This window comes from Callithrix jacchus, chromosome 10 (genome assembly GCF_049354715.1).
Source record: "Callithrix jacchus isolate 240 chromosome 10, calJac240_pri, whole genome shotgun sequence".
Classification (NCBI taxonomy): Eukaryota; Metazoa; Chordata; class Mammalia; order Primates; family Cebidae; genus Callithrix; species Callithrix jacchus.
This window is the reverse complement of record NC_133511.1, coordinates 37205866-37327761: the sequence shown is the minus strand read 5'-3', so window position 1 is coordinate 37327761 and position 121896 is coordinate 37205866. Positions and strand designations below refer to the sequence as shown.

At 41.9% G+C, this 121896-nt stretch overlaps 1 protein-coding gene, 1 long non-coding RNA gene and 1 other non-coding gene across 7 annotated transcripts; all 3 read left to right on the top strand.

Moving 5' to 3' along the window:
* The first annotated feature begins 4864 nt into the window (after positions 1–4864).
* On the top strand, positions 4865–4972 carry LOC118145922 (U6 spliceosomal RNA). The gene has a single exon (XR_004731406.1). It is a non-coding gene; the product is annotated as a U6 spliceosomal RNA (small nuclear RNA).
* Positions 4973–9480: 4508 nt separating this feature from the next.
* BIRC3 (baculoviral IAP repeat containing 3) lies at positions 9481–63149 on the top strand. Of its 5 annotated transcripts, none has more exons than XM_054241767.2 (9): positions 9481–9537; positions 13572–17122; positions 17225–17324; positions 19735–19813; positions 28611–28659; positions 30590–30832; positions 54958–55212; positions 62188–62229; positions 62337–63149. In XM_054241767.2, exons 2-9 carry the CDS (start codon positions 16273–16275, stop codon positions 62528–62530), a joined length of 1812 nt encoding a protein of 603 aa, XP_054097742.2. In that variant the 5' UTR covers positions 9481–9537; positions 13572–16272; the 3' UTR covers positions 62531–63149. The 5 variants fall into 5 exon arrangements, with proteins under 5 accessions (XP_054097742.2, XP_035121075.2, XP_035121071.2 ...); XM_035265184.3 differs by having other exon boundaries at positions 9481–9571; positions 16649–17122; XM_035265180.3 differs by having other exon boundaries at positions 9481–9571.
* A 12376-nt stretch (positions 63150–75525) lies between these two features.
* Positions 75526–77714, top strand: LOC144577976 (uncharacterized). The gene is made up of 2 exons (XR_013522850.1): positions 75526–75592; positions 77379–77714. It is a non-coding gene; the product is annotated as an uncharacterized LOC144577976 (long non-coding RNA).
* The last annotated feature ends 44182 nt before the right edge of the window (positions 77715–121896 follow it).

Below are 121896 nucleotides of genomic sequence, written 5' to 3'. Positions count from 1 at the left end.
ATATCTCATTCATGTAAACTGTATTTTCATACCCTCTATTTATGAGTAGAATAAAAAACTCATAGCAAACTAGGAATAGAAAAAACTTCCTTAATTGATAAATTAATTTGATAAAGAGTATCTAAGAGAAACTACAATCAAGATCACTTTTCCCCTAAGGCAAGTATATTGATTCTAATCACATCTATTTAACATTGTATTTGAGGTCCTAATCCTAATTAGTACAATAAAGCAAGGAAAAGAAATAAGCAGAATACAGATTTGAAAGGAGGAATATAATTGTTTTTATCTCTAGATAACATCATCATTCACCTAGAACACCCAGAAGAATCCAAGAAACAACTACAATAAATGAATTTACCAAGGTAACAGAAACAAGGCCTGTTTACAAAAAATCAATTTTATTTCTACACACTAGCTGAAATTACCCGAGAATATACTGTAAAATACTATCAACTGCTGAAAAGATAATTTTTTAAAAAGTATTTATAAATAGCATAAAAAGAATAAAATACTTAGGAATAAACCTAACAAAAATTGTGAAAGATCTTTACACTGAAAAGAAAGAAATTAAAGAGATAAAGTGTTTGGGGATAAAAGAAATTAAAGTGAACAGAGTAGGCATACACTATGTATATGGATTAGAAGATTCAATAACATTAAAATGTCAAAACTTCTCAAATTCCCAGGAGAAAAATAAATCTTTTTAAAACAGATATTTACAGTTCTGAGATACATGAAAAATCAGAGGACCCCAAATAGCCAAGACAATTTTAAAGAACAAAGTTAGAGAATTTACACTCTCTGATATCAATATTTACTATAAATATACAGTAATCAATACATTATGATATTAGCATAAGGATAGACAAATAGATTAACAAGACAGAGTCCACAAACAGACCTTCATGTATATATTCAGTTGATTTTTGAGAAAGTCACTAAAACAATTCAAGGGGAAATGGATCTTTTTAATAAATTGTGTTAGGACAATGTTTAGAGGAAAAAATGAACTTTGACCCTCATCTGATACCACATGCAAAAAAATTAATTTGAGATACATGATAGTGAAATGGAAGAAAAGTGCTGGGGAGGGCATGATCCCTGGCCAGGGCTCCATCCCCTGGCCTGTGCCCACAGACCTAGGTAAGGACAGGCATTTTTGTTTTTCTGCCCAAACGTTGCATTTCGCAAGACCACCCTGGCCTGCCATGTCCCCATCCTATGCCTATAAAACTGGCTGGCTGCCCTCTCGCACCAAGACTCTAGCAGGCAGACATACAGGCAGCTGGACATGGAGAGGAGCGCAGAGGAGCGCACTGGCGTGGGATCACACCAGCAGGCCGTCGGGCCATTGACCACAGAACAACGCAAAGTTTGGCTGGGGCAGTCAGAGGAAAGCCCAGGCCGGCGTGGAGCCTTCTAACTGCAGGCGCGGAGCTGTCTGACTCCAGGGGAAAACCATCTTCCTTCTGGCTCCCTCATCTGCTAACAGCTGCTTCCACTCAATAAAACCTTGCACTCATTCTCCAAGCCCACGAGTGATCCGATGGTTCTGGTAAACCAAGGCAAAAACTGTTGGGGTACAGAAAGCCCTCTTCCCTTGAGATAAGGCAGGGGTATAATTGAGCTAACACAAGCTGCCTACAAACAGCTAAATTAAAAGAGCACCCTGTAACACACACTCACTGGGGCTTCAGCTGTAAACATTCACCTCTAGACACTGCTGTGGGGTCAAAGCCCCACAACCTGCCCATCTGTAGGCTCCCCAAGAGGTTGGAGCATGGGGCACTGAAGAAGGAGCCATTCCCCCATCACATGCCCTGCAAGAGGAACAAGGGAACTTTTCCATTTCAATAGTCCTAAATATAAAAGTCAGTATCACAAAGCTTCTACAAGAAAATATAGAAGAAAATCTTTGTGATCTTGGGGTAGGCAAAGCGTTCTTAAACAGGATATAAAGCACACTGTGCATAAAAAATTGTAAGTTGGACTTCATAGAATTAAAATATTCTACTCATCAAAAGAAACTCAAAGGTTAGGCAAGCCACAAATGGGGAGAAAATATTCACAATGCACATGACAAGACTCATATCCAGAGTATATAAAGAATTCCCTTAAGTCAATCAATTCAATTTAAAAATTGGAGGAAGATTTGGACAGGCACCTCACAAAAGATGATATCTAAATTGTTGAGAAGCATGTGAAATATAGTCATAGTCAACATCATTAATTACTACGGACAGAAAAATTAAAAACATAATGGGATGCCACCACATATCCAAAAGAAGAGCTAAACTTAAAAAGGCTCATATTTCCTTGGGAAAGATGTGTAGCAGCTAGAACTCTTATACACGACTGGTGGGAGTGTAAAATGGTGCAAAGACTTTGTAAAACTTTTGGCAGTTTCTAATAAAAATAAAACATATACTTACCCAACGGCAATTCCATATCCAGGTATTTATCCAACAGAAATGAAATCATAGGTTCACCAAAAAAAAAAAAAAAAAAGAAGGGAACTAAAATGGGCTAGGCACAGTGACTCATACCTGTAATCCCAGCACTTTGGGAGGCTGAGGTGTGAGGACCACTTGAACTCGAGCTCAGATGTATGAGACCAGCCTGGACAACATAGTGAGACCTCATCTACATCATTAAAGAAAAAAAAAACCTAAAATGTTTATAGGTTCTGGGTTGGGCGCGGCGGCTCATGTCTGTAATCCTAGTACTTTGGGAGACCAAGATGGGCAGATCACTTGAGCTCAGAATTTCAAGACCAGCCTGGGCAACGTGGTGAAACCCCATCGCTACTAAAAATACAAAAAATTAGCTGGACGTGGTGGCACATCCACCCAGATACTCAGGAGGCTCAGGCACGAGAATCTCTTGAACCTGGGAGGTGGAGGTTACAGTGAGCTGAGATGGCGCCACTGCACTCCACCCTGGGCAACAAAGTGAGACTGTCTCAAAAAAAGAAAAAAGTTTATAGGTTCTTTTCACAAGAGATTGAACCAGGTAACAACCCAAATGTACAATAGTAGGAAAACAGATGAATAAACTATGGTAGTAGGCCCGGCACAGTGGCTCACGTCTGTAATCCCTGCACTTTGGGAGGCCAAGGTGGGCAGATCACCTGAGGTCAGGAGTTCAAGACCAGCCTGGCCAACATAATGAAACCCCGTCTCTATTAAAAAATGAAAAAAATTAGCTGGGCATGGCGTTGTACAGTTGTAATCCCAGCTACTAAGGAGGCTGAGGCAGGAGGTAGAGGTTGAACCCAGGAGGTAGAGGTAGCAGTGAGCAAAGGCAGGAGAGTTGCTTGAACCTGGGAGGCAGAGGTTGCAGTGAGCTGAGATCATGCCACTGCACTCCAGCCTGGGCAACAAGACAAGACTCCGTCTCAAAAAAAACCAAACAAACAAAATATGATATATTTGCACAGTGGAATACTACTATGCAATAAAAAGAACAAATTACTGATATACACTACAATATCGATGAAATTAAGAAATATGTTGAGTAAAGGAAGCTAGTATGAGTACACATCATATGATTCCATTTGTATGAAGTTCAAGGACAGACAAATCAGATCTAGGGTGATAAATCATAATAGTGATTGTGGGAGAGGGAGTGGTGGCTGGGGCATTATAACTTGGTATGGACTGAAAAAGGTCATGAAAGAATTTTCTGAAGTAATGGAAGGTGTTCTTGATCTTGATCTGGTTGATGGTTAACTGAGTGCATTTGTCAAAAATCATAAAGCTATAAACTTTTAAGATCTGTGTACTTTACATGTTATAAATTATATTTTATTAGAGTACTATCATATAAAATAAAGTAAGCCACCATTTGTGAGGGGTAAACCTCATCATATTGACTAAAAGTTAACATTAAAGAAGGTTTCTTGGTAAATTTGATCTTCTTTAGCACTTATTCAAGACTGGTCTAATTTTATTTTATTTGCAAGATATTATAAAGTTATCAACAGACCAGGAAATTCTCAGCATTTACAAGGACTCTCAGATTTACTTTGGAATCAGAACATTGAGTTCTCTGTTAGATTTCACTTTCACTTTCAGTTCTAGATTCCTGGGTTTCTTTATACATAAAAATCTAAAAACTTACAGTGAAAAAGCAATAGGCTAGAACTAAACTTGTTGCAACATTATGTGAAATTCCCTCCAGAGAAAAAAATATTTTAAATAATAATTCCCCCGAAGGAAAAATACCTCTAAGTTGATTATTAATAATAGGATATGAGAGCATACTGCTATCAGGAATTGTCAGAGTTCTGAGCCAGGAATGTGGTGAAAAACCCTCTCACTCATCCCTTGCTCATATGCTGACAGTAGAAGAAAACTGGAAAGCCAAGAGGACAAGGGTGGTGGCTCACAGCTGTAATCCCAGCACTTTGGGAGGTCAAGGCAGACAGATCACTTGAGCCCAGAAGTTTAAGGCCAGCTGGGGCAACATAGCGAGGCTCTGTCTCTATAAAAGATAAAAAAATTAGCTAAGTGTGATAGCCTGTGACTGTAGTCCCAGCAACTCAGGAGACTGAGGTGGGAGGATCAATTGAGCCCAGTTGGTTGAGGTTACTGTGAGCTGAGATCGTGTCACTGCATTTCAGCCTGTGTGACAGAAAAAGGATCTGCCTCAAAAAAATAAAAATAAAGTGAAAAAACAAAACCACAAACAAACAAACCTAGAAAACTGAAGATAGTAACGGCTATACAGTATATCTCTACCTTGTCACTTTCTTCAAAGGTTTCCTGGTGTATTTCTGTCATGAAAAGAGAATGTGAAGCTTGGAATACACTGGCTTGGAAGAAAATAAGAGTATTTGGAAAGAAATTATATTTAGGCTGTGCTTGCTTTGCCAGCACATATACTGAAATTGGAACCATACTGACAAGATTAGCATGGCCCCTGCGCAAGGATAACAGCTGGATGCTGAAAGGAAAAGAGGAGCTTTTGCTATGAAGTAGGTGAGATATACAAAGGGCTAGAAAGAAAATGCAAGGTATGTTACACCATTAAAAATGTGGATGCACGTGTAGAATAGAGAAAGCCCAAGTAGATAGTTTGGATCGATTGGCTCCATTTTTGTTAGTCAGTAAACACAGGTTTACTGAGCATCTACTATGAGCTCTACTCTACTAGTACCACTATGAGATCTACTCTGCTAGTACTAGAATAATGCAGTGAACAAATACATACACATTTATCTAGGGAAATAATTTTTTTTAATTGTGCAAAATATTGCAAAGGAGACATGTTAATTTGCTTTCGACCTAGTGGGTCTGACCCTAGTTCTCATAACCAGTTTGAAGAACATGGCACTCAGTCAGTTCAGGGATTTCTTAAGCCATGGTCTTTATTTATTTTTATTTTTTTGAGATGAAGTCTTGCTTTGTCTCCCAAGCTGGAGTGCAGTAGCAATATCTCAGCTCACTGCAACCTCCCAGGTTCAAGTGATTCTCCTGCCTCAACCTCCAGAGTACCTAAGATTACAGGCATCCGACACCACACCCAGCGAATTTTTGTATTTTTAATAGAGACAGGGTTTCGCCATGTTGGCCAGGCTGGTTGCAAACTCCTGACCTCAAGTGATCCTCCTGCCTCAGCCTCCCAAAGTGCTGGGATTATAGGTGGGAGCCACTGCGCCTGGCCAACCATGGTCTTTAAATTGGGGTAAGTGTGCCCCTGGGTGTTTACAAAGACTTATCAACAGGTAGGTGGAGCTCAAATAGTTTGAAGAAATTAATAGCCTGACTCTCAACTTCCATGAGTAGTTTCTCCTGAAACCGATCTGCTTGAAAACAAGAGCTTTCAAAGTTTCCAGGCTTGTTTTGTCTTCTTTCCTCCCTTTTTACGATGGTTCTCGGTCTTCCCTTAAAATACAGGCTCACCTCTCACCTATCATGAGTTTTAAAATGTTGTGTTTCTCTGGGTTTTGAAATCTCCTGGATGACTTGGAATAATTGATCAGCATTAGTGTTGAGAAAATGAATGACTCTAATATCTGAGTATAGGGTTGCTAGGTAAAATACAGGACACCAAATTGAATCTAAATTTCAGATAACTAATGAATAATTTATTAGTATAGGTAGGTACCAAGTATTGTACAATACATTCTTATACTAGAAATGCATTCATTGTTTATATTAAATAGAAATTTAACTAGGTGTCCTCTGTTTTAATTTGCTAACTCTGTCGATCTTATCTGGTTATCAAAAGCTTGATGGTTTCTAAATCACCAATTTCAGCAAAATGGAGTTGTCTACTGATAATTACAAATTTTGATTCAAGATCACTAAATAACTTTTGGAATATAAAACATATTTTTAAAATTGTGAAAAAATTGCCACAATAATGTTTCTTCTGGGCCTATCTACTTATCTACTTATTTCTGTGAAATAGGGTTTACACCATTTATAATCTGCAGAAATGAAAAAAAGGAACAGAATCTGTGCTGAACCCTGACATACTATAGCCATAAGTAATATTCATAAATGTTACACTTGAAATACTTGCTTAAAATATAAGCTGCAACCCCCTCAAAACTGTATTTGTAATAAAATTATTAACATTTACAATAGTTTTATATTGTTTTGACCAATTATGTTTTAAAAGTAATAAAAGCAATATCAATGATAATGTAATCAAAGAGGAATTTTTTTTTTTTTAAGATGGAGTCTCACTCTGTCACCCAGGCTGGATGCAGTGGCACAATCTTGACTCACTGCAACCTCTGCCTCCCAGGTTCAAGTGATTCTTATGCCTCAGCCTCCCAAGTAGCTGGGACTACAGGCATGTACCACCACACCTGGCTCATTTTTGTATTTTTAGGAGAGATGGGATTTCACCATGTTGGCCAGGCTGGTCTCAAACTCCTGACCTCAGATGATTCACCTGCCTTGGCCTCCCAAAGTGCTGGTATTACAGGTGTGAGCTGCTGTGCCTGGCCAAAGAGGAATTTTTTGTTTTGTTTTTTTGACACTTAGAGCTTTATGATCCTAGAGAAAAAAATAGATTTCAATTTATAATGTGTTTATTTCAGATATGTGACAGAGAGATCATAAAAGATGCCCAATATAAACATGTATTAACATTCTGTAGGGGAATTGGAATGTTCAATGACAAAAGGCAATGATAAAATATTTTCAGTTATTAAAGATGGCCTGATATTAATTACTTCATGAATGGTCATGTATTTCAAATGACTATGGTATTAGGATCTATCAAATACATTCAAAAGAGTGCTCTATCAATTTTTTCCCCAAAATATCTATGTTTACATTTTATAGATTCGTGACATGTACAAAAGCTTTTTTTTTAAAATTGTGCTTTAAGTTCTAGGGTACATATGCAGATCTTGCAGGATTGTTGCATAGGTACACTCATGCCATGGTGGTTTGCTGTTTCCATCCCCCTGTCACCTACATCAGGCATTTCTCCCAGTGTTATCCCTCCCCAATCTCCCTGCCTCCATCCCTCCCCTAGCCCCCAACCCCCCAACATACTCCGGTGTGTGATGTTCCCCTCCCTGTGTTCATGTGTTCTCATTGTTCAACACCCACCTATGAGTGAGAACATGCGGTGTTTGGTTTTCTGTTCTTGTGTCAGTTTGCTGAGAATGATGGTTTCCAGATTCATCCATGTCCCTACAAAGGACAGGAACTCATTGTTTTTTATGGCTGCATAGTATTCCATGGTGTATATGTGCCACATTTTCTTTGTCCAGTCTATCATTGATGGGCATTTGGGTTGGTTCCAGGTCTTTGCTATTGTAAACGGTGCCACAATGAACATACATGTGCAGGTGTCTTTATAATAGAATGATTTATAATCCTTTGGATATATACCCAGTAATGGAATTGCTGGGTCAAATGGAATTTCTATTTCTAGATGCTTGAGGAATCGCCACGCTGTCTTCCACAATGGTAAACTAATTTACACTCCCACCAATAGTGTAAAAGTGTTCCTATTTCTCCACATCCTCTCCAGCATCTGTTGTCTCCAGGTTTTTTTAATGATCACCATTCTAACTGGCTTGAGATGGTATCTCAATGTGGTTTTGATTTGCATTTCTTTAATGACCAGTAATGATGAGCATTTTTTCATATATTTGTTGGCCTCATATATGTCTTCTTTTGAGAAGTGTCTGTTCATGTCCTTCAACCACTTTTTTTTTGGAATGGGTTTTTTTGTTGTAAATCTGCAAAAGCTTTATGTTTTAATGTTAAGTTAAAAATGGGCAAGGGAATACAGAGCTTTTCAAAACTCTTCTGGTGAGTACATAATCGAAAAAGTGTAAGGCCCACAAATTATTTGCAATAATCTCAGGAGTGAGTTGAAAATGGCTTAGAAAGTCTTGAATGAAGCAGACTCAAATGTGGATTAAAATCTCCATGTGATAAATATACTTAGTATTCTGAAATAATTACAACTGGAACTTTAGCTGCTGTGGACAGCCAAGTCCACCTAAACCAGAAGATGCCTTGCTCAGTCCAAGTGTGTGCAGAATGCACTGGATGCCATTTCCACAGCATGTTGAAGTCCCAAAAATCCCAAATAATCTCTGCCTCTGGTTAGTAATCGTCTTTGATCTACTGGAAACCAGAAAATCAGATGAACTCACCCAATGCATCTGTTACCCTGGTAGGGACCACTCTCAGATGAAGTTGCTTAAATTTACTTCTTAGAAAACATTGAGGAAAATATGGCAGTGCAGTGTGACTCAAAGATGTCAGGTTTTCCTAAGAATGGCACTGCAACTCAGAAATCTGCCCTGCAAGAGGCTAAAAGGAGGGATTTTTTAAAATAGCATACTCCACCCTTATTAAAAAAAAAAACTCACCAAAACAAAACAAAGTATTTCACTACAGAAAATTAACAATTTCAATCTTTAAACTAGTAAAAAATAAACTGCAATAACTGCTTGATTTTTTTCCACATACCCCTGCATTTGCTTTCAACTGTTACTTTCTTGATCAGAACAAAAAGTAAAAATAAATAGAAAGATTTCACAAAGTTTCGATTTTTTTTAATGCTGGACTTTTGCATCTATGGTAGATTGAAAAACCTAACCTTTTTACGTGTAGTGTCTGGCGGATGGAGGGTGGGAACCAGGGCGCATTGACCTTTTCCAGGCAGTCTGAGCAATGATCGTCCTCTCTATATGGGTTATCAAGATTTTCTCTGACCCAAGAGCAATGAAGCAAATGTCTTTCAGTAAATGCAGCGCAGATATGCCACGGTAAAGAGTCATGTTTTTGGGTCATGGAAATCCCCGAGTGGATTTTCCAGGCCACTGAGTAAGAGGAAGTGTGTGTGTAGTTATTACCGCTGGAGTTCCCCTAATTTCTAAAAGAAAAGCCCATGCAAACCACTCGGGGGGGCGGTGCGGAAAGCCTAGTGCGGCTAGGGGTGGGGATTCGATGACGCATTTAAAAGGCAACGTGAGACTCGTGCCCTCCCGCACAGAGCAGGCCGGGCGACAGATGTCAGTTGAAAAGACTGGGCTCCTCCTTGCTGGTGCGTGCGTCGTCGGCCTCTGGACAGCAGGCGGGTGAGGAAGGAAGGCGAGTGTGAGTGTGAGTGTGTGTATGTGTGTGCGCGCGGGCGCGCAGCACCCTTGCGCCTCCCCAGGTGTAAGAGGTGCGCCGGCGGCTGGCCCAGGGGCGCTCAGGGCTAGAGACCAGGGCGCCGCACAGGTTGAGAATCAGAGGGTGGGGCGCAGTCATCAAACACGGCTCTAAGCCCAAAGTAGGCTCTAGATAGGTTCCAGGTGCTCAATTTCTGTTTTACGTTTGGAGTGAGCCAGTGGAATTGTGAAGCTTTGGCATTTTGATTTGGTTGCCGAGAGTTATCACTGGTTCTTTGCAGGTGCCAAATACATTTCAGGACAGAGCCTAACGCAGAGCTCTGGCACAGGAAGGACTCAGTAAAATGTTGAATGAACAATGGAGGCATGTTTCCAAGCGGTGGTAGGAAGACAGCAGTTTTTGTTTGTCTTCCTGGGGATCAGCATGGAAACCCAGCAGTGCTCTTACTCTGGTCAATACATTGTCGAAGGCATTTACCTGGTGCTAACATAAAATAATATTAAATACTGACTTTATTTGCTGTTATTTATTACTAACATTGAGTACTGCTACCTGCTATATGCTAGTTTTCTCTCTGAAGAGTTTACATGCATTTTTCACATTTATCATGATCGTAAGAAGCAGGTACCATATTTATCTTCATTTGACAATGAGGCAACTGAGACTCTTGGACATTTACTTGCCAAGGTCACACTTCTGGATACTGGACTGCTTGGTATGGGGCACCCCAGATGTCTGATTCCAAAGCCTGATATTAATCGATCATTGAACAGACTCTGTGGTCATTAATGTAAAATTGATAGAAGTGCTGTGGTCACTCAGGGTTCAGTCACATTTGCTAACATTTACTTCTTCAATGGGAAGTCTTAGTGTCTACCTATATGCCAAGCTCTGCAGATGCTGTAAGTGGGAGGGCAGGTACAGAGATGAAACATATTAATAGTTGCCATTCTAAAAGAGCTTACTGTCCAGGGGGAGGCAGAAAGAAAAGGCACACTTGCCCTCCAGTGTCAAAGAAATGAATGTGCCACGTGCCCAGCAGGGTATGGATGCCCAACAACCCTGGGATGGGGGAGGTTGCCCGCTTGGTAGGTTACATGGAAGAGTCAGGAGAGGAGAGGCTGGGGACTGAGCCAATCTGAGAAGGAACCCCTAGCAATGAAAGAGGAATTGCAAGAGCTTGGTGCCAGAGAAACCCAGGGAATGGGACATTTCTAAGAGGAAGTGTGCCCCAGTGTCAGATGTAAAAATTTCCACTGGTTTTGGCTAAGAAGCCATTGGTGTTATCAATACTGAGAGCAGTTTTGAGTGATGCTGATTTGATGAGTAAATGGCAGAGGGAAAATGAAAACATTAACCATACACACATGTTCAATTTGCTTGGTTGTGACGGGAAGGTGCAATACAGGGTAGTTGGTAGAATAGAAAGGGATTGAAAGAGGATTTTAAAAAGTGCTTTTATTTGAAAGTTGAGATAGGTTTAAGCATGAGTGTTACGTGGAAGGAAAAGGGCCAGTCAAGAGTGAGATGAAAGAGAGTTGAAGAAATGAGGGGGATGGGATTAAGAACAAGATTTCTGAGGCAGTAGGAGAGGGTAGGATCCCATAAGAGGCAAATCTTTGAGGCAGCAAGTAGGTTGTGAGCAAAAAAGGCTTAGATATGAGAATGTGAAAGAGTTCCTACTCAGTGATGTCTCTTTTCTTTGAGAAATAGAAGGCAAAGCAATTGACTGAAAATGAAGTGGAGTGTAGTGGAGAAATTTGAGGAAGGTGTTAAAGGTTTAAAAGAGGTGCACGGGGCAGTGTGCTAGGGAGCTGAGTGGGGCTAAAAGGAATTGCTAAAGGTTGGTGAAGGAGTCTGAAGTGATGCTGGTCCCAGTCTGCAGGGTTGCATCTAGGTGTTGGAAATGTTTAGGACAAGTGATCTAGGGTTGACATCTTGGCATATTTTTGTATTGTTATTGTATAGTTGTTTCTTAAATTTCCACAAATATATGCCTTGCTGGAGTGCAGTGGCCTGATCTCAGCTCGCTGCAACCTTTACCTCCCGGGTTCAAGTGATTCTTCTGCCTCAGCTTCCTGAGTAACTGGGACTACGAGTACGTGCCACCACGCCCGGCTATTTTTTTTTTTGTATATTTAGTAGAGATAGGGTTTCACCATGTTGGCAAAGCTGGTCTTGAGCTCCTGATCTCAAGTGATCTGCATGCCTTGACCTCCCAAAGTGCTGAGATTACAGGTGTCAGCCACTGCACCTGACCTAAATCTTCTTTAGGATAAGATTTGTGTAAGGGATTTGCAAACTCAAATGCAGGTGATATAAATGAGAAAACCTCTGAGTGTCTCTTTTTCTTTTTCTTTTCTTTTCTTTTTTTTTTTTTGAGACAGGGTCGTGCTCTGTCACCCAGGCTGTAATGCAATGATGCAGTCTCATACTCACTGTAACCTCCATCTCATGGGCTCAAGCGAACCTCCTGCCTCAGCCTCCCAAGTAGCTGGGACCACAGGCATGCACCACCATGTCTAGCTAATTTTTGAGTTTTTCTGTAGAGATGGAGTTTTGCCAAGTCACCCATTTTGAACAATCAAGCAATTCATCTACCTCAGCCTCCCTAAGTGCTGGGATTACAGGTGTGTGCCATGGCGTGAGGCCTTGTGGGTGTCTCTTTTAATAAACTTTCATATATTTTAAATGAAAGCATACTCTATTTACATATTTGACATGAAGGAATATTCTTCCTTTCTACAAAGACACATGGTTCTCCTATTTTTCTCAAAAGTTTGTCCTTCTTCCTCTACTTTTCATTTTTGTTACTTTTGATAGACACATGTGTTACACTGATTTCACTTTCCTCATAATTCTGTTGTAAGAAAAACAATAGTGCCAGTCCAATGACAAATAGCAACAGTCTGTTATTGCTAGACTGTTACTGTTAGCAGAGACTACCAGAACAGTCTCAGTATCAGGGAGTCAAAGATAACACGTTCCCTCTCTAAAGGGCACAGCTGCTGCTCAGCTCTAGATGATTGCTGCCCTGCAGAACTATAGGCACAGCATTGCTAGATATTTTGATTTTTCAAGAGAAGCTTGGAATCTAGAATGTGATGGGAAGTCTCTTACATTTAAAAATGTTGGCAAATAATGGTAAGATTTAAAAATACTGTGGTCCAAGAAAAAAATGTATTTGGAAACTGTATTAAATTCAAATAAGGCATGCAGATTAATCCACAGCATGGTACAGTGTGCATTTTCTGGTTTCTTTAATTGCACTATGATTATGTAAGGTGTTGGCTTTGGGGAAGCTAAGTGCAGAGTATGCAGAAACTATTATTTTTGTAAGTTTTCTCTATGTATAAATTTCAAAATAAAAACTTAAAAAATTAGTGAAGTACTATAATGCAATTTTATGTAAGCCAAACATGATATGTCTACCAGTTTGAGACCTCTGGTTTTTTGTTTTTGTTTTTTTGAGATGGAGTCTTGCTGTGTCACCCAGGCTGGATGGAGTGCAGTGGTGTGATCTCAGGTCATTGCAACCTCTACCTCCTGGTCTCAAGCGATTCCCCTGCCTTAGCTTTCTGAGTAGCTGGGAATACAGGTGCACGCCACCGCACCCAGCTAATATTTGTATTTTTAGTAGTGATGGGGTTTCACCATGTTGGCCAGGCTGGTCTTGAACTCCTGACTCCTGAACTCCTCAAGTGATCTGCCTGCCTTGGCCTCCCAAAGTGCTGGGATTACAGGCCTGAGCCACTGCACTAAACAGAGACCTCTGTTTTTTTGTTTTGCTTTTAATCTCTTTTTGGCCTTTACAGTGCCCAGTAGAGAACCTGATATATGGTAGACAATCGTAATTACTATTGCTCTACTTTGGAGAAGTTTTTTTTTTAAAAGATCATTGTGCTCCATCTATGAATTGTTTGACTTTTAAAACTGTCTTTTTGTTTGTTTGTTTTTGAACAGGTTTACAAAGGAGGAAAACTGCTTCTTCTAGATTTTTCTTTTCCATTTTCTTCTATAGATCAAAACATCTTAAGATGGAGACCTAAAATCCTAAAAGGGACTTAGTCTAATCTCGGGAGGTAGTTTTGTGCATGGGTAAACAAATTAAGTAGTTAACTGGTGTTTTACTATCCAAAAAATGCTAATTTATAAAGATGATCTAGTTATATAAGGTATAACTATAATGAGCTTGAGTTTGAATTTGATTTGTGGAAGTAAAGCAGAAGTGATTCTAGCTAGGTCATATGGTTAAAGCATTTTTTTTTTTAAAGAGTTGGCCAGGCAGTCTCCTACTAGCGTATTCTCACATTTTGTAGGATAGAAACGGTACCTGTGATTGGGAAAGATTTTAAAATGAGTTATTTAGAAGAAAGAGCTAATATTCAACCCACTGCAAAATTAAAGAAACATGCAAGTGAAAGCTTTGACATGTTACAATACATCTACAGTGACAAAGAAAAATCAAGAACAAAGCTTTTTGATAGATGCAACAAATTTAGAGGAAGTAAAAAGATAAATGTGATGATGGGTGAAGAAATTATCTAGTCATCTACAAGGCCATTGATATTTTAAAAATCCAAAACTTTGTTTAAATGGGCTGTTGTTACTGGGAGTGATGAGGATGAGAATGATGATTGAAGGTTACATTTTCAGAAATGAAGGAGCTTACTCAGAAAATTTATGTAAAGACAGTGATGAATGCAAAGAAGATTTTTATGACAATGTGTAAAGTTTTCAGTCATGGAAAGGAATATTGAAGTTAGGTACAATTACTTACCTTTGAGGGAAATAATCATTGGTAATGAGATGTGATGTCTCTCCTGCCACCTGGAAACAAAGCACTAAAGTCTTTTTTTTTTTGTTTCTGCAGTAGAAAACCCAGTATCTGTGAGATCCAGGAAACCATGCTTGCAAATTGCTGGTAAAAAAGTAAATAAAGAAAAAGCCACAATGACTTGCTTATTGGTCATTGCTAATATTATTGACTCAGAACCTCTTTACTAATGGCTAGTAACTCATAATTGAGAAATTCTGAATTTTGACAAGGTCTCTGCTGTTGAAATGGTAAATTTATTATTATTTTTTGTCATGATAAGTTCTGGTTCAAGGTATACTATCCATGAAATAATTTCTAACCAAAACCACATTTATGCAATTTAATTATCCATCTTAGCCTATACATGGCACTTTGTAATTTTTGACTGTTTCAAAAAATAAAACCATGATCAGAGTAGATTTAATGTTGGCTTCGGAAACAATTAGAAAAACAAAAGTTCAAAAATGTTTTCAGTAGGTGATAAGTTGAATAACTACAATGTTAGTTTTTTGAGGGGGACAAACTTTTAAAAAATCTTTGAAAGGTCTATTATTTTATAGTCATATCTAAATTGTCTTAAGAAATTTTTTAATCAAGGGAATGCAATATATATCATTCTGTTTTTCCAAAAGTAACCTGAATATAGCAGTGAAGTTCAGTTTTGTTATTGGTAGTTTGTGACAGTCTCTTTTTGTAGTACCCAGTGTCTACCATAATTACAGAGGACATTTCTGTGTTGTAGCCAAGTATACTATCAGAATTAAAAAAAAAATTAACATTGAGTTGCTTCAACAGCATGAGGCTGAGTCCAAAAGACCAAATGAACAAATACGTTAATCTCTGATGATTTATTTTAAATAGAATATTTAATTGTATAAGATCTAATAGTATCACTATGCTTAAGCTATCATATATTCCTGATGATCTATGGGAATTAACTGTTATTTAGTAAATATTGAAACCAGGTTTTAAGATATTTTAGTAATTCCTGTTATTAGTTAAGCTCTTGATTTGAAGAGAAATTTTAGATTGTTTTGTTCTCTTTATTAGAATGATTGTACAAAGAAAAAATGACTAATTGGAGAAAAACTTTGGAATATACCATATTTCATTGAATTTAAAATGTCTTCAACTGTAAATCATACCATTATTTTATGTACCTCTAAGAAATAAAAGTGCTGCTAATTAAAATATGATATGCCATTAATTATAAAATACTTCTTGATAACAGAAGTTTTAAAATAGCCATCTTAGAATCAGTGAAATATGGTAATGTATTCTTTTCCTCCTTTGAGGTAGGTCTTATGCTTTTTTCCCTTGGCTACCAAATATCATAATTTCCAAAACTAAAAATAAACATAATCTGAATATTTTTGCTGTGAAACACTTGAGAGCATGGCTTTCTGTCATGAAAAGAAGCCAGCTTAATGAGTCACACATTTCATCTTCAGGTGGACTGAATGCCACTGAAACATACTAGTAGCCTAGAGAAGTTGACCCCCTTGTGGAGATGCTTGACATTAAACGGGATCCTGATGTCCTAATGCACTTTACTCTATTTTGAAGGGTTTTAATTTTCAACACAGTTTACTCTGTAGCATCATGTTTACATTGTATGTATAAAGATTATACAAAGGTGCAATTGTGCATTTCTTCCTTAAAATGTATCAGTATAGGATTTAGAATCTTTCCATGTTGAAATTCTAAATGCATAGAAATAAAAAGAATGAAAAATTTCTCCTTTTAGCTTTTCAGCCTGGTATTAAAACTTCTAAAGGCAAAGCCATGCACAAAACTACTTCCCCAGAGAAAGGCTAGTCCCTTTTCTTCCCCATTCATTTCATTATGAACATAGAAAATAGCATATTCTTATCAAATTTGATGAAAAGCGCCAACAAGTTTGAATTGAAATATGACTTCTCATGTGAACTGTACCGAATGTCTACATTTTCCACTTTTCCTGCTGGGGTTCCTGTCTCGGAAAGGAGTCTTGCTCGTGCTGGTTTCTATTACACTGGTGTGAATGACAAGGTCAAATGCTTCTGTTGTGGACTGATGCTGGATAACTGGAAAAGAGGAGACAGTCCTATTGAAAAGCATAAAAAGTTGTATCCTAGCTGCAGATTTGTTCAGAGTCTAAATTCAGTTAACAACTTGGAAGCTACCTCTCAGCCTACTTTTCCTTCTTCAGTAACAAATTCCACACACTCATTACTTCCAGGTACAGAAAACAGTGAATATTTTATCGGCTCTTATTCAAGCTTTCCATCAAATCTTCTAAATTCCAGAACAAATCAAGATTTTTCTGCTTTGATGAGAAGTTCTTACCACTGTGCAATGAATAATGAAAATGCCAGATTACTTACTTTTCAGATGTGGCCATTGACTTTTCTGTTGCCAGCAGATCTGGCAAAAGCAGGCTTTTACTACATAGGACCTGGAGACAGAGTGGCTTGCTTTGCCTGTGGTGGAAAATTGAGCAATTGGGAACCAAAGGATGATGCTATGTCAGAACACCTGAGACATTTTCCCAAATGCCCGTTTATAGGAAAACAGCTTCAAGACACTTCAAGAATCACAGTTTCTAATCTGAGCATGCAGACATATGCAGCCCGCTTTAAAACATTCTTTAACTGGCCCTCCAGTGTTCTAGTTAATCCTGAGCAGCTTGCAAGTGCGGGTTTTTATTATGTGGGTAAGAAACTTAATCTGCTAATTTAAAAGATACTTTTTATTTTATACATTTTAGTGGGCAAATTATGTATATTCATAAGTTCTGGTCCAAAATTAATTTTAGGTAACAGTGATGATGTCAAATGTTTTTGCTGTGATGGTGGACTCAGGTGTTGGGAATCTGGAGATGATCCATGGGTGGAACATGCCAAGTGGTTTCCAAGGTAATTGTTTTGAAATTCTCTTTGCAAATTTTTGTGATTATCATGAGATTGCTTATATGTGTTTTCCTTAAATCAACTGTTACTTTACTCTGTTTTAAGTATGTATTTGTGAATAAGTTTAGGATGGATTACTTAGAAAAATACTTACTTAAAAAGTTTTGATGGACTTAAGACAATGAAGGAATAGTTTTGGGGATTTTTGTTTAATTTTTAAAGAAATACATGTATTTAAATAATACATGCTCATTATAAAAACAAAGTCACATGTTGTAGAAAAGCATAGAAAAAGAAAATTAATATGTCCAGAAATCTTACCACCTAAGGATGAGCATGGTTACCATTTTAGTGAATATCCCTGCAGACATCTCTTTATGCACATATACATATAGAAATAAATGTACATGATTTTACATAAATTCAATATTATATTTAGTTTTGAAGCTTTTTCAGTCAACATATGTCTTGGACATATTTTCATTCATTCAGTATTCAATAATATTAATTGATCACCTATTGCCAGGCATTGGTTCTGGTTGCATAAAATCAGTTGAGCAAAACAAAGACCCCTGGTCTCCTAAATTTGTATTATAGCTGGAGAGGACAGACAATTAATAAGAGCTTGAATAAGTTACAGAGCATGTTGGAAAATAAGTACAGTCAATAAAAAGAACAAAGAGGAGTTTAGAAAAGCTGGGCAAGTTACAATATTAAATTGAGTGGTCAGGGTAGATATAGACTCATCTCATCTGTTTTAATCACCACATAGCATCTTAATGCGATATGTTACCCTTTTGATTGTTTAGCCTTCTAGTGTTCTAGTTAATCCTGATCAGATTGCAAGTGTGGATTTTTATTATGTTGGTAAGAAATTTCATGTACTAACTAAAATGTCAGCTTCAAAAAGACATTTTTTTATATTCTCCTTTTTCATCTAAATCATGTGGCCTACAGTTACATTTTTTTTATACTTTTGCTGTTATTCAACCCATTTCCCATTTGCCCTGAGAATACTGCACTGGCAACGAGCTGCACTGTGCTTTTCCAAATGGGAAATGGGTTAATATTGATAAATAAACTTGGCATCTTAACTTATTTTGATTATTTTTGTTGTCTTGAGTTGGAGTCTGGCTTTGTCTCCCAGGTTGAAATGCAGTGATGGAATCTCAGCTCACTTCAACCTCCGCCTCCCGGGTTCAAGCAATTCTCGTACCTCAGCCTTGTCAGTAGATGGGACTACAGGCATATGCTACCATGCCTGGCTAATTTTGGTATTTTTAGTAGAGACGGGGTTTCACCATGTTGTTGTCCAGGCTGCTTGCAAACTCCTGACCTCAGGTTATCCAACGGCCTTGGCCTCCCAAAGTCCTTCAATTACAGGTGTGAGCCAACATCAGTGTGTTAAGAATCTCAGAAAAGTTGAAGAGAGCAGCTAAGAGCTGAGATGGCCTCACTTGACTTCAGTAGACTGAGAGGCTCTGACCCTTGTCTGCTTGAGCTTTGGCAGATTACTTGGCAGAATAGCCTTCCTCTTGCTTATATCAACCTGCCTTTCACTGTAATATCTCTGACCATTCCCTAGATGCTAAATGACTAGTAAAGTGATTATATGCATGTTTATACTCATTTGAACTATTTACCAGTCTACAAATGTCTGAATTAGTCTTGTGCAAATTAAGATAACCATTTAGTGCTTTTCAAAATTAGCTGAAGTGGCCAGGTACAGTGGCTCCCTCCTGTTATCACAGCACTTTGGGAGGCTGAGGCAGGAGGATCACTTGAAGTCAGCAATTCAAGACCAGCCTGGCCATCATGGTGAAACCCCATCTGCACTAAAAATACAAAAATGAACTGGGTGTGGTGGCAGGCACCTGCAATCCCAGCTACTCGGGAAGCCGAGGCACGAGAATCGCTTGAACCTGAGAGGTGGAGGTTGCAGTGAACCAAGATCATGCCACTGTACTCCAACCTGGGTGACAGAGCGAGTCTCTGTCTAAAAGAAAAAAAGAAAATTATTAGTGGAAGCATAACATGTCTTGGTACATACAAAAAAAGATTAATTTTGTAAAACATTCAAACTATATGAAAAATGTTAACCGTCATGAGAAGCATCTTAAAAAACAATTTAAAATTCACACAAAAAAATCTAAATTCTATTATAGGATACTTATGAGTTAGTTTTACAAAAAATAATGTTTTTTGAAAGCAATAAAATAGAATCAGTTCCCACTGGGCTAGGCTTTATTCTTCTAACATTAACTTTGGAATAAATGATCTTAAAGGATTCTGTGATTTGGGGGAAACAATCATATTTGAAATGGAATAAACACCTAGAGATGAGAAATTTGTCTTATTACATTTTCATTTCACTTTTATAAAAAACTCCCCAAACTTTATTTTCTTTACATTTTAGGTGTGAGTACTTAATAAGAATTAAAGGACAGGAGTTCATCCATCAAGTTCAAGCCAGTTGCCCCAATCTACTTGAAGAGGTAGCTATGGAAAGTTCTTTTTTTTCTTTATTGCATTTTAGGTTTTGGGGTACATGTGCAGAACGTGCAAGATATTTGCTTAGGTACACACATGGTGGTGTGTTTTGCTGCCTTCCTCCCCTTCACCCACATTTGGCATTTCTCCCCAGGCTATCCCTCCCCAGCTCCCCACCCTGCTGTCCCTCCCCTATTCTCCCCAATAGACCCCAGTGTGTAGTACCCCCTTCCCTGTGTCCATGTGTTCTCATTTTTCCTCACCTGCCTATGAGTGAGAATATGTGGTATTTCATTTTCTGTTCTTGTGTCAGTTTGCTGAGAATGATGTTCTCCAGATTTGTCCATGTCCCTACAAAGGACACAAACTCATCGTTTTTGATTGCTGCATTTGATTCCACGGTGTATATGTGCCACATTTTCCCTGTCCAGTCTATCATCGATGGGCATTTGGGTTGGTTCCAGGTCTTTGCTATTGTAAACAGTGCCTCAATGAACATTCGTGTGCATGTGTCCTTATAGTAGAACGATTTATAGTCCTTTGGATATATACCCAGTAATGGGATTGCTGGGTCAAATGGAATTTCTATTTCTAAGGCCTTGAGGAATCGCCACACTGTCTTCCACAATGGTTGAACTAATTTACACTCCCACCAACAGTGTAAAAGTGTTCCTATTTCTCCACATCCGCTCCGGCATCTGTTGTCTCCAGATTTTTTAATGATCGCCATTCTAACTGGCGTGAGATGGTATCTCAATGTGGTTTTGATTTGCATCTCTCTGATGACCAGTGACGATGAGCATTTTTTCATATGATTGTTGGCCTCATATATGTCTTCTTTTGAAAAGTATCTGTTCATATCCTTTGCCCAATTATGAATGGGCTTGTTTGTTTTTTTCCTGTAAATCTGTTTGAGTTCTTTGTAAATTCTGGATATCAGCCCTTTGTCAGATGGGTAAACTGCAAAAATTTTTTCCCATTCTGTTGGTTGCCGATTCACTCTAGTGACTGTTTCTTTTGCCGTGCAGAAGCTGTGGAGTTTGATTAGGTCCCATTTGTCTATTTTGGCCTTTGTTGCCAATGCTTTTAGTGTTTTGTTCATGAAGTCCTTGCCTACTCCTATGTCCTGAATGGTTTTGCCTAGATTTTCTTCTAGGGTTTTTATGGTGCCAGGTCTTATGTTTAAGTCTTTGATCCAACTGGAGTCAATTTTAGTGTAAGGTGTCAGAAAGGGGTCCAGTTTCTGCTTTCTGCACATGGCTAGCCAGTTTTCCCAACACCATTTATTAAACAGGGAATCCTTTCCCCATTGCTTGTTTTTGTCAGGTTTATCAAAGATTGTATGGTTGTAGATATGGTGTGTTGCCTCCGATGCCTCTGTTTTGTTCCATTGGTCTATATCTCTGTTTTGGTACCAGTACCATGCTGTTTTGATTACTGTAGCCTTGTTGTATAGTTTGAAGTCCGGTAGTGTGATGCCTCCCGCTGTGTTCTTTTTGCTTAGAATTGACTTGGCTACGTGGGCTCTCTTTTGGTTCCATATGAAGTTCATAGTGGTTTTTTTCCAGTTCTGTGAAGAAAGTCAATGGTAGCTTGATGGGGATAGCATTGAATCTTTAAATTACTTTGGGCAGTATAGCCATTGTCACGATATTGATTCTTCCTAACCATGAACATGGAATGTTTCTCCATCTGTTTGTGTCCTTATTTCGTTGAGCAGTGGTTTGTAGTTTTCCTTGAAGAGGTCCCTTACGTTCCTTGTCAGTTGTATTCCTAGGTGTTTTATTCTTTTTGTAGCAGTTGTGAATGGCAGTTCGTTCTTGATTTGGCTCTCTTTAAGTCTGTTATTGGTGTCTAGGAATGCTTGTGATTTTTGCACATTGATTTTATATCCTGAGACTTTGCTGAAGTTGCTTATCAGTTTCAGGAGTTTTTGGGCTGAGGCGATGGGGTCTTCTAGGTATACTCATGTCATCTGCAAATAGAGACAATTTGGCTTCCACCTTTCCTATTTGAATACCCTTTATTTCTTTTTCTTGCCTGATTGCTCTGGCTAGAACTTCCAGTACTATATTGAATAGGAGTGGTGAGAGAGGGCATCCTTGTCTAGTGCCAGATTTCAAAGGGAATGCTTCCAGTTTTTGCCCATTCAGTATGATATTGGCTGTTGGTTTGTCATAAATAGCTTTTATTACTTTGAGATATGTTCCATTGATACCGAGTTTATTGAGGGATTTTAGCATAAAGGGCTGTTGAATTTTGTCAAATGCCTTCTCTGCGTCAATTGAGATAATCATGTGGTTTTTGTTTTTGGTTCTGTTTATGTGGTGAATTACATTTATAGACTTGCGTATGTTGAACTAGACTTGCATTCCTGGGATGAATCCTACTTGATCATGCTGGATAAGTTTCTTGATGTGCTGTTGCAATCGGTTTGCCAGTATTTTATTGAAGATTTTTGCATCCATATTCATCATGGATATTGGCCTAAAGTTTTCTTTTCTTGTTGAGTCTCTGCCGGGTTTTGGTATCAGGATGATATTGGTCTCATACAATGATTTGGGAAGGATTCCCTCTTTTTGGATTATTTGGAATAGTTTCAGAACAAATGGTACCTTTGTGTGTCTGGTAGAATTTGGCTGTGAACCCATCTGGACCTGGGCTTTTTTTGTGTGGTAGGCTCTTAATTGCTGCCTCGACTTCAGACCTTGTTATTGGTCTATTCATAGTTTCAGCTTCCTCCTGGTTTAGGCTGGGAGGACACAAGTGTCCAGGAATTTATCCATTTCTTCCAGGCTTACTACTTTATGTGCATAGAGTTGTTTGTAGTATTCTCTGATGATGGTTTGAATTTCTGTGGAATCTATGGTGATTTTCCCTTTATCGTTTTTTTTTTTAATTTTTTATTGGATTATAGGTTTTGGGGTACATGAACAGAGCATGCAAGACAGTTGCGTAGGTACACACATGGCAGTGTGCTTTGCTTTTCTTCTCCTCTTCACCCACATTCGGCATTTCTCCCCAGGCTATCCCTCCCCACCTCCCCCTCCCACTGGCCCTCCCCTTTTCCCCCCAATAGACCCCACTGTTTAGTACTCCCCTTTCTATGTCCATGGGTTCTCATTTTTCATCACCCACCTATGAGTGAGAATATGCGGTGTTTCATTTTCTGTTCTTGTGTCAGTTTGCTGAGGATGATGTTCTCCAGATTCATCCATGTCCCTACAAACGACACGAACTCATCATTTTTGATTGCTGCATAATATTCCATGGTGTATATGTGCCACATTTTTCCAATCCAGTCTATTATCAATGGGCATTTGGGTTGATTCCAGGTCTTTGCTATTGTAAACAGTGCTGCAATGAACATTCGTGTACATGTGTCCTTATAGTAGAACGATTTATAGTCTTTTGGATATATACCCAGTAATGGGATTGCTGGGTCAAATGGAATTTCTATTTCTAAGGCCTTGAGGAATCGCCACACTGTCTTCCACAATGGTTGGACTAATTTACACTCCCACCAACAGTGTAAAAGTGTTCCTTTTTCTCCACATCCTCTCCAGCATCTGTTGTCTCCAGATTTTTTAATGATCGCCATTCTAACTGGTGTGAGATGGTATCTCAATGTGGTTTTGATTTGCATCTCTCTGATGACCAGTGACGATGAGCATTTTTTCATATGATTGTTGGCCTCATATATGTCTTCTTTCATAAAGTATCTGTTCATGTCCTTTGCCCACTTTTGAATGGGCTTGTTTGTTTTCTTCCTGTAAATCTGTTTGAGTTCTTTGTAAATTCTGGATATCAGCCCTTTGTCAGATGGGTAAACTGCAAAAATTTTTTCCCATTCTGTTGGTTGCCGATCCACTCTAGTGACTGTTTCTTTTGCCGTGCAGAAGCTGTGGAGTTTGATTAGGTCCCATTTGTCTATTTTGGCTTTTGTTTCCAATGCTTTTGGTGTTTTGTTCATGAAGTCCTTGCCTACTCCTATGTCCTGGATAGTTTTGCCTAGATTTCCTTCTAGGGTTTTTATGGTGCCAGGTCTTATGTTTACCCTTTATCGTTTTTTACTGCATCTATTTGGTTGTTCTCTCTTTTCTTTTTTATCAGTCTGGCTAGTGGTCTATTTTGTTGATCTTTTCAAAAAAAAAACCAGCTCTTGGATTTATTGATTTTTTGACGGGTTTTTCGTGTCTCTATCTCCTTTAGTTCTGCTCTGATCTTAGTTATTTCTTGTCTTCTGCTAGGTTTTGAGTTTTTTTGATCTTGCTCCTCTAGCTCTTTCAATTTTGACGAGAGGGTGTCAATTTTGGATCTCTCCACTCTTCTCATGTGGGCACTAATTGCTATATATTTTTCTCTAGAGACTGCTTTAAATGTGTCCCAGAGATTCTGGTATGTTGTGTCTTCGTTCTCGTTGGTTTTGAAGAACTTTATTTCTGCCTTCATTTCATTGTTTATCCAATCAACATTCAAGAGCCAGTTGTTTAGTTTCCATGAGGCTGTGCGGTTCTGAGTTAGTTTCTGAGTTCTGAGTTCTAACATGATTGTAGTATGATCTGAGAGACTGTTTGTTATGATTTCCGTTATTTTGCATTTGCCGAGGAGTGCTTGACTTCCAATTATGTGGTCAATTTTAGAGTAGGTGTGATGTGGTGCTGAGAAGAATGTGTATTTTGTGGATTTGGGGCGGAGAGTTCTGTAAATGTCTATCAGGTTTGCTTGTTCCAGGTCTGAGTTCAAGTCCTGGATATCCTTGTTAATTTTCTGTCTGGTTGGTCTGTCTAATATTGACAGTGGAGTGTTAAAGTCTCCCACTATTATTGTGTGGGAATCTAAGTCTCTTTGTAAGTCATTGAGAACTTGCCTTATATATCTGGGTACTCCTGTATAGGGTTTATATACATTTAGGATCGTTAGCTCTTTTTGTTGTATTGATCCTTTTACCATTATGTAATGTCCTTCTTTGTCTCTTTTGATCTTTGTTGCTTTAAAGTCTATTTTATCAGAGATGAGAATTGCAACTCCTGCTTTTTTTTGCTCTCCATTTGCTTGTTAAATCTTCCTCCATCCCTTTATTTTGAGCCTTTGTGTATCTTGCATGTGAGATGGGTTTCCTGGATACAGCACACCTATGGGTTTTGTTTTTTATCCAATTTGCCCGTCTGTGTCTTTTTATTGGTGCATTTAGTCCATTTACATGTAGGGTTAATATTGTTATGTGTGAATTTGATACTGCCATTTTGATGCTAGCTGGCTGTTTTGCCCAATAGTTGAAGCAGATTCTTCATTTTGTTGATGCTCTTTAGCATTTGGTATGTTTTTAGAATGGCTGGTACTGGTTGTTCCTTTCTATGTATAGTGCCTCTTTCAGGAGCTCTTGTAAAGCAGGTCTGGTGGTGACAAAATCTCTGAGTACTTGCTTGTTTGCAAAGGAGTTTATTTTTCCTTCACTTATGAAACTCAGTTTAGCTGGATATGAAATTCTGGGTTGAAAGTTTTTTTCTTTAAGGATGTTTGAATATTGGCCCCCACTCTCTTCTGGCTTGTAGGGTTTCTGCCGAGAGAACTGCTGTGAGTCTGATGGGCTTCCCTTTGTGGGTGACCCGACCCTTCTCTCTGGCTGCCCTTAGTATTTTCTCCTTCATTTCAACGCTGTTGAATCTGACGATTATGTGCCTTTGGGTTGCTCTTCTTGCAGAATATCTTTGTGGTGTTCTCTGCATTTCCTGGACTTGAGTATAGGCCTGGCTTGCTAGATTGGGGAAATTTTTCTGGATAATATCCTGAAGAGTATTTTGCAGCTTGGAATCATTCTCTTTGTTACATTCTGGTACACCTATCAAACGTAGGTTAGGTCTCTTCACATAGTTTCACATTTCTTGGAGACTTTGTTCATTCCTTTTTGTGCTTTTTTCTGTAATCTTGGTTTCTCATTTTATGTCATTGAGTTGGTCTTTGACTTCTGATATTCTTTCTTCTGCTTGGTCCAATTGGCTGTTGAAACTTGTGCATGCTTCGCGAAGTTCTCATGTGTTTTTCAGCTCCCTCAATTCATTCATATTCCTCTCTAAGTTGTCCATTCTTGTTATCATTTCCTTGAATCTTTTTTCAAATCTTTTTTCAAGGTTCTTAGTTACTTTGCATTGATTTAGAACATGTTCTTTTAGCTCACGGAAGTTTCTCATTATCCACCTTCTGAAGTCTGATTCTGTCATTTCATCACACTCATTCTCCGTCCAGCTTTGTTCCCTTGCTGGCTAGGAATTTTGGTCCTTTGTAGGAGGTGAGGTGTTTTGGTTTTGGGTGTTTTCCTCCTTTTTGTGCTGGTTTCTTTCCATCTTTGTGGATTTATCCTCCTGTCGTCTGAGTAGTTGCTGACTTTTTGATTCGGTCTCTCAGTGAATGCCCAGATTGTTGATGATGAAGTATTTCTGTTACTTAGTTTTTCTTCTAACAGTCTCGCCCCTCTGCTGTACGACTGCTGAGGTCGAATCCAGGCCCTGCTTGTCTGGGGTGCACCTGTAGCAGCTGTGGAACAGTGAGGGATGCTACCAGTTTCTTCTGCTATCTTTATCCCAGAATGATGCCCGTCAAATGTCAGTCTGATCAGTCCTTTTTGAGGTGACTCTTTGGATATACAGGGGTCAGGGAGTTGCTTCAGGAGATGGACTGTATTTTATAGGAGATCAAGTGCTGAGCTGTGAGCTCCGTTGTTCAATCAGGGCTATCAGGCAGGTTCATTTAGGTCTGCTGCAGCAGAACTTATAAAACCCCTTTTTTTCCTCAGATGCTCTGTCTCGGGGAGTTAGGGCTTTTTTTATGCATATCTGTTGCACTGTCCTGCCCAGCTAGGAGGCAGTCTAGTCACTATTTGCCTGCCAAGTCTTCACCCTGCTACTGTGGGGTCCGCCCTGTTGCCGTGGGCTCTGCTCTGCTGCCGTGGGCTCCGCCCTGTTGCCCATGGGCTCTGCCCTGCTGTCATGGGCTCCGCCCTGTTGGTGCAGTCTCTCTGTTATGGCGGGTTGCCTTGGCAACAGCAGGCTGCGTCAGCAATGGGAGTGTACCTCAGTAGGAGCAGAATGCCTCGGTAGTGGCGGACGCCCATCACCCAGCAAGCTGCACCATCCTGGATTCAGTTGTGCCTGTAGTGAAACTCTCAACCCCGAGGGTTTTGAATCGCCATTTTGTTTGGCTCTGTGGGGGTGGGACCTGCCGAGCCTGATTACCTGGCTCCCTGCCTCAGAAGCCTTTTTTTCTCTCCCCTTTTTTTTTTTTTAAGTTGAATGGTTGACTTTCTCCCAGGTGTTTCAGTCGCCTGCTGATAAGGCACCGGGATCTGTGTGATTTCCTGTGCAGTGACCCACTGCGCCGGCTCAAATGTCGCTTCCCGGGAATCTCCTGGTCTGGCTTACTGTCCACGTCCCGACTAATCAGATGGATATGTTAATCTGCCCTCCCAAATCTCAGATTGCCGGTTTAACAGGGCACCCAGACCAGTGCGTTTTGTGTGGGATGCTGCTGCGCTGTGGCGCCGGCTGAAACAGCCACGCCACCCTAAAGGTCTGCGCTGGTGTCTTGTGTCTCTCCTACACCTGGGAATTTCCCCGTTCTGTGGGCAACAAAGATCCGTCTGGAAATGTGGCTAGGACTCACCCTCTGTGCCTTCACTGAGAGCTGCAATCCTGAGTTGTTCCTACGGTGCCATCTTGGAAATCCTGGAAAGTTCTTTTTTTAAAATATTGGTTACCATCAGATAAATTACTTTCTGATAATTACAGGGAGTACGATTTTAATGAAAAGACAAGAGTTATTTTAGAAATACATTTTGTTTTTCTTACCAAATCTGACATGATCTTAGAAAGTATTATTCTTTGGAGAAAAATATCCATAAATGGTTGTCTCCTGATAATGATACTTGTGATGTTTCTCTGTAAGCATTTTTTCAATCAGGTTGAAAAAACTTAAACTATTTGAGAAAAAATGACTGGGATAGTAGTATTTAATAGTTTTGCTATATACATTTTCCTTCAAAAGATCTGAGAAAGAGCATGGTGGCTCATGCCTGTAATCCCAGCACTTTGGGAGGCTGAGGAGGGTGGGTCACGAGGTCAGGAGTTTGAGACCAGGCTGACCAACATGGTGAAATTTCGTCTCTACTAAAAATACAAAAATTAGCTGGGCATGGTGGCACACGCCTGTAATCCCAGCTACTCAGGAGGCTGAGGCAGGAGAATTGCCTGAACCCAGGAGGCGGAGGTTGTGGTGAGCCGAGGTCGTGCCATTGCACTCCAGCCTGGGTAACAAGAGCAAAACTCTGTCTCAAAAAAAAAAAAAGAAAAAGAAAAGATTTTAGAAAGAGAATTTTATTACTTTTTCTAATCTTCTTGGAAAAGCAAATAACTTACATAATAGTTGGATGGTCAAACCCATCCTAGCCATGAGCAAAACTGATACAGGGTCCAACTTATCCTGATGACCCAGGAAAGGTAAAACCTGTGGATGAAAGGAAAATTCATTGTCTCATAGATTGCTGAAAATGTATAGTCTTTTTCCTGCCTTAATGAAAATGGATTTTATTTGTTAATATATACACACACACAGAAACTCTATTAGTTTATGGCCTAGGGAATAACTATCAAATATAAATGAAATATTGTTTTTGGTTAAAAAATTATTTTGCCAGTAGGAAAGTAGTTTTCAATAAATTGAGTAAAAGATGTCTGTTGAGTCATTTTTTATTGCAATGGGTAAGATAAGATTTATATTTTAATTTATATATATATATTTTTCCTGCAGTTGCTATCCACATCAGACACTCCAGAAGATGAAAATGCAGAGCCATCAAGTAAGTACAGTAGACAATAATGAATGCATTTAAACAGAGTCATTTGGTACTGTTAAGATTGAAAGTTGGCTGGGCATGGTGGCTTATGTTTATATTCCCAGCACTTTGGGAGGCCGAGGTGGGTGGATCGTGAGGTCAGGATTTTGAGTCCAGCTTGGCCAACATGGTGAAATCCTGTCTCTACTAAATAAACAAAAATTAGCTGGGTGTGGTGGCAGGCACCTGTAATCCCAGCTACTTGGGAGGCTGAGGCAAGAAAATCACTTCAACCCGGAAGGCAGAGGTTAGAGTGACCTGAGATTATGCCATTGCACTCTAGCCCAGGAGACAGTGTGACATTCTGTCTCAAAAAAAAAGATGATTGAAAGTTGATAATCATAATGTATCTTCATATTGACTTATAATTTACAATGAATGCATTTTCAAAAATACTGTGTTGGTATTTCCCAAACTTCAGTGCATATCAGAGTTGCCTAGAGAACTTTAACAAATAAGACAGATTTGCAGTTTCTACTTTAGACCTACTGAATTAAATCTGAGTGTTTAAGGGTGGGACTCAGACCTGTATAGTTTTAACAGACTACATACATCCAACCTAACCTTTGTTCTTGGGACAGTGTAAGAACAGATGTACTATGACATTAGATTGCTCACATATTCTTTCTGTGAAAGGGAAAGGCTAGAACATGTTAGTCTCCTTCTTCAACAGGTACCCTGAATGACTTGTTCATCACCTTAAACCTAAATGTGATAGAGCTAATATTTGTACAAGCTCTTTTATTCCATTATCTCATGTTCAATTCAATTAGGTAAATATTTATTGTGTGTCTCCCATTCTGAGGTAATAATAGAGAACAGAGTAAACATAACTCCTGGTCACATGTGTCTATAGGATACAGACAAATACACAGACAGGAGAAAGGAATATGACAGTGAAAGTAAAGTATGATATAAGATGCATGTGGGGCAATTAATCCAGACTTTGGAGGGCCAGAAAAGGATTTCCAGAGGATGTATTTGTCTTAGCAGAGAATCCAAGGGAAGAGTAGGAGTTAACCGAGTGACAAATGGAAGAAGAGTATTCCAGGCAGAGACAACAGCATATGAAAGACCAAAGTGACAAAGAATAGAGACCCCTGAAGAACTGAACAAAATTCTATATAACACGAAGTAGGAGTTGCTAACAGATAAATGAGTGAAGCAGGACAGCTTTACAAGTGGTCAGCACTACAGGCAGAATTTGACACCAGAGCCATCAGTTTGTGACTTCTGGGCTAGAGTGCAGGATGCAAATGACTCAGTGGTGAGGGATGAAGCTGAAGAGGTAAACAGGGTTGAGATTGTATGAGATTTTGTAAGCCAATTATATTTTGGATTTTATCCTAAATTAAATTGGAATTGTTGATAGAATTTAAGAAGTGTGACAGAGTTTTTCAAATTTTCAGACAGGTTATTATCATACAATATTGCTTCCTTACAGTTCATTCTCAACAGTTCTGATTGTACTGATCTGATTGTACTGTTGAGAATGAACTGCAAGGAAGCAATATTGTATGATAATAACCTCTCTGAAAATATGTGAAATATTCTTGATTTAGAAAGCTCATTTGTTCATTCAACATAGGGAAAAAGAATCTGAATTCTCGTGGGAGGTAATTCCTGCCACCTCTGTTTCCTTCATCTGTTCACATATGTATATCCAGTTATGACAGGTAATGTGTATTTTGCATCTAAGTACAATATTCCATGTTATTATTTTGATGATTGAACATATATATCATTTTAAATGTAACAGTGTTCCTACAAAATGATGCCTACACATTTTGTTGGTTTTGTGTTTCTAATATTGTAAAAACTTTCCATTTTGATTTCAATTTTTAAGAAATATACAGACTATCCTAATATGTGTTAAATTATTTGTTCCATATAGTTATGCGTTTCGAACCTGGAGAAGATCATGCAGAAGATGCGATCATGATGAATACTCCTGTGGTTAAAGCTGCCCTGGAAATGGGCTTTAGCAGAAGCCTGGTAAAACAGACAGTTCAGAGAAAAATCCTAGCAACTGGAGAGAATTATACACTCATCAGTGATCTTGTGTTAGACCTACTCAATGCAGAAGATGAAATAAGGGAAGAAGAGAAAGAAAGAGCAACTGGGGAAAAAGAATCAAGTATGTAGATTTATTAATACAGTCTCTATTTTCATAAAGATTTGATACTACTCTCTATATTATGGAAAGTATACTCATCTAGTATATATACTGAAAGTATACTCAATCCAATCAGATTTTTTTTGTGTGTTTAGTATTCTGAATTCAAACACTGAAAAATTTCTTTATATTAAAATATATTTGAGTTGCTCATAAATTGAAACTGTATGATGTGCAAAAGTATTTTTTTCTGTTTTCCATATATATATATATATATATATATTTTTTTTTTTTAATTGCATTTTAGGTTTTGGGGTATATGTGCAGATCATGCAAGATAGTTGCATAGGTACACACATGGCAGTGTGCTTTGCTGCCGTCCTCCCCTTCACCCACATTTGGCATTTCTCCCCAGGCTATACCTCCCCCCGTCCCCCCATTGTCCCTCCCCTATTCCCCCCAGTAGACCCCAGTGTGTAGTACTCCCTTCCCTGTGTCCATGTGTTCTCTTTTTTCATCACCTGCCTATGAGTGAGAATATGCGGTATTGCATTTTCTGTTCTTGTGTCAGTTTGCTGAGAATGATGTTCTCCAAATTCATCCATGTCCCTACAAAGGACACAAACTCATCGTTTTTGATTGCTGCATAATATTCCATGGTGTATATGTGCCACATTTTCCCAATCCAGTCTATCGTGGATGGGCTTTTGGGTTGGTTCCAGGTCTTTGCTATTGTAAACAGTGCTGCAATGAACATTCGTGTGCATGTGTCCTTACAGTAGAACAATTTATAGTCCTTTGGATATACACCCAGTAACGGGATTGCAGGGTCAAATGGAATTTCTAATTCTAAGGCCTTGAGGAATCGCCACACTGTCTTCCACAATGGTTGAACTAATTTACACTCCCACCAACAGTGTAAAAGTGTTCCTATTTCTCCACATCCTCTCCGGCATCTGTTGTCTCCAGATTTTTTAATGATCGCCATTCTAACTGGTGTGAGATGGTATCTCAATGTGGTTTTGATTTGCATCTCTCTGATGACCAGTGATGATGAGCATTTTTTTAATGTTTGTTGGCCTCATGTATGTCTTCTTTTGAAAAGCATCTGTTCATATCCTTTGCCCATTTTTGAACGGGCTTGTTTGTTTTCTTCCTGTAAATCTGTTTGAGTTCTTTGTAAATTCTGGATATCAACCCTTTGTCAGATGGGTAGGCTGCAAAAATTTTTCCCCATTCTGTTGGTTGCCAATTCACTCTAGTGACTGTTTCTTTTGCCGTGCAGAAGCTGTGGAGTTTCATTAGGTCCCATTTGTCTATTTTGGCTTTTGTTGCCAATGCTTTTGGTGTTTTGTTCATGAAGTCCTTGCCTACTCCTATGTCCTGAATGGTTTTGCCTAGATTTTCTTCTAGGGTTTTTATGGTGCCAGGTCTTATATTTAAGTATTTAATCCATCTGGAGTTGATTTTCGTGTAAGGTGTCAGGAAGGGGTCCAGTTTCTGCTTTCTGCATATGGTTAGCCAGTTATCCCAACACTATTTATTAAACAGGGAATCCTTTCCGCATTGCTTGTTTTTGTCAGGTTTATCAAATATTGTATGGTTGTAGATATGTTGTGTTGCCTCCAGTGCCTCTGTTCTGTTCCATTGGTCTATATCTCTATTTTGATACCAGTACCATGCTGTTTTGATTACTGTAGCCTTGTAGTATAGTTTGAAGTTCAGTAGTGTGATGCCTCCCGCTGTGTTCTTTTTGCTTAGAATTGACTTGGCTATGTGGGCTCTCTTTTGATTCCATATGAAGTTCATGGTGGTTGTTTCCAGTTCTGTGAAGAAAGTCAATGGTAGCTTGATGGGGATAGCATTGAATCTGTAAATTACTTTGGGCAGTATAGCCATTGTCACGATATTGATTCTTACTAATCATGAACATGGAATGATTCTCCATCTGTGTCCTCTCTTATTTCATTGAGCAGTGGTTTGTAGTTTTCCTTGAAGAGATCTCTTACATTTATTGTAAGTCGTATTCCTAGGTATTTTACTCTTTATGTAGCAATTGTGAATGGCAGTTCATTCTTGATTTGGCTCTCTTTAAGTCTGTTATTGGTGTCTAGGAATGCTTGTGATTTTTGCACATTGATTTTATATCCTGAGACGTTGCTGAAGTTGCTTATCAGTTTCAGGAGTTTTTGGGCTGAGGCGATGGTGTCTTCTAGGTATACTCTCATGTCGTCTGCAAATAGAGACAATTTGGCTTCCACCTTTTCTATTTGAATACCCTTTATTTCTTTTTCTTGCCTGATTGCTCTGGCTAGAACTTCCAGTAGTATACCGAATAGGAATGGTGAAAGAGAGCATTTTTGTCTAGTGCCAGATTTCAAAGGGAATGCTTCCAGTTTTTGCCCATTCAGTATGATATTGGCTGTTGGTTTGTCGTAAATAGCTTTTATTACTTTAAGATATGTTCCATCAATACTGAGTTTATTGAGGGTATTTAGCATAAAGGGCTGTTGAATTTTGTCAAATGCCTTCTCTGCGTCAATTGAGATAATCATGTGGTTTTTGTTTTTGGTTCTGTTTATGTGGTGAATTACATTTATAGACTTGTGTATGTTGAACCAGCCTTGCATCCCCGGGATGAATCCTACTTGATCATGATGGATAAGTTTTTTGATGTGCTGTTGCAATTGGTTTGCCAGTATTTTATTGAAGATTTTTGCATCTATTTTCTTTTTTCTTAGGTCTGGCATTACTGCCTACCTTTCTTTTTTTCCTTTTTTTTTTCTTAATTTTTTATTGGATTACAGGTTTTGGGGTACATGAGCAGAGCATGCAAGACAGTTGCGTAGGTACACACATGGCAGTGTGCTTTGCTTTTCTTCTCCCCTTCACTCACATTTGGCATTTCTCCCCAGGCTATCCCTCCCCACCTCCCCCTCCCACTGGCCCTCCCCTTTCCCCCCAATAGACCCCAGTGTTTAGTACTCCCCTTTCTGTGTCCATGTGTTCTCATTTTTCATCACCCACCTATGAGTGAGAATATGCGGTGTTTCATTTTCTGTTCTTGTGTCAGTTTGCTGAGGATGATGTTCTCCAGATTCATCCATGTCCCTACAAATGACACAAACTCATCATTTCTGATTGCTGCATAATATTCCATGGTGTATATGTGCCACATTTTTCCAATCCAGTCTATTATCAATGGGCATTTGGGTTGATTCCAGGTCTTTGCTATTGTGAACATTGCTGCAATGAACATTCGTGTACATGTGTCCTTATAGTAGAACTATTTATAGTCTTTTGGATATATACCCAGTAATGGGATTGCTGGGTCAAATGGAATTTCTATTTCTAAGGCCTTGAGGAATCGCCACACTGTCTTCCACAATGGTTGAACTAATTTACACTCCCACCAACAGTGTAAAAGTGTTCCTTTTTCTCCACATCCTCTCCAGCATCTGTTGTCTCCAGATTTTTTAATGATCGCCATTCTAACTGGCGTGAGATGGTATCTCAATGTGGTTTTGATTTGCATCTCTCTGATGACCAGTGACGATGAGCATTTTTTCATATGATTGTTGGCCTCATATATGTCTTCTTTCGTAAAGTATCTGTTCATATCCTTTGCCCACTTTTGTATGGGCTTGTTTGTTTTTTTCCTGTAAATCTGTTTGAGTTCTTTGTAAATTCTGGATATCAGCCCTTTGTCAGATGGGTAGACTGCAAAAATTTTTCCCAATTCTGTTGGTTGCCGATCCACTCTAGTGACTGTTTCTTTTGCCGTGCAGAAGCTGTGGAGTTTGATTAGGTCCCATTTGTCTATTTTGGCTTTTGTTGCCAATGCTTTTGGTGTTTTGTTCATGAAGTCCTTGCCTACTCCTATGTCCTGGATGGTTTTGCCTAGATTTCCTTCTAGGGTTTTTATGGTGCCAGGTCTTATGTTTAAGTCTTTAATCCATCTGGAGTTAATTTTAGTGTAAGGTGTCAGGAAGGGGTCCAGTTTCTGCTTTCTGCACATGGCTAGCCAGTTTTCCCAACACCATTTGTTAAACATGGAATCCTTTCCCCATTGCTTGTTTTTGTCAGGTTTATCAAAGATTGTATAGTTGTATGTATGTTGTGTGGCCTCCAATGCCTGTGTTTTGTTCCACTGGTCCATATCTCTGTTTTGGTACCAGTACCATGCTGTTTTGATTACTGTAGCCTTGTAGTATAGTTTGAAATTCGGTAGTGTGATGCCCCCCGCTGTGTTCTTTTTGCTTAGAATTGACTTGGCTATGCGGGCTCTCTTTTGGTTCCATATGAAGTTCATGGTGGTTTTTTCCAGTTCTGTGAAGAAAGTCAATGGTAGCCTGATGGGGATAGCATTGATTCTGTAAATTACTTTGGGCAGTATAGCCATTTTTACGATACTAATTCTTCCTAAACATGAACATGGAATGTTTCTCCATCTGTTTGTGTCCTCTCTGATTTCATTGAGCAGTGGTTTGTAGTTCTCCTTGAAGAGGTCTCTTACGTTCCTTGTGAGTTGTATTCCAAGGTATTTTATTCTTTTTGTAGCAATTGCGAATGGCAGTTCGCTCTTGATTTGGCTTTCTTCACGTCTGTAATTGGTGTAGACGAATGCTTGTGATTTTTGCACATTGATTTTATATCCTGAGACTTTGCTGAAGTTGCTTATCAGTTTCTGGAGTTTTTGGGGTGAGGTGATGGGGTCTTCTAGGTATACTATCATGTCGTCTGCAAATAGAGACAATTTGGCTTCCGCCTTTCCTATTTGAATACCCTTTATTTCTTTTTCTTGCCTGATTGCTCTGGCTAGAACTTCCAGTACTATATTGAATAGGAGTGGTGAGAGAGGGCATCCTTGTCTAGTGCCAGATTTTAAAGGGAATGCTTCCAGTTTTTGCCCATTCAGTATGATATTGACTGTCGGTTTGTCATAAATAGCTTTTATTACTTTGAGATACGTTCCATCGATACCGAGTTTATTGAGGGTTTTTAGCATAAAGGGCTGTTGAATTTTGTCAAATGCCTTCTCTGCGTCAATTGAGATAATCATGTGGTTTTTGTTTTCGGTTCTGTTTATGTGGTGAATTACGTTGATAGACTTGCGTATGTTGAACCAGTCTTGCATCCCTGGGATGAATCCTACTTGATCATGATGAATAAGTTTTTTGATTTGCTGTTGCAATCGGCTTGCCAATATTTTATTGAAGATTTTTGCATCTATGTTCATCATGGATATTGGCCTGAAGTTTTCTTTTCTCGTTGGGTCTCTGCCAGGTTTTGGTATCAGGATGATGTTGGTCTCATAAAATGATTTGGGAAGGATTCCCTCTTTTTGGATTGTTTGAAATAGTTTTAGAAGGAATGGTACCAGCTCCTCTTTGTGTGTCTGGTAGAATTCGGCTGTGAACCCGTCTGGACCTGGGCTTTTTCTGTGCGGTAGGCTCTTAATTGCTGCCTCAACTTCAGACCTTGTTATTGGTCTATTCATAGTTTCAGCTTCTTCCTGGTTTAGGCTTGGGAGGACACAGGAATCCAGGAATTTATCCATTTCTTCCAGGTTTACTAGTTTATGTGCATAGAGTTGTTTGTAATATTCTCTGATGATGGTTTGAATTTCTGTGGAATCTGTGGTGATTTCCCCTTTATCATTTTTTATTGCATCTATTTGGTTGTTCTCTCTTTTATTTTTAATCAATCTGGCTAGTGGTCTGTCTATTTTGTTGATCTTTTCAAAAAACCAGCTCTTGGATTTATTGATTTTTTGAAGGGTTTTTCGTGTCTCAAACTCCTTCAGCTCAGCTCTGATCTTAGTTATTTCTTGTCTTCTGCTGTGTTTTGAGTTTTTTTGATCTTGCTCCTCTAGCTCTTTCAATTTTGATGATAGGGTGTCAATTATGGATCTCTCCAATCTCCTCATATGGGCACTTATTGCTATCTACTTTCCTCTAGAGACTGCTTTAAATGTGTCCCAGAGGTTCTGGCACGTTGTGTCTGCGTTGTCATTGGTTTCGAAGAACTTCTTTATTTCTGCCTTCATTTCGTTGTTTAGCCAGTCAACATTCAAGAGCCAGTTGTTCAGTTTCCATGAAGCTGTGCGGTTCTGGGTCGGTTTCTGAATTCTGAGTTCTAACTTGATTGCACTATGGTCTGAGAGGCTGTTTGTTATGATTTCAGTTGTTTTGCATTTGTTGAGCAGTGCTTTACTTCCAATTATGTGGTCAATTTTAGAGTAGGTGTGATGTGGTGCTGAGAAGAATGTGTATTCTGTGGATTTGGGGTGGAGAGTTCTGTAAATGTCTATCAGGTTTGCTTGCTCCAGGTCTGAGTTCAAGCCCTGGATATCCTTGTTGATTTTCTGTCTGGTTGATCTGTCTAGTATTGACAGTGGAGTGTTAAAGTCTCCCACTATTATTGTGTGGGAGTCTAAGTCCTTTTGTAAGTCATTAAGAACTTGCCTTATGTATCTGGGTGCTCCTGCATTCGGTCCATATATGTTTAGGATCGTTAGCTCTTCTTGTTGTATTGATCCTTTTACCATTATGTAATGGCCTTCTTTGTCTCTTTTGATCTTTGTTGCTTTAAAGTCTATTTTATCAGAGATGAGAATTGCAACTCCTGCTCTTTTTTGCTTTCCATTAGCTTGTTAAATCTTCCTCCATCCCTTTATTTTGAGCCTTTGCGTATCCTTGCATGTGAGATGGGTTTCCTGGATACAGCACACTGATGGGTTTTGGATTTTTATCCAATTTGCCAGTATGTGTCTTTTGAATGGTGCATTTGGTCCATTTACATTTAGGGTTAATATTGTTATGTGTGAATTTGATACTGCCAGTTTGATGCTAAGTGGCTGTTTTGCCCGTTCGTTGATGTAGATTCCTCATTATGTTGAAGCTTTTTAGCATTCAGTGTGATTTTGGAATGGCTGGTACTGGTTGATCTTCTCTATGTGTAGTGCCTCTTTTAGGAGCTCTTGTAAAGCAGGCCTGGTGGTGACAAAATCTCTGAGTACTTGCTTGTTCGCAAAGGATTTTATTTTTCCTTCACTTCTGAAGCTCAGTTTGGCTGGATATGAAATTCTGGGTTGAAAGTTTTTTTCTTTAAGAATGTTGAATATTGGCCCTTACTCTCTTCTGGCTTGTAGTGTTTCTGCCGAGAGATCTGCTGTGAGTCTGATGGGCTTCCCTTTGTGGGTGACCCGACCTTTTTCTCTGGCTGCTCTTAGTATTCTCTCCTTTATTTCAACCCTGTTGAATCTGACGATTATGTGCCTTGGGGTTGCTCTTCTTGCGGAATATCTTTGTGGTGTTCTCTGTATTTCCTGCAATTGAGTGTTGGCTTGTCTTGCTAGGTGGGGGAAATTTTCCTGGATGATGTCCTGAAGAGTATTTTCCAGCTTGGATTCATTCTCTTCGTTTCCTTCTGGTACACCTATCAAACGTAGGTTAGGTCTTTTCACATAGTCCCACATTTTTTGGAGACTTTGTTCATTCCTTTTTGCGCTTTTTTCTCTAATCTTGGTTTCTCGTTTTATTTCATTGAGTTGGTCTTCGACTTCAGATGTTCTTTCTTCTGCTTGGTCAATTCGGCTATTGAAACTCGTGTTTGCTTCGCGAAGTTCTCATATTGTGTTTTTCAGCTCCTTTAATTCATTCATATTCCTCTCTAAGTTATCCATTCTTGTTATCATTTCCTCGAATCTTTTTTCAAATCTTTTTTCAAGGTTCTTAGTTTCTTTGCATTGATTTAATACATGATCTTTTAGCTCACAAAAGTTTCTCATTATCCATCTTCTGAAGTCTAATTCCGTCATTTCGTCAGAGTCATTCTCCGTCCAGCTTTGTTCTCTTGCTGGTGAGGAGTTTTGGTTTTTTCTAGGAGGCGAGGTGTTCTGGTTTCGGGTGTTTTCCTCCTTTTTGCACTGGTTTCTTCCCATCTTTGTGGATTTGTCCTCTGGTCATCTGCGTAGTTGCTGACTTTTCGTTTGGGTCTCTGAGTGGACACCCAGAATGTTTATGATGAAGTATTTCTGTTGCTTGGTTTTCCTTCTACCAGTCTAGCCCCTTCGCTGTACGACTGCTGAGGTCCGCTCCAGACCCTGCTTGTCTGGGGTGCACCTCTAGCAGCTGTGGCACAGCGTGGGATGCTACCAGTTTCTTTTTCTGCTATCTTTGTCCCAGGATGATGCCTGCCTAATGTCAGTCTTTTGGTTATAGAGGGGTCCGGGAGCTGCTTGAGGAGACAGTTTGTACTTTATATGGGCTTAATTGCTGAGCTGTGTGCTCTATTGTTCATTCAGGGCTGTTAGGCTGCTATGTTTGATTCTGCTGCAACAGAGCTCATTAAAAAACCCTTTGTTTTTTTTTCTCAAATGCTCTGTGTTGAGGGGTTTGGGCTTTATTTTTGGATGTTCGATGAGGTGTCCTGCCCAGCTAGAAGGCAGACTAGCCACTGTTTGGCTGCCGAGGCTCTGCCCTGCTGTTGTGTGATTTGCCCTGTTCCTGCAGGCTCTGCTGTGGTCTCCGCCACACCCTGCGAAGGAGACTCTTCATTGTAGCGTGTTGCCTCGGCAACGGCAGGCTGCATCAGCAGTGGGCGTGTATCTCAGTAGGGATGGGTTGCCTCGGCAACGGCTGCCTTCATTAGCAGTGCGCGTGTATCTCAGTTGGGGCGGGTTGCCTGGGCAATGGCTGGCTGCGTCAGCAGTGGGCGTGTATCTCAGTTGGGGCGGATTGCCATGGTAGTGGTGGACGCCCCTCCCCCACAGAGCATCTCGGACCGTCTGCTCGGGATAGTTTGAAATCGCGGTTTTGTTCGTCCCACTGGGTATCCCAAACGATCTGTCCCTGCAATCCCCTGGGCTGGGCTACTGTCCAAGTCTCGTTCAGTCTCAAGTCCAGCCCTCTCAAGTCTCAGGTTGCCGGTTCAACAGCGCACCTGGACGAGTGCGCCCTGTGGGGATTGCTGGGTAGGGCCGGCCGCTGCCGCCCCGGCTGTCGGCTTTGCCTGGCAGACCTACTGCTTGGCGTCCCGTGTCTTTTTATACTTGGGAGTTTCCCCGTTCTGTGGGCAACAAAGATCGGTCTGGAAATGCAACTCTGACTCACCGTTTGCGGATTCAACGCGAGCTCCAATCCTGGGTTTTTCTCACAGCGCCATCTTGAGTCCTCCTCCTCTGCATCTATTTTCATCATGGATATTGCCCTGAAGTTTTCTTTTCTTGTTGAGTCTCTGCCGGGTTTTGGTATCAGGATGATGTTGGTCTCATAAAATGATTTGGAAAGGATTCCCTCTTTTTGGATTATTTGGAATAGTTTCAGAAGGAATGGTGCCAGCTCCTCTTTGTGTGTCTGGTAGAATTCAGCTGTGAACCCACCTGGACCTGGGCTTTTTTTGTGTGGTAGGCTCTTAATTGCTGCCTCGACTTCAGACCTTGTTATTGGTCTATTCATAGTTTCAGCTTCCTCCTGGTTTAGGCTTAGGAGGACACAGGTGTCCAGGAATTTATCCATTTCTGCCAGTTTTACTAGTTTATGTGCATAGAGTTGTTTGTAATATTCTCTGATGATGGTTTGAATTTCTGTGGAATCTGTGGTGATTTCCCCTTTATTATTATTTTTCATATCTATTTAATTGTTCTCTCTTTTCTTTTTTATCAGTCCGGCTAGTGGTCTATTTTGTTGATCTTTTCAAAAAACCAGCTCTTGGATTTATTGATATTTTGAAGGGTTTTTCGTGTCTCTATCTCCTTCAGTTCTGCTCTGATCTTAGTTATTTTTTGTCTTCTGTTAGGTTTTGAGTTTTTTTTTTATCTTGCTCCTCTACCTCTTTTAATTTTGAAGATAGGGTGTCAATTTTGGATCTCTCCACTCTTCTCATATGGGCACTTATTGCTATATATTTTCCTCTGGAGACTGCTTTAAATGTTTCCCAGAGATTCTGGTATGTTGTGTCTTCATTCTCGTTGGTTTCGAAGATCTTTATTTCTGCCTTCATTTCATTGTTTATCCAGTCAACATTCAAGAGCCAGTTGTTCAGTTTCCATGAAGCTGTGTTGTTCTGAGTTAGTTTCTGAATTCTTAGTTCTAACTTGATTGCACTATGGTCTGAGAGACTGTTTGTTATTATGTCAGTTGCTTTGCATTTGCCGAGGAGTTCTTTACTTCCAATTATGTGGTCAATTTTAGAGTAGGTGTGATGTGGTGCTGAGAAGTATGTATATTCTGTGGATTTGGGGTGGAGAGTTCTGTAAATGTCTATCAGGTTTGCTTGTTCCAGGTCTGAGTTCAAGTCCTGGATTTCCTTCTTAATATTCTGTCTGGTTGATCTGTCTAATATTGACAGTGGAGTGTTAAAGTCTTTCATTATTACTGTGTGGGAGTCTACATCTCTTTGTAGATCATTAAGAACCTGCCTTATATATCTGGGTGCTCCTGTATTGTGTCCATATATGTTTAGGATCGTTAGCTCTTCTTGTTGTATCGATCCTTTTACCATTATGTAATGACCTTCTTTGTCTCTTTTGATCTTTGTTGCTTTAAAGTCTATTTTATCAGAGACAAGAATTGCAACTTCTCCTTTTTTGTTGTTCTCCATTTGCTTGGTAAATCTTCCTCCATTTCTTTATTTTGAGCCCTTGTGTATCCTTGCATGTGAGATGGGTTTCCTGGATACAGCACACCGGTGGGTTTTGGCTTTTCATCCAATTTCCCAGTCTGTGTCTTTTGATGGGTGCATTTAGCACATTTACATTTAGGGTTAATATTGTTATGTGTGTATTCTATAGTGCCATTTTGATTCTAGCTGGCTGTTTTGCCCGTTAGTTGGTGCAGATTATTATTTTTTTTTTTGATGCTCTTTAGCATTTTGTATGTTTTTGAAATGGCTGGTACTGATTTTTCCTTTCTATGTGTAGTGCCTCTTTCAGGAGCTCTTGTAAAGCAGGCCTGGTGGTGACAAAATCTCTTGAGTACGTGCTTGTTTGCAAAGGATTTTATTTTTCCTTCACTTATGAAGCTCAGTTTGGCTGGATGTGAAATTCTGGGTTGAAGGTTCTTTTCTTTAAGGATGTTGAATATTGGCCCCCCATCTCTCCTGGCTTGTAGAGTTTCTGCCGAGAGATCTGTTGCGAGTCTGATGGGCTTCCCTTTGTTGGTGACCCGACCTTTCTCTCTGGCTGCCCTTAGTATTTTTCCTTCATTTCAACCCCATTGAATTTGATGATTATGTGCCTTGGGGTTGCTATTCTTGTGGAATATCTTTGTGGTGTTCTCTGTATTTCCTGGACTTGAGTATAGGCCTTGCTTGCTAGGTTGGGGAAATTTTCCTGGATAATATTCTGAAGAGTATTTTGCAGCTTGAATTCATTCTCTTCATCACATTATGGTACACCTATCAAATGTAGGTTAGGTCTCTTCACATAATCCCACATTTCTTGGAGACTTTGTTCATTCCTTTTTGCATTTTCTTCTGTAATCTTGGTTTCTCATTTTATGTCATTTAGTTGATCTTCGACTTCTGATATTCTTTCTTCTACTTGGTCAATTCGGCTGTTGAAGCTCGTGCATGCTTTGTGAAGTTCTTGTGTTGTGTTTTTCAGCTCCTTCAATTCATTTATATTCGTTTATAAGTTGTCCATTCTTGTTATCATTTCCTCGAATCTTTTTTCAAGGTTCTTAGTTTCTTTGCATTGCTTTAAAACCTGTTCTTTTAGCTCACAGAAGTTTCTCATTATCCACCTTCTGAAGTCTTATTCTGTCATTTCATCACCCTCATTCTCCGTCCAGCTTTGTTCCCTTGCTGGCGAGGAGTTTTGGTCCTTTGTAGGAGGCGAGGTGTTTTGGTTTCGGGTGTTTTCCTCCTTTTTCCACTGGTTTCTTCCCATCTTTGTGGGTTTATCCTTCTGTGGTCTGAGTAGTTGCTGACTTTTCGGTTGGTTCTCTGAGTGGATGTCCAGATTGTTGATGATTAAGTATTTCTGTTGCTTAGTTTTCCTTCTAATAGTCTAACCTCTCTGCTGTACGACTGCTGAGGTCCACTCCAGGCCCTGCTTGTCTGGGGTGCACCTGTACCAGCTGCGGAACAGTGAGGGATGCTACCAGTTTCTTCTTCTGCTATCTTTGTCTCAGAATGATGCCCACCAAATGTCAGTCTGATCAGTCCTTTTTGAGGTGACTCTTTGGATATTCAGGGGTCAGGGAGCTGCTTGAGGAGATGGTCTGTACTTTATAGGAGCTCAAGTGCTGAGCTGTGAGCTCTGTTGTTCCTTGAGGACTGTTCGGCAGATACTTTTAAGTCTGCTGCAGCAGAACTCATAAAACCCTTTTTTTCCCCCTCAGATGCTCTGTCTCGGGGCATTAGGGCTTTCTTTATGAGTATCCGTTGCACTTTTCTGCCCAGCTTGGGGGCAGTCTAGTCACTATTTGCCTGCCGAGGCTCTGCCCTGTTGGTGTTGGCTCCACCCTACTGTGGCAGGCTCTGCTCTGTTGCCTTGGGCTTCGCTCTGTTGCTGAGGGTTCTGCTCTGCTCTCATGTGCTCCACTCTGTTGCCTCTGTATTGGCGGAGTCTCTCAGCAACGGGAGTATACTTCCGTAGGGGTGGATTGCCTCAGCAACGGGGGACGCCCCTCCCCCACCAAGCTGCGCCGTCCCGTGCTCAGTTGCGTCCACAGTGAAAATCTCAACCCCGGGTGTATGGAATCGTCGCGCTGCTTGACCCTGTGGGGGTGGGACCTACCGAGCCTGGTCACCTGGCTCGCTGCCTCAGAGTCCCCTTTTTCCCTTTCCTAAATTCAAAGGTTGACTCTCTCCCAGGTATTTCAGTCGCCTGCTGATTGGGACCGGGATCCGTGCGATTTCCCATGCAGCGATGCACTGCGCCGGCTCAAATGTTGCCTCCTGGGAATCTCCTGGTTTGGGTCACTGTCCAAGTCCCATTCATTCAGATGAATATGCTAATCTGCCCTCCCAAATCTCAGATTGCCGGTTTAATAGGGCATCCAGACCAGTGCACCTTGTGCGGAGTGCCGCTGCGCTGCGCCTGCCGCAAAGGTAGTGCCAGCCAAAACAGCCGTGGTGGCGCTCTGTGTCTCTCCTCCACCTGGGAATCTTCCCATTCTGTGGGCAACAAAGATTTGTCTGAAAATGCGGCTTGAACTCACTCTCTGAGCCTTCACTGAGAGCCGCAACCCCGAGCTGCTTCTACCCCACCATCTTGAAGAGTCTTCCATATTTTTTCTCTAGATAGTTGGCTTTGTATGCAATTATGCATTTATGGCACATTTTTTTTCTTAAGACCTTGAAAATGGAATTCTTGTGCATCTTGGCACATTTTCAATCCTAGGCTAGTTGTTCACTTCCCTTTGTAGTAAATCAGGGTGGAATCAGGGATAATTATTAGATTTTTTTCTGAGACAGTCTCACTCTGTCACCTAGGCTGGAGTAGTGTGGCATGATCTTGACTCACTGCAACTTCTGCCTCCTGCGTTCAAGCAATTCTCCTGCCTCAGCCTTCCAAGTAGCTGGGACTACAGACTCATGCCACCATGCCCAGCTAATTTTTGTATTTTCGGAAGAGACAGGGTTTCACCATGTTGGCCAGGCTGGTCTCGAACTCCTGACCTCAAGTCATCCACCCGCCTTGGCCTCCCAAAGTGCTGGGATTACAGGCCTGTGCCACTGTGCCTGGGAAGAAAAGTAGTTTTAACATTAAAGCATGTCTTAGCCTGTGATTATATATTAATGTACAAATTATTATTAAGTCCCCTACCTGCTCACACAAGAACTGAGGTCTTCAGAGCACCCATCGGTTATTTAGGCAAGTCCTAGGATACTGTTTCAAAATCTATTAGGGCAAGTTGCTCATGTTCTTCCATACTTACCTTATCCACTGCTATGTTCTCTACTTTATTGCCCTTCACAAAAACTCTTCTGGGCACATCCATTTTCAACTGACTGCTTTGACTGTGATCCTCACTCTGTACTAGATGAAAAGAAACGCTGATCTCTCCTTTCCCAAGCATGGGACCTATAAGTCCCTTCAATACAGATGAAAACAGGCTGCAACTTTTAATAAGCTCTTACTGGAGACTTAGGGATAACAGAAAGAAATTATATAACAAATGTCGATTTACAGCTACAACTAGATATGGCCTCTCTTAGTGCCCCCGTGCTATCCTCATAAATCTTTCTGCCTAGCTTCTGGTTCATCTTCTTGTAGCTTTGGCAAGTTTACACAAATCACTAGGAATGTCCAAATCATGTTTTCCTTTATCAAAACTCAGGTCCCCAAATATTCATAAAGCTCAGAAGGAGAACAAAGATTTCCCCTTATCCTTGTCCAAGGCAATTTGGTATCTGTTTCTTCACAGGATGATTAACAATCAAATTGTCCACTTCATTTAGGGATAAATCCAACCCTGCCCATGAAGATGGATTTGTTTTCTGATCCAACCCAGACAAATCTATCAGATAATAGTGATATAGTATCATACATTCACCAAAGTGTGAATTACTCGGTCTGTTAAACCACTAGTGTAGTAGCAAAGCAGCAACACAGTCACAGTTAACCTTTGCCTGGTCTCATCAAGTTCTCTTTTCTCTGTGAAGATTAGGTAAGTATGTCCTTCCTGTAGTCGTCTTAGTGGTAGCCATTGGTCATCAGCCAACAATTGCTCCAAGAAGAAGACACTTACCTCCACAACTGCTGAGAGACCTCATAAACTCTAAAACTATCCACTTATAAAATATTTGTATTTCTTTCAAAGACAATCAGGAAAGTCTCCAAAAAACTTCAAGTCAACAATATATAATAATTTACATTGTCAAAAAAAGCCCTTAGCGTTTCTGCCTCAGCATTATATATATCTCTACTGCCAGTATCGTGCCTGCATATAGTCTGTGTTCAAAAAACATTTTCTGAGTAAGTGAATGAAAACACATTTAAAGTAATTAATTATTACTTTATAGTTTCCAAGGAACAGCAGGGATGTAAATAAAGAGGCAATTTAATGGGCTGGGTGCAGTGGCTCACACCTGTAATCCCAGCACTTTGGAAGGCGGAGGTGGGCAGATCACCTGAGGTTGGGAGTTAGAGACCAGCCTGACTAACATGAGGAAACCCCGTCTCTAATAAAAATACAAAATTAGCTGGGTGTGGTGGTGCATGCCTGTAATCCCAGCTACTCAAAAGGCTGAGGGAGGAGAATTGCTTGAACCTGGGAGGTGGAGATTATGGTGAGCCAAGATTGCATCACTGCACTACAGCCTAGGAAACAAGAGTGAAATGCTATCTTAAAAAAATAAAAATTAAAAATAAATAAAATTAAATTAAAAAGGCAATTTAAGATATGTTTTCCAGAATAAAATAATAATATGGCTGGGTGTGGTGGCTCACACCTGTAATCACAGCACTTTGGGAGGCTGAGGCAGGCAGATCACTTAAGTCCAAGAGAGACCAGCCTTGGCAACATAGTGAAACCCTGTGTTTATATATAAAACACACACACACACACACACACACACTCTAGCTGGGTGAGGCTGCAGTGAGCTGTGATCATGTCACTGTACTCCAACCTGGGTGGCAGAATGAGACTGTGGCTCAAAAAAAAAGGAAAGAAAAATAATGTGCTTCACAGGTATATTCAAGTCTTCTGAACTTACAAACCAGAATGTAGTCTACAACTTTGAAATGAGACTTTTCCCAGTTACTAGTAATCAATTTTAGAAATCTTAAGAATTTCAGAGAATGTATTATATTAGGTTAGGTTTATTTAAAAAAGTAAATGTTAGATTGAAAAACTAGTATACTTTAACATCATGTTTAAATTATATTTTTATTTCCTAATATATTACTACTTTGCTAATATAGATAACTTATCAAAATATATTAAATTCTAATTCTTCTACCCCCTCACTATAACTTTTCTATTCCTACTCTTTATAGAACTAAGGCTTGGTTGTTCATTTGTTCAACAGATACTTGTGCCAGGTCTATTCTAGCTCCTGACCCTTTTCTCATTTATGCTCAGAGCTTCAGTTATTTTCTTTTTTTTTCTTATTTTTTTATTGCATTTTAGGTTTTGGGGTACATGTGCAGAGCATGGAATACAGTTGCATAGGTACACACATGGCAGTGTGTTCTGTTTGCTTTCACCCCTTCACCCACATTTGGCGTTTCTCCCCAGGCTATCCCTCCCCACCTCCCCCTCCCACTGGCCCTTCCCTTTTCCCCCCAATAGACCCCAATGTTTAGTACTCCCCTCTCTGTGTCCATGTGTTCTCATTTTTCATCACCCGCCTATGAGTGAGAATATGCGGTGTTTCATTTTCTGTTCTTATGTCAGTTTGCTGAGAATGATGTTCTCCACATTCATCCATGTCCCTACAAACGACACGAACTCATCATTTCTGATTGCTGCATAATATTCCATGGTGTATATGTGCCACATTTTCCCAATCCAGTCTATCATCACTGGGCATTTGGGTTGATTCCAGGTCTTTGCTATTGTAAACAGTACTGCAATGAACATTCGTGTACATGTGTCCTTATAGTAGAACGATTTATAGTCTTTTGGATATATACCCAGTAATGGGATTGCTGGGTCAAATGGAATTTCTATTTCTAAGGCCTTGAGGAATCGTCACACTGTCTTCCACAATGGTTGGACTAATTTACACTCCCACCAACAGTGTAAAAGTGTTCCTTTTTCTCCACATCCTCTCCAGCATCTGTTGTCTCCAGATTTTTTAATGATCACTATTCTAAATGGCGTGAGATGGTATCTCAATGTGGTTTTGATTTGCATCTCTCTGATGACCAGTGATGATGAGCATTTTTTCATATGATTGTTGGCCTCATATATGTCTTCTTTCGTAAAGTGTCTGTTCATATCCTTTGCCCACTTTTGAATGGGCTTGTTTGTTTGTTTTTTTTTTTTGTAAATCTGTTTGAGTTCTTTGTAAATTCTGGATATCAGCCCTTTGTCAGATGGGTAAACTGCAAAAATTTTTCCCATTCTGTTGGTTGCCGATTCACTCTGTGATGGTTTCTTTTGCCGTGCAGAAGCTGTGGAGTTTGATTAGGTCTCATTTGTCTATTTTGGCCTTTGTTGCCAATGCTTTTGGTGTTTTGTTCATGAAGTCCTTGCCTACTTCTATGTCCTGGATAGTTTTGCCTAGATTTCCTTCTAGGGTTTTTATCATGCCAGGTCTTATGTTTAAGTCTTTAATCCATCTGGAGTTAATTTCAGTGTAAAGTGTCAGGAAGGGGTCCAGTTTCTGCTTTCTGCACATGGCTAGCCAGTTTTCCCAACACCATTTGTTAAATAGGGAATCCTTGCCCCATTGCTTGTTTTTGTCAGGTTCATCAAAGATTGTATAGTTGTAGATATGTTGTGTTGCCTCCGGTGCCTCTGTTTTGTTCCATTGGTCTATATCTCTGTTTTGGTACCAGTACCATGCTGTTTTGATTACTGTAGCCTTGTAGTATAGTTTGAAATCCGGTAGTGTGATGCCCCCCGCTGTGTTCTTTTTGCTTAGAATTGATTTGGCTATGTGGGCTCTCTTTTGGTTCTATATGAAGTTCATGGTGGTTTTTTCCAGCTCTGTGAAGAAAGTCAATTTTAGCTTGATGGGGATAGCGTTGATTCTGTAAATTACTTTGGGCAGTATAGCCATTTTCACAATATTAATTCTTCCTAACCATGAACATGGAATGTTTCTCCATCTGTTTGTGTCCTCTCTGATTTCGTTGAGCAGTGGCTTGTGGTTCTCCTTGAAGAGGTCTCTTACGTTCCTTGTGAGTTGTATTCCAAGGTATTTTATTCTTTTTGTAGCAATTGCGAATGGCAGTTCATTCTTGATTTGGCTTTCTTTAAGTCTGTTATTGGTGTCTAGGAATGCTTGTGATTTTTCCACATTGATTTTATATCCTGAGACTTTGCTGAAGTTGCTTATCAGTTTCAGGAGTTTTTGGGCTGAGGCGATGGGGTCTTCTAGGTATACTGTCATGTCATCTGCAAATAGAGACAATTTGGCTTCCAACTTTCCTATTTGAATACCCTTTATTTCATTTTCTTGCCTGATTGCTCTGGCTAGAACTTCCAGTACTATATTGAATAGGAGTGGTGACAGAGGGCATCCTTGTCTAGTGCCAGATTTCAAAGGGAATGCTTCCAGTTTTTGCCCATTCAGTATGATATTGGCTGTTGGTTTGTCATAAACAGCTTTTATTATTTTGAGATACGTTCCATCGATACCGAGTTTATTGAGGGTTTTTAGCATAAAGAGCTGTTGAATTTTGTCAAATGCCTTCTCTGCGTCAATTGAGATAATCATGTGGTTTTTGTTTTTGGTTCTGTTTATGTGGTGAATTACGTTGATAGACTTCCATATGTTGAACCAGCCTTGCATCCCCGGGATGAATCCTACTTGATCGTGATGAATAAGTTTTTTGATTTGCTGTTGTAATCGACTTGCCAATATTTTATTGAAGATTTTTGCATCTATGTTTATCATGGATATTGGCCTGAAGTTTTCTTTTCTTGTTGGGTCTCTACCGGGTTTTGGTATCAGAATGATGTTGGTCTCATAAAATGATTTGGGAAGAATTCCTTCTTTTTGGATTATTTGGAATAGTTTTAGAAGGAATGGTACCAGCTCATCTTTGTGTGTCTGGTAGAATTCGGCTGTGAACCCGTCTGGACCTGGGCTTTTTCTGTGTGGTAGGCTCTTAATTGCTGCCTTGACTTCTGACCTTGTTATTGGTCTATTCATAGTTTCAGCTTCCTCCTGGTTTAGGCTTGGGAGGACACAGGAGTCCAGGAATTTATCCATTTCTTCCAGGTTTACTAGTTTATGTGCATAGAGTTGTTTGTAATATTCTCTGATGATGGTTTGAATTTCTGTGGAGTCTGTGGTGATTTCCCCTTTATCATTTTTTATTGCATCTATTTGGTTGTTCTCTCTTTTATTTTTAATCAATCTGGCTAGTGGTCTGTCTATTTTGTTGATCTGTTCAAAAAACCAGCTCTTGGATTTATTGATTTTTTGAAGGGTTTTTCGTGTCTCAATTTCCTTCAGTGCAGCTCGGATCTTACTTATTTCTTGTCTTCTGCTGTGTTTTGAGTTGTTTTGATCTTGCTCCTCTAGCTCTTTCAATTTTGACGATAGGGTGTCAATTTTGGATCTCTCCATTCTCCTCATATGGGCACTTATTGCTATATACTTTCCTCTAGAGACTGCTTTAAATGTGTCCCAGAGATTCTGGCATGTTGTGTCTTCATTCTCATTGGTTTCAAAGAACTTCTTTATTTCTGCCTTCATTTTATTGTTTAGCCAGTCAACATTCAAGAGCCAGTTGTTCAGTTTTCATGAAGCTGTGCGGTTCTGGGTCGGTTTCTGAATTCTGAGTTCTAACTTGATTGCACTGTGGTCTGAGAGGCTGTTTGTTATGATTTCAGTTGTTTTGCATTTGCTGAGCAGTGCTTTACTTCCAATTATGTGGTCAATTTTAGAGTAGGTGTGATGTGGTGCTGAGAAGAATGTGTATTCTGTGGATTTGGGGTGGAGAGTTCTGTAAATGTCTATCAGGTTTGCTTGCTCCAGGTCTCTGTTCAAGCCCTGGATATCCTTGTTGATTTTCTGTCTGGTTGATCTGTCTAATTTTGACAGTGGAGTGTTAAAGTCTCCCACTATTATTGTGTGGGAGTCTAAGTCTCTTTGTAAGTCATTAAGAACTTGCCTTATGTATCTGGGTGCTCCTGTATTTGGTCCATATATGTTTAGGATCGTTAGCTCTTCTTGTTGTATCGATCCTTTTACCATTATGTAATGACCTTCTTTGTCTCTTTTGATCTTTGTTGCTTTAAAATCTATTTTATCAGAGATGAGAATTGCAACTCCTGCTTTTTTTTTGCTCTCCATTTGCTTGGTAAATCCTCCTCCATCCATTTATTTTGAGTCTTTGTGTATCCTTGCATGTGAGATGGGTTTCCTGAATACAGCACACTGATGGGTTTTGGATTTTTATCCAATTTGCCAGTCTGTGTCTTTTGATTGGTGCATTTGGTCCATTTACATTTAGGGTTAATATTGTTATGTGTGAATTTGATACTGCCATTTTGATGCTAAGTGGCTGTTTTTCCCGTTAGTTGTTGTAGATTCTTCATTATGTTGATGCTCTTTAGCATTTAGTGTGATTTTGTAATGGCTGGTACTCGTTGTTCCTTTCTATGTGTAGTGCCTCTTTCTGGAGCACTTGTAAAGGAGGCCTGGTGGTGACAAAATCTCTGAATACTTGCTTGTTCGCAAAGGATTTTATTTTTCCTTCACTTCTGAAGCTCAGTTTGGCTGTATCTGAAATTCTGGGTTGAAAGTTCTTTTCTTTAAGAATGTTGAATATTGGCCCTCACTCTCTTCTGGCTTGTAGTGTTTCTGCCGAGAGATCTGCTGTGAGTCTGATCGGCTTCCCTTTGTGGGTAACTCGACCTTTCTCTCTGGCTGCCCTTAGTATTTTCTCCTTCATTTCAACCTTGTTGAATCTGAGGATTATGTGCCTTGGGGTTGCTCTTTTTGTGGAATATCTTTGTGGTGTTCTCTGTATTTCCTGCATTTGAGTGTTGACCTGTCTTGCTAGGTGGGGGAAATTTTCCTGGATGATGTCCTGAAGAGTATTTTCCAGCTTGGATTCATTCTCTTCATCCCCTTCTGGTACACCTATCAAACGTAGGTTAGGTCTTTTCACATAGTCCCACATTTCTTGGAGACTTTGTTCATTCCGTTTTGCGCTTTTTTCTCTGATCTTGGTTTCTCATTGAGTTTATTTCATTGAGTTGATCTTCAACTTCAGATATTCTTTCTTCTGCTTGGTCAATTTGGCTATTGAAACTTGTGCATTCTTCGTGAAGTTCTCGTATTGTGTTTTTCAACTTCTTTAGTTCATTCATATTCCTCTCTACGTTATCCATTCTTGTCATCATTTCCTCAAATCTTTTTTCATATCTTTTTTCAAGGTTCTTAGTTTCTTTGCATTGATTTAATACATGATCTTTTAGCTCACAAAAGTTTCTCATTATCCGTCTTCTGAAGTCTAATTTCATCATTTCATCACAGTCATTCTCCGTCCAGCTTTGTTCCCTTGCTGGTGAGGAGTTTTGGTTATTTCTAGGAGGCGAGGTGTTCTGGTTTTGGGTGTTTTCCTTCTTTTTGCGCTGGTTTCTTTCCATCTTTGTGGATTTATCCACTTGTCTTCTGCGTAGTTGCTGACTTTTCAATTGGGTCTCTTAGTGGACACCCAGATTGTTGGTGATGAAGTATTTCTGTTACTTGGTTTTCCTTCTAGCCCCTTCACTGTACGACTGCTGAGGTCGTATCCAGGCCCTGCTTGTCTGCGGTACACCTATAGCAGCTGCAGAACAGTGAGGGATGCTACCAGTTTCTTTTTCTGCTATCTTTGTCCCAGGATGATGCCTGCCAAATGTCAGTCTTTTGGATATAGAGGAGTCAGGGAGCTGCTTGAGGAGACAGTCTGTACTTTATAGGAGCTCAATTGCTGAGCTGTGCACTCGTTTATTCATTCAGGGCTGTTAGGCTGCTATGTTTGATTCTGCTGCAACAGAGCTCATTAAAAAACCCCTTTTTTTCTCAAATGCTCTGTCTTTGGGGGTTTGGGCTTTGTTTTTGGATGTCTGTTGAGGTGTCCTGCCCAGCTAGGAGGCAGTCTAATCACTATTTGACTGCCGAGGCCCCTCCCTGCTCTTGTGAGGCTCGCCCTGTTGCTGCAGGGTCTTGCTCTTCTGCTGCATTCTCCACCACGGGCTACGCCCTGCAGCGGAGTCTCTGTTGTAGCGGGTTGCCTTGGCAATGGCAGGCTGCGTCAGCAGTGGGCGTGTATCTCAGTAGGGGCGGGTTGCCTCAGCAACAGCAGGCTGCGTCAGCAGTGGGCATGTGTCTCAGTCGGGGCGGGTTGCCTCGGTAATGGTGGACGCCCCTCCCCCACGGAGCACCTCAGGGACGGTCTCCACGGCGAGCGTTTGGAATCGCCGTTTTGTCTGTCCCACTGCGCTATTTCACACACTGTGTCCCTGCAATCCCCTGGGCTGGCCCACTGCCCAAGCCCCTTTCAGTCTCGAGTTCAGCCCCCTCAAGTCTCAGGTTGCCGTTTCAACAGGGCACCCGGACAAGCGCGCCCTGTGGGGATTGCTGGGTACGGCTGGCCGCTGCCACCCCGGCTGCTGGCCTCTCCAGGCAGAGCCTCTGCCTGGTGTCCCACGTCTCCTTTATACTTGGGAATTTCCCCGTTCTGTGGGCAACAATGATCAGTCTGAAAATGCAGCTTTGACTCACCTCTCCACGGATTAACCGAGAGCTTAAATCCTGCATTGTTGTCACAGCGCCATCTTGAGTTCCTCCAGTTATTGTCAAAATGTCTTTAGCCTTATCTTTTTGACTAAGCACCATTTAAATTATTTATTTTGTTGTTGTTTTTGATTTTTTATGTTTTCTTTTTTCCATTTTTAATTCTTAAATGGTTTTTTTTTTTTGTTTGAGATGGAGTCTCACTCTTTCACCCAGGCTGGAGTGCAATGGTTCAAGTGCTCCTGGCCTCAAGTGATCCGCCCACCTTGGCCTCCAAAAGTGCTGAGATTACACGTGTGAGCAACTATGTCCAGCCTATAACATTTCTTTAAAATTTCATTTTAAGTTGAAATTTTAATTATTTTCCTCAGTTAGACATATTGCCTTTACCTAAATATTTTACAATAAGCAGGGAAAGGCAATAACAACATTTTGAATAATAAACTCTATCTTTCAGAAACTACCTTCTTATTCTTATTCTCCTTCAGATCTAGATTTTTTATTTTTATAAAAGATCATCTTATTCTCCTTCAAGATCTAGATTTTTTTATCCACTGGTAAAACATTTTATATTGTAAAACTGCAATTTTATTATCTCTTTGGAATATAACTTATGAATCTAAGTTTATTAATTGTCACATAGCTTACCATAATTCATAAAGCTATTTCTAGAAAATAACTAATGACAGAGGCTGACCTATCTGAATAATTGTTTTGGAAGAGAAGATTGTTAGGTTTTAGATACATTGATTTTGTCAAGTAATAGGACACATAAAAAGAACCATTTAAGGCCGGTGCAGTGGCTCACGCCTGTAATACCAGCACTTTGGGAGGCTGAGGCAGGCAGATCACAAGGTCATGAGGTTGAGACTAGCCTAGCCAACATAGTGAAACCCCATCTCTACTAAAAATACAAAAAATTAGCTGGGTGTAGTGGCACATGCCTATAATCCCAGTTACTCGGGAGGCTGAGGCACAAAAATAGCTTGAACCTTGGAGACAGAGGTTGCAGTGAGCTGAGATCGTGCCACTGTACTCCAGCCTGGGTGACAGAGCAAAACTCTGTTTTAAAAATAAATAAATAAATAAATAAATAATAATAAAAGAAATTTTGTGGAAGAATGATACTTTATGAAAAAATTATTTAATTTTCTTTATTTTCTCTTTCCTTTATTTGACTAGATCAAATTGAAATGTCAATTTTAATGGGTTCTAAGTTTCATTTGGTTATAGGCTTAGCAGTACTACAAAATGATTGAAAGTACAGTACATGACACCAGACTTCTTCAATTTGATTTTTGCTAGTTGTGTGTACTTTGGCAACTTATTTGCCTCACTGTGGCTTCATTTTCTTGTCTGTTAAATGAGGCTATTAGGACCTACCTCAAAGAGCTGTTGTGAAGATGAAATGAATCAATACATGTAAAGTTCTTAACACAGTGCTCACTAAATGTTAATCTTTAGTATAATTAGCATTATTATCATTATATTTTTTTGAGACAGGGTATTGCTATGTTGCCTAGTCTGGTCTCAAACTCCAGGGCTTGAGTGATCCTCCTACCTCAGCCTCCTAATTAGCTTGTGTCTGCACCCTGCATTATACTTATAATAACATTATTATTAAGCACAGGAGCTGAGACACACCTAAACCTAGCAATTAACATCAATGCCTTACTGATTAAAAATTAAAGATAGTTTTTATTTTGTTGTATATATAGGACTGGAAGGAAGTTTGTGAGCAGAGTTTGAACATGTTTATGCTTGTTTTTGTTTTTACAAAGATGATTTATTATTAATCCGGAAGAATCGAATGGCACTTTTTCAACATTTGACTTGTGTGATTCCAATCCTGGATAGTCTACTAACTGCCAAAATTATTAATCAGCAAGAACATGATGTTATTAAATGGAAGACACAGACATCTTTACAAGCAAGAGAACTGATTGATACTATTTTAGTAAAAGGAAATTTTGCAGCCACTGTATTCAGAAACTCTCTGCAAGAAGCTGACACTGTGTTATATGAGCATTTATTTGGTGAGTGGTAGAAAACTATTTTAAAAAATTTTCCAAGTCAATTAAAAATAGGCTAATTAATTAGAGGGGACTCAAGATGGCGCTGTGAGAACAACCCAGGATTGGAGCCCGCGTTGAATTCGCAAACGGTGAGTCAGTGCTGCATTTCCAGACTGATCTTTGTTGCCCACAGAACAGGGAAACTCCCAAGTATAAAAAGACACGGGACACCAGGCAGTAGGTCTGCCTGGCGAAGCCGGCAGCCGGGGCGGTGGCGGCCGGCCCTACCCAGCAATCCCCACAGGGCACGCTTGTCCGGGTGCCTTGTTGAACCGGCAACCTGAGACTTGAGAGGGCCGGACTTGAGACTGAACGAGACTTGCACAATAGCCCAGCCCAGGGGATTGCAGGGACAGATCGTTTGGGATACCCAGTGGGACGAACAAAACCGCGATTTCAAACTATCCCGGGCAGACGGTCCGAGATGCTCTGTGGGGGAGGGGCGTCCACCACTACGGAGGCAACCTGCCCCAACTGATATACACGCCCACTGCTGAGGCAGCCAGCCGTTGCTGAGGCAACCCGTCCCAACTGAGATACACGCCCACTGCTGACGCAGCCAGCCGTTGCTGAGGCAACCCGTCCCTACTGAGATACACGCCCACTGCTGACGCAGCCTGCCGTTGCTGAGGGAACACGCTACAACGAAGAGACTCCGCCGCAGGGCGTGGCGGAGACCACAGCAGAGCCGGCAGGAACAGCGCGAATCACACAACAGCAGGGCGGAGCCTCGGCAGCCAAACAGTGGCTAGTCTGCCTTTGAGCTGGGCAGGACACCTGATCGGACATCCAAAAATAAAGCCCAAACCCCTCAACACAGAGCATTTGAGAAAAAAAAAAAAGGGTTGTTTAATGACCCCTGTTTCAGCAGAATCAAACATAGCAGCCTAACAGCCCTGAATGAACAACAGAGTGCACAGCTCAGCAATTAAACCCCTATAAAGTACAAACTGTCTCCTCAAGCAGCTCCCTGACCCCTCTATATCCAAAAGACTGTCATTAGGCAGGCATCATCCTGGGAAAAAGAGAGCAGAAAAAGAAACTGGTAGCATCCCTCGCTGTGCCATGGCTACTAGAGGTGCACCCCAGACAAGCAGGGCCTGTAGCGGACCTCAACAGTCGTACAGCGAAGGGGCTAGACTGGTAGAAGGAAAACCAAGCAACAGAAATACTTCATCATCAACATTCTGGGTGTCCACTCAGAGACCCAAACGAAAAGTCAGCAACTACGCAGACGACCAGCGGACAAATCCACAAAGATGGGAAGAAACCAGTGCAAAAAGGAGGAAAACACCCGAAACCAGAACACATCCCCTCCTAGAAAGGACCAAAACTCCTCACCAGCAAGGGAACAAAGCTGGACGGAGAATGACTGTGACGAAATGACGGAATTAGACTTCAGAAGATGGATAATGAGAAACTTTTGTGAGCTAAAAGATCATGTATTAAATCAATGCAAAGAAACTAAGAACCTTGAAAAAAGATTTGAAAAAAGATTCGAGGAAATGATAACAAGAATGGATACCTTAGAGAGGAATATGAATGAATTAAAGGAGCTGAAAAACACAATACGAGAACTTTGCGAAGCAAACGCAAGTTTCAATAGCCGAATTGACCAAGCAGAAGAAAGAATATCTGAAGTCGAAGACCAACTCAATGAAATAAAACGAGAAACCAAGATCAGAGAAAAAAGCGCAAAAAGGAATGAACAAAGTCTCCAAGAAATGTGGGACTATGTGAAAAGACCTAACCTATGTTTGATAGGCGTACCAGAAGGGGACGAAGAGAATGAATCCCAGCTGGAAAATACTCTTCAGGACATCATCCAGGAAAATTTCCCCCACCTAGCAAGACAAGCCAACACTCAATTGCAGGAAATACAGAGAACACCACAAAGATATTCCGCAAGAAGAGCAACCCCAAGGCACATAATCGTCAGATTCAACAGGGTTGAAATAAAGGAGAGAATACTAAGGGCAGCCAGAGAGAAAGGTCGGGTCACCAACAAAGGGAAGCCCATCAGACTCACAGCAGATCTCTCGGCAGAAACACTACAAGCCAGAAGAGAGTGGGGGCCAATATTCAACATTCTTAAAGAAAAGAACTTTCAACCCAGAATTTCATATCCAGCCAAACTGAGCTTCAGAAGTGAAGGAAGAATAAAATCCTTTGCGAACAAGCAAGTACTCAGAGATTTTGTCACCACCAGGCCTGCTTTACAAGAGCTCCTAAAAGAGGCACTACACGTAGAAAGGATCAATCAGTACCAGCCATTCCAAAATCACACTGAATGCTAAAGAGCTTCAACATAATGAAGAATCTACAACAACTAACAGACAAAACAGCCACTTAGAATCAAAATGGCAGTATCAAATTCACACATAACAATATTAACCCTAAATGTAAATGGACTAAATGCACCAATCAAAAGACACAGACTGGCAAATTGGATAAAAATCCAAAACCCATCAGTGTGCTGTATCCAGGAAACCCATCTCACATGCAAGGATACACAAAGGCTCAAAATAAAGGGATGGAGGAAGATTTACCAAGCTAATGGAAAGCAAAAAAAAGCAGGAGTTGCAATTCTCATCTCTGATAAAATAGACTTTAAAGCAACAAAGATTAAAAGAGACAAAGAAGGCCATTACATAATGGTAAAAGGATCGATACAACAAGAAGAGCTAACGATCCTAAACATATATGGACCCAACACAGGAGCACCCAGATACATAAGGCAAGTTCTTAATGACTTACAGAAGGACTTAGACTCCCACACAATAATAGTGGGAGACTTTAACACTCCACTGTCAATACTAGACAGATCAACCAGACAGAAAATCAACAAGGATACCCAGGGCTTGAACTCAGACCTGGAGCAAGCAAACCTGGTGGACATTTACAGAACTCTCCACCCCAAATCCACAGAATACACATTCTTCTCAGCACCACATCACACCTACTCTAAAATTGACCACATAATTGGAAGTAAAGCACTGCTCAACAAATGCAAAACAACTGAAATCATAACAAACAGCTTCTCAGACCATAGTGCAATCAAGTTAGAACTCAGAATTCAGAAACCGACCCAGAACCGCACAGCTTCATGGAAACTGAACAACTGGCTCTTGAATGTTGACTGGGTAAACAACGAAATGAAGGCAGAAATAAAGAAGTTCTTCGAAACCAATGAGAATGAAGACACAACGTGCCAGAACCTCTGGGACACATTTAAAGCAGTCTCTAGAGGAAAGTATATAGCAATAAGTGCCCATATGAGGAGAATGGAGAGATCCAAAATTGACACCCTATCGTCAAAATTGAAAGAGCTAGAGGAGCAAGATCAAAAAAACTCAAAACCCAGCAGAAGACAAGAAATTACTAAGATCAGAGCTGAGCTGAAGGAAATTGAGACACGAAAAACCCTTCAAAAAATCAATAAATCCAGGAGCTGGTTTTTTGAAAAGATCAACAAAATAGACAGACCACTAGCCAGATTGATTAAAAATAAAAGAGAGAACAACCAAATAGATGCAATAAAAAATGATAAAGGGGAAATCACCACAGATTCCACAGAAATTCAAACCATCATCAGAGAATATTACAAACAACTCTATGCACATAAACTAGTAAACCTGGAAGAAATGGATAAATTCCTGGACTCCTGTGTCCTCCCAAGCCTAAACCAGGAGGAAGCTGAAACTATGAATAGACCAATAACAAGGTCTGAAGTGGAGGCAGCAATTAAGAGCCTACCTCACAAAAAAAGCCCAGGTCCAGATGGGTTCACAGCCGAATTCTACCAGACACACAAGGAGGAGCTGGTACCATTCCTTCTAAAACTATTTCAAACAATCCAAAAAGAGGGAATCCTTCCCAAATCATTTTATGAGACCAACATCATCCTGATACCAAAACCCGGAAGAGACCCAACGAGAAAAGAAAACTTCAGGCCAATATCCATGATGAACATAGATGCAAAAATCTTCAATAAAATATTGGCAAGCCGATTGCAACAGCAAATCAAAAAGCTTATTCATCATGATCAAGTAGGATTCATCCCAGGGATGCAAGGCTTGTTCAACATACGCAAGTCTATCAACGTAATTCACCACATAAACAGAACCAAAAACAAAAACCAGATGATTATCTCAATTGACGCAGAGAAGGCATTTGACAAAATTCAACAGCCCGTTATGCTAAAAACCCTCAATAAACTCGGTATCGATGGAACGTATCTCAAAGTAATAAAAGCTATTTATGACAAACCAACAGCCAATATCATACTGAATGGGCAAAAACTGGAAGCATTCCCTTTGAAATCTGGTACTAGACAAGGATGCCCTCTCTCACCACTCCTATTCAATGTAGTACTGGAAGTTCTAGCCAGAGCAATCAGGCAAGAAAAAGAAATAAAGGGTATTCAAATAGGAAAGGTGGAAGCCAAATTGTCTCTATTTGCAGACGACATGATAGTATACCTAGAAGACCCCGTCGCCTCAGCCCAAAAACTCCTGAAACTGATAAACAACTTCAGCAAAGTCTCAGGATATAAAATCAATGTGCAAAAATCACAAGCATTCATCTACACCAATAACAGACTTAAAGAAAGCCAAATCAAGAGCGAACTGCCATTCGCAATTGCTACAAAAAGAATAAAATACCTTGGAATACAACTCACAAGGAACGCAAGGGACCTCTTCAAGGAGAACTACAAACCACTGCTCAACGAAATCAGAGAGGACACAAACAGATGGAGAAACATTCCATGTTCATGGTTAGGAAGAATTAATATCGTGAAAATGGCTATACTGCCCAAAGTAATTTACAGAATCAACGCTATCCCCATCAAGCTACCATTGACTTTCTTCACAGAACTGGAAAAAACCACCATGAACTTCATATGGAACCAAAAGAGAGCCCACATAGCCAAGTCAATTCTAAGCAAAAAGAACACAGCGGGGGGCATCACACTACCGGATTTCAAACTATACTACAAGGCTACAGTAATCAAAACAGCATGGTACTGGTACCAAAACAGAGATATAGACCAATGGAACAAAACAGAGGCACCGGAGGCAACACAACATACATACAACTATACAATCTTTGATAAACCTGACAAAAACAAGCAGTGGGGCAAGGATTCCATGTTTAACAAATGGTGTTGGGAAAACTGGCTAGCCATGTGCAGAAAGCAGAAACTGGACCCCTTCCTGACACCTTACACTAAAATTAACTCCAGATGGATTAAAGACTTAAACATAAGACCTGGCACCACAAAAACCCTAGAAGGAAATCTAGGCAAAACTATCCAGGACATAGGAGTAGGCAAGGACTTCATGAACAAAACACCAAGAGCATTGGCAACAAAAGCCAAAATAGACAAATGGGACCTAATGAAACTCCACAGCTTCTGCACGGCAAAAGAAACAGTCACTAGAGTGGATCGGCAACCAACAGAATGGGAAAAAACTTTCGCAGTCTACCCATCTGACAAAGGGCTGATATCCAGAATTTACAAACAACTCAAGCAGATTTACAGGAAAAAAACAAACAAGCCCATTCAAAAGTGGGCAAAGGATATGAACAGATACTTTACGAAAGAAGACATATTATGAGGCCAACAATCATATGAAAAAATGCTCATCGTCACTGGTCATCAGAGAGATGCAAATCAAAACCACATTGAGATACCATCTCACGCCAGTTAGAATGGCGATCATTAAAAAATCTGGAGACAACAGATGCTGGAGAGGATGTGGAGAAAAAGGAACACTTTTACACTGTTGGTGGGAGTGTAAATTAGTTCAACCATTGTGGAAGACAGTGTGGCGATTCCTCAAGGCCTTAGAAATAGAAATTCCATTTGACCCAGCAATCCCATTACTGGGTATATATCCAAAAGACTATAAATCGTTCTACTATAAGGACACATGTACACGAATGTTCATTGCAGCACTGTTTACAATAGCAAAGACCTGGAATCAACCCAAATGCCCATTGATAATAGACTGGATTGGAAAAATGTGGCACATATACACCATGGAATATTATGCAGCAATCAGAAATGATGAGTTCGTGTCGTTTGTAGGGACATGGATGAATCTGGAAAACATCATCCTCAGCAAACTGACACAAGAACAGAAAATGAAACACCGCATATTCTCACTCATAGGTGGGTGATGAAAAATGAGAACACATGGACACAGAAAGGGGAGTACTAAACACTGGGGTCTATTGGGGGGAAAAGGGGAGGGCCAGTGGGAGGGGGAGGTGGGGAGGGATAGCCTGGGGAGAAATGCCAAATGTGGGTGAAGGGGAGAAGAAAAGCAAAGCACACTGCCATGTGTGTACCTACGCAACTGTCTTTCATGCTCTGCTCATGTACCCCAAAACCTATAATCCAATAAAAAATTAAAAAAAAAAAGAAATTAAAAAAAAATAGGCTAATTAATAATTTAAGATTATTGAAAATTATTCAGGCTGAATGTGGTCACTCATGCCTGTAATCCTAACACCTTGGGAGGCTGAGGCAGGTGGATAGCTTGAGCCCAGGAGTTTGAGACCAGACTGGACAACGTGGCGAGACCCCGTCACTACAAAAATTCTTTAAAAAAATTAGCTGTGATGGTGTATGCCTGGTAATCTCAGCTACTCAGGAGAATGAGGTGGGAGGATGGCTTGAGCCTGAGAGGTAGAGGCTGTCATGAGCCGTGATTGTGCTACTGCACTCCAGCCTGGGGACAGAGCCAAGACCCTGTTTCAAAAAAAATTCAATCTAATTTATAGATATTAATTGAATAAAAAAAAGATTTTTGTTGTCTTGACATGAGTATTTCGCCCAACTCTAAACTGCTCATTTTAAAAATATATTCTGTAGCTCAATATTAACCTTATTTGTCAATAGTAATGCTTTTACTTTTCCTCCCTTAGTGCAACAGGATATAAAGTATATTCCCACAGAAGATATTTCAGGTATTAGTATTAATATTTTAAACCAATAGAAAACATTGTTTTTATTTTCTTGTTTTTTCATTGAAGAAGTAAATTGCCTTTTATTAAAATTTCTTTCCTCTCTCTAGATCTATCAGTGGAAGAACAATTGCGGAGACTACAAGAAGAAAGAACATGTAAAGTGTGTATGGAGAAAGAAGTGTCCATAGTGTTTATTCCTTGTGGTCATCTAGTTGTATGCCAAGATTGTGCTCCTTCTTTAAGAAAGTGTCCTATTTGCAGGAGTACAATCAAGGGTACAGTTCGTACATTTCTTTCATGAAGAACCAAAACTTTGTCTAAACTTTAGAATTAATTTATTAAGTGTATACTAACTTTAACTTTTATTCTGATTTGATTTCCTTAAAATTTTTATTTACAACTCAAAAATATTGTTTTGTGTAACATATTTATATAACTATATGTATCTAAACCATATGAACATACATATTTTAGAAACCAAGAGAATGAGAGACTTTTGTTCTTATAAACAAAAACCAGATAGCACTACAAACACAACATTCAATCAAAATTTCATCATTACTGAAATTGTAAGTCAAGTAAAATTTAAGATATTTGAGTTTACCTTTCAGAATTTTAAATATTTTGGCGTGGTATTAATACTGGGAGCACGAAGCCGGGTGTGGTGGTGTGTGCCTGTAGTCCCAGGCTGAGGCAGGAGGATTACTTGAGCCCAGGAGTTTGAATCTAGCCTGGGCAACATAGTGAGATCCTGCCTTTAAACATGAACAGAACAAAAACAAAATGGAAGGGACACATTTCTGTCTTTTTTGATCAGTGTCTTATACATCAAAGGTGTGAATATATGTTGAATGACATTTTAGGGACATAGTGTTTTTATAAAGAATTCTGTGAGAAAACTAATAAAGCAACAAAAATTACTCTTATTCTTTATATCTTTATTTCTATGATATTGCATAGTTTAGTCACTCCCAGACTCTTTCCACACCGCCTTAAAAAGCCTCTTAAATATTGAACTATGGTTTATATTCCTTCCTATAACATGCTTCTTCATTGACACTTGTAGAGCACAGGGTCAACACATCATAAAATTTATAAGATTTTATGGAATGCCTGAGACAAAAATTAAACAGTCCCTTTAGTAAGTTTGTTTATTCATTTGTCTATTGCTTTATTCAAGAAGTCTCATGCCAGCCCCACCTACTGGGAGAAGGTCTGAGTTTTATTCTTACCTCTTTGGTATTAATTCTGATACTTAGAAAGTACACTGGTTAGCAACCCTTGGGGCCAACAGGTTGTTCTGGTAAATAAATCTGTTCCATATTGTCATTGCAACAAAATGTCCCCCTCTGCATTACGTTTTTGGTACTCAACATATCCAATTCATAACTCTCTCTTTTGTTTCTTATAGAGGTATTAGGTCTTTAAGACCAGAAGTAAGAGCGTAATAGGGAATACTTAGGGGAAGACAGGCAAAGGCCAGTCATCTAAACCAGTTCTAGATGGCTGTATAGGGGAAGATGGCTCTGTAAAGGCGGAAGGGAGAGACCCCTTCATAAGGGTCACAGCTGACAATCCTATCACAAAAGACAGGTTAACAAGAGAAAAGCTTAACAAATTTATTTAATCACAGTTTTACATAAACAGGAGCCTTCAGAATGAAGACCTAAAGATACTGTGGAAACTATGCATTTTTATGCATAGGTTTGATGAAGAATGGACTGCCCTGAAAAACAGTGATTGGAAGAAAAAGATACGATCTAATGGGAATAGACTCAGGTGGGGGACCCAGCAAGGCCTGTCTGTTCAGAATCTTCTTGGTCTCTATGCAGCATTTTTTCCTCATGGATATAGGGCAGGACCTGTCTGGAATGGGATCTTATAACCTACTATCAAACAAGGTAGGTCAGAGAATTTATTTTTGTCCAGCTCTTACATAGTGAGGTGAGGAAAGATTAGAGTACTGTCTTTATGTTTTAAGGCTGGCATTATGGAAAGGTGGTTCCGGTTTTTATGACCTAACTTGGGGAAAAGGAATTGAGGTTTCTATGGCTTGCTTTTGCAGAGAATGAGGTTGAGACAGGAGGGCAGGACAATGTCAGAGGACAACTTTGCTTCTGAGGCCTTCACTTTGGGTTTTCTGAGCCCCAACATCTTCTAGAGTTGTAAAGAGAAAAATTAGGGACCAAGTCAGGGGAGGAAGGAATCCATCTCTTCATTCTGATGCTGGAAGACTATTTCCTTGAGATGCAATTGATTTTGCCTCTGCTAAAAGGCTCTGCTGGCGAGCCACATGCTAGCCAGTGTCCTGCATGGGTGCTAGGCTGAATTATTTGTAACTGTGCTTAGGTGATTTGTAACTCAGCTATAGGATATTTAAATAGTAGGCATCCTTTTTGCAACACTTTTTAAAATCTAGTTCTTGTATTCTACAGACAATATTTGGACTTACCTTGTCGTATCACTGTCAAACTCTTGTTCATTTCTTTTTTATAATAAACAGCTATTATAACAACTCATTTTTTCAAATGTTATTTCCCTAAGTGCTATTTTGAAATTTTGTTTTGGAAAAAATAAATCACCATAGATAATAACAGTAGCTCCATTTGCTGACTAAATGTCAGATGTTTTCAGGTGCTTGACATGCATTAATCCATTTGATTACCTTCAACCCCATCCACCAGCTAACCTGTTCTTCAGTCATTGGGTGGATAATTTAAACCTCAATATATAATAAGTGCAATCATACAGGACTTTACAGCAGGTTTAATTTCATGCTTCAGCCATGCTCATTATAGCATCCATCCATCCTGTCTCTTAATTTTCTTATATTGCTTGATACTATTAGCCATTAAGTTCCTTTGTGGTCACAGGCAATGTGATTTAACCATCTTCAGCTCCTGTTGGTGAAGATGTCACCTCCTTTTGGTGTCTTGCACATCATAGTAGACACTATGGATGTTACTAAGAAAATTCCAGAACAGATGCAGTGGTTCGCATCTGTAATCCCAGCACTTGGGGAGGCCAAGGCAGGTGGATCGTTGAGTCCTAGAGTTCGAGACCAGTCTGGGCAACATAGTAAGACCATGTTTTAATAACTAAATAAAAAAAAATAAAGAAAATTCCAGACAAACCAGAAGTGATATTTAAGAGATTCACTATTTTAAAAGCAATACAAGCATCCTTGAAACAAAAAGGATCAATGGGTCAGTATTACTCAATCTTTTAAAAACTATGCCCACTCCTACTCCTTAAGTCAAGAAGATTTAGGCAAGGTCTCATTTGCAGAGTTTTTACTGTGCAAATAACAGGTATTTTTTCAAGTTGTACAGTATCCCTGCTCCTCCTCAGGTCAACATGGCCCTTCATAGTCTTCAACTTCATCTTCTGCCACCCTACCCATTGCTCACTATCTCTCAGCCACCTTGGTTTTCATCAGTTTCTAAATCCGACAAACTCTTTTTTGCTTCAGTTTCTTTGACTGGAATCTTTTTTCATTCACTCTTTCCCTGGCAAATTCCTACTCAATTTTCAAATGTCAGCCTCCATGTTACTTTCTCAGAGTGTCTTTCTTTGACTTCTCCCATCTAAAGTATATTCCTTTCATAGTCTCTCTAATAGACCCTTTCTTCTTTTTCTTCATAACACTCAACCCAATTTATATTTACAGATTTTAATGTCAATAAGGGTCTGACAGAACAGACCCTTATTGAGTAAATGAATGAATGAATGAATGGCATCCTGAGAGTGAACACGGACTATAAGAGGGCATTTCTTCCTCTTTAAATACCACTGCTGATAAAGTACTAAGGCAGAATCATTGATAAAGTAGAAGTACATAGGCCAAATTCTGTACTCCTTTAGATATCAAAAGCAATCTTTAGAGAGGAAAGATCAACCTAGTTAAAAAGCATTCATGTAGGAGATGAGAATTAGAGCTGATTTCAGATGAGGTGGCATGGCTTTTCAACTCTGGAAAGAGCATAAGGTACAGATATAGGCATTAGAATCTTAAAACAATCAACTGACATTTATTTATTTTTGGTATTCTGTTTTGTTTTTGTTTTTGAGACAGAGGCTCTGTTGCCCAGGCTGGAGTGCAATGGTGTGATCTCGGTTCACTGTAACCTCCTGTTCCCAGGCTCAAGCAATTCTCATGCCTCAGCCTCCCAAGTATTTGGGATTACAGATGTGCGTCACCACACCTGGATAATTTTTGTATTTTTAGTAGAGATGGGGTTTCGCCATGTTGGCTAGGCTGGTTTCAAACTCCTGGCCTCAAGTGATCCACCCACGTCAGCCTCCCAAAGTGCTGGGATTATAGGCATGAGCCACTGTGTACATTTGAACTCAAATGTACTAAGTGTCTATATGCGTTATCTGATTTGAGACACTGTAATTTAGGAGATGCAGTAGTACAGGAATTAAAAGTTCAGGCTGGATTCCAATCACAGCAGAGTAAGCTTAGGCAGTTATTTAACATCTCTGTGCCTCTGTGCACTTAGTCCCTCACATGATTGCCTTCTGGAAATCCATAAGGAAGACTTTTCCTGGAATACCATCGGCTTTTGGGATCCTGGAATTCTTTTTCCTTCCTTGACAGGAAATATGTATAGAAAGAACGATCCTGACTGCCTTGTATTTGTCAATATGATTTCTTGTCACTATTCTCTAAATGTAAGGTTTTTCTGTTGAGTTCAAGGTTTTTGGGGGCTGATTAAAGAAGAGATGTGACCACAAGGTGGCAGTAGCATACAACAAGCTTTATTTGGGTGGTGCTTGACAGACTATACCTGTAAGGGAGATATCCCTCACAGCTGGAGACCTTCCAGAGGCAGAGATGTGTGGCCACCACCCGGAAGGGTAAGAAGGCAAGGGAACTACTCCTGGGGTAGGGGAGAAGCAGAAATGGGGTTTATCTGTCTAGGTGATGTTGTATAATTGCAAGATAGGGAGTCTGAGTCACAGAACTGCAGAGAGGGACAGCAGAAGTTTGGGGTCTTTTATAGTCCTAAGCTTTGTTTTATCTTTGGTTAACAGATGCCACATACAGTTTATCTTTGGCAAGCAGGCAGACTCTAAATGGCTAAAAACATGGCCACCTGAGACACACACACACACACACACACACACACACACACACAAACACAAGGCATATATGGAGCAATCTCACCTGACTGCCACCTTTGCCTCCTGGGTTCAAGCAATTCTCCTGCCTCAGTCTCCCAACTAGCTGGGACAACAGGCATGCACCACCACGCCCTGCTAACTTTTTTATTTTTAGTAGAGACGGGGTTTTGCCATGTTGGGCAGGCTGGTCTCAAATTCCTGAAATCAGGTGATCTGCTTGCCTTGGGCTCCCCAAATGCTGGGATTACAAGAGTTAGCAAGCCCATCTGAGCTATATTTAAGTGATTAAATGGATAAAATTTTGAGCTTAGCGAAGGTAAGCTTTGGAACTGATGGTCCCAGTCTGCTGTGAAGAGGCAAACAATCTGTGGCCAATATACCCAGGCCATCTTTAACATCTTTATTAACTTTTTCATTGATTTTTGCAACTAGAGTTGCTAGATTTATAATTTACATTAAATGATTAAGGTTTAGTAATTAAGCCTTTAAATGATATTTCTGTAAATTTTTAAAACCTGACTTTTGATACAGATACCAACATTTTAAAGCTGTCATGGATTTTCAGATTCTCATTATTATCTATAAAAATCTTTTTGGCAGTTACCTCGGCTGAGTGCTCATATACAAATTAAACTGATTAAATCAAGTAAGCAATTAGATCCTTTCTAGTTCCAAAATCCTAATGAAAGGTTTTATGAAAATTAAAATACAAAGTCTTACCACAGAAATATAAAGTGTTTTTTTAACAGATGAGAAGGTCATGCCTGGGATGCCTGTAAGTGACTAAAAGTTGGAAAGGGAAGTTCTGATGTGACCACAATTAATAAGTTCTTAATGTCATATTTGAATTTTTTTAATTCAAAAATTCAGGAACATATGCATGTCATCTGTGTACATAATAACAAAGACTATCTCTTTGACCACTTTACTCAGGCTCTTCTGAGCCCTCTTCTTGATTAGGCCTTAACTTTGGGCCCAATGCCCAGCTGACCTATAACTGTTGGCCTACCTCAGTCTTAAGAAGAATCCTGGCCGAGGCAGGTGGATCACGAGGTCAAGAGATTGAGACCATCCTGGTCAACATGGTGAAACCCCGTCTCTACTAAAAATACAAAAATTAGTTGGGCATGGTGGTGCGTGCCTGTAATCCCAGCTACTCAGGAGGCTGAGGCAGGAGAATTGCCTGAACCCAGGAGGCGGAGGTTGCGGTGAGCTGAGATCGTGCCATTGCACTCCAGCCTGGGTAACAAGAGCGAAACTCCGTCTCAAAAAAAGAAGAATCCTGTCAGTTTAGGGAGGATCCCTGCCACTCTGGATATCTGATCAACCTAGATATCTGATCGAGTTCCTGATTCTCCACTTCTGAAGTACAACCCCTTAGTCTACCTTCAGCAAGAATCCTACCACCCTTGATGTCTCATCTTAGTACTTTTCCATCCACTGACCCTCCTTCCTCTGACTGTTGGTTATAAATGCCCCAACTGTCTTTGCTGTATTCCCAACTGAACCCAATCTTGCTTCCCTATTACAATGTTTGATTGCATAGTCCTGAATAAAGTCTTCCTTACCTTACCATTTTAACGTCAGAATATATTTTTCTTTAACAATACCACATAACTAATCCTAACATTCTTTTTTTTTTTAATTTTTTATTGGATTATAGGTTTTGGGGTACATGAGCAGAGCATGCAAGACAGTTGCGTAGGTACACACATGGCAGTGTGCTTTGCTTTTCTTCTCCCCTTCACCCACATTTGGCATTTCTCCCCAGGCTATCCCTCCCCACCTCCCCCTCCCACTGGCCCTCCCCTTTTCCCCCCAATAGACCCCAGTGTTTAGTACTCCCCTTTCTGTGTCCATGTATTCTCATTTTTCATCACCCGCCTATGAGTGAGAATATGCGGTGTTTCATTTTCTGTTCTTGTGTCAGTTTGCTGAGGATGATGTTCTCCAGATTCATCCATGTCCCTACAAACGACACGAACTCATCATTTCTGATTGCTGCATAATATTCCATGGTGTATATGTGCCACATTTTTCCAATCCAGTCTATTATCAATGGGCATTTGGGTTGATTCCAGGTCTTTGCTATTGTAAACAGTGCTGCAATGAACATTCGTGTACATGTGTCCTTATAGTAGAACGATTTATAGTCTTTTGGATATATACCCAGTAATGGGATTGCTGGGTCAAATGGAATTTCTATTTCTAAGGCCTTGAGGAATCGCCACACTGTCTTCCACAATGGTTGAACTAATTTACACTCCCACCAACAGTGTAAAAGTGTTCCTTTTTCTCCACATCCTCTCCAGCATCTGTTGTCTCCAGATTTTTTAATGATCGCCATTCTAACTGGCGTGAGATGGTATCTCAATGTGGTTTTGATTTGCATCTCTCTGATGACCAGTGACGATGAGCATTTTTTCATATGATTGTTGGCCTCATATATGTCTTCTTTCGTAAAGTATCTGTTCATATCCTTTGCCCACTTTTGAATGGGCTTGTTTGATTTTTTCCTGTAAATCTGTTTGAGTTCTTTGTAAATTCTGGATATCAGCCCTTTGTCAGATGGGTAGACTGCGAAAATTTTTTCCCATTCTGTTGGTTGCCGATCCACTCTAGTGACTGTTTCTTTTGCCGTGCAGAAGCTGTGGAGTTCGATTAGGTCCCATTTGTCTATTTTGGCTTTTGTTGCCAATGCTTTTGGTGTTTTGTTCATGAAGTCCTTGCCTACTCCTATGTCCTGGATAGTTTTGCCTAGATTTCCTTCTAGGGTTTTTATCATGCCAGGTCTTATGTTTAAGTCTTTGATCCATCTGGAGTTAATTTTAGTGTAAGGTGTCAGGAAGGGGTCCAGTTTCTGCTTTCTGCACATGGCTAGCCAGTTTTCCCAACACCATTTGTTAAACATGGAATCCTTTCCCCATTGCTTGTTTTTGTCAGGTTTATCAAAGATTGTATAGTTGTATGTATGTTGTGTTGCCTCCGGTGCCTCTGTTTTGTTCCATTGGTCTATATCTCTGTTTTGGTACCAGTACCATGCTGTTTTGATTACTGTAGCCTTGTAGTATAGTTTGAAATTCGGTAGTGTGATGCCCCCCGCTGTGTTCCTTTTGCTTAGAATTGACTTGGCTATGCGGGCTCTCTTTTGGTTCCATATGAAGTTCATGGTGGTTTTTTCCAGTTCTGTGAAGAAAGTCAATGGTAGCTTGATGGGGATAGCGTTGATTCTGTAAATTACTTTGGGCAGTATAGCCATTTTCACGATATTAATTCTTCCTAACCATGAACATGGAATGTTTCTCCATCTGTTTGTGTCCTCTCTGATTTCGTTGAGCAGTGGTTTGTAGTTCTCCTTGAAGAGGTCCCTTACGTTCCTTGTGAGTTGTATTCCAAGGTATTTTATTCTTTTTGTAGCAATTGCGAATGGCAGTTCGCTCTTGATTTGGCTTTCTTTAAGTCTGTTATTGGTGTCTAGGAATGCTTGTGATTTTTGCACATTGATTTTATATCCTGAGACTTTGCTGAAGTTGTTTATCAGTTTCAGGAGTTTTTGGGCTGAGGCAATGGGGTCTTCTAGGTATACTATCATGTCGTCTGCAAATAGAGACAATTTGGCTTCCACCTTTCCTATTTGAATACCCTTTATTTCTTTTTCTTGCCTGATTGCTCTGGCTAGAACTTCCAGTACTATATTGAATAGGAATGGTGAGAGAGGGCATCCTTGTCTAGTGCCAGATTTCAAAGGGAATGCTTCCAGTTTTTGCCCATTCAGTATGATATTGGCTGTTGGTTTGTCATAAATAGCTTTTATTACTTTGAGATACGTTCCATTGATACCGAGTTTATTGAGGGATTTTAGCATAGAGGGCTGTTGAATTTTGTCAAATGCCTTCTCTGCGTCAATTGAGATAATCATCTGGTTTTTGTTTTTGGTTCTGTTTATGTGGTGAATTACGTTGATAGACTTGCGTATGTTGAACAAGCCTTGCATCCCCGGGATGAATCCTACTTGATCATGATGAATAAGTTTTTTGATTTGCTGTTGCAATCGGCTTGCCAATATTTTATTGAAGATTTTTGCATCTATGTTCATCATGGATATTGGCCTGAAGTTTTCTTTTCTCGTTGGGTCTCTGCCAGGTTTTGGTATCAGCATGATGTTGGTCTCATAAAATGATTTGGGAAGGATTCCCTCTTTTTGGATTGTTTGAAATAGTTTTAGAAGGAATGGTACCAGCTCCTCCTTGTGTGTCTGGTAGAATTCGGCTGTGAACCCATCTGGACCTGGGCTTTTTTTGTGAGGTAGGCTCTTAATTGCTGCCTCGACTTCAGACCTTGTTATTGGTCTATTCATAGTTTCAGCTTCCTCCTGGTTTAGGCTTGGGAGGACACAGGAGTCCAGGAATTTATCCATTTCTTCCAGGTTTACTAGTTTATGTGCATAGAGTTGTTTGTAATATTCTCTGATGATGGTTTGAATTTCTGTGGAATCTGTGGTGATTTCCCCTTTATCATTTTTTTATTGCATCTATTTGGTTGTTCTCTCTTTTATTTTTAATCAATCTGGCTAGTGGTCTGTCTATTTTGTTGATCTTTTCAAAAAACCAGCTCTTGGATTTATTGATGTTTTGAAGGGTTTTTCGTGTCTCAATCTCCTTCAGCTCAGCTCTGATCTTAGTAATTTCTTGTCTTCTGCTGGGTTTTGAGTTTTTTTGATCTTGCTCCTCTAGCTCTTTCAATTTTGACGATAGGGTGTCAATTTTGGATCTCTCCATTCTCCTCATATGGGCACTTATTGCTATATACTTTCCTCTAGAGACTGCTTTAAATGTGTCCCAGAGGTTCTGGCACGTTGTGTCTTCATTCTCGTTGGTTTCGAAGAACTTCTTTATTTCTGCCTTCATTTCGTTGTTTACCCAGTCAACATTCAAGAGCCAGTTGTTCAGTTTCCATGAAGCTGTGTGGTTCTGGGTCGGTTTCTGAATTCTGAGTTCTAACTTGATTGCACTATGGTCTGAGAGGCTGTTTGTTATGATTTCAGTTGTTTTGCATTTGTTGAGCAGTGCTTTACTTCCAATTATGTGGTCAATTTTAGAGTAGGTGTGATGTGGTGCTGAGAAGAATGTGTATTCTGTGGATCTGGGGTGGAGAGTTCTGTAAATGTCCACCAGGTTTGCTTACTCCAGGTCTGAGTTCAAGCCCTGGATATCCTTGTTGATTTTCTGTCTGGTTGATCTGTCTAATATTGACAATGGAGTGTTAAAGTCTCACACTATTATTGTGTGGGAGTCTAAGTTCTTTTGTAAGTCATTAAGAACTTGCCTTATGTATCTGGGTGCTCCTGCGTTGGGTCCATATATGTTTAGGATCGTTAGCTCTTCTTGTTGTATCGATCCTTTTACCATTATGTAATGGCCTTCTTTGTCTCTTTTGATCTTTGTTGCTTTAAAGTCTATTTTATCAGAGATGAGAATTGCAACTCCTGCTTTTTTTTGCTTTCCATTTGCTTGGTAAATCTTCCTCCATCCCTTTATTTTGAGCCTTTGTGTATCCTTGCATGTGAAATGGGTTTCCTGGATACAGCACACTGATGGGTTTTGGATTTTTATCCAATTTGCCAGTCTGTGTCTTTTGATTGGTGCATTTAGTCCATTTCCATTTAGGGTTAATATTGTTATGTGTGAATTTGATACTGCCATTTTGATGCTAAGTGGCTGTTTTGCCTGTTAGTTGTTGTAGATTCTTCATTATGTTGAAGCTCTTTAGCATTCAGTGTGATTTTGGAATGGTTGGTACTGATTGATCCTTTCTATGTGTAGAGCCTCTTTTAGGAGCTCTTGTAAAGCAGGCCTGGTGGTGACAAAATCTCTGAGTACTTGCTTGTTCACAAAGGATTTTATTCTTCCTTCACTTCTGAAGCTCAGTTTGGCTGGATATGAAATTCTGGGTTGAAAGTTCTTTTCTTTAAGAATGTTGAATATTGGCCCCCACTCTCTTCTGGCTTGTAGTGTTTCTGCCGAGAGATCTGCTGTGAGTCTGATGGGCTTCCCTTTGTGGGTGACCTGACCTTTCTCTCTGGCCGCCCTTAGTATTCTCTCCTTTATTTCAACCCTGTTGAATCTGACGATTATGTGCCTTGGGGTTCCTCTTCTTGAGGAATATCTTTGTGGTGTTCTCTGTATTTTCTGCAATTGAGTGTTGGCCTGTCTTGCTAGGTGGGGGAAATTTTCCTGGATGATGTCCTGAAGAGTATTTTCCAGCTTGGATTCATTCTCTTCGTCCCCTTCTGGTACACCTATCAAATGTAGGTTAGGTCTTTTCACATAGTCCCACATTTCTTGGAGACTTTGTTCATTCCTTTTTGCGCTTTTTTCTCTGATCTTGGTTTCTCGTTTTATTTCATTGAGTTGGTCTTTGACTTCAGATATTGTTTCTTCTACTTGGTCAATTCGGCTATTGAAACTTGTGTTTGCTTCGCGAAGTTCTCGTATTGTGTTTTTCAGCTCCTTTAATTCTTTCATATTCCTCTCTAAGGTATCCATTCTTGTTATTATTTCCTCGAATCTTTTTTTAAATCTTTTTTCAAGGTTCTTAGTTTCTTTGCATTGATTTAATACATGATCTTTTAGCTCACAAAAGTTTCTCATTATCCATCTTCTGAAGTCTAATTCCGTCATTTCGTCACAGTCATTCTCCGTCCAGCTTTGCTCCCTTGCTGGTGAGGAGTTTTGGTCCTTTCTAGGAGGTGAGATGTTCTGGTTTCGGGTGTTTTCCTCCTTTTTGCGCTGGTTTCTTTCCATCTTTGTGGATTTGTCCGCTGGTCGTCTGCGTAGTTGCTGACTTTTCGTTTGGGTCTCTGAGTGGACACCCAGAATGTTGATGATGAAGTATTTCTGTTGCTTGGTTTTCCTTCTACCAGTCTAGCCCCTTCGCTGTACGACTGCTGAGGTCCGCTCCAGACCCTGCTTGTCTGGGGTGCACCTCTAGTAGCTGTGGCACAGAGAGGGATGCTACCAGTTTCTTTTTCTGCTCTCTTTGTACCAGGATGATGCCTGCCTAATGTCAGTCTTTTGGATATAGAGGGGTCAGGGAGCTGCTTGAGGAGACAGTTTGTACTTTATAGGGGTTTAATTGCTGAGCTGTGCACTCTGTTGTTCATTCAGGGCTGTTAGGCTGCTATGTTTTATTCTGCTGCAACAGAGCTCATTAAAACCCCCCCCCTTTTTTTTTTCCTCAAATGCTCTGTGTTGAGGGGTTTGGGCTTTATTTTTGGATGTCCAATCAGGTGTCCTGCCCAGCTAGAAGGCAGACTAGTTACTGTTTGGCTGTCGAGGCTCCGCCTTGCTGTTGTGTGATTCGCGCTGTTCCTGCTGGCTCTGCTGTGGTCTCTGCCACGCCCTGCGGCGGAGTCTCTTCATTGTAGCGTGTTGCCTCAGCAACGGCAGGCTGCGTCAGCAGTGGGCGTGTATCTCAGTAGGGACGGGTTGCCTCGGCAACGGCTGGCTGCGTCAGCAATGGGCGTGTATCTCAGTTGGGGCGGGTTGCCTCGGCAACGGCTGGCTGCGTCAGCAGTGGGCGTGTATCTCAGTTGGGGCGGGTTGCCTCGGTAGTGGTGGACGCCCCTCCCCCACAGAGCGTCTCGGGCCGTCTGCTCGGGATAGTTTGAAATCGCGGTTTTGTTCGTCCCACTGGTTATCCCAGTCCCTGCAATCCCCTGGGCTGGCCTACTGTCCAAGTCTCGTTCAGTCTCAAGTCCAGCCCTCTCAAGTCTCAGGTTGCCGGTTCAACAGGGCACCCGGACAAGCGCGCCCTGTGGGGTTGCTGGGTAAGGCCAGCCGCTGCCGCCCCGGCTGCTGGCTTCACCAGGCAGTAGGTCTGCCTGGCGTCCCGTGTCTTTTTTATACTTGGGAGTTTCCCCATTCTGTGGGCAACAAAGATCAGTCTGGAAATGCCGCTCTGACTCACCGTTTGCGGATTCAACGAGAAGAGCTCCAATCCTGGGTGTTCTGACAGCGCCATCTTGAGTCCTCCCTAACATTCTTTTATACTCACCTAACTTTAAAAAATAAAAACATTACATATACAATCAATGAATAGGAAAAGTTTTTCAATCCCATTCATAATACAGCAATAAAAAGTTTGAACTGAAATACTATTTATTATTTAACAGGTTGACAACAATCCAAAAGTCTGACAACTTACTCCACTGATGAAGCTGTGGGGAAAACAGGTACTCACATACATTGTTGGTTGGATTGCAAAATGCTAACATACCCATGGGGGTATGTGGTCATATCAGACAAAATTACATTTGGATTTACCATTTAAACTGACTTCTGGGAATATATCCTAAAATAAGATGTGTCCCCATGACTATTCATTACAGCACTACTTTTAATAGCAAAAGGCTGGAAACCACCCAGATGTCCATCCATAGGGAAGTAGCTGAATATATTATGGTACTAATTTTATATATGGCTGACGAGTTTATTCAGGTTGGCTCCTTAGTCTTTGACATGGCCCTAGCAGTTTTTGGCTGCTTTCTGAATTACATTGTTTAAGTTGAATATATTATGGCCCATCTACACAATGGAATACTATATAGAAATGAGGAACATCTCAATATGATAGTATTACATAATATCTAGAATTTATTATAAAGTGAAAAAAGTGAAGAAAAGTATGCTATTATTTAAGAAAAGGGTCGGTATAAATATACATAATTACATTTTTAAAATAAAAAAATGAATCATAAGAAATATTTAAGTCATTACTTATGGGGCAGGAGGGAAAAAGTAGAGGGGAGACCAAGGATTTTCAAAATAAAAGAAATTACAGATATACAATCAAAGAGGTTAAATAAAACCTTGACTTCCTGAATTTGAATTGGAAGTATCAATGAATTAATGATATATTTGATTTAAAAAACAAAATCCAAACCAAAACAAACCCATACTAACCAGCTCTGTCCATTGAACAGGTATAGAAACAACCAAACTCATTAACAATTAGCACGACAAACATTTTTTGTTTGTTGTTCCTTGCAGTTCTAGCTCAAAGGAGACAAACATTCAGATTATGCTCTTTAAATACCATTGTCCCCCTAAAAGATCCAGGGCAATTAGGAGTAATAGCTTATTATGGGTACGGAGTAAGAAATACTCAAAATGAGCATGGAAAGCAAACACTACTGGGAAAGTATCAAAAAGACTCAGGAGCCAGCATGAGTAAATTCCCGGTGGCCTAAAATAAAAAAACTTGAGCACCAATATTGATAATAACTGCAGTGGATTACAACTCACCAAACTTGTTTAAATCCCTAGATTCATGATGATGGCTGTTTAAGGGTTTTGTTTTTTTTTTCTTTTTCATCCAGCAGGGATTTTTAAGTAGTATATGGTAGTGATCTAATTTTATTTACCATTAGAATGATTATTTATTCAGCATTACTTATTGACTAATTAATCCTTTTCTCATTAATACATAATACCAGTATATCAAATTCCCAAATACATAGATATGGGTCTCTTTTTGGGGCTCTGTTACCTCCTTACTTTAATTGTCCATCCTATTGCATTTAATAATATATTAAATCACACCTGTAATCCCAGCACTTTGGGAGGCCAAGGCAGGCAGATCACAAGGTGAAGAGATCGAGACTGTTCTGGCCAACATGGTGAAACCTCGTTTCTACTATAATACAAAAAAATTGGCCGGGCATGGTGGTGCACATCTATAGTCCGAGCTACTCAGGAAGCTGAGGCAGGAGAATTGCTTTAACCAAGGTGGCGGAGGATGCCATGATTCGAGATCCTAACAATGCACTATAGCCTGGGTGACAGAGCAAGACTTCATCTCAAAAAAAAAAAAAAAAAGTGCAGCAGACACTGTTCATGCTGTCCCCATGGCCCTCGTCATTACCAGCCACATACATGCCAGGGGCTGATGACTTCAAGAGCACCCTCAGTGTATTCATCATGTCTTTTCATTTCCTGTATTTCCTGATGTGTTGACAGCTGGGGCCTTGCTGATCCTGGAGAGACTGCTCCACCCAGGGCAAGCCAGTTCCTAAAGACAGTAAAGGACTCACCTGCAAGTGCACCTTCCATCTGCAAACCAGCCAATCCAAAGCCCATACCCTCAACCACCTCCTTCATCGGGCTCTTACACTGGGCCACTGTCCATCTGCCCTCATCACCCCAGGGCCATGAACCAGACAACTAGGGACAGCCCTATGCCCCAGAGCTGAGTGAAATTTTTCAAACTATTAATAGCTAATCCTGTGCCTGCTTACCCTGCCTTGCCTTTCCCTTGGATGCCACAAATAAAGCTCTTGCCCATGTTTTCCCCTAGTTCCTTTGACTTCTTGACTGACCCTGGTACCTCTCCATGTATCCCTGCATAGCATGGATTGGCAATTGTTTCTAAAACCTCTGAGTATCAAAAACTCCTTCCTTCAGGACAGTCATTTCCATATCTGTGTGTCTTAGTATATCTGATTAAAATAAATCTTGTGTCCATTTTAAAACAGCCAAGAGGAATGAGAGTTGGTGGATAAATACTGCAGCTCCCCCACCCCTCAGCTGCAGTATCTTTGAAGGGCCTAGTGAGTTTGAACCCCAGTTACCCTTTGTGGCAACCTGCTCATAAATGCACCATCTGTTGGCTTTCTTCCCTTCCCTATCTCACTTCCCACCCTCTTACCTGTGCTTCTTGAAAGCACCTTCTTAACAAATTACCTGAATCCTTGACTCAGGCTCTGCCTCTAGCAGAACTTAAATGAAGAATGGCATAGAGATCAATGGGTAATGGAAGGTTGAAGATTTGTGTGCATGCTATGATGGTAAAGGAATTAGGACAGTGAAGTGTTCAGGGGATGCACAAATCAGCCACTGGAAGAGAAGAGGAACCCAGCAAAAGACCCATGACACTTGGAAATTTGAGACAGAAGTTGCCTTGTAGATTATTCGGGAAAGGATGGAATATTCTACAAATGGTGTTTGCACAATTGATTATCCATATGCAAAGCAAATATGGCTAGATCCCTAGTTCAAATCATATCAAAAATAAAAGCCAATTCATTAAAGATCTAGTTGTGAAAGGAAAAACTTTGAAAGTGGGCTGGGTGCGGTGGCTTACGCCTGTAATCCCAGCACTTTGGGAGGCCGAGGTGGGCAGATCACGAGGTCAGGAGTTGAGAACAGCCTAGCCAATATGGTGATACCCCACCTCTACTAAAAGTACAAAAATTAGCGGGGCATGGTGGCTTGCGCCTATAGTCCCAGCTACTTTGGAGGGTGAGGCGGGAGAATCTCTTGAAGTTGGGAGCGGAGGTTGCAGTGACCCAAGATCATGCCACTGCACTGAAGCCTAGGTGACAGAGTGAGACTCTCAGAAACAAACAAAAACTTTGAAAGCATTTAGAAGGAAACATAGGAGGATATCATTACGATTGGGGCAGCGTCTTAGTTTGGGCTGCTCTAACAAAATGCTATAGACTGGGTGGCTTAAACAACAAATGCTGATTTCTCCCAGTTCAGGAGGCTAGATGTCCAAGATCAGGGTGTCAGCATGGTTGGTTCCTGCAGCGGGCCCACCTCCTGGTTCACAGAGGGCCATCTTCTTGTATCCTCACATGGCGGAGAGCAAGAAAGACAGGAAGCAACTGCCTTGTATCCCCCCACTTGTTTTTTTTCCAAGGTTGAGTCTCACTCTGCTGCCCAGGTTGGAGAGCAGTGGTGTGAACCTGGCTCACTGCAACCTCTGCCTCCCATGTTCAAACAGTTCTCCTTCCTCAGACTCCTGAGTAACTGGGATTGCAGGCACCTGCCACCACGCACAGCTAATTTTTGTATTTTAGTAGAGATGGGGTTTCACCATGTTGGCCAGGTTGGTCTCGAATTCCTGATCTCGTGATCTGCCTGCTTCGGCCTCCTAAAGTGCTGGGATTGCAGGCGTGAGCCACCTTGCCCAGCCTGATTCTTTTTATTTAAAAATTTGCTTTAAGTTCCTGGATACAAGTATAGAATGTGTAGGCTGGTTACATGAGGGATATGTGTGCCATGGTGGTTTGCTGCACCTATCAACCCGTCACCTAGGTTTTAAGTCTCACATGCATTAGCTGTTTGTCCTAATGATTCTTGTTTTTGTTTTTTTGAGACAGAGTTTCGCTCTTGTTACCCAGGCTGGAGTGCAATGGCGCGATCTCGGCTCACCGCAACCTCCGCCTCCTGGGTTCAGGCAATTCTCCTGCCTCAGCCTCCTGAGTAGCTGGAGCTAATTTTTTGTATTTTTAGTAGAGACAGGGTTTCACCATGTTGACCAGGATGGTCTCGATATCTTGACCTCGTGATCCACCCGCCTCGGCCTCCTAAAGTGCTGGGATTACAGGCATGAGCCACCGTGCCCAGCCCCTAATGATTCTTTAAAAATTCTCTGAATACTAGCAGTTGACTCAAGCCTACCAGATTTAGGTCCTGCGTGAGGCTGGGGGCAGGCCTGTACCTTTATTTTAAAATTTATTTAATTTATTTCATTTTTTAAAGTGATAGGGTCTTGTTCTGTCACCAAGGCTGGAGTGCAAGCGGCATGATCATAGCTCACTGCAGACTTGAACTGCTGGGCTCAAGTGAGCCTCCTGCTTCAAATTCCAAAGCATTGGGATTACAGGTGGGAGCCACTGTTCCTGCCCCTAGGCCTGTAACTTTCATCCTGTGGACTGTGGACATCAGCCACTCACTCCCGGGTGCTGGGATGGGGTTTAATTTCCAGTGACTGGCCCAGAGCCTGCCCACGGGAAGATCTCAAGGGAGGCTGTTGAAGGAACAAGCATGCAACTTGTCCGCCCGAACATATTCACACAGATGGGGGTGGGGGTTGGAGGAGGTGGGGGAGTTGTGTGGATCAGCTTCAGGCACAGCTGTCTGGTTTCCAATCGGATGTGACCACATAACGGTCAGGCAACAAGATGACGAATTCTTTGAATCATTGCTTCGTAATTGTTGCTTCCCACCATTGACAGTGAAGAAAGGCTGGGCCATGGGAGGCTGGATGAACTTTGTGTTGGTCAAGTAAGCAGAATGTCTATCCAGGTGGAAAGCAAGCAGTGAAGCACCTGAGCAGGGAGTGGTCACGAACCTCGCTGGCCTGCCCCAGCTCTGCTTTTGCCCCTTTGTTTGGCTCTGTGGCTACAAAGCTGCCCTACCAGGAGCAGCCCCCACTGGCAGCTCCAGCCCTGGGGATTTGTGAGTGTTTGGTGGGGGCAGAGTGTGGAGAGGCCAATTCCACACTGTATCTAACCCTAGTGCAGCTCAGGATTCGGCTTTCCCAGCCCCTTCTTCTCAGGGTCTCAGCTCAGGCCCTCAAGGCAGCAGGAAGATGGGCTCTCCTCACCCTCTAAGTCTCCTGTCCTTCTTTACCCCCTACTTCGGACACAGCTTCACCTAATCCAGCCATAAGGAGAAAAGAGGGCAAATCACTCAGGGAGGGAGGCACCTGAGCCCCCGCTCTGCCCAGACAGGACACCCTGTGCGTCTCCCACGGCTTACCACGTCTGCCTGGGACTCGATGAAAGAGCCAGAGGGCCGAAGGTGACACCGGAGTCTCCGGCACGACCTTCCAGGGCCTCCAGGGAATTTCTCACGCTGTGGGGGCGAAGACTGGCTCCCCTGGGGATGTGTGTGTGCACCCCAGAGCCCCAGGTAGGTCAGGGTCCTCTCCATTCAGGACACGGAGGAGAGAATGGCCTGGATTGAGGCCCTAGGGTTGGGGGCTAAAGCAGCACAGGGTATCGGAAACGGGGTGCTGGGGTACTTAACGGGGACCGTAGGGAAGACTTGGAGTCTTGCACGCGCCCAGATGAGCTGCCGTGGGGGGACAGCAGGGGGCCTCTCCTGCTGGATGGGGCTTTCGGAGGCGGCGATCCCTGAGGGTTCCTTGCTCTAGGGTCGGCTCTTACAACTGCGGCGGTGAAGACTGAGCAGGGCGCAGTGCGGCAGCCGTGGCACGGTGGGAGCCTCGTTTTCACCAGCTCTACCCGCAGGACCAGACCCCTGCAGCTCCTCAGCCAGCAGAACCAGGACGTGCCTCGGGAATCTGCGTGCTCCCCAGGTCCCGGGGCATTCGGGGGCGCCGCTCCTTCCAGCGTCTGAGCTGCAGCCCCGTGTGAGCTCCAAGAGACTAGCCCCGCGCACCCGGGTCAGGGTACACCCGCCCGCCCAGCCGACTGTCCCAGCGCCGGGGCCAGGGTGCGCAGGGCCTCGTGCACGCCCGGCTCGGACACATCATCTTTGTATTCCATCTCTTTCCGCCGCGCTGTGTCTCCGGGAAGCGTTTCCCTCCCCAGTGACCCAACAGAGGGAGAGGCAAAGGGAGCGGTCCCGGGGTGCGTGTACCGCAGGCTCAGGTGAGTGCGCATGTGCCCGGAAAGGCGGCCCTGCGCGCTTGCCGTATGCGGCTTCCGGGACGCGCCCGGGGCCGCTCCGCTGCAGAAGGTGTGTACTGCTCCGCGCGGGCTCGCTGAGGAGCTCGGCCTCGCGGACAGAGCGGGCGGCGACTTGGCAGAACTGCAGCGCGCTGTACCTCCCCCCCCCCCGCCCCAACCTCGCCCTGACCAGGTAAGCTGCAGGACCGGGCTGCCTGACTCTCAGGTGGCAGCTTGCGGCGCCGCAGGGACCCCGAGAAGTGTGGGGCGGCGCGGAGGTTGCGGCCCTAGTGCTCCGAGCGCTGCCCTCTGGACTTCTCAAGGCCACGGGGTTACGGGGTGGCTGTTGCTGGGATTTGGGGGTGCAAATCAGCGGCCCCACTCTTCTCCTACGGCCTCTTCCTTCTCCCACGACCGGCAGGCGGATGCAGCGGGGACCAGGCGGCGGCTCTCTCATCCCGCGCCGGGTCATCGCAGCGACGGGCCACTTGGCGCCGGCTACAGGCGCTGCCTGTTGGGGGTGGGGTTGGGGTTGGGGGTTGGGGGTTGGAGTGGGGGGTAGTGGTGAGGGAGGGAGGGCGCCTGCTCGGGTTCCACCGGGCTGGCCGGGGCGCTGGTGCGTTCCGTGGCTGGAGAACCCGAGCCCGGATCTTGTCCCACTTCCGTTTCCTTTTATAGTAAGGCCCAGAGGGAAGACCTCAATTGAAAATCCTACACCGTTGCCCATGGGCCGCAGGCGCTGGGTTGGGTGTGTGCGGCTAGGCGCGGGCTCGCTGAGGAGCTCGGCTTCGCGGACCGAGCAGGCGGCGGTGGGGCGGGGACGGTAGCGCGCTGAAGCAGCCCCGAGCCTTGGACAGGTAAGTTGGGGGACCCGGCTGCGTGGGGGCGTCCGGAGGTTTGGGTCCTAGTGCTCTCAAGCGCTGCCCTGCGGGGCGGCTGTTGCTGGGATCTGGGGGTGCAGCTCAGTGGCCCCACTCCTCTCCTACTGGCCACTTCCTTCTACCACTACCGGTGGGTGGGTGCATCGGGTACTAGGGGGGCGCTGTAGCATCCCCGGGTTGGGTGGGGGAGCCTCGCTGCGAATGGCCACCTGGCGCTGGCTAGAGGCGCTGTCTGGGGGTTGGGAAGGGGGCACTTGGGTCCCACTGCTGGGCTGGGCCAGCCGCTGGTGCGTTCCCCCATCTCGCTTGGCGCTGGTATCAACTCCTGGTGCCCGAGGGCAACTGGGTTGGGTTCGCTCTCCGCAGTGAACCTGAGCCCAGATGTTCGCCCCCTTTCCTTTCCCTTTATAATAAGGCCCAGAGGGAAAAACTTGTCAGTTAAAAGACCCCACACCTTGTTGCCCCTGGACTACAGGCACAAGATTGGGGGCACGTCGGCGACCTGCCCCGGGGCCGGGCCCCTTTCTCAAGGCAGGCACTGCCTGGCAAGGCTGTTGGTGGTAGATCTGGCTGCAGATGGTGAAGCAGAACATTGAGGACAGTTCCCCTGCCTTGACTGTGCTGAGCTCATCTGAAGTGTTTCTGGTTCTAATCACAAGTGGAACAGTTTCAGTGCAGCTTATACGTTCATGTTAGTGATGAACTTGGGTGGAGGTGGTGACACAGCTTGTTCTCTCCTCCTAGGCTCTTAGTGCATCCAGGATCCTGAGCTGCTAGGGGCCTGGCCACTCCCGCCCGAGCCCTGCCTTGGCTCAGCTGGTCACCGCTGCGTGTCCTGGGCTGCCGGCCTGCCTGTCATCTGCAGTGGACACATTTGCATGTGTTTGCATATCTATATGCACCACACACGTAATATGTCCACCTCACACACCCCACATACTGAACCCATATACATCACACACACTACATACATATCATATCCACCTCACACACACTGCACACATGTCATGCCCACCTCACACACACCACACACATACCCCATACACACCACACACAACATACATGTCATATCCACCTCACATACCACACTCTACATATATACCACACCCACCTCACACACCCCACACAGTAAACACATGTATACCACACACCACACACATATCATACCCACCTCATACACACCCCATACATGTCACATGCATATCATAACCACCTCACACACGCCACATATATACCATGCCCACCTGACACACACCAGGTGCTTAACCCGTATGCACCACACATACACCACACACATACCCACCTCACACACACCACACACATACCCCATGCACACCACACACAACACACCCATCTCACATACCACACACTACATATATACCTTGCCCACCTCACACACCCCACACACTTAACCTATATACACCACATATACATCACACATATACTGTGCCCACCTCACACATACCATACATATATCACATCCACCTAACACACATACTCCATACACACAACACACATACCCACCTCACACCACATATATACCATGCCCACCTCACACAGACCACACACTTAACTTGTATACACAACCGCCACACATACTACCATGCTCACCTTACACACACCGTACACATATCATACCCACCTCATACACCACACACTTAATCCATATACACCACATACCACGTATATACCAGGCCCACCTCACACACCCCACACATTTAACCCATCTTTCACTACACACATATACCCACCTCACACACACCCCAGATACACCACACATGTACTGTACTCACCTCACATACCACACACTACATTTATACCATGCCCACCTCAGACACACCACACACTTAATTCATGTACTTCACACACACTGCACACATACCATACCCATCTCACACACATACCCCTTACACACCACACACAACACACATACAACCACCCCACACACCACGTAAACACCATGCCCACCTCATACCCCACACTTTCAACCCATATATACCACACACATACCATGTTCACCTCACACACACCATACATATACCCATGTCACACACATATCCCATACACACCACATGCATATCATAACCACCTCAAATACACCACACCACATATATACCATGCCCACCTCACACACACCAGGTGCTTAATCCATATGCACCACACACACACCACACACATACTTCATACAGACCATGCACTCTTAACACCACATATACCCCATACACACCACACACACCATACACACCACACACACCTATACACACACGCACCACACATACCACACACATCACAAAATACCATACATGCACACCATACACAGTTCATATCCATCCACACACCCCATACATGCCACACACCTCACACACTTCATAAATACCACACACAGCACACCATACTCCACATACATATTATATCACCCATACAATACACCACGTTCCAGACAGACAACTTATTCACACACACACACCACACAATATCATATATACATATACTGTACACATGTAATGCACACCACACATAGCCCATATGCACCATACACACTACATGCACCTCATACAACCACATACATTACACATACCTCATACATACCACACACCACAAACACCATGCACACAAAAAATACACACTGAACCCTTTCACACTACATCACACTCCACATGTACCACATGCACATCACACACACAGGATACCACACACCCTACACAGTACACTCCAGACACTCACCATACCCTCCACGACGCCCTGCCACCATACACACACACACACACACACACACACACACACATGCCCCCAACACTACACATTCCCTACCCACCATACCGCACACACCGTCTCATGCACACACCACACACCACTGCCACACAAACTACTCATTGAATGAAATGGGATGATTGAGTTTTCCCCAAATAAATACTGCCCATCTGCGTGTCCCTGGCTGTCCTGGCCCGCATATCACCTTGTCCCGCCCTCCCTTGGGTCAGCGCTGCCTCCTGTGTTTTGATTGTCTCTGGCTATGCCCTGGGGCTTGCTTGCGTCCCAATCGCCTGGGAGGCTGGCCCCTCTGCCCCAGTGGCTGCCTTCCCGGAGGAGACTGGCCTGTTTGCCACCTCTCCTGACTCCCAGAGTGGTGGCTGGTATGGGAAATCCTGCTTCCTCCCCTTGGTGTCTGCCCTTCCCCACGGGTTGTTTTGTCCCAGTGCTGACATCTCCTCAACTAGAAGAGGAGACCCTCAAAGGCTCACAGGTGGGTTTGATTATAGTGTTTGTGAATAATAAAATTTGATTTGGTAAAAGACTCAACCAGTACAAACATCTTTAATAAAGTAAAATGTGCACGGCCCCTCTGCTCCCACCTCTTTCCTCCCCTCCACAGAGGACATGGCTAACAAGCCTTTGCAGGGCTCCCACTTTCTGTGTGAGCTTGTGTCCGTGTATGGGCTGGGGAGTGTGTGTGTATTCTGTAGCCATCTTGTAGGAGCTGGAACTGGGAGCTATACAGGTGTGCTAATTGTAGCTCACTTGCCATTTTCCTTTTGAAACAGGCCTTTTAACATCCCTCACTGTGGTGCATGTTGCCCTGCCTCTTTGAAAACGCTATCGAATTTTGAAGCACGCAAACTCTGCCATCATTTATTTAATCATTCTTTTATTTATGGGTACTTAGGTCGTTTTCAGTTTTTTAAAAGATCGCTGCAGTGAAAACCTTCAGCTGTCAGTTTTCACGTTGCTGTTGGAGAATGGAATGGGAAGCGCCCTCAGGCTGGAGGGGCCCTGTGTTCGCTGGGCTTGTTGAGGTTCTGACTCTGTCCTTCCCAATGTTCCTCCCACAGTGGCTGCCTCCAGGAGATGATGGCTGCATGAGTGCCTGCCATGGCCCACTGGAAGCATGAGAGCGCGGGGAGCGGTGTGTTAGACCATGGGGTGAGGCCGGGCCCTGTCCCCGATGGCCAGGAGTGAAGACGTGGAGCTGCCCTTGGAGGACTATGTGCCCAAGGGCCTGGAACTGGCCACCCTGGGGCCAGAGAGCCCCATGCCTGAGGAGTAGGAGTGGTATAACCACAGCCCCGATGGGGAACTACAGCTCCAACTATGTGGACAACAGCCCGGAGAAGGAGGAGGACTATGACGAGGGCTCATAACACTATATTGGTACATAGCATGGATAAGGAGGGCATTGACAAATTTCCAGGATTTTACATAATTTCTGAAAACATAACATTTTACTCATATAAATGTAACCCAGGAAAGGTTAGATATCTCTTTTTATTTGTATATTTTGTATAGTTTTTCTTAAAAAAAACAAACTACTTTACTTGCAATACTTGCCCTACTTTTCTTGCATACTTTGCATAGAGTTGTTTCTATAGTTATTCTGCTATTTCTTGTAATTTTATTTATATATATTGATTATATTTTTAATACTTAGCAATCTTTATTTTCCAGAGTAAACTAGGAAGTAGACAATTTTAAATTGGCATGTATTAACATTCTATAGTAGATTAGACAATATATGAGTATACGATCTCCCAACATCTAGAGGGATGTGTTTCTTCATAGTACGATTTCTCAGTTTGTTAGACAAAAATAATCTTCATTAACTGATCAAAATATCTTTAGTCTTTCCATAAAAATAGGAGGCAAAAGTATATAAAGTTGAATTAGTTATGTTCAGTAATTAGTGTTTTAGTATTGTATCTTATTTATAAATTATCTAGATGTTTAATGCAAATATTTTAGTTAGCTTAACTTTAAGGTTAAAAATTACCAAAAGTATATTGGAAAGTGTTATTAGGCAGATTTATTGTAAAAAATTATTATTGAAATAATGTTTTTAATAAGAATAACAACTTAATTAGAATCACATCTATAAGCTTTCAGATTTTAAGTATCTAGTAAACGTAATATTAGCTTATTTGACTAGAACTCAAGCAGAATAGAAATTTGTTTGTATTATATTCGTGATAGCTCTGAAGACAAAGTTTTATTATACCAAAAATATTAAATCGATTTTTTTAAACTATGTTTTATCTAAATTATGTTAACTTGAAAAACATTTGTATCAGTTCCTACATTTCTAGTAGTTTGTGGAATATTTATTTAGAAATGCTTATGTTTTTTTCCAAGCTAAGTTAGAATAGAGCACTTTTAGAGGATTTTATCAATGAATTTTGCATTGCTATCTGGAGTTAAGAAAATATCACATATATGTAACATACGTTAATAGGCATAAAACACAAATAGACATTTATAGCTTTCAGCCTAAAATTTTAGCCATAAATCAGGCTCATACATATTCTCATGGTTAATTTTATACATCTGCTTGATTGGATTAAGAAATATATAGGTTGTAAAGCACAATTTCAACTTTATTAATTTGATTATAAGTCTCAAGCATCTAAAATAATTAACAAAATGGCAATTTTAGGACTTCTGTGGGAGAGGATTGAAGGTCTTTTGAACTTTGTAACACTGTCGACTGAAGAATGATGAGGTTCATAACTTTGGAAAGGAGATATTTTTATTTATTTATTTAGAGAAGGTGTTTCACTCTTGTTGCCCAGGCTGGAGTGTATTGGTGTGATCTTGGCTCACTGCACCCCTCACCTCCTGGGTTCAAGCAATTCTCCTGCCTCAGCCTCCAAATTAGCTGGGATTACAGATGTTCACCACCATGCCTGGCTAATTTTTTGTATTTTTGGTAGAGACAGGGTTTCACCATGTTGGCCAGCCTGGTCTCAAACTCCTGAACTCAGGTGATCCACCCATCTTGAATTCCTAAATTGCTGGGATTACAGGCATGAGCCACTGCACCCAGTGAGAGATTTATTTCCTATAAAGGGTTGTAGGCCGCAGGGTAGTCCTTCTAACAGGCTGGAAAGCATAGACTCTAGCCAGAAGCCAGAATAGACACTTTAAGGGAGAGGTAAAGAAAACAGTAATTTATGTTGAGTGGCATGGCCAAATACACGTATTTAATAAGCTCTAGGGGAAGTCATGAATATTTATGAAAGGAGAAATGCGTGCAATTGCAGTTGAATTTCTTATTCCTTCGTGGATGCCATGTTCAAATAATGGCAGTGTTAGCATGATCCCAGGGTGAAGTTTTCAGCCCTCTGACATTAAAAGGTGAAGCAGAAGACATGAAAACTTGCTCTGTGCATCCTCTGTATACTGGCCAGAACCTGTCTGTCATGGGTGGTCTCTTATCAGGCAAGAAAGGAGAGGCAGCTTCAGGCACTTGGTTGATACTAGTGGTGGAGTCTTTTGAAAGGGCTGGTTTCTCTTAAATCCTTAGGTGAGGTGTCCAGATTTGTGTGCATCCTTAATTGGGCTGTTTTACTTGTAAGATTTTTTTTTTTTTTGGTATATTGAATACAGATTCTTAGATCTGTATTTTGCAAATGGTGTCTTTCAATATGTAGCTTGTCTTTTCATTCTCTTAACAAGGTATTTTCCAGATTATACACTTTTAATATTTAAAAAATCTGCTTAATTCTTTGTTCTGTGTGTATTAACACTTTGTGTTGTTTGTTAAAATTCATTACTGAACCCAAGGGCACATAGCTTTTATTTGATGTTTTCTTCTAGAAATTGTATAGTTTTACATTTTTAGTGTAAGGATAATTTTGAGTGATTATTTGTCTAAGTTGTAAAGTTTTCATCTACATTCATTTCCTGTGGTTTCCATTGAATCGTTTCTTTCCTACTTTTGGGAAAGACAGGATAGTGGGCTCTGTTAGAGTAGGTAGATAGCTAGACATGAACATGATGGGAAGGCTCACCTGGAGGGACTATCAAAAATTTATATATTAGTAGCATCTCTAATGCTGGAGTGGATGGGCACTTGTCAGTTGTGGGTAGAAAGAAGAAGAGGTACCTATACAGAAAGAAACACCCTCGAACTCCTCTTAGGATGCCCAGTCATTATTGACTCTACAGTTAAAATGTCAGGAAATTGCTAGCTACATGCTAAAAAGGACAAAGGGGACCTTCTTAAGAGAAACCTGGCACCATAAGTACAGATTAGGGCAGAGAAGGACATTCAAAAGAGATAGGCAGGCACAGGAGGTACAGATGTGATTCCTGTAGGGCCTTCCTGGGAGGCAGGAAGAAGCCAGCCCCAACAGTGGATTTGGATTGATCTCCACACATATGCCTTAACCAACAGTGAGGAGGTCTCACAAGCTAAAGAGGGGCAAGTCGGGGACTAAGGTAAGAGCAGAAAAACCAGACAAAAGAGATGGAGACTTGAGACGGAGGCAGGAATGTGAGGAAGTCCAAAATAAAATTCCCTGCACAGGACTCTTGGGCTGTTTTCCTGCATGATCAGCCCTCTCCTCCCTTGGGGCCTACCTGTTTTTTCTGCAATAAGCTCTTTCTTTACACTGTATTTATTTTCAATGAAGTTATCTACCATCTTTGTACTGCCTCTTGGTGAAAATCTTTCTTCCAAGTTAGACAAGAACTGGGACATCAGCTCTTTCCAGTAATAGCTCCGTTTCAGTTCATATTTCCAGAACTGTAGGTGTTGAATAACTGTCATGACTTTAAGTGGTGCAGGAGGCCAGTAGGGGGCGCCAGCCATCACACTGGGAACAAGAGGGCCATGCAGTGTCCCAGATACCAGCAGGGGGTGTGCTGCCACAACACTGAGCAAGAGGGTTCTGCAGTGTCCCCAGCTGTCAGTAGGGAGTATGCTGCCAATACACTGTGAGCAACAGGACCCTACAGTGCCCCACAGCCAGTAGGGGGCGTGCTGCCACTACAGTATGAGCAGGATGGCTTTTCAGAGTCCCAGCTGCCAGCAGGGGGAGTGCCACCACTATACCGTGAGCCAGAGGGCCTTAGTGCCCTGAGAAGCAAACAGGGCACACTGGCACCACATCCTGAGCAAGAGGACCCTGCAGTTCTCTGGTTGCCAGCATGGGGGTGCTGCCGTAAAACTACAAGCAAGAGGGTCTTGCAGTGCCCCCAGCAGCCAGCAGGGGGCGTGCTGCCACTACACTGCGAGTAAGAGGGCCTAGCACCACACCGTGAGCAACAGGACTATGCATTGCCCTGATTGGCAGTGGGGGGCATGTTGCCACTAAACTGAGCAAGACGGCCCTGCAGTGCCCGGCTGCCAGGAGGGGGCACCCAAACCCGCCTTTTCAGATTCCTGAGGCTCCGCTGCTGATGGGCATCGTGTCACAGCGCCACCCTGTGCGTCACAGCGGTTGGCAGAGTTGAGTTATCCTCAGTATAGACCTGGGGGCACTTCGAGGGTGGAGCTGCGTCCTCAGCACAGACCCTGGGGTGGAGGTCTTACTGTAAGAGGGCCTTGCAGTGGCCCTAGCCACCAGAAGGGGATGGGGTCACATCACAGTGAGCAAGAGGGCCCTGCACTGCCTGGCTGCCAGCAGGGGGCACGCAAGCCCGCCTTTTCAGATGGCGTACAGGAGCCAGCCTGCATTGCATCATGGGGTCTGCCGAGTTGCATTCTCCTCAGTACAGACCTGGGGGAGCACCGCGAGAGGGGAGCTTCGTTCTCCACAGCATAGACCTAGTGGGCACAGCCTCAGTTTGGGACAACTCTGGGCCACTTCCATGGTGAGTAAAATCTTTTCTGTTTGCAGCCCGACTGCTTAGGGTCAGAGACTAGTAAGATCTCGGTGTGGACACCTAGACACCAAAACCCCTCTGAATCCTGCGCGCCGAGGTTCTCCCAACCCAAGGCCACGCGGCTGCAGTGCGAGGTGCACACCGCAGCCTCAGAACGCAAGTAGTGCGTTCCTAAGGCAGGTATGACATCCAAGATACGAATACAACACCCGCAGTGCTCATGTAGAAAACACCTGTGATGCTAATGCAAGGCCTCAGTCTACAATGTTACTATAAAATCCGCACTGCTCATGCGACCTGGCTAATATCGCAGTTTAAATAATCAGCAGTAACAGTGCAAACGTAGAAACTAACGTAGGGTTAGGGCTAGGGGTTAGGGTTACAGTTTGGGGTTACTGGTGAGGGGTAAGAAGATTTTTGGGCAAAATAAATTTAAGTTTATTTGAGTAAAGGAATGATTCATGAATCACGCCTGAAGCACTAGAACGGAAAACAGGGCTCGGGGCTTCGAGCTCTTAGTGGTGGCAGCTAAGTGAGGTTTCTCCTTGGTTCCAGCTAGGTGACCGCCTGTTGTGGGGATGGTTCCCTCAGCGTCCCTAGTCATACAGCCAACTGGCGGCTGGGCTTTTTGTCATTGACTGGTTGGTTTGTTAATGTTTTTAAGTCAGTTTAAATGCCTTCAAATTCAGTTTCCGTTGGCTTAGGCAAGACCTCAGGCTAACGGCTTCCTCCTGTTTTGCTTTAACATGTCAAAACCACATTCATTTCTATTTTACTTTACTGGTATTAATAGAAGTAAATTCACATTTTTGTTGTTATTCACAAAGTCAATTTAATTGGCAAACTATTTGTGATGGTGCATAAAATGTGTTAATCATTAGCATCTTAGATTAGATGAAATATGTTAACTCTATTAAACTTTGTTATTAAACCTTAACAGGAGTTGAGTTTCTTTTTTTTTTTTTTTTCTCCTAGGCTTTAACCATTTAAAATACACTCAAGCATATCCTAATGATGTGAATACTTTCTTCGAAATTTGTCCTTAGTGATTTCATCTTTGTCTGAACACCATAGAGTGTCCTTTTAAAACCTAGATGGTGTAGCCCACTCCACACGTAAGTTATATGGGATAGCCTTTTGCTCCCAGGCTGCAAACCTGTATGGCAAGTCTGTGTACTGAATGCTGGGGTCAACTGTCACACCATGGTGACTGTGGATTGTGATCCCAAAATATCTGAGTCAGGTCTCAGTCAATTTAGAATGCTTATTTTGCCAAGGTTAAGGACATGCTGATGACAGCCTCAGGAGGTCCTGACAACATGGGCCCCAGGTGGTCAGGGTAGAGCTTGCTTTTACTGACAGGAAACACCAATCAATATGCATAAGATGTACAGTTGTTTGGTTCAGTAAGGTGGAACAACTGGAAGTAGGAAGTGGGGGTGCTTCTAGGTCAGAAGTAGATAAAACAAAAGGCTGCATTCTTTTGAATTCTTGATCAGCCTTCCACTGAATAGTTTAGTCTGGTTCAGTGAATCTGCATTTTTACATACACAATAGGGCAGAGGAATGGTGTGATCTTGGCCCACCACAACCTCTGCCTCCTGGGTTCAAGCGATTGTCTTGCCTCAGCCTCCCAAGTAGCTGAGATTACAGGCATGCACCACCATTGCTGGGTCATTTTTGTATTTTTAGCAGAGACAGGCATCCACCATGCCCAGCCTACTATCAGTATATTTGCTGTGGCTGAGTATCTGTTCAGATATTTACCCAGTTTTACAATCACATAGGTATTTTGTAAATATCTTTTGTAAATGTCTTGTCTTTTTGTTTTCTGAATTCAGGTTTTCACAGTAGAATACTTAGTTTTATAAAGTCTGAGTTATCAATATTTTCATGAATTGGCATTTGATGTTATGTGTTAAAACTCAATACCAAACCCAATGTCATATAGATTTTCTTTTAGTTTTTTTTATAGTTTTGCATTTCAAATTACAGTCTCTGGACTATTTTGAGTAGGTTTTTGTTTTTATTTTGTGTATTATATACATTTCATTCTACATGGCTTCCAAAGTCTTCCATCACCATTTTTGAGAATGATATGCTACAGTGGGCTTCATTTTTATTTGAATTTCCAAAATTATTACATTGAATAAACTGAATATTGAATTTTATAGTTATTTCAGAACAGCCAGGCAGGGGTGCATATCTGCTGAGAAACTGAGCAAGAGTATCTGTGCTGAGCTCCGACACCACCAGAGGGCGCGTGAACCCACCCCTGACCAACTTCCCTCTGAGGTGCCAGGAACAGCGAGGAGCTTCGACTTCCTCAGGGCAGCACGAGGGTCGTGTCAACTGAGTGTTGTTCAGTAGTGAATAAAATCTTCCTTTCCACAGCCCTGAGTGCAGACAAGAGAGTCTTTAGCGTACTCAGCAATGGAAGAAACTCGTCTAGAAAAATGAAATCCCCAAATCCCATCTTTATGACTACACCCTGATATCATTGTCAACGTCCAGACACAGTGGCTGCTAACATATATTCTCACAGTGGCCTCTAATATACTAATCACACCATGCCCTAACATTACTATGATATCCATACCATGTCCTAACACCAATATAATATCCACACCATACTCTAATGCTAATCTAATATCCACATAGTTGCTTCTAATACTAATGTAATACTATCCACACAGTGCCCTAATGCTAATGTAATATCTGCACTGTTCTCCAACACCAGTATAATATGTACACCATGCCCCAACACTAATATCCACACCGTGCCGTAACACGAATTTATCCACACAGTAGCCTCTACTACTAATAAATGTAATAATATCTACTAAGTGGAGTTTGTTGCCATTTAGGCTTTTATAAGGGTTCACAGCTTTGGATGAAGCATAGCCTGTATAGTGGATTTTGATGATATCTCTGCTTTTCTGGCATAGCATTGATATGGTTGTTTTAAAAAGTAATTTACTTTTTAATAATGTCATACTTCTAGGAAACTTCCAGTAGCAGTGCAAAATATAACCTGTTTCTTTTCTTAGAGTCTCCAGCAGTTATTGCTGTACCAGATTTGCAGTGTCCCACAAAATATTCCAGTATATTTTACCCAAAGCATGGACACTCTCCTAGGTTACCACCACATAACCCCTAGATCAGGAAATCAGCATGGTTCCTACGTGATAATTCAGTTCACAAACTCATTTCACTTTTACCTCCTGCCATACCTGGGAATATAATGTGTTTCTTGCTTCTGATCCAGTTTTCCTGGCACTGTTCCCAAGACTTTCCTGCATTTATGATCTTGACACTTTTAAAGAGCATACAAGTTTTTGTTTGAACACCTGTTTTCAGGTCTTTGGGGTATATAGCTAGGAATGGAATCACTGAGTCATACAGTAAATCTATTTGTAACTGTTTGAAGAAACTCCAAATAATTTGACACATATGCTGCACCATTTCATATTGTCACAAGCTGTGTTTAATAGTTCAAGTTTCCACACATCTTCATCAACACTTGTTTTTCTTACTATTCTAGTGTGAGTTAAGGGGTGTCTCTTTATGGTTTTATTTATTTTTTATTTTTTATTTTTTTTCTTTTCTTTTTCTTTTTTTTTTAAATTTTTTATTGGATTTTAGGATTTGGGGTACATGAGCAGAGCATGCAAGACAGTTGCGTAGGTACACACATGGCAGTGTGCTTTGCTTTCCTTTTCCCCTTCACCCACGTTTGGCATTTCTCCCCAGGCTATCTCTCCCCACCTCCCCCTCCCACTGGCCTTTCCCTTTTCCCCTCAATAGACCCCAGTGTTTAGTACTCCCCTTTCTGTGTCCATGTGTTCTCATTTTTCTTTCTTTTTTTTTTTTTAAATTTTTTATTGGATTATAGGTTTTGGGGTACATGAGCAGAGCATGCAAGACAGTTGCATAGGTACACACATGGCAGTGTGCTTTGCTTTTCTTCTCCCCTTCACCCACATTTGGCATTTCTCCCAAGGCTATCCCTCCCCACCTCCCCCTCCCACTGGCCCTCCCCTTTTCCCCCCAATAGACCCCACTGTTTAGTACTCCCCTTTCTGTGTCCATGTGTTCTCATTTTTCATCACCCACCTATGAGTGAGAATATGCGGTGTTTCATTTTCTGTTCTTGTGTCAGTTTGCTGAGGATGATGTTTTCCAGATTCATCCATGTCCCTACAAACGACACGAACTCATCATTTCTGATTGCTGCATAATATTCCATGGTGTATATGTGCCACATTTTTCCAATCCAGTCTATTATCAATGGGCATTTGGGTTGATTCCAGGTCTTTGCTATTGTAAACAGTGCTGCAATGAACATTCGTGTACATGTGTCCTTATAGTAGAACGATTTATAGTCTTTTGGATATATACCCAGTAATGGGATTGCTGGGTCAAATGGAATTTCTATTTCTAAGGCCTTGAGGAATCGCCACACTGTCTTCCACAATGGTTGAACTAATTTACACTCCCACCAACAGTGTAAAAGTGTTCCTTTTTCTCCACATCCTCTCCAGCATCTGTTGTCTCCAGATTTTTTAATGATCGCCATTCTAACTGGCGTGAGATGGTATCTCAATGTGGTTTTGATTTGCATCTCTCTGATGACCAGTGACGATGAGCATTTTTTCATATGATTGTTGGCCTCATATATGTCTTCTTTCGTAAAGTGTCTGTTCATATCCTTTGCCCACTTTTGAATGGGCTTGTTTGTTTTTTTCCTGTAAATCTGTTTGAGTTCTTTGTAAATTCTGGATATCAGCCCTTTGTCAGATGGGTAGACTGCAAAAATTTTTTCCCATTCTGTTGGTTGCCGATCCACTCTAGTGACTGTTTCTTTTGCCGTGCAGAAGCTGTGGAGTTTCATTAGGTCCCATTTGTCTATTTTGGCTTTTGTTTCCAATGCTTTTGGTGTTTTGTTCATGAAGTCCTTGCCTACTCCTATGTCCTGGATATTTTTACCTAGATTTCCTTCTAGGGTTTTTATCGTGCCAGGCCTTATGTTAAGTCTTTAATCCATCTGGAGTTAATTTTAGTGTAAGGTGTCAGGAAGGGGTCCAGTTTCTGCTTTCTGCACATGGCTAGCCAGTTTTCCCAACACCATTTGTTAAAGAGGGAATCCTTTCCCACTTGCTTGTTTTTGTCAGGTTTATGAAAGATTGTATAGTTGTAGATATGTTGTGTTGCCTCTGGTGCCTCTGTTTTGTTCCATTGGTCTATATCTCTGTTTTGGTACCAGTACCATGCTGTTTTGATTACTGTAGCCTTGTAGTATAGTTTGAAATCCGGTAGTGTGATGCCCCCTGCTGTGTTCTTTTTGCTTAGAATTGACTTGGCTATGCGGGCTCTCTTTTGGTTTCATATGAAGTTCATGGTGGTTTTTTCTAGTTCTGTGAAGAAAGTCAATGATAGCTTGATGGGGACAGCATTGATTCTGTAAATTACTTTGGGCAGTATAGCCATTTTCACGATATTAATTCTTCCTAACCATGAACATGGAATGTTTCTCCATCTGTTTGTGTCCTCTCTGATTTCGTTGAGCAGTGGTTTGTAGTTCTCCTTGAAGAGGTCCCTTACATTCCTTGTAAGTTGTATTCCAAGGTATTTTATTCTTTTTGTAGCAATTGTGAATGGCAGTTCGTTCTTGATTTGGCTTTCTTTAAGTCTGTTATTGGTGTAGGTAATTTTTGCACATTGATTTTATATCCTGAGACTTTGCTGAAGTTGTTTATCAGTTTCAGGAGTTTTTGGGGTGAGGTGATGGGGTCTTCTAGGTATACTATCATGTCGTCTGCAAATAGAGACAGTTTGGCTTCCACCTTTCCAATTTGAATACCCTTTATTTCTTTTTCTTGCCTGATTGCTCTGGCTAGGACTTCCAGTACTATATTGAATAGAAGTGGTGAAAGAGGGCATCCTTGTCTAGTGCCAGATTTCAAAGGGAATGCTTCAGGTTTTTGTCCATTCAGTATGATATTGGCTGTTGGTTTGTCATAAATAGCTTTTATTACTTTGAGATATGTTCCATCGATACCGAGTTTATTGAGGGGTTTTTAGCATAAAGGGCTGTTGAATTTTGTCAAATGCCTTCTCTGCGTCAATTGAGATAATCATCTGGTTTTTGTTTTTGGTTCTGTTTATGTGGTGAATTACGTTGATAGACTTGCATGTGTTGAACCAGCCTTGCATCCCCGGGATGAATCCTACTTGATCATGATGAATAAGTTTTTGATTTGCTGTTGCAATCGGCTTGCCAATATTTTATTGAAGATTTTTGCATCTATGTTCATCATGGATATTGGCCTGAAGTTTTCTTTTCTCGTTGGGTCTCTGCCAGGTTTTGGTATCAGGATGATGTTGGTCTCGTAAAATGATTTGGGAAGGATTCCCTCTTTTTGGATTGTTTGAAATAGTTTTAGAAGGAATGGTACCAGCCCCTCTTTGTGTGTCTGGTAGAATTCGGCTGTGAACCCATCTGGACCTGGGCTTTTTTTGAGTGGTAGGCTCTTAATTGCTGCCTCGACTTCAGACCTTGTTATTGGTCTATTCATAGTTTCAGCTTCCTCCTGGTTTAGGCTTGGGAGGACACAGGAGTCCAGGAATTTATCCATTTCTTCCAGGTTTACTAGTTCATGTGCATAGAGTTGTTTGTAATATTCTCTGATGATGGTTTGAATTTCTGTGGAATCTGTGGTGATTTCCCCTATATCATTTTTTATTGCATCTATTTGGTTGTTCTCTCTTTTATTTTTAATCAGTCTGGCTAGTGGTCTGTCTATTTTGTTGATCTTTTCAAAAAACCAGCTCTTGGATTTATTGATTTTTTGAAGAGTTTTTTGTGTCTCAATCTCCTTCAGCTCAGCTCTGATCTTAGTTATTACTTGTCTTCTGCTGGGTTTTGAGTTTTTTTGATCTTGCTCCTCTAGCTCTTTCAATTTTGATGATAGGGTGTCAATTTTGGATCTCTCCATTCTCCTCATATGGGCACTTATTGCTATATACTTTCCTCTAGAGACTGCTTTAAATTTGTCCCAGAGGTTCTGGCATGTTGTGTCTTCGTTCTCATTGGTTTCGAAGAACTTCTTTATTTCTGTCTTCATTTTATTGTTTACACAGTCAACATTCAAGAGCCAGTTGTTCAGTTTTCATGAAGCTGTGAGTTTCTGGGTTGGTTTCTGTATTCTGAGTTCTAACTTGATTGCACTATGGTCTGAGAGGCTGTTTGTTATGATTTCAGTTGTTCTGCATTTGCTGAGCAGTGCTTTACTTCCAATTATGTGGTCAATTTTAGAGTAGGTGTGATGTGGTGCTGAGAGGAATGTGTATTCTGTGGATTTGGAATGGAGAGTTCTGTAAATGTCTATCAAGTTTGCTTGCTCCAGGTCTGAGTTCAAGCCCTGGATATCCTTGTTGATTTTCTGTCTGGTTGATCTGTCTAATATTGACAGTGGAGTGTTAAAGTCTCCCACTATTATTGTGTGGGCGTTTACGTCTCTTTGTAAGTCATTAAGAACTTGCCTTATGTATCTGGGTGCTCCTGCATTGGGTTTACATATGTTCAGGATCGTTAGCTCTTCTTGTTGTATCGATCCTTTTACCATTATGTAATGGCCTTCTTTGTCTCTTTTGATCTTTGTTGCTTTAAAGTCTATTTTATTAGAGATGAGAATTGCAACTCCTGCTATTTTTTGCTGTCCATTTGCTTGTTAAATCTTCCTCCATCCCTTTATTTTGAGCCTTTGTGTATCCTTGCATGTGAGATGGGTTTTCTGGATACAGCACACTGATGGGTTTTGGATTTTTATCCAATTTGCCAGTCTGTGTCTTTTGATTGGTGCATTTAGTCCATTAACATTTAGGGTTAATATTGTTATGTGTGAATTTGATACTGCCATTTTGATGCTAAGTGGCTGTTTTGCCTGTTAGTTGTTGTAGATTCTTCATTATGTTTATGTTCTTTAGCATTTAGAGTGATTTTGGAATGGCTGGTACTGGTTGTTCCTTTCTATGTGTAGTGCCTCTTTTAGGAGCTCTTGTAAAGCAGGCCTGATGGTGACAAAATCTCTGAGTACTTGCTTGTTCGCAAAGGATTTTATTTTTCCTTCACTTCTGAAGCTCAGTTTGGCTGGATATGAAATTCTGGGTTGAAAGTTCTTTTCTTTAATAATGTTGAATATTGGCCCCCACTCTCTTCTGACTTGTAGTGTTTCTGCCGAGAGAACTGCTGTGAGTCTGATGGGCTTCCGTTTGTGGGTGACCCAACCTTTCTCTCTGGCTGCCCTTAGTCTTTTCTCCTTCATTTCAACCTTGTTGAATCTGACGATTATGTGCATTGGGGTTGCTCTTCTTGTGGAATATCTTTAGGGTGTTCTCTGTATTTCCTGCAATTGAGTGTTGGCCTGTCTTGCTAGGTGGGGGAAATTTTCCTGGATGATATCCTGAAGAGTATTTTTCAGCTTGGATTCATTCTCTTCATCCCCTTCTGGTACACCTATCAAACGTAGGTTAGGTCTTTTCACATAGTCTCACATTTCTTGGAGTTCATTCCTTTTTGCGCTTTTTTCTCTAATCTTGGTTTCTTGTTTTATTTCATTGAGTTGGTCTTCGACTTCAGATATTTTTTCTTCTGCTTGGTCAATTCGGCTATTGAAACTTGTGCATGATTCGTGAAGTTCTTGTATTGTGTTTTTCAGCTCCTTTAATTCATTCATATTTCTAAGTTATCCATTCTTGTTATCATTTCCTCATATTTTTTTTCAAGTTTCTTAGTTTCTTTGTATTGATTTAATACATGTTCTTTTAGCTCACAAAAGTTTCTCATTATCCACCTTCTGAAGTCTAATTCCGTCATTTCATCACAGTCATTCTCCATTCAGCTTTGTTCCCTTGCTGGTGAGGAGTTTTGGTATTTTCTAGGAGGCGAGGTATTCTGGTTTTGGGTGTTTTTCTCCTTTTTTCGCTGTTTTCTTCCCATCTTTGTGGATTTATCCGCTTGTCATCTGCGTAGTTGCTGACTTTTCGATTGGGTCTCTGAATGGACACACAGATTGTTGATGATAAAGTATTTCTGTTACTTGGTTTTCCTTCTACCAGTCTAGCTCCTTTGCTGTATGACTGCTGAGTTCCACTCCAGGCCCTGCTTGTCTGGGGTGCACCTCTAGCAGCTGTGGCACAGCGAGGGATGCTACCAGTTTCTTTTTCTGCTATCTTTGTCCCAGGGTGATGCCTGCCAAATATCAGTCTTTTGGATATAGAGGGGTCAGGGAGCTGCTTGAGGAGACAGTCTGTACTTTATAGGAGCTCAATTTATGAGCTGTGAGCTCTGTTGTTCCTTCAGGGCTGTTAGGCTGCTATGTTTGATTCTGCTGCAACAGAGCTCACTAAGAAACCCCTTTTTTTCTCAAATGCTCTGTGTTGGGGGGTTCGGGCTTTATATTTGGATGTCCGTTGAGGTGTCCTGCCCAGCTAGGAGGCAGACTAGCCACTGTTTGCCTGCTGAGGCTCTGCCCTGCTGTTGTGAGGTTCGCCCTATTGCTCCAGGCTCTGCTGTTCTGCTGTGGTCTCCGCCACGCCCTGTGGTGGAGTCTCTCTGTTGTAGCGGGTTGCCTCGACACGGCAGGCCGCGTCAGCAGTGGGCGTGTATCTCAGTTGGGGCGGGTTGCCTCGGTAATGGTGGACGCCCCTCCTCCACAGAGCATCTCGGATTGTCTGCTCGGGATTTTTTGAAACCGCGGTTTTGTTCGTCCCACTGGGCTATCCCAAACGCTCTGTCCCTGCAATCCCCTGGGCTGGCCCACTGTCCAAGTCTCGTTCAGTCTCAAGTCCAGCCCTCTCAAGTCTCAGGTTGCTGATTCAACAGGGCACCCAGACATGCGTGCCCTGTGGAGAGCGCTGGGTAGGGCCGGCTGCCAGCATCCCAGCCGCCAGCTTCACCAGGCAGAGATACTGCCTGGCATTCCGTGTCTCCTTTATACTTGGGAATTTCCTTGTTCTGTGGGCAACAAAGATCAGTTTGGAAATCCAGCTCCGACTCACCTTTCCGTGGATTCAACGAGAGGTGCAATCCTGGGTTGTTCTCACAGCGCCATCTTGAGTCCTCCCTCTTTATGGTTTTAATCATGACTAATGTGTTAGGCATCTTTCAAGTGCCTGCTGGTGAAGTGTGTATTAAAGTTCTTCATTATTTTTAGATTGGATTGTCTTTGTTGTTGAGTTGTAAAACTTATTTATACATTCTGGATAACAGACACTTATGAAGTATCTATTGTGTAGATTTTTCCTTCCATTCTGTGGGTTACTGGAACATAATAAGAGTTTATGTGTGGTCTCCGCCCCAGTGTCCTGAGGCAGAACGCTAGCTAAGCTTTTGTAATGTATGAAGTGATGTGTTTTTTGTATGGTAATGAGATGACTGATAGCTCGGGACACCTGGACAGCCTCCGTGGGGCTGGTTGCTAAAGAAACCAACCTTGTCATTAAAGGATTTGAAATTTCAGCCTCCCTCCCATCTCTGTGAAAGTTAGAGGTGCTGATGGTTGAGTTGAATACCTAAGGGCACTATTGGGAACATGCTAACTCAGTGGTCTGCTAGCTTTTTGGCACAAGGGACTGGTTTTCTGGAAGACAGTTTTTCTATGGCCAAGGGTGGGGTGCATGGATTTGGGATGATTCAAACACATTACGTTTATTGTACATTTATTATTATTATACTGTAATATGTAATGAAATAATGATTTCAGATTGTCTTTCTGCAACTGGACGGTTCCATCTGGGGGTGATGGGAGACAGTGACAGATCATCAGACATTAGATTCTCATAAGGTGCATGCAGCCTAGATCCCTTGTATGCGCAGTTAACAACTGTGTTCATGCTTCTATGAGAATCTAATGCCGCTGCTGATATAACAGGAGGCGGAGTTCAAGCAGTGATGCATGTGATGGGGAGTGGCTATAAACACAAGTGACACAATGCTTGCCTGTCCTCCTCTCACCTCCTGCTGTATGGTCCAGTTCCTGAGAGGCTGTAGACTGGTACCAGTCTGTGAGCTGGGGATTGGGGACTCCTGCTCTAACAGACCAGGTCCTTGTCCTCATGCAGAAAGTCCAAGATGATAAGCATGTCAATATTTTGGTCAAGCTAGAAAAAAGCGTCATTGTAAGCCAGGCATGGTGACTCATATCTGTAATCCCAGCACTTTGGGAGGCTGAGGTGGGTGGATAATGAGGTCAGGAGTTCGAGACCAGCCTGGCCAACATGGTGAAACTCTGTACTAAAATCCAAGTATTAGCCAGGTGCGATAGCATGTGCTGTAATCCCAGCTACTCAGAAGGCCTACGCAGGATAATCCCTTGAACCTCGGAGGCGGAGGTTGCAGTAAGCCAAGATCATGCCACTGCACTCTGGCCTGCACTACAGTGAGATTCCATCTCAGGGGGGGAAAAAAAGAAGAAAGAAAGGAAAAAAGAAAATAGCATCATTGCAAGCATTATTGCACGATGAGACTCTCCATACTCAAGTTACCGGGGCTTGCTCCTCCACCCCATCCTTTTGTCACCCCATGGACCAAGACACCCTCCCCCTTGTACGGAAGAACATGGGCAAATTGTGTACCTGAAAAACACTCACCTAGTGGTGAAAAGCCTAGTGTATGGCATTGGACTGCCCAGGTCCAAATCCTAGCCCCAGCACTGACTAGCTGATTGATCCTGACAAGTAGATTATCTCTCTCAGCCTCCATGTTTCCATCTGCAAAATGGGCATATCAATCATCACAGCAGCTGATTGTGAGAATAGATTTAATGGATCTGGGCTGAGCCATGAGATCTTTAATTTTTAGAAAATCTTTCTGGAGATTCTATGTGTTAAGGATCAAGAACCACTAATCTAATTACACTTGTAACAGTGAAATATTTATTATTGATTATAATGGTTATAATAATTATTATAGTTATATAATTCAAAGTAAGTATACAATATATTTTCTAATAAGTATTTACTATTATTTGAGACGGAGTCTTGCTCTGTCTTCCAGGCTGGAGTACAGTGAGTGGCACAATCTCGGCTCACTGCAACCTCCCAGTTTCAGGCAATTCTCCTGCCTTAGCCTCTTGAGTAGCTGTGATTACAGGCTACCACCACCACACCTGGCTACTTTTCATACTTTTTGGTAGAGATGGGGTTTTGCCATGTTTGCCAGGCTGGTCTGAAACTCCTGACCTCAAGTGAGCCACCCACCTTGGCTTCCCAAAGTGCTGAGATTACAGGCGTGAGACACCGTGCCTGGCCACAGTGAAATTAATAATAACCCCTTCACTTTCTGGGAAGACTGGGATTAGATGATAATTTATATCAGAAGTTCACTAACTTTTTCATAAATGACCAGATTGTATTTTAGGCTAGTGAGCCAGACAGTTCTGTCACAACTGCTCAAAACATGAAATAAAGAAATGAATGGATTTGGCTGTGTTCCAATAAAACTTTATTGATAAGAGTGTGCAGTAGGCAGGATTTGGTCTCTGGGCCATGGTTTGCCTTCCCCTGGATTATTAGCCCTGGGACATGGAGAGAACAAGACCCCTGCAAGGTCACACACAAGCCAGCGAGTAGCAGGATGGTTTATTCAGTGAGAGAGATTTCCTGCCGCAGCTTCTGCCTCTGGCCTCTCCTATGCAGAGGCTGGCCAGGTCAGGGGTTTCCTGTAACTGGCCTCTTGTGCCCCGCAGCTGCCAAGAAGGATTGCATCACGATACATGGTGCCTGGTTCCAGGAAAGCCCTCCATGCCTCCACAGGTACAGAATGACACCCATGGAAACCAGCCTCATGTTTTTTAGTGAGAATCTGCATGGGGTTCCTGCCACCTTCCACCTGAGAGGTGGTGCAGGTTTTCAGCCTGAGATGCGAGGGTGGGTTAGGTTGGGCCAGGGCTCTGCCAGGAAGGTTCCCAAGATGCTCCTGTACTTCCCGCAGGTGGGAACCTGCACAGCATAGACCTGCACCTCCTGCAGATGGGGACCAGGGCATCTGAGTGTCCCCCATCAGTGGGAGATACCCCTCTGCTCCCAGGCTGGCCAAGACATTGTGAAGGTGGGGCTGGCTGAGGAGCTCCACGGTTCAGCCTCTCAGCTTTGCTCACTTCTGTGCCACATATATCAGTCCAAGATCATTATCATCTACAGCCCCCAACTCTATGGCTTGGTCTTTGTTGCCAAAAATCTCAGTCAGCCCTGAAACTCCACAAGAAGGGAGAGAATATGTCCTGGGCAATATTTGTATTGGTTGTCATTCACTCACTTCACTGATGGAGCACTTGCCATGGGCCGTGTTCTGTTCTAGATACTGGGGATTAGGTGAAAGAAACAGACAAGGGCCCAGCTCTCTTGGGGTGATGTGCTGATAGAGGTGAAGCCCCAACAGGAAGCCAGGGCAGGGGGACAGAGCATGATGGCATGCCTAGTGAGGGAAGGCTTGGCATTCAAGCCAAGATCATAAGGAAAGACAGTGGGCTGTGGAGGTGTCTGGGAGAAGAGCTTTATTTTTTTGTTGTTGGAAACAGAGTCTTGCTCTGTCACCCAGGCTGGGGTGCAATGGCACGATCTCGGCTCACTGCAACTTCCACCTCCTGAATTCAAGCGATTCTCTTGCCTGTCTCCTGAGTAGCTGGGATTACAGGTGCATACCACCACACCCACCTCACTTTTGTATTTTCAGTAGAGATGGGGTTTCACTGTGTTGGCCGTGCTGGTCTCCAACTCCCCATCTCAAGTGATCCACCTGCCTCATCTCCCAAAATGCTGGGGTTACAGGCATGAGCTACCATGCCGGGCATGGAAGAAGAGCCTTCTAGGCAGTGGGAATGGCATATGCAAAGGTCCTGGGTCAGGAGTATGCCTGGACTTGGGTTTTCCAACCCCAGCATGGTTGATATTTTGGGCTGAAACTTCATTGTTGGGTTCTGTCCTGTGCATTGTGGGATGCTTAGCAGACCCCCAGTCTCTACCCACTAGATGTCAGCAGCACACCCTACCAGTTGTGACATCCAAAAATATCTCTAGATTTTGCCAAATGACTCTTGGGGGATGCAGTCATCCCCAGTTGAGAACCACTGACCTATTGTGTTCAAGAAACAGCAAGGAGGTCAGCGTGGCCAAGAAAGAGCAGCTGAGGCACAGAGTGGAAAGAGCTGGGACGTCATTCATGATCATCAGGACTTTAGCTTTGACCCTGAGTGAAATGGGAGTACTGACAGGTTTAGCTGGGAAGTGTTAAGAGCTGACATGGGTTTTTGTTTTGTTTTTTTGAGATGGAGTCTTGCTCTGTTGGCAGACTGGAGTGAAGTGGTGTGATCTCAGCTCACTGCAACCTCCACCTCCTGGTTCAAGCAATTCTCCTGCCTCAGCCTCTCAAGTAGCTGGGACTACAGGCACCTGCCACCACACCCAGCTAATTTTTGTGTTTTTAGTAGAGGTGAAGTTTCTCCATATTGGTCAGGCTGGTCTCGGACTCCCAACCTGTGGTGATCCACCCACTACAGCCTCCCAAAGTACTGGGATTACAGGCATGAGCCACTGCTGACTTGGGTTTTAACAAATCCCCCTGGTCACTGGGTGGAGGATGGGCTGTGGGACATGGACAGGAGTGGGGCGATACCAAGAGGAGGGGCAAGGAGGGGAGGAAAGAGACTATTTATTGCAAAAGCCAAGGCAGGAGGCCAGGATGGTGAAACCCTCAGGCTACTGCCATCTCTGTGTGCACATGGGTGGACATGCATGCATGTGTGTGCATGGTGTGCATGTGTGCACACATGTATGCGTGTGAGCATGGATTGCTTGGGTATTCACATGTGCTTGTGTGTGTGAATGTGTGCTCACATTGTATGTTGCTGTGCACGCTAACATGCTTGTATGAGTGTGCAAATGTGCATGCATGTATGCATGCTTTGTGTGTGTGTATTCGTGTGCACATGCACAAATGTGCACGGGATGGTTGCTTAAAAAGCCAGATAAGGATTAGGAAAAGAACAGCCCCACAGGTGCTCTTAGACTTCCAGAGCAGGAAAGCTCCGCTCCATCTGGGGCTCACTCTTCCTCAAAGATGGGGGCTGGGCCCTAACCAAGGTCATGTCTCCTTACTTGCATTGAAAGAATAAGCCTCACCATGCCTCAGGGCTGTTTCATGGCTGTAGTCATCCAGTGAGGACAGGGAAGTCCTCCCTGCTGTCTGCCCCCTTTGGGGAGCTGTCAAAGGTGGACAGGTTCATGAGAATCAAAGTGAGGCCACCCCTTGCCTGTCTTCTAGGATGTCCCCATCATCCTGAAAGTCCTTCCTTGTTGCCTTTCCACCCCTCCCCATCCCAGCCAAGCTCACTTTCATTCATTCTCTCCACCACCCACCCATCGAGAGCCCAGCTCCCACTCCTCCTCAAAACCTGTCATACCTCTGTCCCCATCATCCTTCTGTGACCAAAGTAAGCTGTGTTTTAGTGTTTGTTGGCCTACATGCTCCAGGAGGCCTGGGTGCAGAACACCTCTGTGGTGGAGAAAGTGTGCCTCAGGCAGGAGCTGGACCAAGCCTGGCTGGAGAGTGTCCTAGAGGCCTGTACCCTGCAGCCAGATGTGGACAGCTTCCCTGTGGGAGTCCACATTTCAATTGGAGAGCAGATAAGAGTTTTGGGGTCTTTTGGGTCAGGGAAGCATTGCAGTTGGGCGTCATTTTCATCCCTGACTCATCATGGGCAGTATGATGAAGAAATGCAGGGAGTAGTCAGGGAAGTGGGGGAGAAGGGCTCAGCTCAGGGTCAAGCACATACTAGGTGCTCAATAAATAATCATTAATCAATAAATAGAAATGGACACAGAGAGGGGCAAGGAGTTGTGGTAGGGATTGGCTGTGAGGGTCTCTGACAACTGAGAGTGAGATGACTAGACTCCTGTCTTACTCTGCCCTGCCTTGCTGGGTGACATTGATCTAATTGCCTCCCCTCTCTGGATCTCACCAAAGGGTCTGGACAGAGATGCCGAAGACACAGGATATATGCATCTGGAGCTATGGATTGGGCAGGAGCTGGCAAACTGTGACCCCCAGGTCAAATCCAGCCCTCCATTTGTGTGTGTGTGTGTGTGTGTGTGTGTGTGTGTGTGTGTGTGTGTGTGTGTGTGTGTTTGTGTGTTTGAGATGGAGTCTTACTCTGTTGCACAGCGGAGTGCAGTGATTCTTGGCTCACTGCAACCTCTCACTCCCACATTCAAGAAATTCTCCCACCTCAGTCTCCTGAGTAGCTGGGATTATAGGTGCGTGCCACTACACCTGGCTAATTTTTATATTTGTAGTAGAGACAGTGTTTTACCATGTTGGCCAGGCTCATCTTGAACACCCGACCTCAGGTCATCTCCCCATTTTCCTCAGAGTCAAAGCCCAAGTCGTGATGATCACTTGCAAGGTTCCAGTCACCTTGCTCTGGTATCCATCATCCCCATCTCTCATCGTCATCTCCTGGCTTCACTCCAGTCTCCAGAGTCTCTGTGATGTTTCCTAATACCCCACAGCACACTGTCCCCAGGGCCTTTGCATCTGCTGTTCCACTGTTGGAAATCTCTCCCTAGGAGTCCCCAGGGCTCATCCCTCACTTCTGTCACATTCTGCCTTCCCTGATTACCTTATCCACCACCACCACTGCAACCCTGCTCTTGCTAGTGTGCCTTACACCCACATCTGATTTTCCTTTCCTTTTTTTTTCTTGAAGCAGAATCTTGCTGTGTCCCCTACACTGGGGTACAGTTGTGCAATCTCAGCTCACTGCAACCTCTGCCTCCCAAGTTCAAGCAACACTCCCATCTCAGCCTCCTGAGTAGCTAGGATTACAGGCAGGTGCCACCATTTTTGCACTTTTAGTAAAAATGGGGTTTCACCATGTTGACCAGGCTGATCTTGAACTCCTAACCTCAATTGATCCACTCACCTTGGCATCCCAAGGTGCTGAGATTACAGGCATGAGCCATGGCACCTGGCTGCACCTGCTTTGGTATTTATTCTCCATAGCCCTTTCCAACTGATGTGCTGTCTGTGTTACTGGTTTGTTTATGGATTGCCTGTCTCTCTCCCCCTTATTAGAATGACAAATCCATTCAGATAGCAGAAAGTTTGTTTTGTTCATTACTGTTTCCCCAAAGCCTAGAACCGTGATGGGGATATGATAACCAGGCAGTAGTTATTAGTGGAATGAACTAATGTAAGAATGAATGAGTGTGTCATTTGAGTCTAGATTACAGAGAAAAATAGAAAAAATGGCCGGGTGCGGTGGCTCATGCCTGTAGTCCCAGCACTTTGGGAGGCTGAAGTGGGTGAATTACTTGAAGTCAGGAGTTCGAGATCAGCCTGGCCAACATGGTGAAACTCCATCTCTACTAAAAATACAAAAATTATCCAGGCATGGTGATGCACCTGTAATCCCAGCTACATGGGAGGCTGAGGCAGGAAAATCAATTGAACCCAGGAGGTGGAGGTGGGAGTGAGTCGAGATCATGCCACTGCACTCCATCATGGATGAAAGAGCAAGATTTTGTATAAAAAATAAATAAAAATAATTTTAAGAAGCAATGCATAAAAGACAAGAAGGCCTAGATAGAAGGAACAAGTGATAATAATCAATAGTACACAAGGGAAATCATAGTGAATGAGAATTTATATGTAAATTTCAAGATAGCTAGAAGACAAGGTTTATCGTGTACTCAATATAAAAGATAAATATTTGAGGCGATGACTATCTCAGTTACCATGATATAATCATTACATACTGTCTACATCATGGGTCCCCACACTCCTTGGCCATGAATCAGTACCAGTCTGAGGCCTGTTAGGAACTGTACAGGCAGCACAGCAGGCGAGCAGCGGACAGGCTTGTGAGGCTTCATCTGTGCTTACAGCCACTCCTTATTTTTTGCATCACCACTTAAGCTCCACCTCTAGATCAGTGACAGTGTTAGATTCTTATAGGAGCGCAAACCCTACTGTAAACAGCACATGCAAGGGATCTTGGCTGCATGCTTCTTCTTCTTCTTCCTCCTCCTCCTCCTTCTTCTTCTCCTTCTTCTTCTTCTTCTTCTTCTTCTTCTTCTTCTTCTTCTTCTTCTTCTTCTTCTTCTTCTTTTCTCCTTCTCCTTCCCCTTCCCCTTCCTCCTCCTCCTTCTTCTTCTTCTTCTTCTTCTTCTTCTTCTTCTTCTTCTTCTTCTTCTTCTTCTTCTTCTTCTTCTTCTTCTTTTCTCCTTCTCCTTCCCCTTCCCCTTCTTCTTCCTTCTTCTTCTTCTTCTTCCTTCTTCTTCTTCTTCTTCTTCCTCCTCCTCCTCCTCCTCCTCCTCCTCCTCCTCCTTCTTCTTCTTCTTCTTCTTCTTCTTCTTCTTCTTCTTCCTTCTTCTTCTTCTTCTTCCTCCTCCTTCTTCTTCTTCTTCTTCTTCTTCTTCTTCTTCTTCTTCTTCTTCTTCTTCTTCTTCTTCTTCTTTTCTCCTTCTCCTTCTCCTTCCCCTTCCCCTTCCCCTTCTTCTTTCTTCCTTCTTCTTCTTCTTTCTCCTTCCCCTTCTTCTTTCTTCTTCTTCTTCTTCTTCTTCTTCTTCTTCCTTCTTCTTCTTTTTGTTCTTCTTCTTCTTCTTCTTCTTTTCTCCTTCTCCTTCTCCTTCCCCTTCCCCTTCTTCTTTCTTCCTTCTTCTTCTTCGTCTTCCTTCTTCTTCTTCTTCTTTTCTCCTTCTCCTTCCCCTTCCCCTTCTTCTTTCTTCCTTCTTCTTCTTCTTCTTCTTCTTTCTTCTCCTTCTTCTCCCTCCTCTTCTTCTTCTTCTTCTTCTTCTTCTTCTTCTTCTTCTTCTTCTTCTTCTTCTTTTCTCCTTCTCCTTCTCCTTCCACTTCCCCTTCTTCTTTCTTCCTTCTTCTTCTTCTTCTTCTTTTCTCTTCTCTTGTTCTTTTTTTCTTCTTATTTGAGATGCAGTTGCCAGGCTGGAATACAGTGGTGCGTTTTTGGTTCATTGAAACCTCCGCTTTTCAGGTTCAAATGATTCTCATGCCTCAGTCTTCTGAGTAGTTGGGATTACAGACACATACAACCACGCATGGCTAATTTTTGTATTTTTTAAATAGAGATGGGGTTTCACCATGTTGACCAGGCTGGTATCAAACTCCTGACCTCGTGATCCACCCGCTTTGGCCTCCCAAAGTGCTGGAATTACAGGTATGAGCCACCATGCCCTGAAGCTGCATGCTTCTTATGAAAATCTAATGCCTGATGATCTATCACAGTCTCCAATTGCCCCCAGAGGGACCATCTAGTTTCAGCAAAACTAGCTGGGGCTCTTACTGATTCTACATTATGGTGAGTTGTGTAGGTATTTTGTTATATTTTATAATGTGATAATAATAGAAGCAGGCCAGGCACAATGGCTCATGCCTATCATCCCAGCATTTTGGGAGGGTGAAGCAGCCAGATAACCTGAGGTCAGGAGTTTGAGACCAGCCTGGCCAACATGGTGAAACACCATCTCTACTAAAAATACAAAAAAAACCAGCCAAGTGTGATGGCAGGCACCTGCCATCTCAGCTACTTGGGAGGCTGAGGCAGGAGAATTGCTTGAACCCAGCAGGCAGAGGTTGCAGTGAGCCAAGATAATGCCATTTCACTCCAGCCTGGGTGACAAGAGCAAAACTCCATCTCAATAAATAATAATAATAATAATGATAGAAGTAAAGTGCACAATAAATGTAATGTGCTTGAATCATCCTGAAACCAAGCCCTTCCCCCCAGGTCCATGGAAAAGTTGTCTTCTACAAAACTGATCCCTGGTGCCAGAAAGTTTGGGGATCACTGCTCTACAGGTCTCAAAATATAGCCTGTGCCCCTCAAATAGGTACAACTATTACATATCAATAAAATCTAAGATAAATTAATTAAAATTTAAAAAAAGTAGGACTGAAAAGTCTCAGAGGAGAGAGAGAACAGAAGTTGGATTCAAATGGATACCGAGAGTGAGTAGGAGACAGAGTAGCTTGGGAAGCACAGGTAACTCCTCCATGAAGCGTGCTGGGAAGGGGAGAAATGAGGCTGGTAAGGATGGAGGGGATGCTGGCTTGGGAGTGAGTGCCTTTGAAGCTGAGCATGTCCCCAGGGACAGACATAAGGAGCTACACCTCACCCTGATGGGCAGATGGGCCCCAACCTGCTCCTGCCTGGGCTCCCCATTTTCATTCTGTAGATGCAGACTCAGGACACTGTTCCTTTTGTGGCCACAGGGCATGAATCTCTCAGGGTCCAGAAGCAGCAGCTTAGCCTTGCCTGGGCTGTGTAGAAAAAGGCAGCTGTGTACTGCTGGATGACCCCCTGGTGGCTTTGGACACCCACATCAGCCAGCAAGTCTTCAACCAGGACATAAGGCCTGGTGGGCTACTCCAGGGAACAGTAAGTTTGGGAACATGTGTCAGAAGGCACAGGGCAAAGGCAGAAGATGCCCTTAGCATCCAGTCCTAACCCAAGTTCTCTCACTGCCCACTTTCCCTTGAGTCCAGTTTTCCTCTTTGTATTGGTTAGCTTTTGCTGGGATGATGCTACATAACACACAACCCCTGAGATTCCATCAGCTTACAACAGCAGCTGTTTCTTGGTCATGCATCTGTTGTTTAACTACTACAGCTCTGCCTTGGATGATTGGCCTGGGTCAGATGGACCCCTTGTCTTCTTGAGACAGGCTGAAGGAGTCCCCTCTGTTTCTCTATTTGGAAATGCTATTTTTAAGAAAGATGTCAGGAGCACAAGAAGGGAAGCTCTCCCCACTCTGAGTCCAGGGACAATACTTATACCCCTACCCCCTGCTTGAGGAGGCTGGCCAAGCACATGTGTATAACTTTTCTTTTCTTACTTTCTTTCCCCTTCCCTTAATTCCTCTTTCCCTTCCCCTCCCTCCCTTTTTCTCTCTCCCTCTCTCCTCTCTCCTTCACTCTCTTCCTTCCTTTCTTTTTTTTCATGGAGTCTTGCTCCAACACCTAGGATGGAATGCAATGGTGCAATTTCAGCTCACTGCAACATCTGCCTCCCAATTTCAAGTAATTCTCATGCCTCAGTTTCCCAAGTAGCTGTGACTATAGGGATGTGCCACCATACCAAGCTCATTTTAGTCTTTTTATTAAAGACAGGGCTTAACCATGGTGACCTGGCTGGTCTTGAACTCCTGACCTCAAGTGATCCACCTGCCTTGGCCTCCCAAAGTGCTGGGATTACAGGCACGAGCCATGGAATGCAGCCATATGTGTGTTAACTTCTAATCCTTCCCTGCTTAGACACAGATTCTCGTGACCTACACACTCCACATTCTGCCCTAGGCTCATTGGATCATGGTACTGGCAGATGGGGCCATTGTATAGATGGGTTCCAAACAGGAGCTTCTGCACAAGAAGGGAGCCCTCATGAGTCTTCTGGATCAAGCCAGATAGCTAGGAGATAGAGGAGAAGGAGGTACTAGGTGGGCTTTGCTGATTCTTTGTGCCTGGCTCTTGCCACCCTTGGGGGAAAAGGCTCAAAGTGTCCTCTGACAATAGTGGATTGCTCTGGTCACACCCTCCCTGCAGGCTTATGCCCAGAAGCAGATGGCTCTTCAATAGGTCACCTCTCTCCAAAAAGAGCAAATAACACCATCTACAAGCCAGGGGCTGTGCTAAGTGCCTCTGTAAAAAATACACTATTTCATTTGATTCTCACCATACCCTTAGAAGCATGTGAAGTTACTGCTGTCATTTTACAGATGAGCAAAGAGAGTTAAATCAGTTGCCCAAGGTCACCAGATTAGAACTTGAGTGTGTCCAACTCCAGAGTCTATGCTTGCAGTTGCTATGGAGACAGCACACGAAGGTTTTTGTGCGTAGAAAGCTACAACATGCCAGCTAGAGCTTCTAATAATCCGAATAACTCAAAGTGCACTGGATACCTGACAAGTTTCTGGAAGTAAAGTTGTGAAGCCAGGCTCACCCACAATGACTGAAAAGTAGCAACTCATAGCACATTACATATATTAGCTCACTGAATCAACTTAATGCCCCTGTGAGGCTGGTACTAGAATCATTTTCATTTCACAGATGAGGAAACTGAGGCCCAAAAGTTAAGGAACTAGTCCCAGGTTACATGGCTTATAAGTGGCAGCACTGGGATTTGCACCCAAGCAACTTGATTCCAGAGAATGTGTTTTTTAATCACTAGGCTTTTTACTATCCCTGCATGACAAAGGAAGGACTCACACCCAGGTCTCCCTCAATCTCAGACTTTGTCTCTTCTGAGAACATCTGCTTAGTATTGGTCCACCCTGGCTAAAAGCACCAGGTGTTGATTCACAATGTCCCAGTCCTGAAGCTTGAAGCTAGAACTTACCTGTTTGTATTGGTCAGAGTTTGCTGCAATGATGCTATGTAACAAATAGCCCCCCAACTCTCAAAAGCTTATACTAGCAGTTATTTCTTGCTTACAGGTCTGTGGTTATGTTTCTACAACTCCACCTTCAGTTATTGGACACATCTGGGGGATAGTGGTGGGGAGGTGTCATTCCTGGGAGAGATGGTACCTGAGGGTTGGTGGGAGTTAGCCAGAAAAGAGCATTCCAGACACAAGGAACTGTTTGAACAAGGCTTTTGGGAGAACCAGAGATAACTTTATGCAGTGTTCACTGCTGTTTTTCCAACCTCAAGTTCACAACATGTGCTCAATTATATTCACTAATTAAAAAAATGAATGAGTGAGTGAATAGCCTGAATGATGTTCCTGGAAGAACTCAGAGTGGGGTGCTGAGGTTGCTGGAGAGGTGGCAGGAGCCAGAACAGGGAAAATGGATGGTCAGAGCAGTTAAGGCCACATGGTCAATGGGTGTCCAAGTGAGTATCTGGACCATGTTGTGTGACAGGACTCTCTTGACCTTTTATCAGATTGTGAAAACAATCTGATAGAAAGGGATGACAAGGTAAAAATTTAAAGTGATATACAGAAAGCAATCAGCATGAGGCAATTTAGTTGGGCAGACCTAAGCCTAAGATTTTTAGATATGGATTGATTCAAAAGAAGTATGCAACTACCTTCTGGCCTCAAATTCCTCAAACATATTATTGAGAGTAATTTATTTTCACTAATTTTTCTTTAATATGTCTCCTAGTTCTTGTACTTTAGTATAAATATTTTTCCTGAGCCCATCAGTGACTTCCTTCTTGCCAAATTTAGAGGGCTTTTGTTCCCAGGCTCCCTATTGCCCAATATCTCCATTATATTTTAGATGGGTTACCTATATTTCTCTCATTTTACTTTTAGTGTTATAATATTCCAAAGGTAATATGTGTCAATTGTAGTGAAATAAAGCATACAGATTTGATTATTTTTAATAATCCAGGCTAATATGTTAGTAGAAATTTTCCTGGCTTTTAAGTACATTTTTTTTTCTTTATTTTATTTTTTAAATTGCATTTTAGGTTTTGGGGTACATGTGAAGAAGATGCAAGATTGTTGCATAGGTACACATGTGGCAGTGTGATTTGCTGCCTTCCTCCCTGTCACATATATCTGGCATTTCTCCCCATGCTATCTCTTCCCAACTCCCCACCCCCCGCTGTCCCTCTCCTATTTCCCCCAAACAGACCCCAGTGTGTAGTGCTCCCCTCCCTGTGCCCATGTGTTCTCATTGTTCAACACCCGCCTATGAGTGAGAACATGTGGTGTTTGATTTTCTGCTCTTGTGTCAGTTTGCTGAGAATGATGGTTTCCAGGTTCATCTATGTCCCTACAAAGGACACAAACTCATCATTTTTGATGGCTGCATAATAATCCATGGTGTATATGTGCCACATTTTCCCTGTCCAGTCTATTATCGATGGGCATTTGGGTCAGTTTCAGGTCTTTGCTATTGTAAACAGTGCTGCAATGAACATTCATTGCATGTGTCCCTATAGTAGAACAATTTATAATCCTTTGGATATATACCCAGTAATAGAATTGCTAGGTCAAATGGAATTTCTATTTCTAGATGCTTGAGAAATCGCCACACTGTCTTCCACAATGGTTGAACTAATTTACACTCCCACCAACAGTGTAAAAGTGTTCCTATTTCTCCACATCCTCTCCAGCATCTGTTGTCTCCAGATTTTTTAATGATCCCCATTCTAACTGGCATGAGATGGTATCTCAATGTAGTTTTGATTTGCATTTCTCTAATGACCATTGATGATGAGCATTTTTTCATATGTTTGTTGGCCTCATGTATGTCTTTCTTTGTAAAGTGTCTGTTCATATCCTTTGCCCACTTTTGAATGAGCTTGTTTGTTTTATTCTTGTAAATCTGTTTGAGTTCTTTGTAAATTCTGAATATCAGCCCTTTGTCAGATGGGTAGACTGCAAAAAATTTTTTCCATTCTGTTGGTTGCCGATTCACTCTAATGACTGTTTCTTTTGTCATGCAGAAGCTGTGGAGTTTGATTAGGTCCCATTTGTTTATTTTGGCTTTTGTTGCCAATGCTTTTTGTGTTTTGGTCATGAGGTCCTTGCCTATGCCTATGTCCTGAATAGTTTTGCCTAGATTTTCTTCTAGGGTTTTTATGGTGTTAGGTCTTATATTTAAGTCTTTAATCCATCTGGAGTTAATTTTAGTATAAGGTGTCAGGAAGGGGTTTCTGCTTTCTGCACATGGCTAGCCAGTTTTCCCAACACCATTTATTAAACAGGGAATTCTTTCCCCGTTGCTTGTTTTTGTCAGGTTTGTCAAAGATTGGATGGTTGTAGATATGTTGTGTTGCCTCTGAGGCCTCTGTTCTCTTCCATTTGTCTATATCTCTGTTTTGGTACCAGTACCATGCTGTTTTGATTACTGTAGCCTTGGAGTATAGTTTGAAATCCGGTAGTGTGATGTCTCCCACTTTGTTCTTTTTGCTTAGAATTGACAGTGGTATGTGGGCTCTCTTTTAGTCCATATAAAGTTTAAGGTGGTTTTTTTCCAGTTCTGTGAAGAAGGTCATTGACAGCTTGGGCATTTGGGCATTAAATCTGTAAATTACTTTGGGCAGTATGACCATTTTCGATATTTATTCTTCCTGACCATGAACATGGAATGCTTCTCCATCTGTTTGTGTCCTCTCTTATTTCATTTAGCAGTGGCTTGTTCTCCTTGCAGAAGTTCTTTATGTTCCTTGTTAGTTGTATTCCTAGGTATTGTATTCTCTTTGTAGCAATTGTGAATGGTAGTTAGTTTATGATTTGGCTCTCTTTAAGTATGTTATTGGTGTATAGAAATGCTTATAATTTTTGCACATTGATTTTGTATCCTGAGACTGCTGAAGTTGCTTATTCATTTCAGGAGATTTTGGGCTGAGACAATGGGATCTTCTAGATATACAATTATGTCATCTGCAAATACAGACAATTTGACTTCCTCCTTTCCTATTTGAATACCCTTCATTTCTTTTTCTTGCCTGATTGCTCTGGCTAGAACTTCCAGTACTATATTGAATAGGAGTGGTGAGAGAGGACATCCTTGTCTAGTGCCAGATTTCAAAGGGAATGCTTCCAGTTTTGTCCATTCAGTATGATATTGGCTGTTGTTTTGTCATAAATAGCTTTTATTATTTTGAGATATGTTCCACAATACTGAGTTTATTGAGGGTTTTTAGCATAAAGCGCTGTTGAATTTTGTCAAAGGCCTTCTCTGCATCAATTGAGATAATCATGTGTTTTTGTCTTTGGTTCTGTTTATGTGCTGAATTACATTTATAGACTTGTGTAGGTTGAACCAGTCTTGCATCCCCGGGATGAATCCTATTTGATCATGATGGATAAGCTTTTTGATTTGCTGTTGCAATCAGTTTGCCAATATTTTATTGAAGATTTTTGCATCTATGTTCATCTGGATATTGGCCTGAAGTTTTCTTTTCTTGTTGAGTCTCTGCCGGATTTTGGTATCAGGATGATGTTGGCCTCATAAAATGATTTGGGAAGGATTCCCTTTTTACATTATTTGGAATAGTTTCAGAAGGAATGGTACAAGGTCCTCTTTGTGTGTCTGGTAGAATTCGGCTGTGAACCCACCTGGACCTGGCCTTTTTTTGTGTGGTAGGCTCTTAACTGCTGCCTCGACTTCAGAGCTTGTTATTGATCTATTCAGGGTTTCAACTTCTTTCTGGTTTAGGCTTGGGAGGACACATGTGTCCAGAAATTTATCCATTTCTTCGCGGTTTACTAGTTTATGTGCATAGAGTTGTTTGTAATAATCTCTGATGATGGTTTGAATTTCTGTGGAATCTGTGGTGATATCCCCTTTATCATTTTTTATTGCATCTATTTGGTTATTCTCTCTTTTTTATTAATCTGGCTAATGGTCTGTCTATTTTGTTGATCTTATAAAAAAAACAGCTCCTGGATTTATTAATTTTTTGAAGGGTTTTTCGTGTCTTTATCTGCTTCAGTTCAGCTCTGATCTTAGTTATTTTTTGTCTTCTGCTAGGTTTTCAGTTTTTTTGATCTTGCTCCTCTAGCTCTTTCAATTTTGACAATAGGGTGTCAATTTTGGTTCTCTCCTTGCTTCTCATGTGGGCACTTATTACTATATATTTTACTCTAGAGACTACTTTAAATGTGTCCAGAGATTCTGGTATGTTGTGTCTTTGTTCTCATTGGTTTTGAAGAACATCTTTATTCCTGCCTTTATTTTATTGTTTTTCCAGTCAACATTCAAGAGCCAGTTGTTCAGTTTCCATGAAGCTGTGCAGTTCTGAGTTAGTTTCTGAATTCTGAGTTCTAACTTGATTGCACTGTGGTTGGAGAAACTGTTTGTTATGATTTCCGTTCTTTTGCGTTTGCTGAGGAGTGATTTATTTTCAATTATGTGGTCAGTTTTAGAGAAGGTATGATGTGGTGCTGAGAAGAATGTATATTCTGTGGATTTGGGGTGGAGAGTTCTGTAAATGTCTATCAGGTTTGCTTGTTCTAGGTCTGAGTTCAAGCCCTGGATATCCTTGTTAATTTTTTGTCTGGTTGATTTGTCTAGTATTGACAGTGGAGTGTTAAAGTCTCCCACTATTATTGTGTGGGAGTCTAAGTCTCTTTGTAAGTCATTAAGAAGTTGCCTTATGTATCTGGGTGCTCCTGTATTGGGTGCATATATATTTAGGATTTTTAGCTCTTCTTGTTGCATTGATCCTTTTACCATTATGTAATGTCCTTCTTTGTCTCTTTTGATCTTTGTTGTTTTAAAGTCTATTTTATCAGAGATGAGAATTGCAACTTCTGTTTTTTTTTTTGTTTGTTTGTTTTTGCTCTCATTTGCTTGGTAAGTATTCCTCCATCCCTTTATTTTGAGCCTTTGTGTATCCTTGCATGTGAGATGTGTTTCCTGGATACAGTACATCAATGGGTTTGGGCTTTTTGTCCAATTTGCCAGTCTGTGTCTATTGACTGGGGAATTTAGTCCATTTACATTTAGGGTTAATATTGTTATGTGTGAATTTGATACTCCCATTTTGATTCTAGTTGGCTGTTTTGCCCGTTAGTTAATGCAGATTCTTCATTGTGTTGATGCTCTTTAGCATTTCGTATGTTTTTGGAGTGGCTGGTACTGGTTATTCCTTTCTATGTTTAGTGCCTCTTTCAGGAGGTCTTGTAAAGTGGGCCTGGTGGTGATGAATTCTCTGAGTACTTGCTTGTTTGCAAAGGATTTTCTTTTTTCTTCACTTATTAGGCTTAGTTTGGCTAGATATGAAATTCTGGGTTGAAAGTTCTTTTCTTTAAGGATGTTGAATATTCGCCCCCACTCTCTTCTGGCTTGTAGGTTTTCTGCTGAGAGATCTGCTGTGAGTGTGATGGGCTTCCCTTTGTGGGTAACCCGACCTTTCTCTCTGGCTGCCCTTAGTAGTTTCTCCTTCATTTCAACCCTGGTGATTCTGACGATTATGTGCCTTGGGGTTGCTCTTGAGGAATATCTTTGTGGTGTTCTCTGTATTTCCTGGCCTTAAATATTGGCTTGCTTTGCTAGGTTGGGGAAGTTTTTCTGGATAATATCCTAAAGAGTATTTTCCAGCTTGGATTCATTCTCTTTGTCACATTCAGGTACATCTATCAAACGTAGATTAGGTGTTTTCACATAGTCCCACATTTCTTGGAGACTTTTTTCATTCCTTTTTCTGCTTTTTTCTCTAATATTGCCTTCTCGTTTTATATCATTTAGTTGATCTTTGACCTCTGATATCCTTTCTTCTGCTTGGTCAATTCAGCTGTTGAAACTTGTGCATGCTTCACGAAGTTCTCATGTCATGTTTTTCAGCTCCATCAATTTACTTATATTCCCCTCTAAGTTGTCCATTCTTGTTAGCATTTCATCAAATCTTTTTTCAAGTTCTTCGTTTTTTTTTTGCATTCGGTTAGAACATGTTCTTTTAGCTCACAGAAATTTCTTATTACCCACTTTCTGAAGTCTGAGTCTGACATTTCATCATACTCATTTTTCATCCAGCCTTGATCCCTTGCTGGTGAGGAGTTGTGACCCCTTGTAGGAGGAGAGGTGTTCTGGTTTCATGTGTTTTCATCCTTTTTGCACTGGTTTCTTACCATCTTTGTGCATTTATCCACCTGTTGTCTTTGTAGTTGCTGACTTTCAGATTGGGTCTCTGAGTGAACTTCCAGTTTGTGGATGATGAAGTTATTTTCATTTTTTAGTTTTCCTTCTAACAGTCTGGCCTCTCTGCTGTAGAACTGCTGAGGTCCACTTCAGGCCCTGCTTGCCTGGGGATCACCTGCAGCAGCTCCAGAACAGTAAGGGTTGCTACCAATTCTTCTTCTGCTATATTTGTCCCAGAAGGATACCTGCCAAGTGTCAGTCTGTTCTCTCCTTTATGAGGTGAGTCTTTGGATATATGGGGGTCAGGGAGCTGCTTGAGGAGACAGCCTGTCCTTTATAGGAGCTCAAGTGCTGAGCTGTGATCTCAAACTTTTTTTTCCCCCCCAGGTGCTCTGTCCCAGAGAGTTAGGGCTTTATTTATGAGTTTCCATTGTGCTGTTGTCTTTTTTTTCAGGGCTTCTCTGCCCAGCAAGGAGACAGCCTAGTCACTGTTTGCCTGCAGAGGCTTTGCTGAGCTTCTGTTGGCTCCACCCAGCTGCTGTGTGATTTTCCCTGCAGTCCTGTTTATATGGGTGTAGTTAGAACTACCTCAGCAATGGTGGCCCACCTCTTTAATGGCAGACTCTCTCTGTAATGTCAGGTTGCCTCGGCAATGGTGGGCTGCCTCAGCAATGGTGAACTACCTCCATAGTGGTGAAGTGCCTTGGTAATTGCAGAAGCCCCTCCCTGACAGAGCTGGACCATTCCAGGTTCAGCTGTGCTTGCTGTGAAACTCTCAACCCAGAGCGTTTCCAATTGCTGTTTTTTTTTTTTTTTTTTGTGGGAGTAGGACCAGCCGAGCCTGATCACCTGGCTCCCTGACTCAGAGCCTTTTTTTTTTTAGTTGAACACTCTCCCAGGTGTTCCAGTTGCCTGTTGAAAAGGTGCCGGGATCTGTGTGATTTCCTGTGCGTCAACTCACTGCACTGGCTGAAACAGCAGTGCTGAGATTTGTGGGAGTTTTTTTGCTCAGGAATCTTTTGGCCTGCCTCTCTGTTTCAGTCCTATTTTAAATCAGATGAATCACCAGCGAAAAGAACACCAAGATCAGTGTATTTTGTATGGAGAACCTCCGCACCAGGGCATCAGCAAAGCAGCTGTGCCAGCCAGAACAGCCATGCTGGCAAAAACAGCTGTGCTGACGACCCGTGGGGCTCCCCCACTTGGGAATCTCCTGGTCTGTGGGCAACAAAAATCTGTCTGGAAATGTGGTGTCTACTCACTCTCTGCACTTTCACTGGGAGCTGCAATCCTGAACTGTTCCTAGTCGGCCATCTTGGATCCTCTCTTAAGTACATTTTTTTTTTTTTCGATCATTTTATTCTTTTTTTTTTTTTTTTAATTTTTTATTTGATTATAGGTTTTGGGGTACATGAGCAGAGCATGCGAGACAGTTGCGTAGGTACACACATGGCAGTGTGCTTTGCTTTTCTTCTCTCCTTCACCCACATTTGGCATTTCTCCCCAGGCTATCCCTCCCCACTTCCCCCTCCCACTGGCCCTCCCCTTTTCCCCCCAATAGACCCCAGTGTTTAGTACTCCCCTTTCTGTGTCCATGTGTTCTCATTTTTCATCACCCACCTATGAGTGAGAATATGCGGTGTTTCATTTTCTGTTCTTGTGTCAGTTTGCTGAGGATGATGTTCTCCAGATTCATCCATGTCCCTACAAACGACACGAACTCATCATTTCTGATTGCTGCATAATATTCCATGGTGTATATGTGCCACATTTTTCCAATCCAGTCTATTATCAATGGGCATTTGGGTTGATTCCAGGTCTTTGCTATTGTAAACAGTGCTGCAATGAACATTCGTGTACATGTGTCCTTATAGTAGAACGATTTATAGTCTTTTGGATATATACCCAGTAATGGGATTGCTGGGTCAAATGGAATTTCTATTTCTAAGGCCTTGAGGAATCGCCACACTGTCTTCCAAAATGGTTGAACTAATTTACACTCCCACCAAC

What these genes read in the sequence shown, in the direction of transcription:
- BIRC3 (XM_054241767.2), top strand. Translation starts at nt 16,273, where the DNA reads ATGAACATAGAAAATAGCATATTCTTATCAAATTTGATGAAAAGCGCC. An exon ending in TGCGGGTTTTTATTATGTGG is followed by an intron (nt 17,123 to 17,224) that starts GTAAGAAACTTA and finishes AATTAATTTTAG; the next exon opens with GTAACAGTGATGATGTCAAA. An exon ending in GTTATATGAGCATTTATTTG is followed by an intron (nt 55,213 to 62,187) that starts GTGAGTGGTAGA and finishes TTCCTCCCTTAG; the next exon opens with TGCAACAGGATATAAAGTAT.